Source organism: Aedes aegypti, chromosome 3, assembly GCF_002204515.2.
Source record: "Aedes aegypti strain LVP_AGWG chromosome 3, AaegL5.0 Primary Assembly, whole genome shotgun sequence".
NCBI lineage: Eukaryota > Metazoa > Arthropoda > Insecta > Diptera > Culicidae > Aedes > Aedes aegypti.
This window is the reverse complement of record NC_035109.1, coordinates 300,620,279-300,747,810: the sequence shown is the minus strand read 5'-3', so window position 1 is coordinate 300,747,810 and position 127,532 is coordinate 300,620,279. Positions and strand designations below refer to the sequence as shown.

General features: G+C 37.6%; 1 protein-coding gene across 2 annotated transcripts; it reads right to left on the bottom strand.

Annotated features, from left to right (window-relative positions):
• Positions 1–5,856: 5,856 nt before the first annotated feature.
• LOC5574265 (fatty acyl-CoA reductase wat) lies at positions 5,857–109,755 on the bottom strand. 2 transcript variants are annotated; one of them, XM_021852655.1, is made up of 7 exons: positions 109,360–109,755; positions 70,844–71,212; positions 69,853–70,009; positions 30,083–30,455; positions 29,058–29,177; positions 9,697–9,957; positions 5,857–6,247 (listed from the first exon to the last, which is right to left on the bottom strand). In XM_021852655.1, the coding sequence occupies exons 1-7, from the start codon at positions 109,597–109,599 to the stop codon at positions 6,130–6,132; spliced, it is 1,638 nt and encodes a 545-aa protein (XP_021708347.1). In that variant the 5' UTR covers positions 109,600–109,755; the 3' UTR covers positions 5,857–6,129. The 2 variants fall into 2 exon arrangements, with proteins under 2 accessions (XP_021708347.1, XP_021708348.1); XM_021852656.1 differs by lacking the exon at positions 9,697–9,957.
• Positions 109,756–127,532: the final 17,777 nt, after the last annotated feature.

Below are 127,532 nucleotides of genomic sequence, written 5' to 3'. Positions count from 1 at the left end.
TGTATTAAACTTGTATCTTTTATTCAAGAATGGCAGTGCTTCGTTACAGCATAAGCAAATGTCTTCATTTTTTTAAAATTTTGTATAATTATCGTCGTTTTGCTGGGCAGTGATTTGTTATGGCCCAAATAAGCGTATTGGTGAACCTGAACAATTTGAAAGTGGTTCCTTGTTGCTCAGTCAAGGATGGATTATCAACTGGTGAGATCGCTTTATGCTACTATTCTGAATGGGCTAAATATGATTGTTCAAAATTTATTTGGACAACGAAGGGGATAAGTTTATATATTTGTTCAAATAATAGTTCGTAGTCGGTTATTGTCGAAATAAACCTTGTTTCATGTTTTGAAATATTGAAATGCAACAAGTCTCATAAACGGTTTATTTTTGCATAATAACACAAGATCCTTGAATTGTTAGATACTATAAATATCGACTTTTCCTTTAGATACTGATAGATTACGTTTCAGATTGATGTTGCATGATTCGCATCATCAAATCTTTGAATGAATCGTCATCAAAGTTGTCATATTGATCAGTCAAGTTTTGTACATAAAAAAGAATAACTTCTTATTTTATTTTATTTATTATTTTGTTGACTTTATCATGTTTGGAGAGAGGTGTAACCAGTGAATATGATACGATGATCTCTAGGACTCTTGTAATTATGCGTTTACCAAGAGGAATCCTGTAATTTAACCCCTTTCGATTTTCCAAATTCCCAATCATATTTTGTGGAAGTACAGAGGACCCAATGACTTCCTCAGAGATGGCAACACGTAATACATTTATTCCATATCCCAAATTGACTTGTATTAGGACGCATACGGCGCCGATATTGCATAGTGCAGGGAATGAGAATTCCATTACTTACACACTGAGGGTGGGGCAACAAATCCTAAGTAGCATCCGTCGGCTCCTTGAGCAAGAATAGTTGGTCTTGTAATAACAAAGAAGCAGCAGCGGGTGTTCAATCACGCTCTTCAATCACATTGATTAACATATTAACAAGAATTTTGTCAGATTTAGTTATGATAAAAACATTGAACGAGCTAATTAAAAATATTCAAAATTCGCTTTTCCAAAACTTCAAAGTACTCTTGTTAAGGTGTCTTTTGATAAAGATTTCTCAAACTAACTTCGAATGCTAGTCAACTAGTGTGTGTAGTCAACTGTATCTTTTGAATGCTGAATGTCAGTCCTATAAACATTTTTATTTTCAAATTATGTACTTTAAAAGTAAAGACTTATATATACCGTCGGACGGGGCTACTTTTGATTCCAGGGGCTACTTTGGACACTCACCTTTTGTATTTATTAGCAGCGTAAACATTAATCTGAGCAATTCTGTGTCTTCAGCACTTTTATTTATCAATATATGCTCTACCACTAGGCATGATTTTTTCTTGGAACAACATCAACAATAACAGGATAAACAATAAAACATTTCAAAAAAGCCCGGATAAATAATCACACGGTATAAAACATTGGCTATACAAACATTGTTTGAATTTTACCCATGTCTTTGAAACTTATTGGGAGCATCACAAAACTATCGAATCGTCATGTTTCATTAAAATCTTGGGATTTGTTTTGCTTAAAATTGTTGTTTTATTGAAATAATTGATCAAAGGTCTTATTTTTGCGACTTTTATTTTATTATAATGTTTTGGTTTGTGTATTTTACAACTTAAAAATAAAATAAAATAAATGTTTGTAAAAGTGAATAGACATGAAACACATATATTTCAATACGTGCCAATGCCAAATTCACAACATAATCTCTAAAAAACTATTTTTTGTCATATTTTACATGAATTTGTAGTACAGAACAGTTGCATCCTTCAAATGCCTAAATTAAACTACTCTTAAGCCAGTTCTAAACTGCTAACACTCACCTTACTTACTTCTCTATGATCTTGCTAAACTTTACTTCATAGATTGAGTTTTTAATGAAAGTTACTTACTGGTATTAAACTAGTTACCGGTATTAATGTGATTCTTCAACATATCGTTCATATAACAGTAAGAATAGAAAAAAAAGAGTTTTTGTACATAACTCATTTATCATCGCAGTACCTAGTAGTTACGTCGTTCGTTTATGTCAACTTGAAAATCGAGCATTCGTAACTGATAGTTAAATTTAAGAGGAAGATGAAAATTTAAGTTTCATACTGCAAACTGAGAATAGTGAATGGCATGTTTCGTTGAAATTTGTTATATATGTGTAATTGATTCTAGCTTTGCAATTTTCTACATTAAGTTTATCAATGAAAAACGTTCCATAACATCACAGTGGACGACAATTTATTGAATCAGTTTGAATGTTATAAGGAAAAATCATTTCATTAGCAAATTGTGAAAATGTCCAAAGTAGCCCCTTTTTTGTCTTGAAGGACACACTTTTTTCGCTATTCAAGAATTTTTGTTATTTCTTGATGGATTTGCCTCATATTTTGCACATTTGTTACGTACATATACAACTTAAATATAGGCAAAAATTATCAACATCTATCCATAATTCTAAGAGTTACAAATCCTCAAAGTTAAAGAATGTGGAAATAATGTCAAAAGAAGCCCCGTTTGACGGTAAGCTCTTATTTAAACTTCATAGAAGTAATGGTAACTATACAAATCATTGTAACTTTTGATTTCCCCGCAGAAATCATCTCAAATTTTCAGTGAAGATGCTTAGACATCATATGTATTGAGTGCTTAATGCAAAGCTGATGGTTACTAGGCTAGGTAACAAATTAATAATGATCCACTGGTGGGGAAAATTGTGAAGTATGTAAAAATCCCTTCCAAAACAGCTCAAAACCTTCAAATCACGATAACCTTCGATTCCCTCGTTAAAATACTTTCAAATTCACGGAGAAGATGCTTGAATGCTATATCTTTCGAATGGTAGATGCCAAATGCTTGGACATTTTTTCGTTAATAACGGTTTCTGGCACACCGTGACGAGTTCTGTTTAATCTTTCGACCTTGACGCTTGCTTTTGCCGGAGCGAGCGACGAGGGCAGGATCAAACATGTCGCGCGTCGGTCTAGTAAGTGAAAAAGTGGCGTGATCGGGGAGTTCGGTTGGAGTAAGTGAAAAAGTGCCGCGATCGGTTAGTTCTTTTTGATCTTTCGACGACCTTGACGCTTGCTCCTGGGCAGTGCGTCAAGAAAGCCCGAGCTGTCGTCCGTGTTTTTTTCGGGACGCGCGCCTATTTTTTTTTCTGAGTGCTAGCCGAGCAAACGAGTGAAGCTGAAAGAGGATTGTGGCTGCTCAGTCAAGGATAACGGATCAATTGGTGAGCTCGTTTCATGCTACTATTTCTTTTTTATTATTATTATTATTTATTAGCGACACTTTACCATTTGTTTGGCATTCGTGTCGGTGCTACTATTTCTAATCTATAAAATATGTATGACTGCACATTTAATCGTTACAATGGTGGGATGTAAATATGATGTTTTAACAAACTATGGATGGTTCGTCACTGTGAGTGTCGACACAAACTCTGATTCATGATTTATTTATGTTTAACATTTTTTTTTTCAGAACACCCCTTATATACCTTTATTTTTGTAATTAAAAAAACTTTGAATGGTTCGACACTACAAGTGTAGACTTGCGAAAGGTTAACTTTATTCAACAAACTTTGAATGGTTCGTCACTTCAAGTGTCGGCATAATTTTCCTCTACATAGAAATTATATGAACAATTATATTTACGTATAAGCATGTATATATCTCACAAATCATTGTTTATCATGGTCTAATCGCTTATCAAAGTGAATCCTTTGACCCAACGATCCTCCCCATAACAAACATCCCTCCCAGTAACCTTTGTGGATATGCAGAGGCAAACACGGTCTCCAAATAGCAAAGGTTACACACTAACATTCCTTCCCTCAATCCCACCTGACTGCAAGGACGTGGCCGGCGCCGTTATTGACCTTGTATAAATAGAGGCACTGAATTATGCACACTGAAGAAGATTATGGCCAATCCCAGCTGAACTTCTAGTTGATTCTTTGTGCATTTTCACTGACTTCGGTCAATCACGGAATAACAACCATTGATATGTGTAGTCAGTCTAAGCTAAGCTAAGCTAAGCTAAGCTAATAACGGTTTCTGGCACATCGTGACGTCACTATATCAGCTAACAATACCAAGACAAATTATTTCAATATTAACCTCTATGAAATAATTCATTGTCTGGGTTTACATCAAACGGTAATGCCAAACAAAACTGAAAATATTCAAATTTTCACCACTTTTGAAATGACTTCCGTTCTAGGCCGACGCTTTAAATGTTTGGGAGCGCACAATACACTTATCAGCTGTGCCATTATAGTGTCCGGAGGGAGGAATCGGCACATTCAAAACTAATAACTCGATCAGCAACTTCATCGCTCGAAACACTTTACAAGACTGACGTGCCATTCATTTCTTCCCGTTTGCTTGGTTTTCCATTGTTACTGGAACTATATGCCCTGCTGCTTATTTGATGTCTCCTATAGTACCCCTCTCAATTCCTACACTTGTCTGTTTATACGTGTGGGTACGGGAATGATCAAATTTTCCCCACTGATCAACCACACCCCGAATTACGGTACTTACAATCTCCATACACAATTCTTATTTCTGTTATATGACACGATAACAAGCAAATTATTAGGAAACACGATAATGCGGCAAGATAACAGCCTGCGCATATAGTGTAGCCATTTGAGACCTGTAAAGGCCCAAACGCAATGATAGCGGAACGGCAACGGAAAGCGGAACCGGTTCGCCAGCATGAACTATAACATCCTTGGCGACTAAGTGTTGGTTCACTTTCATTCGTTGACAGCTCAGCTGGTGTGATTCTAAGAGAGACTCGCGAAGAGGACAAATATAAACGTCATGACTTACTTACTTACTTATTTGGCTTTACATCAATTATTTTGATAAAGCCTCGCCAACAATAATTCGTCAGTTCACTCGATTCATGGCCGCTTCTCTCCATCCTCGACTGTGACCCACGCTCTCCAGGTTCTGCTGCACCTGGTCAATCCACCTAGCTCGCTGCTCCCCATGCCTTCTTGTTCCGACCGGATTCGTAGTGAACACCATCTTAACAGGGTTGTTGTCCGGCATTCTTGCAACATGCCCTGCCCAGCGTATCCTTCCAGCTTTAGCTACCTTCACGATACTGGGTTCGCCGTAGAGTTGAGCGAGCTCGTGTTTCATCCTTCGCCGCCACACGCCGTTCTCCTGCACGCCGCCGAAGATCGTCCTTAGCACTCGGCGTTCGAAAACTCAAAGAGCTTGCAAGTCCTCCTCGAGCATAGTCCACGCCTCATGCCCACAGAGGACTACCGGTTTTATGAGCGTTTTGTACATCGTGCATTTGGTGCGGGGGTGAATCTTTCTTGACCGCAGTTTCTTCTGGAGCCCATAGTAGGCACGACTTCCACTGATGATGCGCCTTCGTATTTCCCGACTAACATTGTTGTCAGCCGTCAACAAGGATCCGAGGTAGCTGAACTCGTCCACCACCTCGAAAGTATCCCCGTCTATCGTAACACAGCTTCCTAGGCTAGCCCTGCCACGCTCAGTTCCGCCAACCAGCATGTACTTTGCTTTCGACTCTATCTCTAGATAGATAGAGTGATCCTCAGCCCTGTTTTTTCATCTATTTTTATTTCTGATAGTGGGTAGTTTTCGTAATGGTTTTGTTTGATGTTCCTAATAGCTTTAGGAGTAGAACAACTTCCTGAAGAAAAAATATGCGGAACTTATCAGATTTAAGAGATACAGACATCACGTGGGCCGCACTTTGGTGACCACGGAATAGATAGACATAACACTCAAAATGTATGATGCTTCAAATTTGATATGTATATTTTTAAACACATTTATCGAATATCACTAAGTATACGTTGAACTGTTATGATCTTATTATAAAATGATGTCAATTAATTCCTAATTAATTCCATCACAATAGAATGCGTTCGTGCACTAATTCATCGAAAAAGTTATATGGGAAATGAAGCTCAACTGAAGCGAACTGACGACACCAGCGGGTGATAATCGATTCCGACACTCAAGACGTAGAAGTGACGCGGATGCTGTGACGTGTTCCAAACTATTACGCTATCAGGATGGCAAACAAGTTCCTAAGGACGAATTTGGATGTCATCCGGGTGAAGCGTAGGCAAATCCAAACCCATATCAGCTTCTGGAGCAACCGCTGCATGAAGTGGAACCTGTCAAGCGGAGAAGAAGAAAACACGTTAATGAATGCGAATAAATTTTCATCGTGGATTGCTCGGGATGAATGAGAGGCGGTATGGTAACGCAATGCTTGCAGTGATTTTCATTAGTTAAAAGGGGATGACGGAACAATTATGGAATATTACACAGCTTAAAAATATGTTGTAAATTTCAGTTTATTTTCATGCACATATTTGGAGCATCAGAATAAACTGAAATGTCAACGACAAATCGTTTATTTTTCAATCGAATGCACTTTAAATTTACACGATCATTTAAAATTCAAGCTCCTCTAGTTGAAAACTCAACGTGATGCTGTAACAATAGATGAAGTTGATTTACTTTTACTATACTCTTCTGTTTACGCTACATTGAAATTTAAATATTTTTATCTGTGTAGAGTGATTCAAAAAATCGTTTTCGCTGAGTGTCCTCCCAAAATTTGAGCTCATCCGGATGATAATTTAGACTGCACAAGCCATTCAAAGTTTATATGGAAATAACTATGGAAAAAGCAAGCAAATCATTCAATCAGTCTTAGTGTTTGCTCTTAAGGATTAGAGCTATGTTGATAATGTGAAATACATTCATCAGCCACAACTTTTTCGAAGATCGTTTTCAAGTCGGAAGGCTCAGTAATTAGTTATTGATTTTTGTATGACTTGTAAAACTTTGGCTATGATAATTGGGCTGCTCTGCAGCCTAGTAGCCATGATTTTTTTTTTTTTTTCTTTATTAGTATCATTCCAAACATTACATTCATTTCTTATATCTAGGTGTTCTGTGTTATTTGACAACACTATCATCCTAATTTGGTAAAACAAATTTAAGATTTAATTAACATTTTGTTAACAACATATTACATTTCATTTGCCGTAGCAGTTCAGTTTTTTTACAGGTGAGTTGATTTCACCTGCTTATAAGAGAAAAAAAACGTTTTTAATATACTTAACCTAACTTAACCTAAACATATAACGCATTAATCGTGGCAATAGAAGATTGTAACGATTTTTGCCTGAAATTATTAGTGATTGTATTTGACATTTGTTCCAATGTTTCAACATTGGATATTCTATGTAACTCATTGGTACTATACCAGGGAGGAAGCCTCAGAATCATTTTCAAAATTTTATTTTGAATTCTCTGCAGAGCTTTCTTCCTGGTATTACAACAGCTAGTCCATATTGGTACAGCATACAACATGGCTGGCCTGAAAATTTGTTTGAATATCAACAGCTTGTTCTTATGACAAAGTTTTGATTTTCTATTAATAAGGGGATAGAGACATTTTACATATTTATTACATTTGGCGTGAATGCACTCAATGTGATTTTTGAAAGTTAAATTCTTATCTAGCATGAGCCCTAGATACTTAACTTCATCTGACCAATTTATTGGAACCCCTCTCATCGTGACAACATGTCTACTTGAAGGTTTCAAATAAAGAGCTTTTGGTTTATGTGGGAATATTATTAGTTGAGTTTTGGAAGCATTAGGAGAAATCTTCCATTTTTGCAAGTATGAAGAAAAAATATCCAAACTTTTTTGCAATCGACTACAGATGACACGCAGGCTTCGACCTTTGGCGGAGAGGCCTGTGTCATCCGCAAACAAAGATTTTTGACATCCCTGAGGTAGCTCAGGTAAGTCAGATGTGAAAATATTGTATAATATTGGTCCCAAAATGCTGCCTTGGGGAACACCAGCTCTTACAGGAAGTCTTTCAGATCTGGAGTTCTGATAATTAACCTGAAGTGTACGATTTGACAGATAACTTTGAATTATTCTAACAATGTATGTTGGAAAATTAAAGTTTTTTTTAATTTTACAATCAAACCTTCATGCCAAACACTGTCGAATGCTTTTTCTATGTCTAGAAGAGCAAGACCAGTAGAATAGCCTTCAGATTTGTTGGAACGGATCAAATTTGTTACACGTAAAAGTTGATGAGTGGTCGAATGCCCATGGCGGAATCCGAACTATTCATTGGCAAAAATTGAATTTTCGTTGATGTGGGCCATCATTCTGTTCAAAATAACCTTTTCAAAAAGTTTACTGATGGAGGAAAGCAAACTGATTGGACGATAGCTAGAAGCTTCTGCAGGATTTTTGTCTGGTTTTAAAATTGGAACAACCTTAGCATTTTTCCATTTGTCAGGAAAATATGCTAATTGAAAACATTTGTTAAATATATCAACTAAAAATGATAAGCTACTTTCTGGAAGTTTCTTGATGAGGATGTAGAAAATTCCATCATCGCCAGGAGCTTTCATGTTTTTGAATTTTTTAATAATAGTTCTCACTTCTTCCAAATCAGTCTCCCAGGCATTTTCGAAAACGTTCTCTTGATTGAGAATATTTTCGAACTCCTGAGTAACTTCATTTTCAATTGGACTAGTAAGTCCTAAATTAAAATTGCGCGCACTTTCAAACTGCATAGCAAGTTTTTGAGCTTTTTCGCAATTAGTTAGTAATAATTTGTTTTCCTCTTTCAATGCCGGTATTGGCTTCTGAGGTTTTTTCAAGATTTTCGATAATTTCCAAAAGGGCTTAGAGCCAGGGTCCAATTGAGAAATTTTATTTTCAAAATTCGTAGCCATGATTTATGTGTGCTATCTTTCGCGCCAAATGCAGCAATGTTGCCTGTTCAGAAAATAAATGAGCACTGTAGAAAAATTTGCGATTGGATATAAATCAATATCTAATTACTGAGCCGTCCGATTTGAAAACGGTCTTCGGCAAAGTTGTACCTTATGAATGTATCTTACATTATCAACGTAGCTCTAATCCCCAAGAGCACATGGTCAACGGATTGAATTATTTGATTGATTTTCCCATAGTTATTTCCATATAAACTTTGAATGGCTTGTGCAGTCTCAATTTTCATCCAAATGAGCTCAAATTTCGGGAGGACACTCAGAATTTGATCTTGAATCTAGCAAAAACGATTGTTTGAACCACTCTTATGGAATATATTTTTTTAAACAGCAGAAATGTTCTTTTTTGCTGTAACTGATTTCAAGTTTCAACTACATTGCTAGATACATTCAGAAGATCATTCATTTTATGGTTGCTACCACGAATAAAAGGAAGGTTAACTGATCAGTGGATCAAGAGCTTCCTTCTAAAAATCGCATTCCAAAACATTTGATAACAATCTTTTTTTTTCAAATCTTAACTCGGGAACTTCTTGTTGAGATATACATTTGAGCTCTTCGGCAAAATTACTCCATATTGGCTGTTCCAAATCATTGTAAAACATTGTACAGGGCTACATGCATCAAATACAATCAGCAAAAACATTAATGCGAGCCGCCCTAATATTACATCATTGAAAAACATGGAGTAACTTTCGCATATATATAGCATTGGCGATTTAAACGCAAACATTTTTGTTGGCTTTGTAATCAAAGTGCATTGTATTACAGAATTCACCACCCACCTTCGATTGGCTGCGCATTTCCAACGATCTCCACCGGCAGCTTTTTCCTTGAACCAGTAGCGCCGAATACCAGGTATGTAATTCCGAAAGTACTCCACCCAGTCGATGGTCCCCATATCGAATTCCAACAGACGGGCCTCTTCGCTAGACAGCAATGACCGCAGGCGCCTCACATTTCCATTGCCAATGGTCCATTCCCGGAGGCCAAAGTAAGACATCATTTCCAGAAAGTGAGTAGTCTTCCTAATCGCGTTGCAGTAGCTGAGGATGGGAGATTAGCGTCAATATACGTGTTTATTATGGTTTCATCGGCATTTATTAGCATTCCTAGTGACACTATGCACAAATTCAGCAGAACTTGGTGAGAAACCGATGATATGTGGGGATAACTATAATTGGATTAAATTGTAGGGAGAGCCAACTCTTGATTACTCTACCAAATGAACAGTTCGTCGAAATCTGGTGCTGCCACGTGGGTAAAAAACACCATTACTCAATTCAAGTCACGCCTCGTGATATCAATTCTGGTTTACCCCGAACAACCTTTTGATTGAACAAAAACCTGCCGTGTTCAGCATAGTTGCCCTATTATAATGGAAAAGCCGAAAAACCATGGGGCGAATTCCATCCAGAATGAGTTGTAAATATAAGTCTCTATTATAGATTCAAATTAAATTTTACACATGTTAGATAGGATGGGATGAATATTTGTTATTTATTTATATAAAAAATCTGTATCTGAAATTTTGGTTCAGAGAAGAACATTTTATAAAGTGGTTGTAGGTTGGTCAAGGCGAAACAATATATGCGTTGAGAAAAGTTATTATTTTAACAATATCAAATTCAAGGATTATCCTTCATTTTTAACGTAGAACTACGACTTTCTTCTCTATACAGGAATGAAATTGGAATTTCAAAACCAAGAGCGTTACGTTGGCATGAAATATTTTAAACGTTTATAACTTTTTACTGCCCTATCGAAATTCCTTGATTAGCACCTCAATTGAAAGACAAGGCATCAAAGGTTCATGTCGTTTACTTACTTCGCTCGCTCAACTCTAACTGACCGACGACCGACCGAGACAAGGTGCCGTCCGAAGCCAAAGCCATCACCGCTGCCACCGCCAAGAAGAATAAAAGCAAGCATTCCACAGGAGAATGAGATGGTTGTGGCCGCAAAACCCCACCAAGTTTCAAAGACCGACGCGATTAAGAAGACCCCGAAAAAGTCGCCACCGTAAACCTCAGCGGGCGAGGAGGAATTTAACCAGTGCGCCGTGAGAATGTGTCCGTATTTCTCCAATTCAACAATTTAATCGGCCCTTTTCATATGTACTATAGAGTTATTTGTGTAAAATTTCGTAATCATCATATTATATCTGATTTATTACGAATAATCGACAATATGGCAATTTCAAGTTTCTTTTGTATCTTACTAACGACATAATGCCAATTTTGGAATTATTCGGAACAAAAAGGTTGCTCTTATGCTTTTGAATAAACTCATTGACTGCAGACAGTGGAGAAAATATTGCATATAGTGCGTTATCATTCACATAGAGATTGCCCTTATTTTAAATATAAATCATTCTTTTGAGTTGCGCTATCGACATAAGTTTTGGCAGTGAAGTTTTTGATATATTTATCCCAAAGTTACCCTTCTTTCAAATATTGGTTGTTCTTACGAAATATGATGTAACTACAATTATAGTTATTACAAATCTTAAATTCTTTTAAACATAGGCTGTTCTTTGCAGCTATAATATTTCGGCGGCCCAGACAGCCGTAGCGGTAAACGCGCAGCTATTCAGCAAGAACAAGCTGAGGGTCGTGGGTTCGAATCCCACCGGTCAAGGATCTTTTCGGGTTGGAAATTTTCTCGACTTCCCAGGGCATAGACATGCAAAAATTCTTCCCACGACATACACATGCCAAAATGGTCATTTGCATAGTAAGCTCTCAGTTAATAACTGTGGAAGTGCTCATAAGTACACTAAGCTGAGAAGCAGGCTTATCCCCACTGGGACAAGAAGTAATGCCAGAAAGTAAGAAGAAGAATGTTTCGGTAATTATTGGTTTCGAAGCTGATATTGAACTTCCTACTGAAATAAGGTTGGCAAAGAATTCATTAATCATCCCTAGTTATCAGCAATAAAAAAAATCAATAAAGAGAAATCGGTTGCTGCAGTTACTCCGATGAAAGTAATGCATTTTTTTCTATTCTTTCGTTTTATTGTAATGCAATTGTTTGTGGTGTCCAATCTTCTATTCTTTTATTCGTTGATTTTGCCTTCTTTTAAACAAAGGTCGTTATTTAGAGTTGATTTGTTACCGTTCTGCATCGAATTGCCGGACGCTTCGAATGTCGGATATTGGCCTTTTTCACGGTATTGTTGGACCAAATTCCGATATATTTTCGCCTAGAATCCATAATTACGACGTCTTCTACATTATCCAAACATAAAAGTTGTCAAAAAAACATTTTTTTGGGTGATTTAAGACCGGGATTTGAAGCATCCGGACATTTTGAATCAACACGGTGTAAGCCAATATTTTGTAAAGCCTCATATTATACATATTTTTATATTTTGCTGTTTGATTCGTTCTTTCAAGCCTTGCTGTTAGAATAATCATTGCTTTGAGCATTTATTTTTCTACAAACACTGAATTTGTTTTCAGACATTGTATTATTATTACATAACGTCATAGAGTGCTGTAAAATATGAGGGAGGTCAGATTTTTTTCTCTTATCGTTTCAGAGAGCGAGTAATGGCACTTAAGCCTAGGCTCAAGAGCCAGGACATAAGGGAGAAATACCTGTGTCCCATCCCAGGAAAGGATTACAAATAACAATGGAGTGTGCCTTAACTTTCCTACTCTCAACGGTTTTGCCTATCTCCCTAAATGGAACGGTTGGTACGGTTGTCCCCGTTTCTTCCTTCAAAATATTTCAAAATTATCTGTCTATCATGTTATTCATTCGTGAATAATCCGATCGCCGTTAAGTTTTGAATTAGCTTCAAACCCCAAGTCTGCACAGTGTACCTGGCCGTTTTAATGTTTGTATCATATCATTGATATTCTGCAAATATTAATGCTGACAAGAGAATACCGGAAGCAATTCTGGTATTTCCAGGATGCTTTTCAATATTGGCTGTGCAAGCGCTTAGAATAGAATAGAATAATCGACAATACGGTGATTTGAGAATGTTTCTGAGGACGCTGCTGCAGTGCCATCGAGATACAATAACAGCATAATGCTGATCTTGTATATCCCTTGCCAAGATATCAATTTCATATAGCCTAATTCCCAGATCAGAAAGCGAAGAATACATAAAGGAGGAGCATCATTTGCTATTCAAGGGTTCTTTCGTTGAATTCGGTTTCATTCTATTTTCGCTTTCGAGCTGGTAAGAGCTCCGCCGAACCTGCTCAGCTCCTCGCTACCTATGCCACTGAGCTTTTGATTATCAAGCTGCTGCAAATCCAGCGTCCGAATTGTTAAATCACTCAAGATTTGTAAATTGACTCGCGCTTCCAGAATTGGCCCTGAAAGAATCGGTGCGTTAACGCAAGATTTGTACGAGATGACTGAAGAACATCAGCCAAAGCCGCTTGTAGAAGCACCCATCGTCATCGCCTCCATAAACCTCATCGGACGAGGATTCCAACATGTGCGCCGTCCAAATGTGTGTTCGTGTTACTCGAATGCACCGTTCAATCGGCCCTTTTCAGGGCCAACAATGTGCACATTAAGGGTTAATTATGTAATATTTCCTAATGTGTATACCACATACTTCTTATAAAATCTTAATTCTTCTCGTAGCATCATACAATATCTGAATTGTTATGGATAATTAACAATTGCCAATAAGGGCCTTCCTTAGCCGAGTGGTTAGAGTCCGTGGCTTCAAAGCAAAGCCATACTGAAGGTGTCTGAGTTCCATTCCCGGTCGGTCCAGGATCCTTTCGTAATTGGAATTTCCTTGACTTTCCTTCCCTGGGCATAAAGTCTCATCGTACCTTTCACACTATAATCGAATGCGAAAATGGCAACAATGGCAAAGAAAGCTCTCAGTTAATAACTGTGGAAGTGCTCATTGAACACTAAGCTGAGAAGCAATACGTCTGTCTTCAATACGATTCATAAACGACAACCTATGTTGACAGCAAAACATGTCGTAAATTGTGCAACATATAATCGCGTTAAGTTTTTTAAACTGACAGATCATATATCAATCCAGAAAGCATCATATTCAATCGCAATAACTTAGCAAAAATTGTTATTCTGACGATGGGCTTTAAAGAACAACAAAGCAAGTGTCGCTGTACATGAAACATGTTTTAATATTGGCAAATAATTAATTATTTATTATGCAACTTTAGGTGGTGCAGTAGTAAGATGTTAGATTCCTGATCCAGAGATCCCGTGATTGAGGCTTGTCGGAAACTATTTTTTATTTTCATTTTGTTGCATCGTATATCAGAGAGCCTTTTCATGCATTCTTTACGACTGAATTTATTCATATAGAATGATGTGTAACAGAAGTTATACCAACAAAAAAGTTGACTGGGATTATGCCAAGTAGAAGAAGAAGAAATTACAATACGGCAAATTGAAATTTACGGTGGCGATGACGGACTGCTCCTCATTGTTCTTAGATTCACAAACCGTTAAGGAAGGTTGCAATCTAGGGGTGGGCAGCTTTTGCTTTGAAAGCAAACTCTTGAGTATGATTCTGAGTAACTCTGAGTAACTCTCGTTGCTTGTTTCATACCGTTTTGTCTCATATTCCGAACACTTAAGGCCAACAGTGACTTCAAATGCATCTGGTGGGCATTAATTAGTTGATATTTGTAAAAAATTGAATTTCTTCACGAAGTCTAACTGTTATCTGTTGAGTGTGCTGATAAAAATGTTTATTTAAACTTGTCTAGTATCGTGTTTACGTAAAAGTTTGAAACAAATTTTTGATTCAAATGCCGAACACTGTGTTCAATCTGTCCCATATTCCAAACACCTTGATTCAATTTCCGAACAGCACGAATAAATCATATTGAAATGCATAATATTGCAAACAAATTGATCTGAGCTAGTTCTACTGGTCTCAAACTAGAGAATCATCACTACTCCCGCCCGATAAAATATATGAGAGACGTTAAAATTGAATTGCAATTGACTGCCATTTCCTTATTACTTGATGACATGCTTAGCAACCCGTTATTGTGTGAAAACTTTTTTCCGTCAATGTTGTATCTTCGTGTGTATACGTGGGCAAGGAAAGGTTCCCATTGATTTACGTATGTATTTTAGGCCAGAAAACTACGGAAAACATTGTTACACTGCAGTTAAACAGTGGTATTTGTGAACTCCGAACTGCTAGTCTGCTGTTTACTGATATTGATGTTTGATAACCGAACCCCATGGCATTCACTGGAATTGAAGGATCAAATACCTGTTCTAAAATGCTATTAGAATCATATGTCTTAAACTGGTTTATCTAAGAGAAAGGGTTACGTTCCGCTTTAAAAAGAAAGCTTTTCGTAAGAAACGTTTTCATACGCAATGGACATGGGCAAGCCAATCCGATGTCTTATGCTTCCTTAAAAAAGCAAAAGTCCATTGTGAACCTAAGCTATTAAATGTCTCATTTACAGCATCACTGAAATTATTGACTTTAGTGGAATCTATCGTTTTAGTATACTATCCATGAGGTTTATCTTCGCTCAATGAAATATGACAGCGAATAGTGCCACGCTTAGAGATTACGGAACAAACTTATTCTAGTTTTCAATGTGCTCTCGATTAGTCATTTCAAATTATTACAACAACTTAATTACAACAATCTTCTACAAACAAATACATCTTGTGCAGCTTAATAATTGACATTTCCCCTTGATTTCCTGGAACTACTGCCATGAGATCAGTACCAGGCATTACTCATGTTGGATGCAGTGAAAAAAAATCCAAAACGAGAGAGGCATTTCATCTTTTGCAATTTGTTTTGATTACTTCCAGCAGGATTTCCAAATTTATTGAACTTTATACTTGGGTTTTGAAATGAAAAAATATTTTAATTATTTGTAAAAGAAAAATAATTAACTTAATGAGCGCAAATTTGATGTCAGTTGTTTTTTGGATCCAGGTAATCGTTAATTGCTTTGAGCAAAAAGCGAGTAACTCAAGCTTGCTTTGAGTTCAAAGTGTTGCTCTGTGCAATGCTGTCCTGCCCCTAGGCTGCAATTATGACAACTTAACTCAAATGCAGCAAATCACATGGCGTAGTTAAGGTCATGCGGTCGTGTCTTGTACACAACCCCCTACTGATTTTTAAAGCATTTTACCTCGAAATCCGAAACTCTGAAAAAGCTTTCAAACCAAATGACAGATCACCCTGAAAACCGTAACGTAATTGAATACTCACGATCACAGCACCTATCATCTATCATCAAACATCCTATCACCTGCAAAAAGCTACCGCACTGTTGTTAGAGTCTAATCCAGAATTGATCGAAGTTGTGTCCATAGTAGTCCTACGTCAACCCCGCGGTAATGTAACAGACATTACCCACCCCATTTATTCGACAACAATTTGATTTAAACAGTTCGGAGAATAATTTTGAGTATTATTATAATTTTGAGATTGATCTCAAAACTTATTTTAATTTAGAAACTTGAGAAATACTAGTTTTTAAACCATTTGCATAGAACCGAATTCAAAGTGATAACACGTAGTTTATTTCTACATAAATTAGACTGTTCGAGATCGGTGAGCATGTTTGAGTAGAAATGTAAATTTTGAATTAAACTCAAAACTTCTCTTATTAAAAAAAAAAACCTACGAGAAATTCTAAACTCATCTCGTTTGCCTGTAAAACAATGTTCAAAGCAATGAAATGTAACAATAATTAAGTAGATGAAAAACCGAATTTAATACTATACCATTTAATAAGTACACGACACTAAAGACGGCCTTACAGTTGAGGTCGAAATACGCGTATCTGTCAAAAGATACAAACTCTAGTGGAATTAAATGGTATAGTACTAAATTCGGTTTTTTCATCTACTTATAGGTATTCTACTAAACAAACTACTAACAGAAGATTTATTATAGTAACAATAATTGTTTTGTAGGAATTTTAGTGAGTATGTTTGAGCAGAAAAATAATGTTTGGATACACTCAAAATTTCTCTCTTACTAAAAACCTTATTTGTTTCAATTGAGCGCCTTTAAAATGAGTGTCAAAGCAATAACATGTAGTTTTTCGACATGAATTTTATTGAACAAGAACAGTATCTATGTTTGAGCAGAAAGAAAAACTTTGAATCAGACTGAAAATATCTTTTGCTTAAGAAATCCTTAAGAACAGGCGTAAATCAGAATTTGAATCGACGAAACATAACTCTTTTTAATGTTTTCTAATCCTTTGAGAAGAATCTCAATAGAGAAATTTAAAAGTAGATTTGAGTACTTTGTACCTTTTAATTCCGCTCTAAATGCTTATCTTTGACAGATATGCGTATTTTGACTACCACTTCAGTCTTGTTCAGTGTCAGTTACTCGTATTCACTGTGGATACAAGAAACTGACACTGAAGATGACTGCAAGTGGTAGTCGAAATACGCATATCTGTCAAAGATTAGCATTTAGGGCGGAATTAAAAGGTACAAGGTACTCCAATCTACCTTTAAGTTTCTCGACGAAATATAGTTTTCTCAGCATTAAAATTATAGATAAGAAGAAGGGGAAACGAAAACAAAGTGTGCGAGTGAAAAAATCAACGACGCGTCAGAAGTGTTTGATCCGTTGAATCTGTTGCATGTTCCTTTGTGGGCGAGTGACGGAATCCGGATCAATTGTGTCCGGTTCGCATTTTGCTGAAGAAAAAAAAACGAAAACAAAGTGTGCGAGTGAAAAAGCAACGACGTGTCAGAGGTGTTTGATCCGTTGAATCTGTTGCATGCTCCATTGTGAGCGAGCGACGGAATTCGGATCGTGTCCGGTTCGCAAAGTAACCGCACTATCAGTATCGATCATCCGTGTATATGTTCACGTATTCATTTCAAATTATATCTTTATCGTTTACCAAAACGAATCCTTTCCCATATCCATACTCCCAGTGTTTTCTTGTGGAAGTGCAGAGGACTCCTCGGCTTCCATAAAGCAAGTAACACGTCAACATTTCCCTCCCATTCTCAAATTGACCGGCAGCCGGCGCCGGTATTGTTTGTTATAATAATGAGAGCACCAGTACTTACACATTGAGGATGCTACTGATCCCTGTGTAAGTACAGCTGTTCTGGCAATAACGGAGTAGCAACTGCGGGCGGTCAATCATGCTCATGCTCATGAAATATAGTTTTCTCAGCATTAAAATTATAGATAAGTCCAGTGAACCCGTTTAGGACAAACCAGACATTTAAATTCTAACAACCCAAATAAAATATGAGACTCTTATAGTTTTCACATGCAAACTTATATTTAAAGGGGTTTTTGATAAAAAAAAATGAAAATATGGTACTTGTTGGAAATTTTGAAAACTCCAATGAACATTTTTGCTAGAAGAAACATCTTTTTCTCAAACTTGTTTAACAATTAATCAAACCTTAACCCAATAACGTGTATTTTTTATTTATTTCCAAATTTAAAGCGATGCCATGTAGTTTTTTGAACATAAATTTAAGTTGAAAAGACTTGTGAATACTTTTGAGCAGAAATCAAAATTTTTGGCTTGTAAAAGTCCTTAAAACAAATTTATCTTGAAACATTTTGGTAACACTCATTTTTTACCAAAAAATACAAAAGTCTTACAACTGTTTTTTTTCTGTAAATCTAAACTTTATGTTTCAGTGTTTTCAATAATTACTATTTCTTCTCAATCATGTGCAATGGTTCTCTAAAACAAAATTCATTTTGAAAAACTATACGTAGTCGCTTAAATTTGTGATAAATAGTTGTATAGTTGTTTTTTGTGTAGAGAAAGTCTATTTTATTCCAAAAATGTACACTGATCTTCTTCAACTAAGTTGCGAATATGTATTTGCTTTTCGCTATTTTTTACTGAAAATCAGGTGAAATAGGTTTTGTAATTGTGTTTTTTATTCCAAATAAGTTTTAAGTGTAATCCAAAATTTATCTTTATGCTCAAACATATATACTGTTTCTGCACAATCAAATTTATGTATAGAAACTAAATGTAATCGCTTTGAAACTCGATTTTACCCAAGTAACCATAAGCACTAATAATAAGCCCTTAATCAGCATCATAGATGCGTACATGCATTATAATAGCACCACAAATGCTTACACACCTCGTAAGAGCACTTCCGCTGCATAGAAACCCTATTACAGCATCATTAATGCTTCTAAGCCTGATGCATACAGGCATTAAATAAGCACTATATTGGCTTTATATTCGAATACAGGGCATGTTTAAATGCCATCCAGTGTTTTGAAAGATATATCACGTGCTTTGTGTTTGCATATAGTGGTAAGAGGGAGTCAAACATAAATCTTCTCACTACTACAAATGCAGGTTTTATGACGGGGAAAAGTGATGGTTTAAATTGGTCACTTTTCTTTCCAATACTATTCATCACACCCGTATTTTTGGGACAACAACCCAACAATACAGGTGTCGCAGGTTCGAGACGCAAAATGAGGAATTTCATCATCATAACGAGGATCAAAATGTGGCAATTGGAAGTCCTCAAAAGGATGAAAACCACCAAAACGAATATGTCTGATACGGAGTACTACCTGTATCATTTTATTACATTTTTTGCATACTATTAGAGGTTTCCGTTTTCATTCATTCATTTGTTTACCTCGTGTACCAGTTGCTTGGCCGCATACGCGAAAGCTCACTGGCTGCGTACGCGAAAGCACAAAATATTCGCCCTAAAAACCTGGCGAAAACAACTGACGTTTCTAACGTGGTCTTATATCAGCATTAGTGATGCAGAGAAGCACGGTTATATCTTGGCACTATAATGGCACGCTATTTCGCCTTTTCTGGCATTATAATAGCATTATATGCGTATATAAAACTGACATGCATCAAATGATTACCCTATATAATGCGCATATAATGCTGTTACCGTGCCGCATTATCGTGCTTATTGTTTACTTGGGTAAGGCAGATAGTTATAATGAATTAAGTATTCCCGTTGTTTTTGAGCAAAATAAATTTAGTGAGCATCCATATATTAGATCTATGCCTATACATTTTTAAAAACGAATTCATGCCGCAAAAATTAGGTGTTGTTGCTTAAATATTGATTTATAAGCAAGCAGTATGGAAATTTTGTACGTTTTTAGCAAAAGAAATTATGAGTGCAATCCAAAATTTATTTTTCTGGTCAAACATGTTCATTGGACAAGTTAAATCTAATTTATGCCGTAAAACTGCATGCCATCACTTTGAAATTTGATTTTTAGATATAAAGGTTAAAAATAGGATTTCTTGATTTTTTCAATCAAATTATGTTTCCAGTGTAATATTGAATTTATATTTTTACTTTAAAGTTTTCTCTTAACTACTGCATCAAATAAATGTCGAAAACTTAACAAATTATAACATTTGCAATAAAATTTGACACGATTCACAAGCCGCTGCAGTGTGCGAAAAGAAAATGTATTGGATTAATTGCTCCAGGGGTCAGATCTGAGCTGACTGAAACTCTCCGGATCCGAGGAAAACAGCAGAAACCTGTCAGGGAAGTGTTGGCGGGCCTTGATTTAGAATATATGAATTTAATCCATCTGTTTTTGAAGCGTATCAATATCCGGGTTTGATTGTGTTCGTTCCCTGTCTTTCTTTTTCCCATTCAAATTGTCCTCTTCTCGTCGTGTCTCCCACAAACCGTTTCTGTTTAGTTTCATTACAGATCTAGACATCCTGTCCCTTCAAGCTTCATCAGCTTAGTAGTCTAAGTAGCTTAAGAAATTCCAAAAAATCCTTTCCTTCCCTGTTTCAAATGTATCCACTAACCTTAAAACTTTCGCAAACTAACATAGTTTTTAAAATAAGTTCAAATTTCAAAATGTAAATAATGTAAAACAAGAAAAGATTTCGGCTCTGTTATGCCCTACGGCGCCTGAGCCTGCCAAATAAACGAGATAAGTAAAAAAAAAAATTGCTCCAGGGAAAATTTGAACATCCCTAGAATTATTTTCTACTATACTGTGCTAAACTATGGAAAATGGACTTGAAATATGTACATGAAAATGGATAAGGTACAACTGATTTGATCCCGGGGCTCCTAGTGTTAATGTATAATTTAGAATGTTCCATGAAAAAATATTTGTCACTTGTAGAGTAAAGTGGGACAGGTGTCCGGCCATTTGGCCGAACGCCGTTTGGCCGAATGCCGTTTGGCCGAACGCCATTTGGCCGAATGCCATTTGGCCGAACGGGTCATTTGGCCAAATGCCGTTTGGTCGAATAACGAACAAAAATATCTTTTTTTTTTCAACACTGATGTGTAGCATTCATAAGTGTGGCCCAATATCTGATCGACTAATTAATTTTTTGATCATTACGATGAAGCGGGATGTCATGTTTGTCGATGTATAAGTGCTCCAAGAGCATAATTAATACGATCCGTTCATTCAGGACGAAGTTGTGAGCTTGCGCCATGACTCAAAGATTTAGATTACCAACGGTGTGCTATGGTTTGAAGTTTTTTTGATATTTTCATCAGAATTTTTTCCTTCTTTCAAACATAGGCTTTTCTTTCGATTTGTACTGGTTTCATTATTATTGGAAATAATTAAGCTTATATTTTCAAAGGGAATTTTACCTTCATTAAATCATCGTCAGTTCTTTGTAGTTATACTGATATAATAATTGTTTGCGTTACACTTGCTTAAAATTTATAAGAGATTTTTCCTTCTTTTGATCATATGCTGTTCTTTTATATTTGAATATTTTTCATAGTTATTGGAATTAAGTCTCATAACGTTCATAAAGAGTTTTATTAAAAACATATAATTTTTAACACAAGGTATAACTTAGGTGAGATGTCATTCTCCACCAAAATTAATATAACAGTGTTAACTGAACTCTAAACCGTTTATTGCGTATATCAGTAAATCGGACGAGTCGGTAAATACCTACGTCAAATAAGCTCACTGCTTCACTTTTGTGAAGAAGAAAGCAAACTTGTGGTTGCAAAAAAATAATTAATTTACTAAGTACGATCAGAATGATTGAAGCAAACTAATGCTACAGAAGGACGAATAAGTCGTAAACCATTTTAGTAACTGTCAAAAGCTGACTGACCACAAATGCAATGCAGAAAACTTGGCTGGAAGCTATTTCCGCTAGCAACGAAGTGACTAATTGCTCACATGTAGGATGTTCCTCTAAACTGTTCTCTGAAATTCAGCTTAGAAAATAATTAGAAAATTCATGCTAATTGTGGTTCACTATTTTTTCAAATTCGGCCAAACGGCATTCGGCCAAATGGCATTCGACCAAATGACCCTTTCGGCCAAACGGCGTTCAGCCAAACGGCATTCGGCCAAATGGCGTTCGGCCAAATGACCCGGAACCTAAAATAGTGGATCGTATGCTATTCATTAAGAGTGTTTCACTCCGAATATTATAAAAATCGGTTGAGATTTGTAAAAGTTGTGACTATTGGTTGTTTTTAGGCTTGAAAATTGTAATTTTCGGTCGAACTTTCATTGCAGAGATTTAAATATAAATAAAATTTTATTCAATTTTTGATGCTAGGGCGTTTCTAGGTCTATCAAAAGGTGTATAAGTTTTTGCATAAATGCTCGGAAACCATTTTTGGCCCATAGAGGGGCAAAAATTCGAATCAGCGGGGCAAAAGTTCGACTCATATATGGTCACGAGGCAAATTTTGAAAATTGCCTGCAATCCCTATATGTATTACATTTAATTTAGCGAAAGGAGATTGGGTAAAATTGTATGGAGTTTGATCCCGGAATGTACACAGATGAGTCATATATCATTAGAAAGATCTAAATGAGACAAGAAAAAGTTGTTATTGGGCCAAAAATATTCAACGTGGGAGAAAAAAGTTAAGTGTGCTGAAATAATGTAAGGAAGGGCATGTTTCATATAATTTTTTTTTTATTAAATCATGTTTTTTGCTCACTTGTTTTGGGTTCGTGCATAAGGGTGCTTATGTATGTTCATATTTTTATCATAGGTATTTCAAAAGACTAGTGATTTTACACAGTTTTCTGAATATTAGGAGTTGCTATGATGTGAATACTTTGACATGCGGAGATAGGAAATAAAGGTATAGGCATGTGTGTTTGACAAAAAGCTTACTATAGGTAAACTACTGGTTGGACACCAAGGCCAGATCGTATTTTCCTGTTGCAATGTGCTTTGATTGACCTCCAGTTTACTCAGGAATGAATTCCCAGATTATATCCGTTTTAACACTACTGTCATTTCGTTGTTGTATTATGCGCAACACTGGTAGAAAAATCTCGCTGGTCGCACCCAGCATTAGCGTGAAGGTTCTAGCGGTGGAAAACCGCGCTACTGTTAGCGCACTTATATCTTCGACATCAATAACATCATACTAACATACTTTTCAGAAAACGAGATCATTTAAACAAAAAGTAACTGTAGTATTTGCTAGTAACAAACTGCCAATAGCTCTATCAGAACTATTTCCAAAGGACTGTTCATTTTATAAAGTGGATACCTTGTTTATGCTATATCTTTTTTATTTATTGATGAAATCGTAAACGGTTTTCTGTGTATCGTTCAACTATTATTCTACATGTTATAAAAATACAGAAACTTACAAAATGCTTTCGGTTGAAGAACTAAATAGTTTTTGCAAAAACTCCTAAGAAAAACTGTTCGTCAAGTTTAAGCATTATTTTTCGCATGAAAAAAATCCTAAATTTAATGAACAAATTGTATGTCGGTATCCTTTACTATTCAACTTAAGGTAGAGCTTTTAAAAACATCAATAATATTCCATCAGTTCCTGACGCTGAGTCACTTTAGTGATCTATTCCTTATGGTCAAATTTGCTGATACACCATCTTTTTACTACCAGCAAAAAAGTAAAGTAATAAGCGTGTTCAAAACTGGTTTAGATTACTAAAGAAACTATATATGTATAAAAAAAGCAAAATCTTGAGTTTTAACCGCATTCTTGGGTACCAAATTTACTCTTTATGGTCGTTTTATTGAAAAATCCCATACTTTTAAAATTATATACGCATGTTTATCGATCTAGAGCAAACTGTAAGCGTTTTTCTCAAAATATTTTGATAGGTAGTCTCAGAATAACACATTCTGAAAATAATACATGCAAAATAAATTTGAGTTAATTCAAGCAGTGTTCCCAATCTTGATGATTGTCATTGCGCTTTGAGTGGTCTTCTGAAAATAAATTATTTGTTTTTGTATTGTGCTTAAAATATGACGTGGGGACTAAATCAGCAACTCTATGAAGGCGTAAGTTATTTTTATTATAAATGCTATATTATTACTTCCGTCTGGACGTACTTTAAATCTTAAAATTCTACTCATATCAGTTCCATTTAAATTTAAGATATTGTTCTTTAAAAAAATTGATAAAAAATGATTTGATGATATCTGCAAAATTGCTTCTCCAAAAATAACTTGATATTTTTTAGCAAGCTTCTAATTGATGATGCTTTCTAAATACAACCATTTTTTGAAAATAAAAAATATAAATTGTCGAATTTTCCTGCCGATTTTTAATAATCCTTGATTTTGATAACCTCCAAAAATCGACCGTTCTAAACGTTGTGCCTTATTAGTGTGAAATCATATTATTTTGGTAACTTTTTTATTACCACAGCATTGTACAATATTAGTCGAACGATGTACAGAAAACCGATTTCGATTTCATTGATAAATTAAAAAGATATTGCATGTACAAAGTGTCCACTTTATAAAGTGAACAGTCCTTATCAAAATCTCGCAAGGCTTCATGGCGCGAGCTGAAATATACAGGGTTGAAGATGAGAGCTTTTCGTCGGACGGAGGCGAAGTGATTGAAAGGTGGAAGAAGCATTACGAGGAACATTTGAGTCCAGCTTTTTGAAACCGCTAATGGCTGCCGCAAGCCTGCTCGCTTTTTGGTAGGGATCGGGCTATTTGACGATTGGCTTGGGTCATTTCTATTGAACGGACCCAAGCCAAATATCTTATCGTTTGGTCCCTTTTTTTTTTTGTTTTTGTTTTTTACAAGGGGGAAATCTGCAAACAGATCCCCTGAGAAGATAACTCAGGGAATGCGGGGATGACGCACCAACGACGACCCGCTAAAACCAGCCTATGCACTGTGCATGAGCAATTCATTTAGAATTGCTCAAGTGGTGAACAGTGCATCGACATGACCCTTGGACTCAGACCCTCATCTCCCCGGAACCACCTTACGGTATTTCTCCGGGAAGGGACCAGTGCATATAGCACAACACGTGTAGCAGAAGTAGCCTAGGCAAACTGCTTCTCCTAGCCGACTTAAACAATGTTACAAGGGACCAGCCTCGGCAGGGCTAATCCTCTGCAGCCAACTCTTGGTCGGCGCGCCATAGACGCTGCAATTCTAACATAATGTGAGTGACAGCCGTAGTTACTGCACTCCAGCACTCGGCATCCGCACACATTCTCTCTATAATATAGAATTGGCACTCTCGCATAGACTTTCAAAGCATGCCCGTTTTCGACTCTTGATTTCCTTTTTGAGAGCCAAATTTGCCTCTCTGAATGCTGCACCGCGTTCCTCTCTTTGTGCTTCTGTGCGTGCGCGTTGCATTCTTCGTCTAGCCCGAAGGCAGATTGCTCGAAGATTTGCAATTGATTCGCACCACCAATACACTGGCGGCCTGTTCTCTCTAGGAGGGGCTTTTCTCGGCATGGAAGCATCACACGCTCGTGATATCATAGCAACTAGCTCTTCGCCGTTTAGGTCCAGAGTGTTTCGTTCGCGCCTCAGGGCTTCAGTGAATACTTCGCCGTCGAAGCGCGCTGTTTTCCATCCTCGGGCTTGGGTCGAGTTACATCGCGCTGCCTTCTGCCCGCCTGGTATTATACTATAGCGAATCGATTGATGATCGCTATGAGTATAACTGTCATCAACACGCCAGTTCATGGTACCTAAAAGGTTAGGACTACAAAACGTCACGTCGATGATCGATTCTGCACCATTTCTGCGGAAGGTACTCACTGTACCCACATTTGCCAGCTCTACATTTAATGCGGCCAGGGATTCCAACAATAGCTGGCCTCTTTGATTGGTGCAGCGGCTACCCCACTCCACTGCCCATGCATTAAAGTCGCCAGCTATCACTACTGGCTGCCGATTAGCTAGTTCGGCCATCATCCTGTCAACCATGTGGGAAAATTCCTCAATCGACCACCTTGGGGGCGCGTAACAACTGCAATAGAACACGCCGTTGATTTTTGCTATCGCAAAACCGTCATTTGAGCTAGAGACTACTTCTTGGATTGGGTATCGTCCTGTCGTCCCTATAGCTGCTAGCTGTTGAGACCTATCCGCCACCCAGTTCGCGTTGTTGGCTGGTATGCGGTATGGGTCCGATAATAACACCACGTCAGTCTTGGTTTCCGAGACTGACTGCCAAAGCAGCTGCTGGGCTGCATCACAGTGGTTTAAATTTAACTGTGTTACTTCCGTTTTGGCTGCTTTGATACTCCGCTTGTGCCCGGACATTTTTTTTTGTTTGATCCCTACCAGACGCTATATGATCTACCTATAAAAAGGCGAGTGGTCCGTATATTCATCAATATGTAATGCTTGTAGATATAGAAGATGTCAAGGTCTAGCAGATTAGTTGATGGAAAGTGATAGAAGGAGAGCAAAATTAGGTGATAATATAAGACAGGCCCTCATTAGAAAAATATGACCATTGGTCGCCACGACGATCGCCTACTAAGTCGTAAGCCGATAACGATTGTTCTTAACTAAAGGCTCAACTTGATTTAACCACATGAAATCATAAAACTTGGTATATGTTACTGATAAGTACAAATGACCATTTCAATTCACATTCAACGGCTTTGTCTGGTGCTGATGATCTTCTTACTTGGCATTAACGTCCTCACTGGTGCTGATGGTGTTCTTCATAAATATTGAGCTGATGGCTTTATTGAACTCATTGTAAAACCCATCTGGAGTAATATGTACCTTATCAAAATCATCTTATTAGATACCACCCACATTTCTCCCTACGTTTCTCAGTTGTTTTTCAACGTATAGAGCTGATTTTTTTAAATTAAAGTTCAGACATACTATTAGCTTAATGCTCACAAAAAATATCCAATAAATCGGTTACAAAATAATTGCAGAATCTGGTAGAAATCTTTACTTATTATACATATATTTTCCCACGATTTTCAATATTTTTCCATTTAACATCACCTTGCAATGTTTTCATCTATGAATCAAAGTCTCAATTTACTTCTTTAAAACATAGAGCTTTTCATCATTATTTAAGTGTTGAAAAAATATATTTTTTAATTGTTAATAACTTTTTTCTCCCAGGACGGATATTTTTGACCCCATACAAGCTTTTTCTAAACTCATCTAGATCTTCCAATATGACTCATCTGTGTACATTCCGGGCCCAGATTTGCCCAATCTCCTTTGCCAGATTGTACGAAAAAGCCACAAAAAATTCTCGTTCTTACTTTTTTTGCCTAAAGTTGCTTTTTTTTTTGGTATTTTACAATTAACTCTGTTCTGGCATCTCTTCGATGAAAATTTAGTCTTAATTTTTCTGCAAACAGGCTGGTATAAAATATATTTGTCATTTAAGTATCGATATTTTGTTTTTCGGCCAGTGATCTTTTGCCCCACACTAGATTTGAATTCTTGCCTTACCGGTGGGGCAAAATTTTGTGTAGGACAACCAATTTCAAAACTGTTATAACTAAAAATGGGTTAATATTGTGACACAACTATATTCAGCCAAATTGTAGCCAATATGTTGAAGGTTCACTGTGTGGTATTAATTTCTTTTGGTCTGTTCATGCCACTGGATTATTCCACTAAACTTAAACTTTTGCCCCACCTTACTCTATATTTTTTCACCTAGCCAAGATTATAACCAACAACTTCTTTACAGAATTTTTTCTCTTAAATCAATATTTTCGGAGCCATTTTTTAAATACATCGTGTGCAAAGACACCACGTGACCCCTTTTTATCAGTGTCTTCTAAGTCCAAAATTGACGCAAAATCTAGGCAAAACATTCATTGCATTGCAATAGAAACACCTGGAAATTTTCATACAATTTATAATGGTCAAGTTAGGTGACTGACCTATTTGACGTGGAATTCATCATCGGACCAATGTGCAGCATCATGACAGAAACTCGATTTGGCAATACAGACTTTTCTTCCGGAAACTGTCCAAATGCATCCGGTCGGTCTCATATTTCAACTGAAATCACTGCATGCAATTGAGGAGAACCTCTCCGGTAAATCGGGCAAAACACGTTTCAATGATTTATTCTGACGAATTGTGTGAGTTTGATGAAGGATTTATGGTGTCCCTCTATAACATATCAAGTATCGAGAGTGAGAGGTTGGTTACTGTAGTTGATGCGCTTGTGCCACCAGCAAAACTGTTTCGTTTTTTTTTTTTTTTTTTTTTTTTTTGAGGGAGGAGGGGGTAATATGACTTAGACCTCTTCTCTCTATCGCGGTCGTTTGAAAAGCTCGCAAATACTTAATACTTGGATTAAGGCAATCATATCAAAAAAGATAAATATAAAAGAAATGAAACTATAGTAAACGATTGAAAAAAACGCAAGGTTTAACGGCATCCCAGCTTGAGACAGATTTTTTGTGGCAAAATACAGATTTTTGTTTTGTTTATTTTTTGTGCAGCATAAATTTGGCAGTTCTATGCCACGTTTGAGTCTGGGTTTTTGCGGTATAATTTGAACTTCACTGATGGTTTCTGAGGCGCATTTTACCCCGCGTCATTAACTTCCAAGTTTAGAAGCGGTCCATTTTCTACGTAAGAGTTTATGGAGGGAGGGGGGGTTTTGAGATTTCTTACGCACCATACAATTTATTTTTAATTCTCATTCAAAAAATCATGGGGGAAGTAGGGTTGAAAAACGCCGAAAATTTTCTTACGTAATTAATGGACAGCCCCTTACCAAATTTGTTTATGATTTTCATATTGTTTGTGGAAATTGGGAAATGTTTTCCATGAGAAGCGTTACAATTGATAGAGAAATCGTATGCTATGTTCAAATTTCACAAAAATAATGTTTATGTTGGAGATATTGTGGTGGCGCGTTTAACCCCGGACGGCGCATTTTACCCTCAGTTCCCCATATACTTACAAGGGCTTCTTGCGTCGAATTCTGCGTACCAAGTCCAGTAGCCTGGCCGGGATCGAGTGCAAACAGAACGACATTAACCGGAACAGAGGTCGATAGGCAGTGATGCAGTAGGTGTATTTCCTGAAACAATATTTGAAATGTGATTTACTTGAAATGTATTTTCTGTGGCCATACAATAAACTCCAATTTGTGGTGAATTTCAAATAGATCTGGTGGTTGCAATGGTCCGTGGATGAAATTTATTTCTCGGTGTTGAGGGTTTTAAACTGTTCTGAATCGGTTTTGTATCCGGAATGGCAAGTAATTCTGCTTTTAGTACATCTAGTTAGGACATGACACGTCCGGAAAATAGTCTATCGGTTGAGGTTCAAATACTTGGGTCTGCGTTAATCCTTGTTTTCTGGGCAGTCTTCAATAGTTCACTGTATTTTTTGCTTTATAAATAGCATAGTATTTAACAGCGAACTAGCCAGCAACAGAAGCGTGACATAAATGTGGTAAAAACGCCATGGAACAGGGCTGTTCTGCAGTGAATCGCATGTTACTAGCATCTGTAAAAAGTAGTGTTTTATTGTTAAGCTTTTAACACTCGATGATAAAACATTTTTATTCTTTTTTGTATATGAAAAAAAATGGTCAAAATCGAATCTTATTTCACAAAAGTGTCATACAGCGCCACCCTCGTAAGTGTCTTCGGAAGAATTCTCAAAAATGCCTCAATGAACAACTTTGCAGAAAAAAGATTTTTACAAGGACGCTCCTATCAAAAGATATAAATGATCTAGATCAGTTTTCACTTATCTAGAGCAAATTTGAGTGAGTCAAAATGTAGTACAAATTATTCCAAAATACTTTGTAGAGAACACTTATCCTCTAGGATGTATATCCAGAGTACTAGTGGTTTTGGCCGTCGAAAACTGGGATCTGCCCCAGTGTGTGTGCTAAGTTTTCCTAAAATCTTCTTTTGACGAATTTTACGTACGTATGAGCAGTATTCTAGTTTCTCAATTCCTCCAAACACTTACCACACCATCTGATGAATACGGCTCTCGAAACCGAGCGAAGCCATCGCCATGTAGCGTCCCCAAGTGAGACTGTGTTCCTGGTACATGTAATTGTATGTCGGCAAAATGTCTCCCGAGTTCCTCGAATCCTTTTGCACCAAAGTAGTAGAAATTCCACATTCCTGTTGGCTATCGTCTCGGTGTCTCATCATGATGTCGTACGCGGCAACGATTATGGCATTTACGCAGTAATCCACCGGAACCAAATTGGCCCGCTTCGAGGCGTCGCCCCAAATCGTATGAATCAGCCCTTTGACGGTCCACATGCACAAACCCGTTGGTCCGTTCAGATTGTCCGTCCAGCCCGGGAGCGGTTCCCGGTAAGTGGAAATCACTGAAATGAACGAGCGGTGCCCACAATCCAGATTAGTTCATAATAAGTTGATGAGTTCGGGGTTTTCGGCGTTTCTGGCAAAATCACTACAAGGGTTCGTATTATTCGTTTTGAATACATGGCAAAACGGGAAAGCGAATTTCCATACAGTTCCTTTTACTACTTTCCAACAGAACATAAAAAAGAAGCGCAAACCTTTGCGTGACTATCATCTGTTTTTGAGGATTTCCAAATATTTGATCTGCTTTTGAAAACTCATTTTCCAATCTTTTTTTTTTTTTAATTTAGTGGCATCTGAGCAAATTTTCTTACTTGGTCACAGTTTCAGGTAACTCATACAGAATAAAGACTATAGGACACTACTCCGCACGCTATTATCCCAAAAGCTTGACATTTGTAGTTTGGTTTGCATTAAAAGTTGGACTAATATCGTGATGGTTATAAGTAGTGCAGTCAAATTTGCTAATAAGTATCATCATTTACCACATGTTGGTTGGCATTATGTACCAATGCTTTACATATTTCACATGAAAAAGTGCTAGCATTTTTTTTTATTTTGACGTTTAACAGCACTGGTAACATTTATTTATTTATTTATTTATTTATTTATTTCGTTGAATTCTTCATGGACAAGCTTGTTGATCAAATGGCTACCGCTTCTGCTTTAACCCCAGGCCCGTCCCTTTCCTCGTACTTCTTCTATCTACCACTCTTAATCTATCATACCTAAACCAAAGACAAATTAAAGACCCCCATGTCCCTTGCAGTTGCCCAAAATTTTATGGCTCATAAGGTAATCTAGAAAACCGCGAAAAGTGTACTGCGATCTGTCAAACTTGGGTACCTTTTGCACTGCCGAGAGACCAAATGCAGTACTAGAAGTGGTACCTTATCTGAGCCTGAGTGGGACGGACCTGCCTAAACTAAACTATTCGCTAGCAATCGCTAGAACCAAAGACGGACAACGAACTGTTTCCCTACGTTTCCATTCTTTCATCATAATGGCATGCCCTTCCTAACGCCTGATACATAGCCAGTTTGCTAACTAAAAGCAAGCCACTATGCCATATATTTAAAAGCCTTACCCCTATACTTTCCCGCATGAACTGGCGTAGATGCAGGGTTATATCTAGTCTACTGTGGGCCAGTATTAAATGCTACATATATTCCGCCCCCTTCCCCACATTGGTCAGCATTCTGACGTTGCAAGCGCCACTGTTTCCTAAACACAGAAGATCACCAGCACTTGTACACTGAGGGTATCCATTAGTCCCAAGTTTCTATCTGGTTGATTCCTTATGCATATACATGCAGCTGATCTGTTGATACTGGAGTAGCAACCACGGGTGGTCAATCAACCTCAAACTCAAGCTCATGAATTGTTTGACACTTCAGTCGTCGCGCTGCTGTATTTTTTACAGCACTGTTCGAAGACGTCCCTTCTCGTACACAGCATCAGAGCGGTTCCATTTGAATTCGAATGTAGGTTTACTTTTGTATTTTTTGATTTGGATGAAATTTTGCACATGCTTTCTTTATGCCCAAAAATGCCTTTTTGCATCATCGGCTCGCCATTTTGACTCTAGCCTTACTTTTGAGAAGGGCCTAAGAAAAAAATCCTTAATAATTTTCAAAAAATTATAACTTAGAAACGGTTTGTCCGATCAGTTTGGTGCCTTCCGCAAAGTTTTTTTGGGACTATCTGGAAAAAATTATACACTGTAAAAAAAATGTTGTATATTTTTATATATCGAAAACAAAGCTTAAAATTCAATTTTCTCAAAAATCGTATTTTTGATTTTTTTTTTATATGTTAAAGTAGACAAAAAATGAAGTCTTTTACACAGTGGGTCAAGATGGAGAAATCATGGACAAAAAAGTTGTGATTTTTTGAAAATAGGTGAATTTTTAAAAATGGTCATAATAAACTTTTTAAATATTTTTCAACTCGATTTTATGAAAGTGCGCAAAATTTACAACAAAAAAGGTATACGGAAAAATCAGGCTAACTTTTACCATTTAAAAGGTACAGCGATTTTAATACAAAATTATGATATAATTTTCAATTTTCGGTCATTATAATGTAACATAGAAACGGTTTGTCCGATCAGTTTGGTGTCTTCCGCAAAGTTTTAGGTTATTGTTGGGACTATCTGGAAAATTTTTTTTTTTTTTTCTTTTTTCTGGCGTTACGTCCCCACTGGGACAGAGCCTGCTTCTCAGCTTAGTGTTCTTATGAGCACTTCCACAGTTATTAACTGAGCGCTTACTATGCCAATGACCATTTTTGCATGCGTATATCGTGTGGCAGGTACGAAGATACTCTATGCCCTGGGAAGTCGAGAAAATTTCCAACCCGAAAAGATCCTCGACCGGTGGGATTCGAACCCACGACCCTCAGCTTGATCTTGCTGAATAGCTGCGCGTTTACCGCTACGGCTATCTGGGCCCTCAATCTGGAAAAAAATATACACTGTAAAAAAATGTTGTATTTTTTTATACATCGAAAATAAAGCATAAAAATCAATTTTCTCAAAAATCGTATTTTTGATTTTTTTTTTATTTTTTTATATGTTGAAGTAGACAAAAAATGAAGTCTTTTGCACAGTGGGTCAAGATGGAGAAAACATGGACAAAAAAGTTATGATTTAAAAAAAAGGTGAATTTGTTGAAAATGGTCATGGTAAACTTTTCAAATGTTTCGGTAGCAATAAGCAAAATTTTTTGTTGAAAATTTTGCGTACTTTCATAAAATCTGGTCGAAAAGCATTCAAAAAGTTTATTTAGACCATATTGAAATATCAACTTTTTTTAAAAAATCATAACATTTTTGTCCATGATTTCTCCATCTTGATCCACTGTGCAAAAGATTTCATTGTTTGTCTACTTTAACATGTAAAAAAAAATCAAAAATACGATTTTTGAGAAAATTGATTTTTAAGCTTTATTTTCGATACATAAAAAATTACAACATTTTTTTACAGTGTATTTTTTTTCCAGATAGTCCCAACAATAACCTTAAACTTTGCGGAAGACTCCAAACTGATCGGACAAACCGTTTCTAAGTTATATTATTGTGCTCTGCAAGGTAAATCCACGTAATGCGATTATCTGAAAATGTCGATATACCGTCGCAGTGATAATGAAAATCACCAAATGTTTCAGATTTAGAAAATTTGATACACTTGCGTCCTTGCAAAACGAAAAAATCCAAGCCTACTTGAGTTTTGGCGTTGCGTTTGAATTGCGCGCATATCTTCTGCGCGTTACCGCCGCCGCTAGATGTGGATTTAAAATGAGCGCCGCAATATAATGACCAAAAATTGAAAATTATATCATAATTTTGTATTAAAATCGCTGTATCTTTAAAACGGTAAAAGTAAGCCTGATTTTTCCGTATACCTCTTTTGTTGTAAATTGTGCGTACTTTCATAAAATCGAGTTTAAAAATATTTAAAAAGTTTATTATGACCAATTTCAAAAATTCACCTATTTTCGAAAAATCATAAATTTTTTGTCCATGATTTCTCCATCTTGACCCACTGTGCAAAAGGCTTCCTTTTTTGTCTACTTTAACATATAAAAAAATTAAAAAAAATCAAAAGTACGATTTTTGAGAAAGTTGATTTTTAAGTTTTATTTTCGATATATAAAAATTACAACATATTTTTTTTTACAGTGTTTATTTTTTTCCAGATAGTCCCAACAATAACCTAAAACTTTGCGAAAGGCACCAAACTGATCGGACAAATCGTTTCTTAGTTATAATTTTTTGAAAATTATTAAGGTTTTTTTCTTAGGCCCTTCTCAAAAGTAAGGCTAGAGTCAAAATGGCGAGCCGATGATGCAAAAAGGCATTTTTGGGCAAAAAGAAAGCATGTGCAAAATTTCATCCAAATCAAAAAATATAAAAATGAAATTTGGGAAAAAAAGGCGTAATTTTCTGTGGAACCGCTCACCAGCGAGGAGATTCTGACGATGCAAAGTCTCGTGACGACTGGAATGATAGGGGAAGTGGTGGTAAAATGAACAGGGGTGGTAAAATGAACACCGTGCCTTTTACCGAGAAAAAAACAAATTTCGATGAATTTTTATCACGCACGGACGATTAAGAGCGTGTATCTAAGTGTTCAAGTTAATACGTATGTCAATTAAAGTGAAAATATTAACGAAAACTAAGATTTTAGAAAACCACGTTTGAAAATTAGAACTGACGTAACTTTTAGTTCGGAAGATTTGAGGTTTTTCGGTGAGGTGAATATCGTTATGATATTATGTCAAATCTGATACCTTAAGAATTCTTTTTGAATGGGTTATTATCATTAAGAAATGTATTTTCGGTGGGGCGATGAAAACTTTCAGAAATATTTGTTTTGCTCACGTTTTTTGCGTGGTGTTCATTTTACCACCAACCGCTGTTCATTTTACCCACATAGTGCAGGTGAAATGAACATTTGCATCGCTTTTTGATAGCGACGAAAATTTGTGAAAACTTAGCTCTTTTAGTCTGAATTCATGTCGCTGCTATAGATTACATCCCTGTTTTTGATGCTGTGCGATAGAACTATACAAATTACTCGTTTTTCTATCAGAAACAAGATGATTTCCTTAAGGTGTTCATTTTACCACCCCTTCCCCTAAATATCAAAGAACTGAAAAAAAAAATCGTGGTGTAGTGGTTTAACGTACCTCTCATTCCGAGGACCTGAGATCGAATCCCACCTCTGAGACAGTCACTTATGACATTATAAGTGAAGTTAAGACTTCCCTCGAAAGGAAAGTTAAGTCGTAGGTTTCAGGAAAAGGGGCAACACACTGCATAATCCTCGCTCTAATACCCAGTAATAAATATTAAGCTCACCAAAAATTGATATGATTTTGGCTTAGTATGTCATTATTTTTCTAAAAAAAAAACACTTGTTATGAAGGTGATCGTAGAATGATTCCAAATTAAAGCGAAATAATGACATTATTTTGTTTTCAGCAGTTGAAACTGTATGTTCTTAGATTTTATTCTATGGAAATATACGAACCCAGGTTACCAGTAAGCCCTTTAAAAATCATTTTAGCAGTAAATGTCATGTCATTAAATGCTAACAAGCCGTTTATGTGCCATAAATGCTGCTACAATGCAAGTTTTGGCCCAGCTATACGGCTAAATAAATGCTAAGTCTTCAGCTGTCAAAAATGATAACGTCTATAACATCACGTCCAAGGCGGGTTCACACTGGCTAGAATACAATGCACACATACTGCTGTCTACATATTGTATTTATAACATGTTTTGTTGATACTCGTCTTTTTTGTCAATCCACTGGAATTCTAACCTACTACATTTACGCTTGTTGAGTGATGATTGGTGGTACGCTGCTTTACATGATGATCTATAGATGAAATGATAATGTGCGTAGATTTTATGCAATATTTAAACTTTGGATTTCATTCCTGCTTCGCAAACATTTGCCGTTCGGGCGAATGAAATAGGTGTTAAGAGTGTTGACTTGAGAATGATCTTACCCTTGTTGATTTTATCAATGATAGTAGAAGAAAAGAGAAAGAATGGACTTAAACGTGACATTTATGTAGGCCACCGGTATACCTTCACCGGTCATTGAAAGAATCGTACAAATTGGACGTAGAAAATGTTACATATTTTATCTTGCTATTGTTTATACCTTAAATAAGCTACAACACTAAGATATAAGAAAAAAAACAATTTTAATATATGACAGTGATTTATTGCTTTCACAATTTAGCATAACATAAATACCTTGCATTGTGGATTATGCCCTTTTCTCATGTCAACACACTGTATCATATAAAAATGTGATTCATTAATCAAACTTAGACAAATTAAACTTCTATTTCCATGTTGATTTATTATCTATTGGCCTTTACATTTGACAGATCCGTCTTTGCATTTGTTTACATCAGTGGAGGACCAGTGCTAAAACGAGCCTGTCATTTCCATAGATGAACTGTCAAAGTGCTTCGAGATCAGCTGATTTAAAACGTCAAATGGGAAGGCCTATCATAACATTATTTTCTTGTGATTTCTCTCAAAAGGCAGGGAAAGGTGTCCTGTTGGCTAGCGAGAAAGGTGACAGTTTGGTAGCTTACTAAAATGTTCGCCTATCATAGCAGTTTCGTGGCAGTATATAAGCAATTGAGAACATCGAGTTCGGGATGTTATAACTAGCTACACTTGTGTCACAACGGTGCTGCAATTACCGTTATTATCAAATAAAATATACCATTCAAACGGCAGTCAGCAGTTGATTCCCGACGTTGTTCTGCACCTCTGGGCCGATTTTGAAAAAAATCCTTAGTCAGAATTTTGAGTTACGCCCGTTTGAAGTTTATATGATAGAAATCACAAAAAATATGCCATTTTTACTTGTTTAAACAAAGAGATTATACAAAAAAATGAAGTTTTTATTTTTATCTGGTTTTAGATATTGAAAAACACATTTTGATTAAAAAAAATCTAGAGCGACATTTGAAAAGGGCTAATGCTTTGTTTAGTTATTACTTATCAACCAATACACGATCAATTACATCTAACAATCTAACGCCCGATAGTGATTTTAGGAAATTGTCCAAAGCATTCAAATATGAATGAATAATTCTTGGACAGGATATGCAGATACGCCCTTTTGAAGTGTATGAAAAGAATATTGCATGGTGCATTCCGTTTTATCTATAATCAACGTTTAGTTGCATACATAATCATTACACCTTTGCGGTTGTTCTTATTTCATTAAATTTAGCAAGTTGCATAAAATTTACACGTACACATATTGTCTAGATTGACATTATAAAAGGGCTAAAGTATAATTGAAATATATACACATCAATATAGCTGTATCTACATTATTCTATATTCTATTAAATTCTATTTCATTCTTTTCTATTCTAATCTGTTCTATTCTATTCAATTCTACTAAAATTTATTCGATTTTGATCCACCCTACTTGTTCTTATACATATTCTTACAAATGCTAATGTTGTGATCAACAACTGCACGCAAAAGAATTGAAGACTCCGACGCCAGCTCATTATGTCAGCCTAGTCCTCGACCAGTCGCATTGCAGAAGTCTTTTACATGAAACTTGGTGATATGATATTTCGAAGATTTTGTCAGACTCTGCTCTTCCCAGCTCTTGACAAACTTGTTCAAATTACCTTTAAAACAAGGATCCAGCTCAAATGAAAAGCATTTAATACAAAATGCTTCAGTTCCTTAAAATACATAAAAACTATCATACATAAGTTGAAACCCTTATTTGGACTTACTGTGAAATAATAATTCAAATGTTCATGAGAAGCACGCATTAGGAGTCAGAATTTGTGCATAGCCATTTTTACATAGCTGGAAGCGCTAAAAAGCCGTACAAATATCGAAAGTGTACCGTTCAAATCTTTTGCGCGTAGTTATTGATTAAGGTGATTATAAAACGAAGCCAAACTTTGAATTTTCAAGTGCACAAGACTGCAGAATCTTTGACAACAGTTCGCGTTGAAAATCAATCAAATTGCTTGTTTGCTGGTGGTGACCAATGGGATAAATTTCCAACGCAGAGCGCTATTTGGTTCTCGAGTCTTATGCTCTTGAAAATTTGAGGTGTGGCTTCGTTATATAATTACCTTAATACAGTGCCCATTTGTAAAAATATGTATGAGAACAAGTAGGATGGATCAGAGTAGAATAAATTTAAATAGAGTAAAATTGAATAGAATAGAACAGATTAGAATAGAAAAGAATTAAATAAGATGGAATAGAATACAGATGTATAATATAGATACAGATAAGTGATGTTCGAGTGTTTCGGTCAACATTGATACAGTCATTGTTCGGCTATATTGAAATGTGTATATTTCAATTATACTTTGGTCTTTTTTCAATGTCAGTATAGACAAAATGTGTACGTGTAATCGTTCAAATATTACGTAACGAGGGGGTTCGGTGTAACGGTTCATACATTTTCCATACAAAAGCTGTAACGTGGGGGAGGAAAGGGGGTCTCGAATTGGAAAATTCTACGTTACATTATATTTGAATCATTCCTTCTATGCTAAATTTAATGAAATAAGAACAACCGAAAAAGTGTAATGATTATGTATGCACCTAGCTAACCGTTGATTATAGAAGGAGCAGAATCCACCATATTCCATATTCATTCCATACATTTCCAAAGGGCGGATCTGCATATCCTGTCCAAGAATTTTTCATACAAATTTGAATGCTTTTAGGGGGGTCCGTAGCCTTGAGGTTACGCCTTTCGCTTCATAAGCGGAAGGTCATGGGTTCAATTCCCAGCCCCTCCAAAAAAAAAAACCCGTCCAGCCACCAGAAGACGCCGCACGGAGGACCGTGCCTAGGGGAACACATCCATCCTCCGTCAGTATCAGATGGTGACTGAGACAAACTGACCCACTTCGCAGGCAGCTAGCCTCAAACGACTCAGGAACACGGCAAAACGAACCACCGCGCAAGAGCAATGGATTATGGCTTATGGAAATCGATTGGACCAACAGCAGAGCACTCTCCTACCTGCTCGGTGTGAGAGCAAAAAGAGCAGAAGAGAGTGAATGCAGATGTAAATATAGATTAGCTAAAAATAGAACTGTATCGGTAAGGAAGATACAGATAAAACTGATTCCGGCACAGTAGTGGCCACGAGCACGGAGTGCCTTAAAAAAAAAAAAAAAAAAAAAAAAAAAAAAAAAAAAAAAAAAAAAAAAAAAAAAAAAAAAAAAAAAAAAAAAAATTTGAATGCTTTGGACAATACCAGGCGTTAATTTGGTCATTTTTCGTGTATTGGCTTATTAGTAATAACTAAACATAGCATTGGCCCTTTTCAAATGTCAGTCGAGAAAAAAATTAGAAAAATGTATTTTTTAATACCTAAAACCATATAAAAAATAAAAACTACAAAATTGTATTATAATCTCTTTGTTTAAACAAGTTAAAGTGGCATATTTCGTGTGATTTCTATCGGATAAACTTCAAAAGGGCGTAACTCAAAATTCTGTCTAAGGATTTTTTTCAAAATCAGCCCAGAGGTGCAGAACTAAAATCAATACCAGGCGTTAATTTGGTCATTTTTCGTGTATTGGCTTATTAGTAATAACTAAACATAGCATTGGCCCTTTTCAAATGTCAGTCGAGAAAAAAATTAGAAAAATGTATTTTTTAATACCTAAAACCATATAAAAAATAAAAACTACAAAATTGTATTATAATCTCTTTGTTTAAACAAGTTAAAGTGGCATATTTCGTGTGATTTCTATCGGATAAACTTCAAAAGGGCGTAACTCAAAATTCTGTCTAAGGATTTTTTTCAAAATCAGCCCAGAGGTGCAGAACTACGTCAGGAATCAACTGCTGACTGCCGTTTGAATGGTATATTTTATTTGATAATAACGGTAATTGGAGCACCGTGGTCACGGTTGCGCGTATTAATTTGCAAAAACTCTTCGGTTTTCGACGATTTTAATATAATAAGTTAGTTCAACTCTCGGAATACGGAACAATTATCGGTAACCAGAACTAGAGATAAGGGCGTGAAAACCACAAAATACCACTGCTTTAAAACTTCGCCAATAAGCAAACGAATGTGGCTTCGCGTTATTGCTTTGCTTTCTATTGTGTTGTGAACTCGTAGTCTGTTTCAACCCAATTGCAAGTTGATAATTAAGCTGTACCTATCGGGGTTGTGAAATGAAAGAAGCGGAACGAATAAAAAAAAATCGTCATTCTGGCCTCATGGCCGGGGTCACATCCATGGTGGGCCACAAAATGAGCCCGGAGAGTCAGGTTTAGTGAGAAGGCAACCATACTGGATGTTAAACGAAGATGAGCTAGGACAAACTATGGTACTTCTAATGCGTCGTAAGCCAGAAGATGCTGTCTCGCAAACTCAAGCCTCAAGCATAAACCCCTACCAAATCCGTTCGTTGTTAGTGCATCGATTGATGTAGCGGTAGGTTTAAGAGAATCATCGAAAGTCACGATTATCAAGGAGGGTAGAGGAACCCGTTATCTGCTCCGTAACAGCTCGAAGGCAGCAATGAAAGAAATGTGCCAAATTTCACAACTCACTGACGGTACTTTGGATGAAGTCATTTCCCATCCTGCGTTAAATGTTGTGCAAGGAGTGGTTTATAAAGCGGATTCCACAGATGTTGATGATCATACTCTCCTGATCGAGCCCCAAGGTGTGAAGTCGGTTCGCCGTATCATTAAGCGGATTAATGGGGCTATTCGTAACCCACCGCTGATAGTGATGACATTTCACGGAACCATCCTTCCCGAAATCGTACTATTTGGCGAACTTCGTATTCAAGTGAGACCCTACTACCCAGCATCGATGATTTGTTTTGATTGTGGCTTCTACATTCTAAAAAAATCTGTGGCCATGCAGGTGTGTGACTTCAATGCTCTCAAGCTCGCAGTCTAGAGGATGAAGAAAAGTGCAGCAATGCTCCTTATTGCAAGAAATGCGAGGGCCATCATCCGGTTACTTCACGCATAAGCCAAAAGTACAAGGACGAGCAAAACATCATTCGCGTGAGAATTGACCGCAATATTTCATCTGCTGAGGCCAGGAAAATCTATTTTGCAGAGACTACGAAGGAAACATTGGCAAGTGAGATTCAAAAGGGATTAGACCAATCTGAATCTGCCAAAGATAAAATCATTGCTGAACTGCGTGCTGAAATTTAATCATTGAAAACAAAACTCACTAGGGTCAGTGTTCCCTAAGTGGACAGTCCCCTATAGTCGAACTAGTGGCTTTTTACGGCCGTTTTGCTATAAATCTTTTCAAAATATTTTTTGTCATGAAGGTCAGGAGATATTTATCTAAGTACCAATGATACACAGCTTGATTTTGTTCAAAATATGATCGAAATAATTAGTTTTGCTTAAAACTTTAGCTCCCTTGTGCCTATAGTAAACCTATTGTTCCTATAGAAGCACTACTGAGAGAAACTATTTTTTATTATACGAAATAATTTATGGATTATGAATTTATTTTTACATCAAACGAAAGCTTTTGATCCACAGTTTGAATGAAAAATATATAAGCTTTGTAAAAATACGGTTTTGATTTGTATTTTGCCAACGCCGTGATGGTAGTGCTACTATAGGAACAGGAATTAGAAATAGTGCTACTATAGGCACATGTATTCCTATAGTGGCACAAGTGATAATAAAAACAAACATATGAGTTTTCGTAGTTTTCATATTTTTCCCACAAAACCAAGATTAAAAGCTTTCAGATGATGTAAAAATAATGACACTAGCGTTATTTTTCGATTTTATACGAATTTTTGTTCTTTGCTATGCGGCTATTGGTACATTGAAAGTTGGTAGTTTGAAAAAAACAAAGAGCCAAAATAAATGGAACCGAATCACGAAAAGAACCGGGAATGAGACGATCTTCAACGAAACCACCATCTTCAGAATCTAGCCAAAGTTCACAACGATTATCACGAAAGAATCAAATCCCCACCCTCCATGGCCCGCGACAGTGCAAGGAGGAACGAAAGTAAAAATTGGCAAATTGATTACGAAAGACGAACAAGAAGCAAAAGCAGGAAATATGCTATGGAAATCTCCCCTATCCATCAGATGCTCGCCGTTGAAGTAGATGAGTGACCAGTAGCACACGTTTCGCAAAATCAACCCTTATATAACGGTGCGCATCGTACCTAAAGCAATAAAACAGTACTTTTCAGTGCTACACAAACAGTGCTTTTCAGTGCTAACATTAAAAACGGTACTTTTCAGTGCTACCGTAAATTCGGGTGAAATTGATCAGTAGAGTGAAATTGATCACAGTTTCACACGATTTTATTTCTTCCCAATGGAGCATAAATATCAATGTAACCTACAGTGAATGAACGTTGTTTGTCGTAACTAATGTCGAATTGTGTGTTGTGAAGTTTTTTGCGTTAAATAATGTTCATATCTATGAAAATAATGTGAAATATCAAAATCATGTTCGGTGCAGTATCGACAAACATCCATAAACTTCTTGTTCTAAGCAAGGATTGGAACATGGTATAAACATGAAAGTTTGTAAGGATGCTTAAAATATATCCCCAAACCAGATTTCATCATCAAAGCTCTTAGCAATTTGCTCATTCGGCTGAAATAATTGAATTTCTTTTCGATATCAGGAAATTCTTTAGGAAATTGCCTACATTTAGGCGTTTTCCGCATAATTCTTTAAATTTAATCATTCATTATTTCTATGAATATTGTATTGTTAAGAATTTGGCAAGCATATTCGGATTCAGGGAACTCTAATTCAGTATGTAGAGTTGTTTTAAGAGCTAACAATAATCGCATTGACAAGTGATTAATTTCACCCCGAAATGGAATCCCCAGATTTTTTATTTTGGATATGATTTTTAACACTAAAATCACATTTGTTAAAAAATTTCGGTTCATGAGCCTATGAGGCTCACCGTCGTACTTGTTTCCCTGCACTTAGTTGTTTGGCATTGGCAACATTATAGAAAACAGGAAAGGAAAACCATGAAAAATGATCAATTTCACCCGAAATTACGGTACTTAAACAGTACTTTTCAGTACTATTTTTCTACTATTGATCCCTTTACGATCCTTGTTTGGACCCGTGCCTTCGATTTTTCGTTGGACCCGTTGGCGAAAGCTAGCGGTGGTAATCCTTCTTGGACACCGTCTAGGGAAAAAACCTCTCGAAGGTCACGTCTTTCTCGTTTATTAACTAAACATGGTATCAACAACTAGCAAAAAGAAGGGTGAATCTCTGAATTCACTACTTCCTTCCAAAAAAGTGGGTTTTAAAACTGTCACTACACGTGGCAAGAATGGAAGAAAGGACGCTTCCCCGAAATGCGAAGTTTCCTCCAAGGGTGAAATGAATAATTGTATCGAAGTTGTTCCGAATTTGGGGGATTTAGGCAGGAGATCTTGAACTCCATTAGGGGAATCAAGGTTTCCTTCCAAATCGCAAAGAAAGGAGACTGTCGCGTTTTGCCGGAAACTCTTAAAGATCGCGAACTTCTTCTCAGACATCTTGAAGAGAAGAAGCACAAATTTTTCACTTATGACGATAAAACTGAACGTTTGTTCAAAGTTGTCTTGAAAGGTCTCTCAAGTGACTATAAGTCACCTGAAGAGATCAACAATGGAATAAATGATTTACTTGGATTTTCCCCAGTCCAAATAATCAATATGAAAAAGAGAACCCAATCTGGCATTGTTCGGAAAGGGCTTTCTCAAGAATTTTATTTAGTTCATTTTAACAAAAAAGAACTAAATTATATTAAAGCTTTAGAAAAAGCTAAACTTATGTTCGATGTCCATGTAACGTGGGAACATTTCCAGAAACCTGGAGGAAATTACCAGAACCCCACTCAGTGCCGTCGGTGCCAAAAGTGGGGTCATGGTACAAAAAATTGTCGCATGGATGCTAAATGCATGATTTGCGGAGGTTCTTCTCACGCTAAGGACGACTGTCCTGTGAAAGAAGATACCAGAAAGTTTGAATGCGCCAATTGCAAGAGCCCTCACAAAGCTAACTTTTGGGAATGCCCTTCACGCAAAAGAGTCGTTGAGGCTCGTGCCAGGCAGATGAAGGATAATATCCGTTACGATAACGGTTGTTTCCGGAATTTTCCTGGTAGAGTATCGAACAATGCTCATTTTTCAGATAACGATCGCTTGATTAGGAATCATACCCACCAGGAAGATCATAATCATGCACATTCACAAACAAATTTTAATCCGTCGGATAGCCGTTCGAATCTTTCAATTTCGAATGTATCTACCCACGGTCAATCCTTTGCCGATATCGTAGCAGGTAATTTGAACTCTTCCCCTATTCGTACTATGAGTACCGATTCTACTTGTTTCAAATCAAATGGAAAAAACCCTACCGCCACAGGTAACTCCTACCCCGCTTCATCGTCTACCGAAAATTCCAATGGGAAATCATCAGATGATATGTCTGCCTCTGATTTTAATTTTCTAACTGAACAATTGAATCTAATGATTGATGCAATGTTCAAAGCCACCACTATGACTGAAGCAGTCCAAGTAGGTGTAAAATTTACAAATCAAATTGTTATTGGATTACGTTTTTCTAATGGATCCAAATAATAATTTAAATATTTTAAATTGGAATGCTCGTTCTCTGAATGGTATAGAGGATAAGCTGTTTAATTTTCTTGCAGCTAATAACGTGCATATAGCAGTTATTACCGAAACTTATTTAAAACCTGGATCCAAACTAAAAAAAGATCCTAACTTTTTGTTTATCGTAATGATCGACTTGATAAGGCATGTGGAGGAGTTGCAATCATCATTCATAGGCGTATAAAACATCAACTGTTTTCGTCATTTGAAACTAAAGTTTTTGAAACTTTAGGTGTTTCTGTTGAAACACAGTTTGGTAAATATACTTTCATAGCTGCCTATTTGCCTTTTCAATGCTCTGGACAGCAAGTTAATTTGCTCCAAACTGACTTGCGAAAATTGACTCGCAATAAGTCAAAATGTTTTGTCATTGGTGACTTTAATGCCAAACATCGGTCATGGAATAATTCTCAAAGTAATTCCAACGGCAGAATTTTATTTGATGAGTGCTCTTTAGGATATTTCTCAATTCAATACCCTGATAGCCCTACATGTTTTTCCTCTTCTAGAAATCCATCTACGATTGACTTGGTCTTAACCGACTCTAGTCATCTTTGTAGCCAATTAGTTACTCATGCTGATTTTGATTCTGATCATGTCCCTGTTACATTTCAATTATCGCATGAAGCGATTCTCAATCCTATCAGCTCCACTTTCAATTATTTACGAGCCGACTGGAATAAATATGAAACGTATGTTGATTAGAGTGCTGTTAACATTTCTTTAGGAACTAAAATTGATATTGACAATGCTCTTGAATCTTTAACAAATTCCATTGTTGAAGCCAGGAACATTGCAATTCCAAAATGTAAAATTTGAATCCGTGATTATAGACGATGATCGTAAACTCTTGATCCGTCTTAAAAAGGTGAGGAGAAGGCAATTTCAACGCACTCGCGATCCTGCTATGAAAATTATATGGCATGATTTGCAGAAAGAAATCAAGAAACGTTTTGCAGATTTAAGAAACAAAAATTTTGAAAATAAAATTTCTCATTTGGACCCCGGCTCTAAGCCCTTTTGGAAATTATCTTAAATTTTGAAAAAAAAAACTCAGAAGCCAATACCGGCATTGAAAGAGGAAAACAAATTATTACTAACTAATTGCGAAAAAGCTCAAAAACTTGCTATGCAGTTTGAAAGTGCGTACAATTTTAATTTAGGACTTACTAGTCCAATTGAAAATCAAGTTACTCAGGAGTTCGAAAATATTCCCAATCAAGAGAACGTTTTCGAAAATGCCTGGGAGACTGATTTGGAAGAAGTGAGAACTATTATTAAAAATATTCAAAAATATGAAAGCTCCTGGCGATGATGGAATTTTCTACATCCTCATCAAAAAACTTCCAGAAAGTAGCTTATCATTTTTAGTTGATATATTTAACAAATGTTTTCAATTGGCATATTTTCCTGACAAATGGAAAAATGCTAAGGTTGTTCCAATTTTAAAACCAGACAAAAATCCTGCAGAAGCTTCTAGCTATCGTCCAATCAGTTTGCTTTCCTCCATCAGTAAACTTTTTGAAAAGGTTATTTTGAACAGAATGATGGCCCACATCAACGAAAATTCAATTTTTGCCAATGAACAGTTCGGATTCCGCCATGGACATTCGAACACTCATCAACTTTTACGTGTAACAAATTTGATCCGTTCCAACAAATCTGAAGGCTACTCTACTGGTCTTGCTCTTCTAGACATAGAAAAAGCATTCGACAGTGTTTGGCATGAAGGTTTGATTGTAAAATTGAAAAACTTTAATTTTCCAACACACATTGTTAGAATAATTCAAAGTTATCTGTCAAATCGTACACTTCAGGTCAATTATCAGAACTCCAGATCTGAAAGACTTCCTGTAAGAGCTGGTGTTCCCCAAGGCAGCATTTTGGGACCAATATTATACAATATTTTCACATCTGGCTTACCTGATTTACCTCAGGGATGTCAAAAATCTTTGTTTGCGGATGACACAGGCCTCTCCGCCAAAGGACGAAGCCTGCGTGTCATCTGTAGTCGATTGCAAAAAAGTTTGGATATTTTTTCTTCATACTTGCAAAAATGGAAGATTTCTCCTAATGCTTCAAAAACTCAACTAATAATATTCCCACATAAACAAAAAGCTCTTTATTTGAAACCTTAAAGTAGACATGTTGTCACGATGAGAGGGGTTCCAATAAATTGGTCAGATAAAGTTAAGTATCTAGGGCTCATGCTAGATAAGAATTTAACTTTGAAAAATCACATTGAGGTCATTCAAGCCAAATGTAACAAATATGTAAAATGTCTCTATCCCCTTATTAATAGAAAATCAAAACTTTGTCTTAAGAACAAGCTTTTGATATTCAAACAAATTTTCAGGCCAGCCATGTTGTATGCTGTACCAATATGGACTAGCTGTTGTAATACCTGGAAGAAAGCTCTGCAGAGAATTCAAAATAAAATTTTGAAAATGATTCTGAGGCTACCTCCCTGGTATAGTACCAATGAGTTACATAGAATATCGAATGTTGAAACATTGGAACAAATGTCAAATAAAATAATAATTTCAGGCAAAAATCGTTACAATCTTCTATTGCCACGATTAATGCGTTATATGTTTAGGTTAAGTTAGGTTAAGTATATTCAAAGCGTTTTGTTTTCTCTTATAAGCAGGTGAAATCAACTCACCTGTAAAAATCTGAACTGCTACGGCAAATGAAATGTAATATGTTGTTAACAAAATGTTAATAAAATCTTAGATTTGTTTTACCAAATAAGGATGATAGTGTTGTCTAATAACACAGAACACCTAGATATAAGAAATAATGAATGTAATGTTTAAAATGATACTAATAAAAAAAAACCCTTATATAACGGACCTCGCAATACACATGGACAAGACAACGGATATCCAACGGAATAAACAAAAATCGCTTTTCAATGGATAATGAATCGGATTACGTTTCGAACTTCATCAAAACACAAGAAAACCTCTACTGGAAGCTGCCCTATCAAACTTCTGTATCTGACCAGCTGCACAACTTCCAAGTAGAACTCAGTACCTCGTCGAAATTATTAGTCATTGAAACCTCTGATTCGCCAAGCGCGAGGCCTTCCACGCCGACCCTGACCAGGGATGTTCTGAGCTCGCTCGATGAGCCTCTGGCGGCAGTAGGCGTGGACTGACCTTCATCAAAGGCAAGTTAGGGACGTTCCGATATTTGTCGAATCATTTTGACCAACCGATTCTTTTTTTTGTTGTTCGTGAACGTTCACGTTGATGTTTTTACGTCATGCTACATTTTCTACCAACAGTTCAATGCATAAAGATTATCATAGTGATAAAAAAAAATTTGGAAAACATTATTTTACTTTTGGTTTTTCGTATGACTTTCTTCCGATATTTTTTGTTTCGATATATCGAAAGAAAAATATATCGAAAGGATTCCAAAACACAAAGTACTATACTATTGCGTAGGTGTAAATTATTTTAATGCTTTATAACGTTTATGATAATCATTATTCATTACTTATTGGATTGAAATATTAGTTCTGCCAAAAATATCGATTTGAGAAGTCACGAGCAGGAAAAAGGAACTAGTTGATGAAACTGATTCGATATATCGGAACGTCCCTAGGGCAAAATGTTTCGAAATTTCCCATGCAATAGCTACCAACTTTCAGACACGGTTTAATAAGAATGATTCATAGCAATCCATGAAAATTTATAATGCGCTACTAGTATTGACGTTGTTTTTATGGATGAGGAAGTTAAATTTATAATGTAACTATTTTTGTTTTGCTTTTAATGAACTGTCCGGAATTCAAAACCAAGTGTCCATAATTTAAAATAAAAGTGAGGTTACGTCCGAAAAAAGAATCATGGGAAGATCATTGACTTTTATTTATTTTAGGTAATTCAACCTGTAAAATCCGAATCTTCACCCACCATTCGAAAGTTAAGTGTTTTGAAAGCTTGATTATGCATATGTATCAAACGTTATGTTTCAATGCATAAGCTTTTCGATCGATTATTCCAGTGATGCCTTAGTGTTCGCAACATGAATCAAAACAGTATTTCTCAATTACCCACAAAGACTCTCCCAATGCATCGTGCTTCCAAAAACATTTCAGGAATCGTCCTAGGTGTAAAAGCCCTCAAGAGTACACTCTGTGGAACCCTATCTGGCAGCATGTGCATGAAGCGCCACCATTTCCAACAAGTACACACAGTAGCCTTACCGAAACACCAAATAACCGCCGCCGTTTAGCTATCCAGTGGAGTATCAACGGCTTATACCGAAACCTGAGCGACCTGGATGTCTTGATCAATGGAGAAAACCTACCAAAAGTTATGGCTATACACGAACATTATCTGCGCTCCAACGCTACACGTGATTTGGCTTTCTTGCTCCGGGGGCGTACACAACATTTTCCAAGGATCCGCCCTTGATGTACGTATAGACCAGTGATTCCCAAAGTGGCTCCCTGGGGGGCGATTTTCAGGCCCGAGGGGGCGAAAATTGGTAAAAATGAATTTGGGGGGCGAAAATGCTAGGAAGGGGGCGAAAGTGGGATCAATTGAAAACAAAAATAGATGTAAGAGACACTCATATTATAATGATAGCATATATACATCTGAGGAAGAATTTATTTGACACCTAACTTTTATCGGTTCTCTACTCTAAAAGCGCTTGTTTTTAAATTATTGTGTGGTACTGAATGAACATTGTCATAGATCTTGTCTTCCAACCCTGTTATGATGGTTGACAATCAAAAGCCTGTTGAAAGAACTCCGAGAATGTAACATCGGATCGGACATCAAACGATCTAGTAGGCATGGCACAACTTCGACGCCTCACTCCTATAGTAATGTCAGAATGGAATGCAAGCTTCTTCGTGGTGCTCCCGCTTGCCAATAACGATTCTGAGCTTCACATTTGGCGAACCTGCCAGAATTTTAAATAAATTTTCGTTTTTCCTGGAGAGCCTGGATTCGATAGCAAGCGGGAGTGTCCACTAGGAAATGTGTTTGTGTCGAGTGCTTCTTAAACCGCGTGTGAAAATATGTATTCAGAGTGATTGTGGAGTGAAGTTTGAATCTGATAAAAAGGCATCTGTAAGTAAACAGCAATGTGGTATTTTCTATGAATAATAGAAAACTGATTGAAGAGGAAATATGACATTAATATGCATTAGCCGCTTCGCTACTCGCTGAAGCAGCAATGTTTCCCTCTGTTCTTGTTGTTGCTCTTATTGAACACCAGCATCACCTCAACTATTTGAGCTGCGCGATGCAGGCTTTGAAGTGAATATTTTGTTTTGCATTTGAATTCAACCAGATTGCTTCGATGGAAATATTTGAATGTAATAGAAAGTGTTTCATCTATTTTATCCGATTCAAAGATTATGATCATTTCGAGCTGATTCATCTAAGTTATGAAGTGCGCATTCTGCTTTTATCAGGGACCTATTTTCTACATAGGTTGAACGGAAAAAGAATAACGTTAGGAACTGAACTATTTTTTTTGCAGAAGTCAATTGAACATATCCGTACAAAACGTGTATAAAAAAATATCGTATAATTAAGTATAATTTGTAAAATAATGTGATTTTGCAAAAGAGAAGTGAAGTGTTAAAGTTATTAGTGGTTTTCATGAATATTAATCAATTTGTATAACTTATCAATTAGTAATTTCAATCGAAAAAAAAACTCCCGTAACATTTATCAACTGTGCAAATTTCTATATAAATAATAATAAAACTTTGCTTTGGTTGTATGTGATCATTTCATCGTTTCTTCTGTGATGATACACACATTTCTATATCTTATCTCTCCTGCTTTCAAATAAAAACATAATTTCAATAAAATAAAATAGAGTTAAAAATGAATGTAAGTGTGTGCAAATATTCCTAACCATGGGCGATTTTGAATTGGTGTTCCAAAAGTAGATTTTTCGTTCCAATTAATCGATTTTTTGATGTTGAAACAACATGAAATCCTAATACAAGGGATTTGATCTTATTTTGAGTCGTTGTTCTTGTAAATTTGCTTACGAGTGAAGAAATCGAATCGATTTAAATAAAATCGATACAAAGGACGAATCGAATTTTAATCGATTCAGTATTATCGATGTTTTGGTCAAATTTGACCAATAATGATTGTTTTCTTTCCTATTTGCTTCAGTACATTGTGTATCCCGTACTGTTTAATGAACAAGTTAAGTGTGAAGCATACTGAATCGGTGAAATTTGTGAATTTTGTGTCGATAACCGGTGAGATCCAAATTATTCAAATCTACTTAATTCATTATTATTTCTAAATAAATGCCATGTTAAAAAGAAATAATAACATGTTTGAAAATAATATCCTTAACGCGACTGGTGGTTGCTATGGAAAAAATGCCCTTAACACAATTGGTGTATGCAATGCAAAAAAAAAAATGTCCTTAACGTGACTGGTGGTTGCAATTAAAAAAATATTATTGCCGCGATTGGTGGTTGCATTTGGTTTGGTATTTGGTTGTCTTTAACGCGACAGATGGTTGCAATGAATATGTTATTAACTCGACTGGTGGTCGCATACTTGTTCCTAGCAAGTATTATTGATGTTGTAAGCTCGACTGGTGGTCGTATACTTGTTCCTAGCAAGTATTATTGATGTTGTAAGCTCGACTGGTGGTCGTATATTTGTTCTATGCAATGGTGGTGTACACTTGCTACCGCGACTGGTGGTCGTATACTTGTTCCTAGCAAGTATTATTGATGTTGTAAGCTCGACTGGTGGTCGTATACTTGTTCCTAGCAAGTATTATTGATGTTGTAAGCTCGACTGGTGGTCGTATATTTGTTCTATGCAATGGTGGTGTACACTTGCTACCGCGACTGGTGGTCGTATACTTGTTCCTAGCAAGTATTATTGATGTTGTAAGCTCGACTGGTGGTCGTATACTTGTTCCTAGCAAGTATTATTGATGTTGTAAGCTCGACTGGTGGTCGTATATTTGTTCTATGCAATGGTGGTGTACACTTGCTACCGCGACTGGTGGTCGTATACTTGTTCCTAGCAAGTATTATTGATGTTGTAAGCTCGACTGGTGGTCGTATACTTGTTCCTAGCAAGTATTATTGATGTTGTAAGCTCGACTGGTGGTCGTATACTTGTTCCTAGCAAGTATTATTGATGTTGTAAGCTCGACTGGTGGTCGTATATTTGTTCTATGCAATGGTGGTGTACACTTGCTACCGCGACTGGTGGTCGTATACTTGTTCCTAGCAAGTATTATTGATGTTGTAAGCTCGACTGGTGGTCGTATACTTGTTCCTAGCAAGTATTATTGATGTTGTAAGCTCGACTGGTGGTCGTATACTTGTTCCTAGCAAGTATTATTGATGTTGTAAGCTCGACTGGTGGTCGTATATTTGTTCTATGCAATGGTGGTGTACACTTGCTACCACGACTGGTGGTCGTATACTTGTTCCTAGCAAGTATTATTGATGTTGTAAGCTCGACTGGTGGTCGTATATTTGTTCTATGCAATGGTGGTGTACACTTGCTACCGCGACTGGTGGTCGTATACTTGTTCCTAGCAAGTATTATTGATGTTGTAAGCTCGACTCGTGGTCGTATACTTGTTCCTAGCAAGTATTATTGATGTTGTAAGCTCGACTAGTGGTCGTATATTTGTTCTTTGCAATGGTGGTGTACACTTGCTACCGCGACTGGTGGTCGCATACTTGTTCATAGTAACTGCTATTGATGTTGTTAACTCGACTGGTGGTCGTATATTTGCTCTAAGTAATGGTGGTGTACACTTGCTATCGCGACTAGTGGTCACAAATTGGTTCCTAATAAAAGTGATGTTCACATGCATGCAATGATGGCTAGTAACTTAGTAGATATGTTATATCAAAACAAGTAACAACAGTCAAACAAGTCTTTAAGCGAGTATTTCCGTGAAAGTACGGTTGATTGAATGTACAACAAGATGAAAGTCAAACACTGATGCTACTCTGTTGAACGCATATATGTCAGTTTATTGATAACAATATTTTGTCCAAAATTCGTCTTAGATATGTCATTGCATATAATTAGCTTGCCGTTTCTAATGTATGGAACGACATTCAACCGATCAATAATTTCAACGCCGTTCTGATTGTGTGGGTATCCTACAGCGGAAAAATGTTTCAAAGTCGCATGTACAAGTGAACAGTTGAGATATGAAACAGTATACATCGGTGAAGTTCTTAGCGATGTAAAATATACATCCTGAATTCCTGAAAGCTTTCGTGATGACGGAAACGATGTGAAAACTCATCACTTCATTTTTTTTTCCTGAGAAGAGGGAGGATGTGTGGTACTGAATGAACATTGTCATAGATCTTGTCTTCCAACCCTGTTATGATGGTTGACAATCAAAAGCCTGTTGAAAGAACTCCGAGAATGTAACATCGGATCGGACATCAAACGATCTAGTAGGCATGGCACAACTTCGACGCCTCACTCCTATAGTAATGTCAGAATGGAATGCAAGCTTCTTCGTGGTGCTCCCGCTTGCCAATAACGATTCTGAGCTTCACAATTATGATAGACAAACTTGACGATTGGCATTAAGATCTGAATGTTTTTTGCTAAAAATAATATTAAATGCATTTTGAAAGCAGAATCTTTTGGCGATGTTTGAAATTTATTTCCAAATCAAAAGTAAAGTTTGGTGACTTTTTTTAGGGTATCTTTAGAACAAGGTAGCTCAAGTTTCTATTATTTTTCACATATTTTTTAAACTTCTCATTTGATGTTTTTTTGATACGCATACTTAACAATAGTTATAGTACAAATCATTTTATAGATCAATTTATGTGATTTTGGCGGACAAAATTCGGGTTCCTATGATAAAATCACTGAACTTCATATACGTAAATAACCCTACTCAAAAATAGGCCTGAGCGACATGAAATTTCATGGATCATAGCTTTCAAACATTCTAAATTGAACGTTATATTTCAGTGAATTAGGAATTTAAAAAAGTTTGGTCTTATTGTAATTTTCTTTAATGTTGTATTTAGATTGACGATAATGTATTACCCAAAATTTCGTAAGTTTATTTCAACAACTTAAAAAATATTAAAAAAAAGCGAAAATCAGAAAGTGAGCCGAAATTTTTTCGATGATCGCACATTAGATTTGTTGATACAAAGACAATTGATGCATATGATAGATATTGCATGACTCTTTTATGGACAAACAAGTTGAAGACACTCTTTTTGGAGTATTTTTTTTTGAAGCATTATGATTGACTGCTAAACCCTTAGAATTTGTTAAATTTTTGGTATACTTATGATGAGATATTGATTCAAACATCAACGTAAGTTTAACGCTTAGTATAAATGCTTAAATTTCATTTCAGGGGGGCGATTCCGAAAAATATTGTTCTCAAGGGGGCGAAAGTCAAAAATACACTGTGGCATGGGCATGAACAAATACAGGCCAGTTTTAAGAAGATTTTTTAACTCCTAGAGACGAATGAAAAAAAAGGGTTCTTCAGGAGATGACCCTAGAGGTAGAGCGATAATGTGGATTTGCGAAAAATACGATCTAATCGTTTTGAACGATGATATCGATGCCTACATCAGCGGACAAAGGAGAACCACTATTGATTTATCATTGTGTTCCAGCAGTATTATTGGTCATCTCCAATGTTCACCGTGTTCCAGCAGCCAGCGATATCTGCCCTATAGAAATCCTTGGGAATGACAGCCCCCCATGCACTGGAAGAAGACGGCGCAGGATATTTGATCGAGTGAACTGGGAAGCCTTTGAGTCAACAGCCGGCAGTCAAATTGAAATGAATCATTTGGGGGAATATTCAGCAGTAGAATTGAGGAAAATAATCGCTGGCGCTGCCAAGCAACATATCCCACGGACTTCGAAAACGCCAGGAGGACAAGCCGTCCCATGGTGGAGTGACAAGGTCAAAAACACGATTAAATTGCGTAGGAAGGCCCTACGTGACTAGAAACGCACGAAATCGGATGATCCAAATCACGACACGAAGAAGGGACGTTGGCTTGAGACAAGAAGAGCATGTAGATCAAAAATAAAGCAGGCTAAAGAATCCTCGTGGCAACTTTAAACGATGGTATCAGCCCCCAATCATCCACTCAGGAAATATGGCAACGATTCAATGCCTTAAGGCGCAAGAGAATATGGCACAAAAGTGGAAACTAGACGTCGCTGAAAGTTTAGAACAAAAGCCTTCACTACTTCTAAATAGGGATCAAGGAAACGGACAGTCAAGGCTGTTTAAGTTTGTACCTAAGAAATATAAACGAGCTTGAATACATAGGTAGATAGTTAGTATAGTTATTATTATCCCCTTTTTAATTTTTGATCAAGCCATGCCAGGTATACTCCTGTCGAATTTTTTTTTCTGGGTAGATTGATTGTGTAGGTACTTATCTGGTGTTAGTATTTAAGGTAGAGAGATGCGACGTTTTCTTCAGTGGATATCTGACACTGAAGAAGACTGCAATTGGTAGTCGAAATACGCGTATCTGTCAAAGATAAGCATTTAGGAGCGGAATTAAAAGGTACACGGTACTCCATCTATTTTTCAGTTTCTCTAGAAAAAACAGTTTTCTTTTTTTAAAACAACAAATTGGTAAAAATAAAAATAAACGGCCTTTTTATTTGGCAAATAAAAGAGCCGTGTATTTTTATTTTCTTCGATTTGTCTATTTAAAAAGAGAAAACGTCTTTTTTCAGTTTTGGCTTTTGCACCATTTTTACTTGAGAGGAAAAATACGCTTTTCTGGTTTCCAACTGATAAAAGATGTAATACCAAGTACATCTTTTTGTGCAGCATTAACGATGTATTGTTATATTGAAGCTCTATTTGAGTATTATATAACATCTTGTGAGCTATAGTACAGTATTCGAAAAACATGTCATGAACGTTAATATAACATTTTTAAGATTGCGCTAAAAAGTAACTTTTTTTAATAACATTCAAACACCATGAAGATGCATTAACATCAAGTAAGTTGTTCATATTGACCCGGGCCTTTCTAACCCACTCCCGTATGTCGCTCAAAGTTTTGATCTTCATTTTTAAGGTAAGACAGTAAGACAATTGTCAGCTGATTTATCATTGTGTTCCAGCAGTATTATTGGTCATCTCCAATGTTCACCGTGTTCCAGCAGCCAGCGATATCTGCCCTATAGAAATCCTTGGGAATGACAGCCCCCCATGCACTGGAAGAAGACGGCGCAGGATATTTGATCGAGTGAACTGGGAAGCCTTTGAGTCAACAGCCGGCAGTCAAATTGAAATGAATCATTTGGGGGAATATTCAGCAGTAGAATTGAGGAAAATAATCGCTGGCGCTGCCAAGCAACATATCCCACGGACTTCGAAAACGCCAGGAGGACAAGCCGTCCCATGGTGGAGTGACAAGGTCAAAAACACGATTAAATTGCGTAGGAAGGCCCTACGTGACTAGAAACGCACGAAATCGGATGATCCAAATCACGACACGAAGAAGGGACGTTGGCTTGAGACAAGAAGAGCATGTAGATCAAAAATAAAGCAGGCTAAAGAATCCTCGTGGCAACTTTAAACGATGGTATCAGCCCCCAATCATCCACTCAGGAAATATGGCAACGATTCAATGCCTTAAGGCGCAAGAGAATATGGCACAAAAGTGGAAACTAGACGTCGCTGAAAGTTTAGAACAAAAGCCTTCACTACTTCTAAATAGGGATCAAGGAAACGGACAGTCAAGGCTGTTTAAGTTTGTACCTAAGAAATATAAACGAGCTTGAATACATAGGTAGATAGTTAGTATAGTTATTATTATCCCCTTTTTAATTTTTGATCAAGCCATGCCAGGTATACTCCTGTCGAATTTTTTTTCTGGGTAGATTGATTGTGTAGGTACTTATCTGGTGTTAGTATTTAAGGTAGAGAGATGCGACGTTTTCTTCAGTGGATATCTGACACTGAAGAAGACTGCAATTGGTAGTCGAAATACGCGTATCTGTCAAAGATAAGCATTTAGGAGCGGAATTAAAAGGTACACGGTACTCCATCTATTTTTCAGTTTCTCTAGAAAAAACAGTTTTCTTTTTTTAAAACAACAAATTGGTAAAAATAAAAATAAACGGCCTTTTTATTTGGCAAATAAAAGAGCCGTGTATTTTTATTTTCTTCGATTTGTCTATTTAAAAAGAGAAAACGTCTTTTTTCAGTTTTGGCTTTTGCACCATTTTTACTTGAGAGGAAAAATACGCTTTTCTGGTTTCCAACTGATAAAAGATGTAATACCAAGTACATCTTTTTGTGCAGCATTAACGATGTATTGTTATATTGAAGCTCTATTTGAGTATTATATAACATCTTGTGAGCTATAGTACAGTATTCGAAAAACATGTCATGAACGTTAATATAACATTTTTAAGATTGCGCTAAAAAGTAACTTTTTTTAATAACATTCAAACACCATGAAGATGCATTAACATCAAGTAAGTTGTTCATATTGACCCGGGCCTTTCTAACCCACTCCCGTATGTCGCTCAAAGTTTTGATCTTCATTTTTAAGGTAAGACAGTAAGACAATTGTCAGCTGGTATAAACTTTACAAACCATTTTACAGCTATCAAAGTGGAGGCTATATAAGCACTTCACACGACTTTTCCACACTTATACAATCAGACATACAATGCCACAAAACTTTGATGAAAATTAAAAAAAAAGTTTTCACCCGATCTCGAACACGTGACCTTTGGATTCAGAAGTCAACACCTTTTCACTACACCGCCAAGTAATGCATAGTGGGGCCGAGATTGTTCACCAATATAAATGCAAGCATTCTATACAGTAGCACATGCTTTGTTATTCTTTGAAGTCCATGGTCATCACAGCTAAGCTACAGCGATTGCATTCGATGCTATTCGAGATATTTACATACACTCAAGAAAATAGCTCCTTTGAATTCATGAGGATGCACATACATTGCTCAAATTTCAAAAATCATTAGTTTTATTTGTGCCACATACTCACTATGATACTATTAAATACCTTCTATTTGCAGCACATATAAGTCATTTGAAACATTTTCAAATTATGTGCAAGTTATACATTCTTCTGAAGCACATTGTGCAAACAAATATGGCATCCGTTAAAAGTTTCGTGGTAGTGGTCTTGATAAACTGCATTTTTATTTTGTATCTGAAGGTAATATTGCAAAACAAAATCAATACTGTAATATGGTTTTGACTTATATTTACTTCTATACAGATGGAGGTAATGGATTTCATTAGATTAATGATACAATCATGGATAATTACCGATCGATGAGCCGTCCACCTCGCTGCCCACAGAGATGAAATGCATACCAATATTGCCCAAAAAGATGATAATTTCTGGATCATTTGCTTCTACTGCTTTCTCTGATTCATTGTTTTATCCTACCACAAATAAATATTGAGTAATGTCTATATCCATCTGCAAAATAAACTTTTCTTTATTTTCACTCATTATTGGATTTGAAAACAAGGAAATTCAAAAAGTTCATTAAAACGATTTGTTCGATCAATATACTCCATTGAAGGTGCCCATGTAAAGTATGTGTCTGGTTTATGGATAAGATAAGAAGTAATCATACATTCAATGGAAATAAAGATTGGCGACAGTCCATTGATGTCGCACATACTTTCCATTTGTAAACCCACATTGCAAAAATCCATATGGGTTGGCACATGAATCAAATGAGGACATTATCTTGAGTGTATGATGTGTTACAACAGTATTATAATCCTATTGAATAACATCTTGTGGTGAAATACGGTCATTGTATGGTTTGATGATTACCAGTTGCCTCACAACGTTCAATCAAAAAAACATATGTTTCTGATGCGTATTGAATACGTTGATTATACAAGTATATGACTTCATTGCCTTTCTTGAAAATGAGATGCTAAGTAAAACGTCAGTAGCGCATTATAAACACTTGTTTGAGCCAACTTGGTGATTTGAGATATATGCATGTTATTTTTACGTCGTAAATACTATACAAGCGCTTCAGTTGCCACGTGGAACGTACGAAAGCAAAGTAAAAATTTGCCGGGGGCAACATTGACGGTTCAAAAAATTGCCACGGCACAGTAGGTACACTACCCGTCATAAATACGGACTCACTAAAATAAGTATTGCAACACTCTGCTGAATATTGAATCACCCTGAAAAGTTTAGCATCACCTCAAAACAGGTAATTTCACATTGCTATATCTCGAGATCCATACAACTTGCAAAGAAGCGATCTTAAAATAGTGTACTTGGCCTTCTTAACAACTTCGCCGAAGACTCGAACTTTCTATCTCTTATGGATCACAAGCTAGAACCAGTTCAAAATGCTCAATTTTACATGCTCACTAGCGCCACCTAGCGGCAAAATAGCGAACTAAACTGTTCGCTTTCCGGATGTCCTTGATCCCCTGAAGAACTTTGCTGAAGATTGCTTCTTTGCAAGTCGTAAGGATCTCGAGATATAGCAATGCGAATTAACCTGTTTTGAGGTGATGCTAAACTTTTTGGGGGTGATTCATTATTCAGCTGAGTGTTGCAATACTTATTTCAGTGAGTCCGTATTTATGACGGGTAGTGTATATAAAGTCGTTTGGTTTATGCTGTCCGAATGTCAATTTGAGAAGTGAGCGCAATAAACACATTGTAATTATCCACAAATAGTGTGTTATTCAGGGTAGTTCGATTGATATTAATGTGGATGTTACTTAGTAACATGATTTTCATAGAAAGTTTAGAATATTTAATCGATAAACATCCGAACATTTTTTGACGGCACTGCAGGCTTCGCGAGGAAGACGCCACATTGTGTTTCTGACATTGGGAATTGATCCGCTGAAAAATTCTATGATGGCGCACATATTTTTAGGATAGTTTGTTTTGTTTTTCCATTTCATTGAGGCGCATGAATTTACAATTAATACAATTGTGCATTTTTTGTTGGGCTGCAAAACGGTGAGTCGACAACTAGGAAGGAGCGTTCAACACAGCTCTGGTCCTCACAAGTTCCTACCTCACGCTTCCACGGGTCAAACGATGACAAAGACCGCCAGCTAAGGATTGCGTACTTAGCTGGTAGTGCAGCCTGGGCACTGTTGTCCTTCTGACATCAGCTAGATTGAGGAGGTACGTCTCGAGCGTCTGTTCACCAGGAGGTGCGGCTCAAACAGCGTCTGTTCTGGTATCCAGCGGCTGAGTAAGAAATGCTGAATCGCGCACAGCTAAATCCAAGATGGTAGCCCCATCAGCGCGATCGTCCTAGTGTTAGTTAGGACGTTAAACAGAGCTGGCACGATGGCGCTCCGGCGAGACAGGAGTGTTGGCGTAGGCCCAATAAGCCACCCGTAAAAAACCTTATTGCGAATAACATAGGAGATAATACGACCCGGAACAATCGGCAAAGACCCACGCGACGAAATAAGGATTACGATTGGAAACTTGGAACATGGAACTGCAAGTCACTTGGTTTCGCAGGTTGCGACAGGATAATCTATGACGAACTACATCCCCGTAACTTCGATATCGTAGCGCTGCAGGAACTTTGTTGGACTGGACAGAAGGTGTGGAAAAGCGGGCATCGAGCGGCTACCTTCTACCAAAGCTGTGGCACCACAAATGAGCTAGGAACTGGCTTCATAGTGTTGGGCAAGATGCGACAACCAAACCGAGAACCAAATCGACCACGTTCTAATCGATGGAAAATTCTTCTCTGACATTACCAATGTTCGCACATACCGCAGTGCGAATATAGATTCGGATCACTATCTAGTTGCTGTATGTATGCGCTCAAAACTTTCGACGGTGAACAACTCGCGTCGAAGCCAAACGCCGCGGCTTAACATCGAGCGACTACGGGACTCAGAAGTAGCCCAAGAATACGCGCAGCAGTTGGAAGTGGCCCTACCAACGGAAGAGCAGCTTGGCGCCGCCACTCTTGAAGATGGCTGGAGGCACATAAGATCCGCCATAGGTAGTACCGCAACAGCAGCACTAGGTCCAGCGGCCCCGAATCAGAGAAATGACTGGTACGACGGCGAATACGAGCAGTTGAAGAATGAGAAGAAAGCAGCATGGGCGAGAATGCTGCAACACCGCACGAGAGCGAACGAGGCACGGTATAAACAGGCGCGGAACAGACAAAACTCGATCTTTCGAAGAAAAAAGCGCCATCAAGAAGAACGAGATCGCGAAGCGATGGAAGAGCTGTTCCGCGCTAAAGACACACGGAAGTTCTACGAGAAGCTTAACCGTTCGCGCAAAGGCTTTGTGCCACAAGCCGGAAATCTTCTCACGAACGAACGTGAGGTGGTCGAAAGGTGGCGGCAGCACTACGACGAGCACCTTAATGGTGGTGTGGCCAGTAGCGGAGATGGCACGGAAATAATTTTGGGAGCACGCGCGGACGACGGAAGACTTCCGCCTCCAGATCTCCAAGAGGTAGAAACGGAGATTAGACGGTTGAAAAACAACAAAGCCGCTGGAGTGGACCAACTTCCGAGCGAGTTGCTAAAATACGGTGGTGATGCACTGGCAAGAGCGCTGTACTGGGTTATTTCCAAGATTTGGGAGGAGGAAGTATTGCCGGAGGAGTGGATGGAAGGTGTCGTGTGTCCCACCTACAAAAAGGGCGACAAGTTGGATTGCGCCAATTATCGTGCGTTCACAATTTTGAGCGCCGCCTACAAGGTTCTCTCCCAAATTCTATGCCGCCGTCTATCACCAATTGCTAGAGAATTCGTTGGACAATATCAGGCAGGATTTATGGGCGAACGAGCAACAACGGACCAGATATTCGCCATCCGCCAGGTGTTGCAGAAATGCCGCGAATACAATGTACCCACACATCATTTATTCATCGATTTTAAATCGGCCTATGATACAATTGATCGAGAACAGCTATGGCAGATTATGCACGAATACGGTTTCCCGGACAAACTGATAAGATTGATCAAGGCGACGATGGAGCGAGTGATGTGCGTAGTCCGAGTATCAGGGACACTCTCGAGTCCCTTCGAATCTCGCAGAGGGTTACGGCAAGGTGATGGCCTTTCGTGTTTACTGTTCAACATTGCTTTAGAGGGTGTGATAAGAAGAGCGGGGATAGACACGAGTGGCACGATTTTCAGAAAGTCCGTTCAGTTCTTGGTTTCGCCGACGACATTGATATTGTTGGACGCAACTTTGAGACGATGGCGGACACGTACATCCGACTAAGGGCTGAAGCTAGGCGAATCGGACTGAACATCAATGTGTCAAAGACGAAGTACATGATAGCGAGGGGCTCAAGAGAAGACACGGCACGCCCCCCACCTCGAGTTCATATTGACGGTGATGAAATCGAGGTTGTCGAAGAATTCGTGTACTTGGGCTCACTGGTGACCGCCGACAACGACACCAGCAGAGAAATCCAGAGACGCATCGTTGCTGGAAATCGTGCCTACTTTGGACTCCGCAGAACGCTCCGATCGAGCAAAGTTCGCCATCACACGAAGTTAACCATCTACAAGACGCTGATTAGACCGGTACTCCTCTATGGGCACGAAACATGGACCCTACGTGCAGAGGATCAACGCGCCCTTGGTGTTTTCGAACGGAAGGTGTTGCGGACCATCTACGGCGGAGTGCAGATGGAAGACGGAACGTGGAGAAGGCGGATGAACCATGAATTGCACCAGCTGCTGGGAGAACCAACCATTGTCCACCTCGCAAAAATTGGGAGGCTGCGGTGGGCCGGGCATGTCACCAGAATGTCGGATACCAACCCGGTGAAAATGGTTCTCGAAAACATTCCGACCGGCACAAGACGACACGTGGTGCGCAGCGAGCAAGATGGGTCGATCAAGTTGAGGACGATCTGCGGACCCTTCGCAGAATGCGTGGCTGGCGACGGGCAGCCATGGACCGAGTCGAATGGAGACGTCTCCTACGTACAGCAGAGGCCACCCAGGCCTTAGCCTGACTGGTAAGGTAAGTAAGCATTTCACAATAAATCTGGAGCCGCACACAGTTTGAGTACACTAGGGCGTCTGTACCAGTGATAGTGGCAATAGTAACGGGTTGAGGAATAAAAAATCGCCAAAAAATAACGGAAACTCGTTTTTTATATCTGAATACGTCATTCGAAAGCTTTTTTATTATATTTCACGTAAAAAATAATCTTAGAATGATAAAATCATTAAATCTATCAAAAAAGCATTTTCTCCATTACTGGAACACGTTCCAGTAATAGTGGTATTTGCTAACTTTTGTTCCTATAATAGTGGTTTACATTGATTTCCCATTGAGACTCACTATTATAGGAACGCCCCACTATAACTGGTGCAAAGAAGCAAAAAAGTTAAGGATTTCAATTGTTTTCTACTATTTCCTTACTATTTCACAAGATTTTTTTTCACACATTCATATCATTTTGACAATGTCCATGTTAGAAAAATACACATAAAAATAAAAATTGGCTATAACACGCTTGAAACGGCACTACCACTATTATTGGTACACACACTATGATTGGATCAGACACCCTATTGGGAATCAACAGAAGAAAAGTTAATAATCGCCATGAGCAATTCGTGAAGAGAAAAAAAACATTCGCTTTTATTATTTTGATTTTGTTTTGAACTGATGCTATCAAAACAAAAATAGATGTTATTTGTAAAACCATACTTCTTCTTTGCTTCAATATAACAAGTAAGTATTAGTGATGCTATGTAATACATTTTTAACACATAATTGTATGTTCTAATAATGTATTGGGAAACATCTTCTATGACATGAAAGATGTTTTATAAGCCGCCATTTTTTGCGCTGTTTCGGTGATATAAGTGTACAAAATAAAGTTATCCATATTCACCACAAAACATACCAATTTGTATGAATCAAGTATTTTATTCATTTATAAAACAAGTTGTGTTGAGTATACTGATAATCCAAAGGATATCGCGGATGCGTTAGACAAATATTTTAGCTCTATCTCTTCATCTGCTTTGTATTCCGAATCGATTTTGGCCTAGAAAACAAAAATCGAAGTCGATCCAACAAGATTCTCCCTCGACATACTCACCTCCGACGAATCATACAACAAAGCGTTCACTATGTCAGAACTACTTTGGGCGCTAGATCATGCCAATGGGAAATCATGCGGGCCCGACTTAGTATCATATAAGCTTCTCAAAAGACTCCCTATCCACGTAAAGCAAAAATTTGTCGCTAGCTATAATCTGTTACACAGCGTAACAAAAATGACATTTTTGCGTGTCTCAAGAATCAGATTATGTCTCTCTAGTAGATTAGGGGTTGCTGAATCTGATGCCGTTTCCAGAAATGTTCTAGCACGTCACAATTTTTAGCTACAGGTCGTCAAAGTTGTATAAAACACGGGTTTAATTGATGTTTACATAAAACTTAAACGATGATTTATCAAAAAATATTATGATCTAATCTATCAAGCGTGCAAAATAGGACTTTAACTATCATTTCAGATGCAATTTGATTCAAATTGCACGATTAAATTGAGGTTAAATCGATTTCTTCAATATGCTTGCAGTCGCGAAACGAAACGAAAATCTTCGTTTCTCTCATATGGCAAAATACAATACTTTTCTTAACCAACAAAAAATAACTTTGGAGCATCGGAAGAATTATGAACTATGTTGATAGTTATTGTTATACACATGAAGTTTGAGTTTTAAGGTAGATTAACCATATAAATAGCCATACAAGCTGGAAAACATGCACGCAAGTTGGCTGAAATAGTCGAATTTAGCATTTCAAATTTAGCATTTGATATTTCTGTAAATGGTAATGGATTCAGCAACCCTTAATTAAGTAAATAGAAGTATATTGGTGCTCGTGTTCCGCAGTGTTATGGGTCATTCAATGTTTTCCAGATGAGTGGAAAAATAGTACCGTCATTCCAACTCCCAAAGTGGGAGCAAGGTCGTGCAAGATTTTCGTCCCATCAGCTTACCTAACGGGAAAATTATGGAACGCATGGTGAATCGTCGGTTGATTATATGTCTCAGAGAAAGGAAACTACTCGACCCTATTCAACACGCCTTATGTCAAGGTCGTAGTACTTCAACATAGCTACCGATAAAGCAATAGCTTAGCTTGGCTTAGACTGACTACACATATCAATGGTTGCTATTCCGTGATTGACCGAAGTCAGTGAAAATGCACAATGAATCAATTAGAAGTTCGGCTGGGATTGGCCATAATCTTCTTCAGTGTGCAAAATTCAGTGCCTCTATTTATACATGGACAATAACGGCGCCGGCCACGTCCTTGTAGTCAGGTGAGATTGGGGGAAGGAATGTTAGTGTGTAACCTTTGCTATTTGGAGACCGTGTTTGCCTCTGCATCTCCACAAAGGATACTGGGAGGGATAAACATAAACAAACGTTAATGGGAGGATCGTTGGATCACAGGGTTCACTTTGATAAGCGATTAGACCATGATAAATAATTATTGGTGAGAAATAAACATGCTTATATGTAAATATAATATTTTCATTTGATGTGAACAATATCTATGTAGAAAAAGATTATGCCGATACTTGAGGTGACGAACCTTTTAAAGTTTGTTTAATAAAGTGAACCTTTCGCAAGTCTACACTTGAAGTGTCGAACCATTCAAAGTTTTTTTTTAATTACAAAAATACCGGTAAAAATAAAAAGGAGTTTTGAGAACAATAGACATAAATAATTCATGAATCAAAGTTCATGTCGACACTCACAGTGACGAACCTTTCAAAGTTTGTTGAAAAATCATATTTACGTCTCACCGTTGTAACGATTAAAGGTGCAGTCATACATATTTTATAGATTAGAAATAATAGCATGAAACGAGCTCACTAATTGATCCGTCATCCTTGAACAGCAACAATCCACTTTCAGCTTCACTCGTTTGCTCGGCTATATAAAAGCACTCAGAGAAAATAGGCGCGCGACCCGAGAGGGAAAACAACTGACCACTGCTCAGGCTCTCTTGACGCACTGATAACTGATTGAACGCGGCACTTTTTCACTTTACTCGACCGATGCGCGACATGCTTGATCTTGCCCTCATCGCCGGCCCCCGCAGGAGCAAGCGTCAAGGTCGAAAGATCAAACAGAACTCTCAACATAGCTACCGTAATTTCGGGTGAAATTGATCATTTTTCACGGTTTTCATTGTCTGTTTCCTGTAATGTTAACAATGCCATATATCTGAATGCAAGAAATCAAGTACGAAGGTATGTCTAATTGATCCACGTACCGAAATTTTCTAACGAATGTCATTTTAGTGCTGAGAAATAACTCCAAATTAAAAAATCGGAGGATCTCATTTCGGGGTGAAATTGATCACTTTTCAATGCGACTATTGTTAGTTTTCAAAACAAGTCTTCATAACAAATTTGGGCTTCTTGAATCCGAATATACTTGTTAAATTCTTAACAATTCAATATTTATATTTCTATTATTAATTTAATTATTAATTAATTTTGAAAATTACGCAGAAAACGCCTAAATGTATGCAATTTCCTAAGGAATTTTCTGATATCCAACAGAAAATCAAATATATCAAGCAAATGAGCAAGTTGATACGAGTTTTGGTGATGAAATCTGGTTTGGGAAATACATCTTCAGCATCCTCAAAAACTTTCAGGTTTATACCACGATCAAATCCTTGTTTAGAACTAGAAGTTAATGGATGATTGTCAATACTGCACCGTGCATGATTTTGAAATTTTACATTATTTCATAGAAATAAACATTCTTTAACGCAAAAAGCTTAGCAACACACAATTCGATAATAGTTACGACAAATAACGTTCAGTCATTGCAGGTCACATCGATATTTGTGCTCCATTAGGAAGAAAAAAATCGTGTGACATGGTGATCAATTTCACCCGAATTTATGGTACCGATAAAGCGATAAACGAAAATCTGCACATTGACATAGCTACCCTAGATCATACGAAAGCTTACAATCGAGTGTGGCTTGAAGGCGTTCTTCGTCAGTTTTAGGAATGGGAATTGAACGGTAATTTACCCCTGTTCATTCAATCCTTCCTATCAAAACGTTGCTTCCAAGTAGCGATAGGACATCAGTTATCACGCACCTATATAGAAGAAAACGGAGTTCCTCAAGGCTCGGTCTTGGCAGTATCTTTGTTTTTGATCGCTATGGAGTCTCTCTTCAAATTTCTTTTCTCCCGCAAGAAGTGCTAATATTCGTATATGCAGATGCGATAGTGTTAGTTGTTGTGGAAAACAACGCAACTCGAGTTCGCATCAAGCTTCAAGCAGCTATTTTAAGGCAGCTATGAGATGTTAGCATTTTTGTAAATTGTACAAGCAATCTGTAATACGATGTAATTTTAAAGAGTTCGTTGCTTACCCTTGACAGCCCAGTTATAGAAGAACATGAATTCGGTCTCAAATCTCTTAGCAAGAATCATTTTCACAAATTGGGGTCATTTATGTAATTGACGTCAGATGTTTCTATACAATGTTAAACGCCTAGAGCTATGCAACTTTCTATTTGCTCTTAATAAACCAGTCGTTTTTATTCAAACTACCGTAAAACGGGGTAACTTTGATAGTTTTTTTTTTTTCGAAGAAAACTTCAATATTTATGCATTCTGTTTAAAAAACAAATCAATTTTTATTCTTAAAACAAGTACTGACATCCTAGCTATCGATTACATTTGATAGATTACCAAAAGATTTTTTTCTGAATGGATATACAGTTAACTCTCTCTTACTCGATATTAGGTATCTCGATATCGAGTTAGAGAACCATAGTAAAAATTAGTTTTCATGGCTAACTCGATGGTCCCTTGGATAGCAATTGCACTGATTTTGTGTTCTGTAACTCGATACCTCCCTAACTCGATGGTCCCTTCAATATCGAGCAAGGGAGAGTTGACTGTATTATTTTTCATATAATCGAAAGTCGGTTTCCTGTTTTGGGGTAACTTTGATAATGGAGTACAAATCGAACAAAATTTAATGAAATACGTAACATTTTTAGTGCGGCGTTTAACGCTATATGGAAATTTCTGACTTAGATTAAAATGGCCCCAGTTTGTAAAAATGGTTTTCGCTAAAAGATTTGAGACCGGATTCATGTTCTACTAAAACTAGGCTGTCAAGGATAAGTGACGAACTCATTATGACTTCATCAAATAGTGATCGTAGAACAGATTGTTTGTAAGCGTTGCAAAAATGTTAAAATCTTTTAAATTATTAATATTTGCATAAAAATCCTCAAATGCACTTGAATTCAACAAAAATAGCTTTGACATGAAGTGTCATACAAATAATCTTTACTTTTGCATTAATTTTGCTTAACTGATTAACAGAAACATCGTTATTTCGTTTAGTATGTTGTGGATCTCGCACTATCAAAGCTACCCCGTTTTACGGTACACCTTTTTATATCACAAATCCGAATGATTTATGTTGAATTCAATGTGGAATCGGGAATATCGATCGATGTATTTTCAAAAATATTGTTTTATATTAAATTTTCTTGATGTTTGTCATGAATAATTGAACTTACAACACTTTTGTAGGTGGATTTTTCTATGTATTCTATTATTTTATGAACAAAATCTAATGTTCCCTTTTAATATTCTTAAGTCAAATTCCGAATGCAATTACGCTAAAAGTTACCCCAAAACCATAAATAAGACTTTCAATCATATAAAAAATTATCGGTTTATTCAAAACGAACCTTTAAGAAGCCTAACAACTGCAATTAATAACTGAGATACTAGTACCTGTTTTCATAATATAAAATGAAAATCTTTCAAATTAAATATGAAAATATTCAGATTTTCTCACAAAAAATTGTGAAAGTTACCCCGTTTTACGATGCCTTGGATGTTTTTACTTAAACGAGAAACGGGCTAAGATTTTGTAATTGAATAACATTTTGTATGGTACATTTTTGGCTGCAACATTGGGTTTCTTGAATTTTGTTTGGAAAATGCAATTTAAATTTGAAGAAATCCAATCCTGTCTGACACAATTTTTTGAAACATTCAAGGTGAAAAAACTTTGTTAAAATAGAAAAAAAAACTTTGATAGCAATCGAAATTTTGACACCGCGATACAAAATTAAAAATATTTTACGAGTTTTATAAGAATTATCAGTATTTCCGCGAGTGTTGAACTTGTGATTGAAACATCCATACACAATAATGCATTCATTTAAAAAGAAATATTTCGCTCAGTTGTTCGTACTGAAAACAGAAGTCGGAATGTTTCCTAACCAAAGCAGTTCTGCTGTTTTCAAGCCACTTATTTTGAAATATTTGACTAACATATGTTCATATTCGCATGCCTTATTGTCACAGTTTGAACCCTAAATAAAGAAACATACTCAATCAAATAGAACAAATATTTTTAGATTAGAATTAAAAGTTTGAAATAAAATCAGAATCAATGAAAGATTGACCTATGCAAATCTAACAATTTTCGTACACATTATAGGGTCGATTTTTGTGTGTTAAAAAATTTGGATTTCAAACGGAGTAATGATGAAGAACAGGTGCTCCACGCAGTATTTTTATTTCAAAAAGTGCTCCACAAGCCAAACAGATTGTAAACCATGTAGAAACCAGTGTTGTGAAAAACTCAATTTCTCACAACTCACGCTTGAGATTTTTCATGCGTGAGTTGTCAATCATGCAGCTCAGCAGTCAAAAAATCATGGATGAGTTGGCTCGCTTTTTTGACTCATTGTCTCGTATTTCCACAGTTTACTCACACACGGCAATAATTTCTTGTTAGTCTGGTAAAATTATAGTAATCCTTTCTAACGTAAACAACAACATTCGGGTTTCACTAGTTTTTGACGGGTTTTGCGACTGAATCAATTTTTACCGTTTGAGTTGATTGAGTTGATTTTGCATCAAAATCTCAAGCGTGAGATTTGCGAAGCAGATCTCTAATGAGTTTGCTCTCACGGGAGAGCGTATTGATTGAGATTTTGAGTGTGAGTCTATCAACACTGGTAGAAACCATTCAAATGACATACAGAATAACATGATTTGGAATGGAAATACAGTGCCCTCAAAATTCTCAAAAACAGACCTTGGGTACGCAAAGGTTAGATTGTTCTAACAGACATCAGAGCATACCTTCAACATACCTATAGGAGGGCGAAAAATTCCTATCGGGAGCTCGGCAAACTCGTCACGAATCATAACTTCCGCGCACTTTTTACTGAACGTGTATGTATTAGGCATCGGTCCGAGACAGCAATGCTGAAAACGTTCCATTTCCTGTTCCGTGAGAGTGGTGATGAGCTGAAATCGAACCAGAAATACAGAGCCAAATTTGCAGGATATGCAAACAAGTATAATAGCATCCAGGTCAATAAATCTATGCTAACCTGTGATGAGGGTGGCACAACCATTGTGAACGAAAGCTTTTATCATATCTATCATATAAGTCACCGCCTATAAAGTGCATACTTGCATATAATCATGCAAATTTACAGAAATCGTGTATCAAACCGAGAATATCCCCTAAAAATAAACAAAAGTTTTTTTGACCATACTGACGTGAATCGCAAGTCAGTCCCATCTGCATTTTTGTCAAAAATGAGTTGAGTTCAGTTTTCAACATATTTTTCAATGCTCTTTCAGCTCAACTCATAAGATAACATGATTTTTTCGGAAAAATTAGGAAAAAATAGCAAGTCAAATTGTCCCATTATGAAAAGTAACCGCATATCAGTCCCACTACAGATTTCCACCCCGTGTAACATAAAAAATAACCGTGTTTTGATCATCTCTATATTTTTCTCAAAGAGATATCGAGGTGAAAAGCAAATTGTGAAAATTTCATTAAGATCTGATCATGTTTCAATGCTCTGGGATTTTTTGAATATTCGTATGGAAAACGAGTTTGGAAACTTCACAGTCCATTTTCTCAATGCCTACTTTTACAGATGGGACTGACTTGCGATTCACGGCAGCATATCATTGTGAATAGCTTTACTTACTAAAGGTAAAGTTTTTGAAAATTAGTAAAAATTCGTATTGAGTGGACAGAAGAAGCTTCGGTATACAAAAGCCGTTCCACTCTCTTCACATGTTAGTCTAGTGATAATCTCACCATTATGTGCGGACACTCACCTGTAGCGCCACTTCCTGTCGAAGCGGTAGGTCATCGTAGATTTTCTCCTCTATTTCCACCCGATTGCAGTTGGAGTATAGCGTCGAAACGTGCACCACCGACCGCAAACGTGTCATCCTTTGAGCCAATTGGAGCACTTTTCGCGTTCCTCCAACGTTGGTGCTCAGTGCATTGCGAATGGTTTCGTTAAATTTAACCGAGGCCAGTACGTTGAAAATGATTTCCGTTTCCTGTAGCAACCGTTGCTCGTCGGTGGCAGAATCCGCGTCGCAGAGTAGCGTTTCGCCATCCAGATCCATTTGCACGGCTTCCACTTTGGCGAAGAGCTGCACCTCGGACGGGTAGATGCTGCGAACATTTTCAAATACCTGCGAAATAAAATTAATAGGTGGCTGCTTAGAATGGTAAATTCACGGAACGATTCGAGTATGGGTATTTGGTGTTTGATAGATCATCACCAATAGGTAGTTGCTGAATACGGTGCTAGCTTGTCGAATATCAGTGGATGGCTCGTGTCGCTTTTCTGGAAGCAACATATCACCAGTGGTGGAAAATTATGAACGATGTATCCGAATAGTGCTTTGACCTACACGTTCTTACTCGCGATCAACTGAATCCCGAACTTACTCTCGTTTTTTTGGTCACGAGTAACAGTGGAAAATAAAGCTTCTTTACTCGCGAGTTCATTTTTGCGACACTTTTCCAAATGAACGGTTCAGCTCACGTCACACAGGCATCTTTCAGTGATGTTTAACTAGTATGCCATCACTTTTCAAAAGAGCGTTTTTTTCAGGTATAAAAAAACATCATTTCAATTCACTGCATTATGCATTATTATGCTAACTTTCTTCACTTTAATAACACTAAATTATATGTGAATGTAGCATACGAATTTCTCATTTATTCAAAACAATAAGACAAATATATTACTTTGAACATTTTTCATTTGAATACCATTGTTGAATTAGGTGCTTTTGGAATGATACCGCAGAAACAAATGTCAAAACCATAAAATTTGTCCGAGCGTCGTTTTTCATCTTCTCTTTCTGATCGTTGATTAACATAAAGTGCGAAAAATACGTAGAATTTAAGAACAATGTCCGAAGTTCTTGCGACTAACTGTGAAAATAGTGTGCGTTCTTCGGCAGTGAATGAGAATTCCTGGGTAGCCGGGAAGGAAAATCGTCCGGCAGGGCAGATGCTTCTTTGACACCGAAAGGAGCTGGTTCTCGGAAGCGGAGTCATGATGGTGCCTCAAAGCATGTTTTGAAGCGTTGCATCATTGAAAGTCACACACAAGAAGTTGTGATAAACGGGGAGTGTGTATATCGTTGTGTGCTGGAAGATGGGTGCGATTATTTGCAGAAGGTGTTCCGGCCATCCAACTTTGAGCGACACTTCCGGTTGTGTCACCCGATGGCTTATGATCTCCTAAACATTGGACCGCTTGCAGGGAAAAGTACCAGTCCTAACACTGAACCAGCTATAACAATAAGAGTGACGGTGCAGCGGCTACTTGGAGGAATTATTAAGATGGTGACTATACATGGACTGCCATTTGAAGCTACCGAATGGGAAGGATTCCAGGAAGTGGTTGGTCCATTACTGAAGGCTTACAACTTGACCATTAATCGTCACAACATCACAAAATATGTGTCGAAAGCAGCTGAAGGCATCAATTTTATGATCAGCCAAGAGCTAAAGGGAAAAATGTTTTCGCTCAAACTGGACATCGTTTCCAAAATGTACCGAAGCATGCTTGGAATCAACTGCGGTGTTGTTGTTAAACGAAATTTAGGTGAGTTTATAAGTTATTTGTTCATGTTCTATTATTGTACAGGGCTGATAGCGAGTCATTTTATAAATAGAAATTCATTTTATAGTGTCATGATCATATTTTTGAAAGTCTTTTTGAGAGCATATAAATTAAACTTATTTTATCGACAAGAAGCATCTTTTTTCCAAAAAAATTGAGCAAAATTTCAGAGCGAAAATAATGAACCTGTCGTTTTTCTAAAATCAAGTCAAGTCAAGTCAAGTCATCCCCAGAACAACGACATGGCAGTATCAAAATATTGGCTAATGGTGATGCTTGAAAAAAAAAAACAGTGATCTTTCAATGGACTCTGCAACTCATGATGGTTTCTAACAAATTCTCAGGTTTAGTATCATAACGGAGTAACTGCAGTGATCGATTTCTGTTTAGCTAATTAATGGGAATCTTTTCGACTGTTATTGTTGATTCAATATAAGGTGGCTGTCCGTAAAAGCATAACTGTCCCATATGGAATAAGTAGGCATTGAAAAAACAGCGCTCAAAGTTTGAAATTTATCTTCTCATACAAATGTTCATCATTTTCTAGTAAATTTCTGAAAGTCATATTTGTTTCGCAACACCCTACAGATAACTCATTTAGCTTCTATTCATCAGTGAAAAATATAAACTTGAACACAATGTAAGTTTTGCAGTTGCTATTTGGAGTGAAAGTTCATATAGAGACTGTTATGCCGTTATTTTTCAATATGGGACTGTACCAAGTTCATATTTTTCCACAAAATTTTTAAACAAAGTGTGTTAAGGACTGTTCATTTTATAAAGTGGACAACTTGTGCCTGCTGTATGTGTTTAATTTATCAATGAAATTTCAATCGGTTTTCTGCACATCGTTCAACTAGTATTGTACAATGTTGAAATAATACAAATTCTCCAAAATAATTAAATTTCACACGAATATGGAACAACGATTGAAACGGTCGATTTTTGGAGGTTATCAAAATCAATGATTGTTAGAAATCGGCTGGAAAATTCGACAATTTATATTTTTTATTTTCTTTGAAAGCATCATCAATCAGAAGTCTGATGGAAAAAATCAATTTATTTTTGGAGCAACAATTTTACAGATATAATAAAATCATTTTTACCCTATATTTTTAAGAGAAAAATATTTTAAATTTGAAGGGAATTTATATGAGTAAATTTTTTGGTAAAAGTAAGTCCTGACGGAAGTGCTAATATAGTATTAATTTGAAAAATAACTTACGCCTTCATAGAGTTCATTATTTAGTCTCCACATCACATTTAAAGCACTATGGAAACACAATTGCTTTATTCTAAGAAGACCTTTCAAAGTACATTTACAATCATCAAAATTGGCAACACTGCTGTAAAAAAATCGATTTTATTTTCCAAATATGATTTTCATAATATGTTATTCTGAGATTACCAATTGAAATATTCGAAGAAAACCGTTTAAAATTTGCTGTAAATAATCGATAAATATACGTAGATGATTTTAAAAGTATGAGATTTTTTAGTAAAACCACCGTATACAGTAAAATTTATACTTAAGACTGTGGTTTAAACTCACGATTAAGATCTCGTTCAAACGAATATAGTTTCTTTAGTAAGCCAAACTAGTTTTGAACACGATTTTTACTTCTCTTGTTTGCTAGGAGTGAAAGGATGGTGTATCAGTAATTTGGCCATGAATGGGTAATGGGCTTTTCTTAGGAGTTTTTGGAAAAACTATTTAGCTGTTCAACCAAGAGCATTTTCCAAAATCTCATATTTTCATAGCATTGTAGAATAATAGTTAAACGATGCACAGAAAACCGATTACGATTTTAGCAATAAATAAAAAAGATATAGCATAAACAAAGTGTCCACTTTATAACATGAACAGTCCTTATACATTAGAACATAAATGATGCCTTGAAAAAAGGTGTTGGCCTTAAAATCCATATGGGACAGTTATGCTTTTATGGACAGCGGTACTTCGTCATGCTTTGTCTTTATTCCAAAAATGTGTTGAATATTAAGTACTAATCCAAAAATGAAAATGATGAAGAAAAATCAATTACTGCAGATACGCCTGTATAATACTCAACGCGAGAATTTATTGTCAATGAAATTTTTCCAAACACGTTTGTACTGAAAGTATGTACAAACTTATTAATACATAGTAAACACTCAAACTTCAAACATTAATAGAGGGTGCTGCTGAAGAAATAAATCGTTTTTGAGCTAATTTTGTATGGGATTTTTACAAAAGATTGTAGGGCTAAATTTTTATTTTATGCTTAACCTTTACGTTACCGACCTCCAACATGGCATTTTCAAATAGCTGCCATTTCGTCAATATCCATTCGATTTTTTTGAAATCACCTTCAGTTGACTTTAAAAAGGTACTAGTTATTCGTCATAAATGAAAAATGCGGAATTCCGAACCATACCGGAGATACTCCGGGTTGTACTGGGGTCACAACTCAAGGAACAATTGGTAGCTTTTAAGATACTTACATATTAATTACAAGCTGCTTAGCAGCAACAATTGCTGAACAAATTTTTAGTTGAATCATTAATTGAATAAAATTAATTTCTGCTTACTAAGAAGCTGTTATTCCACTTGAAGTTTGTGTTTTGAATAAGAGCTGAATAAACCTCCGAAAATGCAAATATAGTAGCTTTTGTTCTACATCACATAAGAAGTTTAACAATTGACTGATTAAAAACTTCTATAGGTTGTAGCCATCATTTTAGTAAAATATTGAACATTTGATTAACAACAAATCGTACAAAAGTTTCAGTGTCTTATACTTGAAATGTTGACCAGCATGATTAGTAAAACTTAAAACTGCTCGTCATAAAAATGTATGGAAAAGTGAACACACTCATCTCATATAAAAAACTTCCCAGCTACAACTTTGCCGAAGACCACATTTTGATGGGACGTCAGGATAATTTGTTATTATTGATAACAAAATCTAAATCATGCTGAGATGATCATTCAATTACATTCAGAGCAACACTGCTTTTTTGCACACAGTAGACTTTGATCTATTCTTCCCGCCAGGAGCACCACTGTTGCCTGCCGAACAGTTGGTGAAGCATGCTACATGTAAACCAACATTATGATGATGAATAACAATTTATCCTGAAGTCCAATCAAAAAGTGGTCTTCGGCAAAGTTGTAGCTGGGAGGATGTCACATTAGAAGAATTTGTTCACTTTTTCATAAAATATTATGACGAAGAGATAGAGGGCTGAACACAAAATAATGGAGTTTTCCATAGTAATCTCCATATACATTTCAAATGGCGTGTGCACAGTCAAATTTCTTCCGAATTACTTCAAACTTTGGGAGGATGCTTTTTACCATAATTAAAATCGTTTTAGCATAGGGGAGCTCAAATTTCAAAATTTGCATTACTCTAATGAACATGATTAAAAGCTGAATAGGTATTTTATAAAATCTTAATACAACATAGATATATCATCCGAGCAGTTAATCCAAAGGAGGCCAAAATAACACTGTGGAACACGTTTTTGTCTCAAGCACCAAAATACCGATATTTACTTAATTAAGGGTTGCTGGATCCATTGCCGTTAAGTTGGATAACTACGACGAGTGCTGTAAAAATCGTATTCTGCAACGAGTTGCGCACAACATTTTTTGCAATTTCGTAAGAGGCCGCTTGAGGGTACCAGGAATCATAAGCAGATGAGTTCACCATTATTTTGCAAATAAAAAATAATTATAGCTCAAAACGCTACTCAAAACAGTAACGTAATGAAAAAAAGTTGCGTTATGGTTGTAACGCAACAGAAATTAGTTGCGTAATAATTCTTGTAATTTTGCATAATTCAGTGTAGAAAAGTAGGCTGTTTTATGGCAGATTGGTGTAATGAAAAACAACCTTTTACCATGGAAAACTGCAAAAAAATCAATATTCACAAATTGTTGCGTAAACTATTACAGGTATTATCGAGCTTCACAATCGTCACACGAGTCAAAACCTCAAAGAAGAGTTGATGAAAGTACTGCGATGTTTTTCCGTCGACGTGAGACAAATAATTACAATCACGATAGACAACGCTTCAAACATGATAAAACTTGTTAAGCTGCTGTCAGATGAGAGTGAAAATGCGTATGAATTTTGTGACACGGAAACCGATGACGTAAACACACTAGAAATTGAAGCTGATGATTTTATTGTACTGGATAGCGATGTACCCGAAAAACCGGCGGTTCTAGAATGGGTGCGCGCACTGGAGGATTTTGCTCCAGATGAATTTGTGGCCGCTGTGCGCTGTGGAGTACATACAACTCAGTTAGTGGTCCACGATGTTTGCAAGCAGGAAGACCATAAGGAAACATTCAAAGATATAAGAAAGAAGGTGAAAAAGTTCAGATCGACAGAGTACAAAGCTTTCTTTGACGTCAGTGAAGGAGCTTCGTACCCATCGCTTCCGAATGAAACCCGTTGGAACTCTGATTATAAAATGCAGTTGAAATTGAACAAGGAAAGGTCATTCTTTGAGAAACTGGGGGCTCAGTATCCGGACCTAGGAAGGTACATTTCAGGTGAAAATGAAGCGAAGCCAAACTTCAAATTTTCAAGAGCACAAATCTGGAGAACCGAACACCCGTTTGAGCTGTAAACTTAATCAATTGGTCATCACCAGCTAGTGACCAATCGATTAAAGTTTCAGCTTCATCAAATCTGAGGTTTGGGTTCGATTCATCTTCACCTTAATTCATTGCCATTCGCAGAATAGTTGTTCTTCTTCTTCTTTTTCTTCTTGGCATTAACGCCCTCACTGGGACTGACCCTGCATCTCAGTTTAGTGCTCTTATGACCACTTCCACAGTTATCAACTGAAAGCTTTCTTTGCCAAAGTTGCCATTCGTATATCGTTTGGCAGGTACGATCATTGGTGTAAACACGTGGTGGTGGGTACGATGATACTTTATGCCCAGGGAAGTCAAGGAAATTTCCATTACGAAAAGATCCTGGACCGACGGGGAATTGAACCCAGACACCTTCAGCATGGCTTTGCTTTGTAGCCGCGGACTCTAACCACTCGACTAAGGAAGGCCCCAGAATAGTTATTTAATGATTAATTAACTGACACGATACTATTTCACATTTCTCTAAAAAGTGGTATATGGAAAAGTTGCAGATCTAGTTAAATTCTACAACTTTGCTGAAGACAGCACGCCGTTAACTTTAAAATCTTCAAAAGTTTGCTTATAACTTGAAAATCACATGAATTACAAACTCGCGGTGCTCAGCAAAATGTATATCTTTACTTCCTCTGCAACTCTTTCGAGGACCACATTCACGTAAAACTGAAAATTAAAAAGTTAGATGAAAATAACTGATTGTTTTGGTCCACCCTAAGGTAAAACTTTCAAAATCTATTTATTTAGCTCAAATGAAGAGTTAGATCAAAAGTGTCTTCAATAAAGTTTTTCAAAATAAAATTTTCTAAAAGTTTGCAGAAAAGCACAGCTACAATCTTCATCAAACAAAAAAGTTTGAGTCAAAATTTTGAACTAAATAAGGGTCACCCTATTCATTTTTTTTCTTAAAAGATGCAAAACTCAATTACGATTAACTTCTCTAAAGACATCGAACGTCTAAAATCGACGAGAACAGAGAAAACACTTTTTTCCGGCTAAATTGTCGATTCGGTCTATTGTGCAATGTTCTATTAGAGTGATGCAAATTTTGAAATTTTAGCTTCCCTATGCTTAAACGATTATAATTATGGTAACTAGCATCCTCCCAAAGTTTGAAGTGATTCGGAAGAAATTTGACTGTGCACACGCCATTTGAAATTTATATGGAGATTACTATGGAAACACCAATCTTTTGTGTTCAGCCCTCTACCTCTTCGTCATAAAATTTTATGGAAAAGTGAACAAACTCTTCCAATGTGAAATCCTCCCAGCTACAACTTTTCCGAACACCACTTTTTGATTGGACGTCAGGATAAATTGTTATTCATCATAAAGTTGGTTTGCATGTAGCATGCTTCACCAACTGTTCGGCAGGCAACAGTGGTGTTCCTGGCGGGAAAAATAGATCAAAGTCTACTATGTTCTACAGCAAAAAAAAACAGTGTTGCTCTGAATGTAATTGAATGATCATCTCAGCATGATTTAGATTTTGTTATCAATAATAACAAATTATCCTGACGTCCCATCAAAATGTGGTCTTCGGCAAAGTTGTAGCTGGGAAGTTTTCACATAAGATGAGTGTGTTCACTTTTCCATACATTATTAGGGGAAAAGCACCAATTTTCGACCCAGCACTAGTTTTCGACCCTTTCATAGAATTTTGGCCTATTTTGTATGAAAATCCGAAAATTGGCACAGAATTCCTGTGGGTCGAAAATTAGTGCTTTTCCCCTATGACGAGCAGTTAGAGGACTGAACACAAAAGATTTGCGTTTTCCATAGTAATTTCCATATAAACTTCAAATAGCGTGTGCTCAACCAGAGTTCTTCCGAATCACTTCAAATTTTGGGAGGATCATTTTCATCATAATTGACATCGTTTAGGCATAGGGGAGCAAAAACTTCAAAATTTGCATCAGTCTAATGTTCTATACTGTCCCTATTTGCGTAACTGTCCCATGGATATAGGAAATCCCATAGAACATAGGACAATTTTGTGTATAGGGACAGTATACAGCGCACTTTGAACACTATGCCACACGCAGAGAATAGGCAGCACAGGTAGAATAGGGAAAATCGCCAGTCCATTAAGTAATAGAACGACTATACGCTGGAAATTTCTATTAGTTCATCATAATCATCACCTATTCGTTTTCGATATATTATAGATCTTTCAAACTGCTGGGACTACATTGAAAATTATGTAGCAGCCTTCGACCCGTTGTATATATGTACAATAGCTGTTCAAAAACTTGAAACAACCCTGTCTGACTTTTTTATCGAGTGGATTCGAGCTTATGGCAGCATTTTCAAGTTAGACGATTCGAACCGATTCAAAAAGCAGCTCATCATAGCCATGGATCATCGCCGTCGGAAATTATTTTGAAATCGGTTCTTCCGTGTTGCAATCTATTTCAATCCACGTCTCAACTTTAATGGTTCTTTCTCAGGCACAGAAAGAAGATGTAGTGGAAAGTAATCTGAAAATTATATCCGTTTTTCATTTAATAATAATATGCAATTATTTGTAGCAGTTTTGTCTACAAACTTGGACGCGAATTAAAAGCGAAGCAAAAACAGGAAACATTGCACATGACGATAAGGATCCCACCACCAATAATACATCGGGAGCAGAGGGTTCTTCAAACAGTAAATTCAGCCTCAACAATTACCTCACGCGCACCATCGGTTCAGGATCTCTGCAAACGGTACAATTAACATCACTGGAGCAGAGGATCCGAAGTATTCAGTACCAGCAGCGAATTGATGCTGATCAACCCTTTAGTGTGATAAAATATTGGGCAGCAAAAAGGTTCGACGACTCGCAAATTTGGGAACTTGCAAAGGTTATCCTTGGAGTGCCTGGAACGCAGTGTTCAATTGAAAGAGATTTCAATTTGTTCAATTCAACCTTAACCAAATCCAGAAATAAGCTAAGCTCGAAGAATATTCAAGATATTCTTATGGTACGCACTAACAAAACTTTAGTCAAACCAGAGCTGGTTTATATGCTCGACAAGGATAAAAATACCTTAGAAGAATCCACAACAGTCTCTGATACATGAATAGCGAGTTGAAATGATAAAGCGAAAGGCAAGATTTTTGAAGTACATGACCAGCCATTAACTCGAAACAATTTGTAAAATCAGATGTACCGCTTCAAAAAGAGATATAGGCTCTCAGTATAAAAAATGAAATAAGTGAAGAAAGAAAAATGATCAATGCATAAGAACTGCTTACATGCTGCGTCGTGTAAAACTATTGTTTGATTGTTTATGGTTACAATACACATGCTTGAAATTTTCGTTATAGTTTTTACTCATGAAATGGAAGATCCAAGAATTGAATACAGCGAAGCGTGTGGGTTTGATTCCCGTGACATGGAATGTAAAGCTTTACAGAAGTTTTTTTTACTGGTTTCCATGTCTAGGTTGTTGGGTTTGTTACAGGTAGGAAACTTATAGTGTTACGTCCGGGGAAAAACAATTGGGTGCCGAGTAAAAGGATTCGCAAATTCATCAATTTGGGGCTGTTGTTAAGGTGAAGATGCATCGAAGTAAAAACTCAAATTTTTAAGAGCATAAATCTAGAGATCCAGACAAACGCTTTTGCTGAAAATTCCTACTGGTGGTGACCACTGAGTAAAATTTTCATGACAAACTGTTGTCTGGTGCTCTAGATATGTGCTCTTGTAAATTTAAGGTTTGGCTTCGATGCATCTTTACCTTAACAACAGGTCTAAATTGACGAATTTCCCCGGACGTAACACGTTTTGACAGCTTACTCGACATGAGCTGCTGAAGTCCTCAATGGTAGATTGTACTGAGTACTGAAAATTTGTCGAAAACAGTAGGGTAACTAGGTGTAACACGCGCCGTTACACCGAAACGCGACACCGCAATATCTCTATGATAAATAAATAAATATTTCCATAAAAGCGATTGACGTGGGGAAAAATGCGTCATATCTAATGATTACTCAAAAACTATCCATGAAATTCAAATTATGCCGCGAAAGCCCAAACTCAAACGAGACATAGAACTGTATAGTATTTGCTACATACATTTCCGTGCAGAAGTTTGGGTTCACCCCCTTAAAAACATGCAAAAGTGTATCGTCTATAACTCTGTGATTACTCGTCTAATTAAAACTTTCTATGGCGCTTTCGAATGACAATGAGTTAAATTTACTTCGTAGGTATTATATATTTTTTTAAATTTTAACTAAATTTTTGCTTAAAGCAATGGTGTTAAAAAAATACTAATTTTCTCAGCATTGGATTGACCAAAATTGACAATTGATGCATCATTAGAACCGTAATCTTATATTCTTTGACGAGCTCGCAAAATATTGACAGAAAAATCTGTAAATTATTCAAAATCAATGAAACAATAATTTCAGTTATCGTGCCAAAATTTGGGTTCACCCCTTAGTATGATGCATGTATCGTGCAAAAGTTTGGGTTCACCTGAGCTACACGCAAATCATTTTCATCAAGTATTCTGCTATTTTTCATCCGATTTGATTAGTTTACAGCCTATTTTGACGTGAAGAATGGTGCGTAAATGATTGGTATGAGATTTCAAGAATTTTCGTGTTTTAAGTAAGTTCTAGTGAACCCTAACTTTTGCACGATGGCTTGAATGACTATTTTATTAATAACTAGTGGTCCCGGCAAACTTCGTCTTGCCATCAAGTAGGCTGTTAAAAAACGCTATGATTCGTCCCATACAAAATGACATTTCCGTTCACTCTCATTTTTTCAACTTTCTCGATGAATATCCTGGGATTTTTATACACACAAACACGTCGGAACCCTTGACGAACAAAACGGAGAAGGAATCATTCAAATCCGTTGACCCGTTCGTAAGCCATTTCGTGACATACAAACACCATTCCATTTTTATTTATATAGATTAATAGTTTTCAGATTTTTCCGCCGACGTTTTGCAAGTGCTCCTCAAAGAATATAAGCTTACGATTCTGATGACACATTGATTTAAAATGTTGGTCGATCCAATGCTGAGAAAATTAGCCATGTTTTTAAGTGTGTTCTTCGAAAAATGTAACTTTAAGTAGAAGTAAATATAACTCATTGTCATCACAGAAATATGGACGAAATACTTTTGTTTGTTTTATAGGATAAAACCAATGTTTTGCATGGAAGTGTACATAAGAATTAGAAAAATAGCTGGATTGTGCTACAAAAAACAAATTAGAATTGAGTGGCGCGTTCTACCCCGCTGTTTTGAAAATCGTGAACTATGGTTTCATTTAATTTAAATTCAGGGGTATATTTTATAAGTCGAGTCGATCAAATCGATTCGACTGTAGTCTCTGTCGACCGAAAAATTCGCTCGACTCAGCTCTGTCACTCGAGTTTTTCGACAGTTGTCAGTCTATGTGACTGGATTAATATGGGAGTCGACGGGTGACATCTGAAATATGCATGTTTGCTTTGATCGACAATGATTACAGACGAGTCTCATGAATTTGCTCGATTTACAAAATAGGCCCCTCAATTTCTTTAGGTACGATTGACTCAATCCAATGATTGTTTTCTTAATTGTGAGCTTATTTATGCGACATCCCTCTACACCCAATGAGAATAACGTTTCAGACGAAATTCGCAGTTGAAATTGTGTATTTTCTTGGGGGAACATACTACTCCTTTTACCCTTACTGTGCCATCTCTTAACGCAAACTGAGATGTTGAACTACACCCCCAAATTGATGCAATTCTATAAGGGGCTGTCAGATAATTACGTAAGATGGTTTTCGCGTTTTTTTTTTAAATTCTCCTCCCATGGAAAGACTTTTTGTATGAAAATGAAAAAAAATTGTGATGCGTATAAGACATTTGTATCTTACAATTGTGTGGCGTATCACAGACCACCCCCCCCCCCTACACTCCTAAATAATCCCTTACATAGCAAAATGAACGTCCTGCGTCTCCTGTAAGGCGGATTTGGCCCCTAACCATAGATACATAGATAGCAGATCTGACTGTATAAAGAAACTCTCTAAGGCAGCATCCATTTATTACGTTAAGCTAAAATTATAAATTTTTGACCCCTCCCCCCCTCCGTAACGCTTTTTGTATGAAAAATTTCAAATTTTTGTATGAGCCGTAACGCCTATAAGTTATAATTCCGTACAAAAAAGCAGGTTGTTAAAGTTATCACGGTGCCGTCCATTGTTTGTTTCTTCTCCTAACAAGATCCGCAATGTAAAAACCTACCTGTTTCTTAGGTAAATTGTCAAACAGTTCATCCAAAAAATTTAATCATTTGCGGATGCGTAGTAAATTCAGTAATACAGTACATAATCCATTACAAGGTGGCAATTCATACTCTTAGGCTTTAGGAAACATTAACGCCTAGAATCAGCTACGAAGTGCATGTGGATGTGTTGACTAATAAATACAATTAACTATGCTCGCGAGTAAAGATTCGTGAGTAATTTGACGTTTTGTTGCTGCTTTACTTCAAAACAAGAGAACATTTTGCAAGTTTGAGCATCACGAGGCATTTGCTTTCCAATTCAGCCGAGTTCACGAACATTGGATGGATGAAGTTTCCAGGGTAAAAAAGCTCCCGAGTTTGACAAGTGTTGTTAAGGTGCGGTTACACTCACGAACACCTTCATGATGCGATCATTTCCACCACTGCATATCACCAGCTCTGATGAGAATCTGAGAACGATGGATGCCGTAATCTATGTTCATAATTGTTTAAAAGTGAAAGATGATTGAAAAAATAACTTAACCGACCGGGAATCGAACACAGTCACCTTCAGTATGGCTTTGCTTTGTAGCAGCGCACTCTAACCACTCGGCTAATGAAGGCAATATGTGTTAAGGCTAAGTAGCCCGTCATTTGTTTTAGCAGCTTGAAATTTCAAAGTGATAACACTCAGTCTTGATAGTTCATATTGGCTTGAAAAAGTATCACTGTACGCGCTAACATGCATTAAGCATGCTGATACTTTTTCAGCTACCAACTGATTTTCTTTTATTCGAAATCGTGAGATGAATTAGCAACAATCATCAACGACGCGTACAAATTTCAATAACGGCCTACTTCGCCTTAAGTCCAGATTAAAAACAATCCTTCTTTTGATTGCTATCTCACCATTTTATCACTGGATACTATTTTTGCTCCGTTTTTATGTACCGTCATTTTTCGAGGACCCCAGTCATTCAGAAAAATGACATTCGGGGAAAACGGCCATACAGGGATCTGGCGTTCGGGGAAATGACGTTTGGAGAAAAACTACATTCGGGTAAAAAACGCACAATCTTTCATTTCATATCACAAACATCAATCAGTTATGTGCTATATTGATATCTGATGAGGTTTCATTTCATCAATTTATTTCTAAATTTAAAACTGTTCCATCTACCGAAACCTCCTAATAGATTGACTCTTCAACTTGATCGAACTTAATCAAACACGTGTATGCACTTATAACGAGTTTTCTTCCAACTTGACTGCAAACTGCATCGGAAGCGTTTTGCTGCTTGTCTATTCTAGTCACACGCTTGCAAGCTTTTGTCTTGGCAGGAATCGACATCCTGTTTTGTTCCAAATTCTTTCTTAGTTCTTGTTCGTCTGGATGTGCAGGTATATTTTATCATCGCTTTTTCCTTCATACAAGATTTTGTTGAGAATGATAGCGTACAAGATCAAACACTGTACAGTTCAGATGGAAATATGATGTACAATTGAATTGACATCAATTGGAAATACATTGAAACCTTCATAATTCAATGTTTCTTTACTCGATATCGACTCTTAGTGTTATAAAATCAAATTCTATGGTTACTCTTATTGTCACACGGCTGAAATAAACCTCAAAAATGTACGTCATTAAAAATAAGACTTTTTACATCTATATAAAAAAAATAACGACAAACTCTTGACCACGCGTAACTTCAGAATGAGTCATCCTCTTTGTACCGGGACTGTTTCGTATGGTTATATGGTCGTATGGTTTTCATGCATGGAAAGTTTTTAAGGTAAACACCACGGTAGATGACTACCGACCTAATGAGCCTTTTGTATTGCTGTGTGCGTTTGAGGTGCAAATCTATATAAATAAAAATGGAATGGTGTTTGTATGTCACGAAATGGCTTACGAACGGGTCAACAGATTTGAATGATTCCTTCTCCGTTATGTTCGTCAAGGGTTCCGACGTGTTTGTGTGTTTAACAATCCCTGGATATTCACCGGGAAAGTTGAAAAAACGAGCGTGAACGAAAATATCATTTTGTATGGGATGATTAATAGCATTTTTCAACAGCCTACTTGATGGCAAGGCGAAGTTTGCCGGGACCACTTGTCTTCAATAAATGTCTTTCAAATGCGGTAAGACAAAATAATCAAAGGACACCTAGCAACGATTTCACACATCACCGCCAACCTAGCATAGAAAAGCTTATTTTAACATCGGATTGCCTTTAGAAAATCTTACCGCGTTTGGTGTTCTTTTATTTATATATTTATTTTAACAATTCTTTTATATTTTATTTTAATAATTCGCTCATCGTATCTCCTACAATACCATCCTTACCAGCAGCTTTATTGATCCTGAGCTGATGAACGGTATCCTTAACCTCCCTCAAAGTGGGGGCTGGTTGGTTTTCATCGCCCGCAGTACTGACGAAGGCATTTCCTCCGTTGTCTCGACCTTTATTGCCTGTGCTCTCAGCGCCATGTCAGACTTCGAAGTGCTGCTTCCACCTTTTGATAACCTCACGCTCGTCCGTCAAGATGCTCCCGTACTTATCCCTGCAAATATCTCGTCTTACAGCACGAAGCCGTTGCGAGGTGCGCTGAGCTTCTGATAGAACTTGCGTGTTTTTTTAGACCGGCATAGCTGTTCCATCTCCTCGCACACCGTCTCCACCAGGCGGCGTTTCTTCTCCCGAAATAGGTGGGTCTGCTGTTGCCTTTTTCGTCTATAACGTTCCACGTACTGCTGGGTCCCTTGCTGCAGCATGACCGCCCGCACTGCATTCTTCTCCTCCAGAATCTGCCTATAGTCCTCGTCGAACCAATCGTTCCGTCGACTCGGTCCCACGTACCCGACGTTGCTCTCAGCTGCATTGTTTATGGCTGCTTTAAATGTTCTCAAGCAGTCCTCAAAAGGGACTTCATCCAGCTCACCCTCTTCCGGTAATGCAGCCTCGAGGTGCTGCGCGTATGCAGTTGCGACATCCGGTTGCTTAACCCGCTCTAGGTCATACCGGGGTGGTCGTCGGTACCGTACGTTGTTGATGACTGATAGTTTTGGGCGCAGTTTAACCATCACCAGATAGTGGTCATAGTGCGCAGTTTACCTTTGGGTCCTTCTCTGGCACTAGGACGATGATCAGCCGCCCCGGTTATGGGGAACAGATGCTGCGCTGGTGTTAGCCGCTCTTCTTCCCTGTAAGCCAGGGCTGGCATCAACTCACACATTGCGCGCAAAGAGCAGAATTTAACCACTGCACAAAGAGAAGACAGACGCGCGCAAAGTGTAACAACACGAACACAATGAGGGCGCGCAGTAGGGAAGAGAGTGTAAGCGATTACGCAAAGAATTTGCTGATGGAGTGTGTTGGCAAAACATGCTCAAAGTGTACACAATTTGGCTCATTTTATTCTATAACATGGGTATTTTCAAAACGATACCAACAAATAGATGACGGAAATTAATGTCCGAAGTTGTTTTGGAATCCAAGATGGTGACTTCCGGTTTGTAAAAATCACTTCTTTGTAGATGAAACTGACGTAACAAAAATCACTTCGAACCCATGCATTATGGGTATTTGACGGCTATTCGGCCTCAATGGAAGTTGATTCTCAATATCAGATTCTATACTCGAATAGCCTAGATAGCCGTGTAGTGTCGGTAGTCGATTGCAACAAGGCAAGAAATAACACTACGGATTGCCTGTTCCGGTGGTATAAGTCCATCATACAGGTGGTCCCTAATTCATGGTGTTATGCGGCTTAAAGCATACCGTGCCTAGGAATGAATGGTTAGGGGGTCAAAAAACACCTTATAGTGAACGGTGCCTGTGGAGTACTAGGGCACCTTCCACAGTATTATGCCCTTACTGGACCCATAACGCGGGTAGATCACCTTTTCGTGGTACGTTATGGGGTAAAGATCTACCTGTGAACCCTAGTCCTGACTGCTTCAAACGAGGAGAACAGGATGTTATAGTAATCAAAGGAACACTTATTAGTCCTTGTTACATTTTAAACCCTGTTGAAAGTGGAGATATTTTTATTATTGTACGGGTTTGGGCCGAAGGGTCTCAGATTTTCATGAAACTTTTTCCACAGGCAGGGCTCATGGATAACTGAATAAAAAAAAATTGAGAAAAATTCAGGGTCGCCTATTTTTCCGGAAAACTCTGGTGGAAATTTTTTGTTTTCCCTTGACACTACTTACTTTGAAAAATCATAACTCAAGAACGAAGCATCGTAGAAACAAAGTTTTTATATAAAAATTTAAGCAAATTTTCTTTGAATCCAAAAAAAATATGAACTGGAAAAAGTTTTCCACAAAATTTTCCACCGTTGGGAAAATATGTAAAGAAAAGCCGGAAAAACTATGCTCGAACTCGTGGAAAATTTTCAAAAAAATATTTTCGAGAAGGTAATTTTATAAGCTTTAATCACTGAAATTTTTGGAATGCACTTTTTTTTCGTTTTTGAGTTATGGCCAATTTTGTGAAAAATGTCCAGATGTGCCATATAAGACTTTTCTTTGAAAAATCATAACTCAAGAACGAAACATTGTAGAAACAAAGTTTTTGTACAAAAATTTAAGCAAATTTTCTCAGAAATCCAAAAAAAAATATGAACTGGAAAATGTTTTCTACAAAATTTTCCACCGTTGGGGAAATTCATAAAGAAAAGCTGGAAAATCTATGTCCGAACTCGCGGAAATATTTTAATAAAATATTTTTAAGAAAGAAACTTTATAAACTTCAATTCTGGTAACTTTTAGGACGTATTTTTCTTTAGTTCCTGATCTATGGTCAATTTTGTAAAAAATGCAAAGATTTGCCATACATGCCTTTTCGTTTAAAAATCATGACTCAAGACTCATCATGACTTGTCGAACCGGATTCAAATTATCTCAAAAATATGAAATTTTTGAAATGGAATCAGTTTCCCAGGACATTTTTCATTGTTTATGAAAACAAATAATGAAAACCCGATTAGCTATTCCAGCTTTCAAACAAAGTATATTTGAAAAGAGCGATCAATAAGATCCAATCCTACAATATTTTTCAATATGCTCATTTTTCGTTCCTAAAACATGATCAAATATTGCTAGGATGAGCTGTTTGAACCATATATTTACAAATTTATAAGTTCATAAGCAAAATTTCTTGAGAACGAAACTACATAGAAACAAAGTTTTCTTCAATCAGAATGTAGGCAATTTTTTCCTGTTAGGTAGCTACAAAATTAACAGTTAAATAAATGGGTAGACAATATGACAAATAGGTATTTACCAATTCAAGTTTAAAGCGTTGAGATGGCTTGAGAATCATAAGTTTACCAAAAACTAACAAAGAGCAGTGAGAAAGTGCAAGTGTTGTCTATCAGCTGTATATTCCTCGTTATTAATTTTTGGAAAGTGAAAAAAGTTTTCCCGAAGCTTTTGAAATGGACAAAGTTCAATATTACGAATACAATTCTTTATGCTGTAACCCCTTCGGATTGGACGGCCACAAATCAGTAAGGACAAATCTACGATCGATCAGCCAAGGCCTCATCAGTAAGCTTCATTCGAATGGAGTTCGGTGGATTACGGAAAAGATGAAAATTTGCGTGAAGTGCTCCATTACCGGTGACTAGAAGGCTCTCGTAACGGATCTTCCAGAAGCAATGTTGTTTGAGGAACAAGTTTCACCACTATCTTCGTTGGCGTCGCCAAAGGAAACTCCTTCCTCGGGTGAGTCAGTTGGTTCTATAAATAATGTACAAAAAATACAAGAGCTTGCTAAATTCTTGGAAATTTATTTTCAAGTAAAATCTTCACGTTTGGATGCTTCTAGTAGTAACTATCGCAATGCTTCTATGGACGAAATGTTCAATCAAATTTTGAGTAAAATAAAGACTTGGTTTCCACCTAATATTGTCGATAAACAGAGGATTTTAATTCCGTTTTATTAAATTTGAACTCAGCTGTTACAAAAGCCGAACCTGACAAGCAAATTGAACTTCTAAAATTACTTCCTAGGAATTGGTCATATGCCAAAGTTAAAGCTCATTTTGACGTGTCTCAACACGTTATAACTGAATCAAAAAAATACAATTTAGGGATTCAACCACTTTCAATAGTAGGACGACCCTCGCATGGATCAGATGTCCAAGACATAGTTTCAAATTTTTACCTAAGGGATGATATCAGTCGGCCATTTCCTGGCTTGAAAGATACCATATCTATTAAGTTCCCCAATGGAGTGCGCCAAAATGTTCAAAAACGCCTTTTGCTTGACCCTTTTGATACTTTATTTAAACAATATTTGGAAACCTGTAAGAGTGAACAGGAATCTGTCTCATTCACATCGTTCTGGAAACTTAAACCAAAACAATGTGTTTATACAAAGGATTCATCGGCCATGAATGTTTGAGAATATGAAATTCATGGTTGATGCATTGAAAAAAAAACTAATTGCTTTGAAGTTCATAATACAGAAAAAAACACCTTTTTGACTAGTCAAATGATATGTCCAGATAGTACAGATGATTGTTACTTGAGGTCCTGTGAGGATTGTAAATTAAAGAAATTAGATTTTGTTGCCAATCGCTTAGATGAAAACAACGTTGAAGAAGTTAAGTATTGTTTTTGGATTATTTCTCCTTGTTGTGAAATTATCAACAAAGAGGAAAATGTAAATTATTTTATAAAAAACTTGAAAAATCTCACAGAGAATTTTCTTGTGCATCAATTTAAAGTGGATAAACAAAATAAATTTATAAGAGCTAAAAAGGAATCACTAGTTGAAAACAAAGAAATAATGTGCCAGATGGATTTCGCGGAAAATTATTCGTGCGTGATACAAGATTCCATTCAAAGCCATTACTTTGTACGACCTCAAGTAACAATACATCCATTTGTAATTTATTACAAAGACAAATCTTCGATCAAAGTCTTAAATTTTGTTGTAATTGCTGACATAAAAAAGCATAACACGACATCAGTTAATGCTTTTCAAACAAAACTAATTTCAAGATTGAAAAATAAATTTCCTGAGCTTGAAAAAATCATTTATCTTTCTGATGGTTGCGGAGAGCAGTACACAAATAAATCAAATTTCAAAAATGTATGCAACCATGAAAATGATTTTAAAATTAGAGCAGAATGGCACTTTTTCCCAACCTCACATGGAAAAGGTCCATGTGATGGTATCGGTGGCAATATGAAGCGAATGGCTAGAGATGCTAGTATTAGAAAGTCAGCGGAAATTAATAACGCCAAACAATGTTTTATCTGGGCTGTGTCGCAAAAGGTGAAAGACCAATTTAAAAAAAGATTGGGAATGCGTCTATGCAACTGAAAATTACTATTCAGAGGCTGAAAAATTACTTCAGGAGAGATTTTCTAACCTTGTTCCAATTCCTGGAACAAAAAAATATCATTCATTTATTCCAAAAGACGAACGAAGCATTTTTGCGAGTGAATTCTCAGATGCACATTGTTAGGGAGATTATTATAAATTAACTATATTTTTGGCCTTTACTGTAGAACAGAATATGAAATTTATGTGGTAGATAAACTCTCAATGAGTGACCGTGTGCGAAGAGATAGGCTCTCGCAGCATCCCTGATAAGGCAGAGATAGGAGAAAGCTCAGTTGCTTACCATTCGCCGGCGGTATCGGTTTATAATATACAGTCCACTTTGAGGGTTTAGTTTCAATTAAACAAAGTGCGTTTTTTAGTGATCGTATCACCGGTTTTTCGAGTGCTAAATACGGCCGAACAGGTGTATTCGCGGGTGCGCACATTAGTGCAAAATCGGTAGTCACCGAACATTTGGTCCTGACGACCCGGATTTACGCCAAACCCGTTAATACCCTTTCGCGTCGCTTGGGTTCGATACCGGTCATCGAACTGCCGGACAATAGACAAATGCATTGTGTTTATTCGCTTTGTGGTGCCGGTGTGGGGACGTCGCTTGAAAAGTGAATGTGATTGCCCGGGCAGTGTGGTGATAATAGAAGAAATTCAAAACGTCGCCTTTGCTGAGGATTCTTTGCCGTCGCTTCTGCGGCCGTTGGATTTGCACGTGTGGTTGCTGGAGACGATTTAGAGGATCGGAGACATCGCTCGCTGTTCCTGCTGACCATCATTGCTGTGCCCAAGGCCCAAAGTGGACATCTGGAGATCGCCAAAGGACGTCAGATAAGTACAGTGTGTGCTAGAGGTTGAGTGGTTGAGGTACCTGGCTTGGCTTGCATTATGCGCCTGCCAGTGGTGTGCTTGCTCTACCTAGGGTAGACAAATACAAAACGCTCCTGATGAGCATATAAATCGCATGCAAGATTGTACAATTTAAGTAGATATTGTGGAGATCGTGTTTGAGATTCTCTGGTTTTCCGATTTATTGCCTTTGAAGGCACAATTTGAGATTGCTGGAAAGTGATTAGTTCACTTTGATCATTTTGGCCTGTCTTCTGTCAATTCGCGCGGTCGTTTGAGGTCTCGGGAGTGAGTTTTGCTAACAGTGATTGTGTAGTGCTTCCAGTCATCATGCCAGCTGCGGATCTTAGAGCACTTGTGAAGCAGGAACGTCATGCCTGGGTTACGTTGGACAACATACAGGAGTTTTTGAGAACGTACGATGACCAACGCGACAAGAATGAACTACAGTTTCGAATGCAGAGATTAGACGAAGTGTACAATAAATATTGTGAAGTGCGAGTGAAAATCGAAGTTATTACTGATGACTTGGATACTGTTGAAGTGGAAGGTGCTGTTGGTGCTGAAGGTGTAGATGATGCTCCAGTCGATCAAGCAGCCATGGCCGAGGCTCGACAGAGGGAGAACGAAGAGATCTTCAAGGAATTCGAGAACAAGTATTTTCGCTTGAAGCAGCAACTCCATACGAAGATGATCGGAAATCAAGGGGTGATAGTTGAACGACAAGCAGGAGCCGAGGTTTGTCAGCCGTCGAGGATGAAGTATCCAGAATTAAGACTCCCAACCTTTACTGGAAAACACTCGGATTGGATCAATTTCCGGGACAACTTCAGGTCGTTGATACACACCAACAACCAACTAAATATGATTGATAAGTTCAACTACCTACGAAGTTCATTGAAGGACGAAGCGCTGCTACAAATCAATCAGATCCAAGTCACTGCTGCAAACTACACACTTGCGTGGGAGACTCTAGAAGCGAAGTACGAGAATCATAAACTGATTGCTCAGGAGCATTTGAGAGCTCTCTTCGCTGTCGCGCCAATGAAGACTGAAAGCTTTCAGGGACTCAATCATCTTCTGACGACGTTCAGGGTGAACCTTCAACAGTTGGAGAAGTTAGGAGAGAGGCCTAACGATTGGAGTACTCTGTTAGCGTTCATGCTTTCCCAAAGGCTGGATGACGATACGATTCGTCACTGGGAAACTCACCATAGTTCAAAGGACATTCCTACTTATCAGCGCATGGTGGAATTTCTGGAGAATCACTGTTCCATACTGCAGTCCACGTCTGCACGAAAAAGCAGTGACTTCAAGCGGCCGGTCAAGCCTCCAGTGGTTCACGCTGCTGTATCGCCCAGTGGAAACTGTCAAATTTGTAACGGTGGAACACATTCAATCGAACAGTGTAGGCGTTTCGGGAAAATGAAGGTCATCGATAGGAAGGCAACCGTTCGACGGCTTGGATTGTGCTTGAACTGTCTACGGCCAGGGCACTACGTCATGGATTGTTCGAGATCTTCGTGTGGCAAGTGTGGTCAAAACCATCATCACTTGCTTCATCCGTTCGTGGCTTCAGTTCAACAAGAGCAAACTTCGAGTCAGCCCTCCTCCCAAGGCCCACCGAAAAGACCTCAAACCGCGAATCCACCACCCCAGCATTTGAATCAGGCCCAAAACCGGAACACGTCTCATAACACTCCACAGTCTACACAAACACAAAGTACATCTTCGCAAAATGCACCCCCCACCAATACTCCAACTGTACACACCACTGCTACACCATTCGAAACACTCCATCAGTCAAACATTGCGCTTCTATCTACCGCTATCGTGAAGCTCGGTGATCGTTACGGAAACATCGTTCTCGCACGCGCTTCGTTGGATAACGGATCTCGATCTGTGTTATGTCTGAATCGCTGTCACAAAGGTTGAATTTTCAACGTCTACGGGAAAATTTGTCGGTCGACGGAGTGGGTGGTTGTTCATCTGTCAGCAAACAAGCAGTGTTAGCATCAGTTTCATCGTGCAGCTCATCGTACATGTCGTGTGAGCTGAAATTCTACGTGCTTCCGAAGGTGACGTCAAATTTGCCACAGCAAAACATTGATGTGTCTTCCTGGAATATGCCAGAAAGAATCACCCTAGCGGATCCATCCTTCAACAAATCCGGAGCCGCCGATGTCATTCTTGGAAACATCATCTTCTACGACCTTCTGCTGAACGCACAGCGGAGGATTTCTGATTCAAGATTGATTCTACGTAATACAAGGCTGGGATGGATTGTCGCCGGCGGTCTTCCTGAAACGTCTGTAGTCAGTTACAGTACTGTTGCTTCCTCGCCAGTGACTACTGAAGAGCTATACGAGGAGCTAGCCAAATTCTGGGAGTTGGAATCATGTCGCACGAAAAGTTGCCTGTCGATTGAGGAATCCACATGCGAAGCGATCTTCCAGAAGACGACTACCAGGGATTCAGATGGAAAGTTCAGAGTAACGCTACCGAAGAAGAAGAACATGCTGGAAAAACTTGGAGAGTCGAAGGCAATTGCGAAGAAACGTTTCCTAGCTATGGAAAGGCGGTTAAATGGAAACCCGGAAATGAAGGCGTTGTATACGGCATTCATGCACGAGTACCTTTCCATGGGTCATATGGAAGAGGTAGCCAGCGATGATGAAGAGCCGGGTCCAGAATACTATGTTCCACACCACGCAGTGATCAAACCAGACAGCACTACTACAAAACTAAGAGTAGTTTTCGACGCATCCTGTTCAACGGACACAGGTGTGTCTCTGAACGACGTTCTGATGGTGGGACCTGTTGTTCAGGACGACCTCCGAAGCATATTGTTGCGGTTCCGGTTGTTCAAGTATGCAGTAGTAGGAGACGCGGAAAAAATGTACCGGATGGTATGGCAGCACAAATCCGATCAGCAGTTACACAAAATATTTTGGAGAGACTCGATTGATGAACCATTGCGAGCGTACAAGCTCACCACCGTAACATACGGAACAGCATCAGCGCCTTACCTCGCCACGCGGTGCTTGAACAAGTGTGCTGAAGATGGAGCAGAGCGATATCCATTGGGATCAGTGGTGGTCAAGAAGAGCTTCTATGTTGACGACATGCTTGCAGGTGCGGACACAGTTGAGGAAAGTCAACAGCTCTGTAAGGAAGTTCTGGAACTTCTGAAGGGTTCTGGGTTCAATCTGCGGAAATGGAACTCTAACAATCCGGATGTTCTGAAGGAAATCCCTTTGCATCTTCGAGACGATCGAGTGAATGATCGAGTGGATGAGAAGGCAACTGTGAAGACACTAGGGCTCACGTGGGAGCCAGCTACGGATACGCTGTGGATGAAGGTTCCAGATTGGAGGCCAGGTGGGCCAATTACGCATCGTATTGTGCTGTCGGAGATAGCACGCCTTTTCGATCCCTACGGCCTAGTTGGTCCAGTGATAGTCCTCGGAAAACTTTTTCTTCAAGATCTTTGGAGAGGAAAATACTCCTGGGATGAACCACTAAGCGGTGAGCTCCAGCAGAAATGGCTGGAGTTCCGAACGAATCTGCGTGAGTTGGATGCCATATCTGTTCCTCGGTGGATCAACTTCAGAAAAGACGTAGTCTCGTGTGAGTTCCATGGATTCAGCGATGCAAGTGACAAGGCGTACGGAGCTGCGATATATTTGCGTTGCGTGAATCAAGACGGTCAAGTCACAATCAATCTTCTAATGGCCAAGTCAAGGATTGCGCCGTTGGAAGACCTCAGCAAAAGAAAGAAGAAGCAGAATATCCCACGGCTGGAGCTATCAGCAGCGCTATTGTTGGCGCATCTCTTTGAATCTGTCTCCTCCAGCATGATGATAGCTGCGAAGTCTTTCTTTTGGACGGACTCGACAATTGTAAAATGCTGGATATCTTCGCATCCGTCTAGATGGCAGCCATTTGTGGCCAATCGTGTATCGGAGATACAGCATGCCACGATGGAGGGAATATGGAACCACGTTCCAGGAATCGAGAATCCCGCGGATATAATTTCGCGAGGCGCCACTCCGGCTGAGATAGCGAATAATTCGCTATGGTGGAATGGTCCGGAATGGCTGAGAAAGGAAACTCACCATTGGCCGAAAAACGCACAGGTTCATGAACAGCAGTTCGATTCAGTTACTCTGGAGGAGAGACCGCTAGTGTCAGCAGTTCTGCAGATTCTGCCTCCAAGTGAGATATTCAAGTTACGTTCGAGCCTTTCGAACCTCGTTCGTCTGACTGCTTGGTTACGCCGGTTTTCCTTCAACTGTAAACCCCAGAACAGGCAGCAACGGAGATCGGGAATCATCACAGTCGCGGAACACGAAGAAGCCTTACTAGTTCTAGTAAAACTAGCTCAGTCGGAATGCTTCCCATTGGAGTTATCGGATCTTGCAGCAACGAGTGCTGTTAGGCCAGCTTCGAAACTTCGTACCCTGAACCCGAAGATGATCGATGGAGTACTTTGCGTCGGCGGCCGGCTCGGTAATGCTCCAGTCTCCCGCGGGCGTAGACACCCGATCATACTGGAGAACCGACATCCACTGACGAAGTTGATAATGATCGATTACCACCATCGACTGCTGCACGGAGGACCGCAGTTGATGATATCTTGTGTTCGCGAAAGATTTTGGCCACTGAACGTTCGAAACCTGGCTAGGCAGGTGACTCACGAGTGCATGAAGTGTTTCAGAGCAAAACCACGAGCTCACGAGCAGTTGATGGGTGATTTACCGTTCGAGAGAGTATCGCCAGCCCCTGCATTTCAACGAGTGGGAATTGATTACTGCGGACCGTTCGAGTTGCAGAATTCGAGACGAAAGGGCGCTCCATTAAAATGCTACATCTGCCTGTTCGTCTGTATGGTCAGCAAGGCCGTCCACATTGAAGTGGTTATGGACCTTACAGCTGATGCATTTCTTGCTGCTCTACGGAGGTTTGTTGCCCGACGTGGAAGGCCGGAACAAATATTCTGCGACAATGCGACAAACTTCGTGGGAGCGCGCAGGCAGCTAAGTGAAATCAATCGCATGTTTAGACAGCAGCAGTTCCAAGAACGACTGTCTACAGAAGCAGCGCGAAACTCCATCACCTTCAACTTCATTCCGGCCAAGTCACCCAATTTCGGTGGCTTATGGGAAGCCGCAGTCAAGTCGCTAAAGGGACATATGCGGAAGGTCATCGGCACTAGAAGGCTAAGTCAAGACAAGATGCAGACAGTTGTGATACAGATAGAGGCATGCCTTAATTCGAGACCTCTGACTCCGCTGAGCAACTATCCAGCCGACTTGCAGGTGCTAACCCCAGGACACTTCCTGATCCAACGTCCACTTACTGCGATACCCGAGCCAAATCTTCTGGACCTATCAGAAGGTAGACTCTCCAGATGGCAGAAAGTGCAGCGCTACAGTCAGATGATCTGGAAACACTGGTCGACTGACTATTTGTCAAACCTCCAACAACGCAACAAATGGACAAGGCAGCGAAACAACCTGAACGTCGGGACTATGGTTCTGTTGAAAGAGGACAACATTCCACAGCTCAAGTGGAAGCTGGGACGAGTGATAGAGATCTACCCTGGTCAAGACGGGAACGTGAGGGTTGTCGCCGTTCGCACACAGGACGGTCGCTTTCAACGGGCAATATCGAAAATCTGTATTCTCCCGACACGCGATAACCAGACCGAGGAAACCCAGGACTAAGTATTTACGCCCCCTTATGGGGCATCTTTAGGCATCCTGCGGTATAGAATATCGCTACTGCCTGGGGGCAACCCTACAGTTATGTATTCTATCATTTGTGTGTCCTGGACCATTCTGATGCGTTCTCCCTCGACAGTGTTCGTCTACATTACGAATCCTGCGTGGAGCCATCATCTGTTCCGGTTTATATCGTCGCCCTATCCTGTAAATCTCATCGAAGCTAAGTACGCCCCCATTTGGGGCATCCATTGGCAATCCGTGGCATCCTAGCCACATCCGCCGAAGGGGCGACACCTAAGTTATGTTTCATTCATCCAATCTTGAATTCCGGATCCCAATCGCTGTTATTCTTTGGCAGATACGGAGCAACTCTATCAATTCGTTTGCGGTCATCGCTGAGATCACTGGAGATCAACACAGCTAAGTATGGCCCCATTTGGGGCAACAATTGGCGATTCACGACGGTTAACGTCGTATATGCCAGGGGCTGCAGCACAAGTTACGTTTATTAGCGTTAAGTATTATTTCGGAAGCCAATCGAATTTCCTTCCATCAGCATCAACCCACGGTTCGCAAACTCGCCGGACAAGTACTCTTCCACGGATCATCATCAATCTCTGACAGTCAACGATAATCGGAGATGCCTTCAAGCTCGTTCTACCACTACAACTTCCGCTTAATCGTTTCACGCCCCCATTTGGGGCACACTTCGGCAAATCAGATAGTTTCATCTGGTATCGCCAGGGGGCGACTCCTAAGTTACGTCCCTCATCTTTCAACATAAGCGTCGGACTTAAGCCATCTTATTCTCCAACAGGAAACGAGGATACGGGGATCAACTCTAGTGGTCAAGGTCATCAAGATTGTTCCAGGCAGCGGAAGTTTGTGGGTAGTGAAGCCACCAAAGGTCATCATCAGGAAATCAACAGATCAGGTCGAAGTTATCGCTGACTTTCAGACCGGCTGAATGGCCCAATCGCAAAGCGAGTGGATGCATCAGCTCGGGTAGAGTTCGACGAGAATTGAAGGAACCATGAATTACCTAGTACCACATTTTGAATTGTTTCTTTACCTTTAGAATATTTGAATTAATTGTTTTGAGTGAACTCAAGGCGGCCGGTATGTTAGGGAGATTATTATAAATTAACTATATTTTTGGCCTTTACTGTAGAACAGAATATGAAATTTATGTGGTAGATAAACTCTCAATGAGTGACCGTGTGCGAAGAGATAGGCTCTCGCAGCATCCCTGATAAGGCAGAGATAGGAGAAAGCTCAGTTGCTTACCATTCGCCGCCGGTATCGGTTTATAATATACAGTCCACTTTGAGGGTTTAGTTTCAATTAAACAAAGTGCGTTTTTTAGTGATCGTATCACCGGTTTTTCGATTGCTAAATACGGCCGAACAGGTGTATTCGCGGGTGCGCACATTAGTGCAAAATCGGTAGTCACCGAACACACATGAAAACCAAGAAAATACAGCATGCTTTGTTCTTAATACTACAAAGAAACGAAAATCTTCTGGTGGTAGCAACCAAAGGCAATCTTCCCGGTTGAAAAAATAGATAGTTTTAAGATTAAATGTAAGTTATGTACTGAATAATTGAATAAATAAAATTAAAGATAAACATAAAAAGAATCTTATTTGTTCCATAGAAAAGAAAGAATCCCTTGGAATGGAAAAGAAACAGTTTTTCATCTTTGCTTAACGGTGTAATGTTTCACGAAAAATATAATCCAATCCGACTTATACTTCATTAAAACCAATCCCATATTGTTTCTTCAGATCTTTTAGAAAATTTGCAATTGCTCTGATAAAAAATCCTTGTTTTTCGAATGCTTCGATTGAAATATGGGTTTTCAAAGAAAAGGCTAATATGGTCAGTTTTTACAAAATTGACCATAACTCAGGAACAAAAAAAAGTACATCCTAAAAGATCAAAAATATTTTAATAAAAATTTTCCGCGAGTTCGGGCATAGATTTTCCAGCTTTTCTTTGTTTATTTCCCTAACGGTGGAAAATTTTGTGGAAAACTTTTCCCAGTTCATATTTTTTTTTGGATTTTTGAGAAAATTTGCTTAAATTTTCATATAAAAACTTTGTTTCTACAATGTTTCGTTCTTGAGTTATGATTTTTCAAAGAAAAGTCTTATATGGCACATTTGGAAATTTTTCACAAAATTGGCCATAACTCAAAAACGAAAAAAAAATGCATTCCAAAAATTTCAGTGATTAAAGCTTATAAAATTACCTTCTCGAAAATATTTTTTTGATAATTTTCCACGAGTTCAGGCATAGTTTTTCCGGCTTTTCTTTACGAATTTTCCCAACGGTGAAAAATTTTGTGGAAAACTTTTTCCAGTGCATATTTTTTTTGGATTTTTGAGAAAATTTGCTTAAATTTTCATATAAAAACTTTGTTTCTACGATGCTTCGTTCTTGAGTTATGATTTTTCAAAGTAAGTAGTGTCAAGGGAAAACAAAAAATTTTCACCTGAGTTTTCCGGAAAAATAGGCGACCCTGAATTTTTCTCAATTTTTTTTATTCATTTATCCATGAGCCCTGCCTGTGGAAAAAGTTTCATGAAAATCTGAGACCCTTCGGCCCAATTTGTACGATAATAAAAAAAAAAATCCCCAAGTGACAAGTCTCGGTTTTCCCAGTTGCCGAGAATGATCTTGAGACACGGAAAAAAATGAGTCGAATTCAACAGCTTGTTTTCTAATCTTTTATTTATTTCGTTCTTTAATTTGAAGAAATAAGGACTAGGATTCTGATGCATGGACAATATCGGTGTAATTTCTTGGCTTCACCGAGGGATCCGTTTTTGCCTGATAAAGGAGCGCGCCTGTGTAGAGTGCATGCACCACACTCTTCGAAGGGTAGGAACCTTTCAGTTAGAATCCTTTCCTGTGATCAAGTTAGGAATTACAACTGTAAGAAAACCGAATGCTTAATCTCTTCTTCATAGTGACAAAGTAAAACGACATGCACTTCACAAAGGACACGGGATGTACTACAATAGATCAAATATTGGTCGCAGTGGTTTATGTTCCGAACAGAAAAAAATGCTCTTACTGCGCTACCCGGAGAAGTGGCGCAGTTCACCTCGTACTTCTTCAAAATAATCGGCTACTCATATTTAGCCATTTCCGTCAGACCAATAGACCATTTCCGTCAGACCTTACCCCCTATTTTTATATTTTTCTTCGAGAGACGATTATTTTTAATGATTATTGACGCTTTCAGATATAATTTATATGCACTCCTGATTTTATTGTAAATTTTTGAAAATTCGAGAATTTACCACATTTTCAGTAGTGCGGCACAGTTGTTTCAACCCTGTGGGTAAACAAAGTGGAGGTTTTCCCACAACTTTCAATCTCACCCCTGCGCTGAGTGTTTGTAGATATGACGAAATGTCAATGTCAAATCAAGCACACGAGACGACACGACAAAATGGAGAAATCTGAGAGAAATCTGAGGTCCGATGGGCAAGCCTCGTTGTAAATGAAGCCCATCCTTTACTATTGTACTTATAACAAAAACTTTTAACGGAAGACGACTGCTAATAGACCGTTTTAAGCTTAGCAAGTGATGGAATTCTCCTTGGAAGCATTTCTGCAACGCTGCGGAACGTTTTCTACAAGAGGGGCATATTGTCCGGTTTGTTTTGAAACGTCAAGAATTGGACCGTTTGCAGATAACGTCTTATACTCGCTTTAGAAGCTACCTGGCAAGAGAAAGTTGCATGCAAAGCATGATTAACTAAGTAAATAACACTTTGACACCAACAATTATTGCCCCGTTTTTATTGTGCATTCAGATTAACTTTAGACCGAAGTTCATAAGAGAAATGAAATATCACCGAAAGTTCACCGAAGTTCGGCGTCGGCATTCTACCGAAGTGCTACGCCGACAAAGGCAATCCTTATGCGTCGGCGAAGCACCAAATTAGAATGCCGACGCTAAACTTCGCCGAAGTTTTGACTGCCGAACTTCTAATTGTCACTCGAATTGTCAATATTTGTGTCGAGACTACTCTAGCACTTCCCATCGTCGTAGTTCTACTAATTTGATGGTAGAACGGATCGGGCACGATAAAATCTTTCATGACAACGGCGGGAATTCTTTTCATCTCCATCGCCTGTGGCTATTGTGGTGCTCCGCTTGCTCCTGCTCGGTTTTGTGGTTGGCTGAAGGTTGCGAAGATTTTGGTGACATCCGGAAGATCGCCTTTTCTAAATTGTAAGAGATCCTTGTTTGGCACATCATTCTCTTCGGATTCCTGAAGGTTTCATTGGAATCGAGTAATTGAAACAGGACGCCGTCGCACGGTGAAATCTTCGTCCCCAGATTGTGGAAGTGGAGGATTTTTCGGGGAGACCTACGAGAGTGGTAAAATGGGGAAGTATGTATAACCCACTGGTCATATGGTTCCGGAACAGCTTGACGACATAAGCAGCAGATATCAAACGGTAGGGTAAACAGGTATAGGCCCCCCTAAGGAAAAACTGCTCTATCGCAGTGGCAAATCCATAACTTACACAGTTTTTGGTGTCAAAGTGTTATTTAGGGTAGATGTACCAATAGTGGAGGTACTAAGCACTGTTGAACTTCATTCAATCGCCTAAATTCAACAAGCGCGATTAATGGACATGTTAATGTTGTAACGGGAAGTAACGACCATTGACTTAATGAGAAAAAATATTTCATCGCAGTAATCCACGGCATGTCAGTGATAAATAATACCTCCACTATTGGTACACTGTTCCTTTAGTTGAGGTATAATTTAAATTTGTGTTCCTATAGTTGCGGTATCTGTGGTTTTCTTATGGGATCCTCCACTATAGGAACACTTTACCGCAACTATTGGTACAAGCAAGAACAGTTTTAGCAATTTTAGTGATATTTCATCAGTTTTAAAGCAACTTGAACGCTCTTTTCAACTATTCCGTGCATCAACAAGCCAATACATCGATTGGCAGTGTCGGTTCTGTGGCTAGTGTAATAAAATCAGTGAAAACGGCACTACCGCAACTATAGGAACACCCACAACTTAGGGAACACTTACCCTACTTAGTTAATCATGCTTTGCATGCAACTTTCTCTTGCCAGGTAGCTTCTAAAGCGAGTACAAGATGTTATCTGCAAACGGTCCAATTCTTGACGTTTCAAAACAAACCGGCCAATATGCCCCTCTTGTAGAAAACGTTCCGCAGCGTTGCAGAAATGCTTCCAAGGAGAATTCCATCACTTGATAAGCTTAAAACGGTCGGCAGTCGTCTTCCTGTAGAAGTTTTTGTTATAAGTACAATAGTAAAGGATGGGCTTCATTTACAACGAGGCTTGCCCATTGGACCTCAGATTTCTCTCAAATTTCTCCATTTTGTCGTGTCGTCTCGTGTGCTTGATTTGACATTGACATTTCGTCATATCTACAAACACTCAGCGCAGGGGTGAGATTGAAAGTTGTGGGAAAATCTCCACTTTGTTTACCCACAGGGTTGAAACAACTGTGCCGCACTACTCAAAATGTGGTGAATTCTCGAATTTTCAAAAATTTACAATAAAATCAGGAGTGCATATAAATGAGATCTGAAAGCGTCAATAATCATTAAAAATAATCGTCTTTCGAAAAAAAAAAATATAAAAATAGGGGGTAAGGTCTGACGGAAATGGTCTATTTGGGATCTTGGCCTATACCAGAGTCCAGAATAGCCTTGCACACTGGGCCAGGAGCAGAATTTAGCCAGACAAAACCTCTATCGCTTTAGGAGTGCATTTTTTCGAGTTGGTGTCAAAGGAGACTTGTCTTGAATTTGTTTGTTCTTCAATTTGATGATAAAAATTAGTTGGAAATTTCGCCGCATAGGTGGCGCTGCGATGCAAACTTTTTTGTTTTGCGTCCTAGAGCTTTCGTGTCTTCGGCAATGTTTTAGAACGTATAAAAATACGACAAGTTGTCGAAGACACCAAAGTTCTAGGACTTCAAATAACACAGTTATGGTAAAAAATGTGTAAATCACTTAAATTTTACGTTTTTTCTACTTTTTACCTCAAAATCGTAAACTATTTTATTTTAACAACCGTGCGTCGTTTGCATGTATTGTATGAAAAAAAAATCTTATTATATAAATATTTGAATTTTTGAACAAATTATTGTAAAACATCATAATTTTTAACATAACTTTACTCAAAAAGTTGCAAGTTTTTGCAAAAACTTATCAATGTACCGAAATACGCTATATTTCATCTACCAAATGTCAAAGTTTGCCAGATGTATATTTTGATATATTTGAGATATCCTAATTCAAAATAGCCATCTTTTCATATAAATAGAATGGACTTATTATTAATTTTATCATTATTCTACAAGATTTTTGACACATTGCGTCAGTTAAGATTTGTTAATCAAATACTTTTATTTTGATACTAGTGATTTGTAAATTGTGATTTATGCCAGAGAGAACTGTCTCGACGCGGTCATAACAGGATGTAAAAAATGAATTATAGCAGGCCATAGCGAAGTTCTAATTAGACAGTTGCTGGAGATGACATAAGAGCCGCACAACAATATGAAAATATCTAGATATTGTAACACCTGACTAATAAAAAGTATTTGATTAATATAACTTGACTGACGCAATGTGTCTAACAATCTTGTAGTATAAAGCGACCATATATGTCCCGCGAAACGCGGGACACCCTGTCAAATCTCGTTCCCAATTAAACATTATTCGTATTGGATGTGTATTCTATAAACATGTTAGGTCTAAATCACGATCTATTTGCTCAGATTAATTAAAGAATTAGATTTGACGCAGTAATATCATGTTAAAAATCGCGTTGTCCCCGTTGATCACCTTATTGTAGTAAAATGATAAAATTGATAATAAGTCTATTCTATTTATATGAAAACGGTGATTATTATGAATTCAGATATCTTAAATATACCAAAATATACATCCGGCAAACTTTGACATTTGGTAGATGAAATATAGCGTATTTGGGATCATTGATAAGTTTTTGCAAAAATTTGCAACTTTTTGAGTTAAGTTATGTAAAAAAATTATCATATTTTTACAATAATTTGTTCAAAAATTCAAATAATTATATAAAAATAAGATTTTTTTTTTTGTCATAAAGTACATGCATGTTATCGAAATTAAGCGACGCATGGTTGTTAAAATGAAACATTTTACGATTTTGAGGTAAAAAGTAGAAAAAAGTAAAATTTAAGTATATTTTACCATTACTTTGTTATTTGAAGTCCTAGAACTTTGGTGTCTTCGACAACTTATCGTATTTTTACACGTTCTAAAACATTGCCGAAGACGCAAAAGCTCTAGGACGCAAAACAAAAAAGTTTGCATCGCAGCGCCATCTATGCGGCGAAATTTCCAACTAACTTTTATCATCAAATTGAAGAACAAACAAATTCAAGATAAGTCTCCTTTGACACCAACCTGAAAAAATGCACTCCTAAAGCGCTAGAGTTTTTGTCTTTCTAAATTCTGCTTCTGGCCCAGTGTGCCTTGGTAGCGGATACATGCAGATTATGCTGGACCAGTCGATGGTAATTACACAGCGCTACAAAAATGACATTTTTGCGTGTCTCAAAGATCAAATTATGTGCCTCTAGTACATTTGGGGTTGCTGAATCTAATGCCGTTCTCAAAATGTTTCAACACGTCAAGATTTTTTGCTACAGGTCGCCAAAGTTGGTTCAAACACTGTATTAATTGATGTTTACATGTAATTTTGAGTATGATTTATCAAAAATTTACGTGATCTAATCCATCAAGCGTGCAAAATAGGCCTTCAACTTTCATTTTAGACATAATTTGGTTGAAATCGCACGATTAAATTTTGCTTAAATCGATTTTTTCAACATACTAACAGTTTCCATACAAAACTCTTCGTTTCTCTTATATGGATATATACAATACTTTTCTAAGCCATCAAAAAATAACTTTAAGGCATCAAAAATATTATGATCTTTGCTGATAAGTATTGTTATATACATGAAGTATGAGTTCTGAGGCAAATTAGGCAAACAAATTGCCATACAAGCTGGAAAACTTGCATGCAAGCTGGCTGAAATAGTCAAATTGAGTTTTTTCTACTTCCACTCTGTGTTTATATCAAACTTGCGCAAGCCGTTCAAGCTCTCACATGATAATCTCAGCAAAAAACTTTTGAGTTTGCATCACATCGAAACATAAACGGCATTTTAAGTGAAATTTCATACCAGAAAACGTAGCCGACATTAAAAATAACTAGTCTTGTCTTTATATTTATCAGCATCTTTGAAAAAATTGCTCCGATGATTGGTTTTTAATAATAGATTATTTTGAATACAATACATTTTACTTCAGTCATGAAAACGACGGGCTGCATTTGACGTTTCGTGACAAGCCCAGATGCATATGACGTAGATATTTTTCCTCTTCGCGAGTCTCTCTCAGGTAATTACTATTTGATTGTTGTCGACGTATTCAGTAAAAAGCCAGAAGTCATCTCTACCAAGCGCATCACAACATCTGCTACTGTAACCATGTTCCGAGTAAGGTACCCCGGGGCAAGTGAGAATCCGGGGTATGTGGGGCGTTTCGTCATAGCTCAACTAGGAAAAGTTTTTCATGGGGGTATTCTTCTAGAAAGTTGAAGATACAATAACAAGGAATGTATTTAGTACTAAACATATTGTTATTTCTATTACCATGTGGTTCATGTAACAGTTGTCCGTTCAGCGCCATTTTCAACTTGCATGACAAATTGTGACACGTTTCACGTCTTGCAATGACTCGCAAAAAATAAATGTGTTTTAAATTGAATTTCCATCAGTAAGCTATATTTTTTAGTATTATTACAAGCTGTTAACGATAAACCAGTATTTTGTTTTCATTTCATATGAAATTTTCGATGGTCTATCTTACCCCAAAATATATTTGTACCTGGGGTAAGTGGGACCTATCAAAACAAAAACCAGAATCAAAACTTTTCGTACACGTTTCATACATTTTGCTAGAGAGTAGCACTAAAACATTCAAACAAATGATTTTTATCAAAAAAGATCAACCTCAAATTACGTAATTGCATAAGAGAGAAAAAAAAAGTGTTATTATTCTTTTTCCTTTTAATATTTTTTTTATTTTTGATATACGACTTCAAAATTGAACAAACACACAGCTGAAATTGGAAATGCATCATGAGAACGATTACTTTTCTATGTTATTTGAACTTTATTTGTAATTTCTGCCAAATTAAGTAGTGCTGGAAAACAGTTCCATGCCATAAGGTGGTTTTCTGCCATGCATATAAAGAATAACTAAACATATTTATAATTACGTCAATTATTGATTGGTTTTGTGCTACATTTTAATTAACAACTTATTAATGATATATTTTGAACATTTTTAATTCCTCTTTACGCTTTTATTGAGGAATTTTTAGTTAATATTGAATGTGAGGGGTTTCTTCCTAAAACGTAACGTATTTTAAGGTTGATCCCTTATGTACATCAAATATGTACCTAAAATTAAAAATCTATGACTTATCAATCCTATTATTGTAATGGTTGACTTACTGATGTGGATTGACGCATGAAACTGGATGTGTCCCACTTGCCCCGCTTAGCGAGGTAATTGCGTCCATTGGCTCATTCTAAAACTTTCTTCCAAGGTTTTCACAATTTCGAAATTATTCGATTAGTTTCATGCACACATCAGCAAATATGATGCCAAAACGTGTTTGTGTTGTTGGATTTGAAAAATATTGACATTTGAAAATTTTATTGAACAATTTGTTTGAACTATCGTTTTTTTCGTTCCCACTTGCCCCGCGGTTCCTTAATCTTTTTTAGGAACGGTATGCCAGAAAAATTGGTTACAGATAACGGTACACAGTTCACCAGTGAAGAGTTCGAAGCTTTCTGCAGTACCAACGGTATCCTTCTTCTGAAGACACCACCGTATCATCCACAGTTGAACTGACTCGCTGAGAGATTCGTCGATACATTCAAGCTAGGACTTGAAAAATCACTGCGGGGGGAGAGATACTCCGTGAAGCAATTGGGTCCTAAAATTTTTAATGAAATCTTGTTTTTATTTAATAACACAAAAAAGCATGTTAATGTAACTACTTTCGCAATTTTTCCCGCTCAAATAATGGCTATATCATGTTTAAACTTTAATTTAAAAATTTGGTCCATTAATGAACCTTGACACTTTTGATCATGTTTGACGTTCGCTTAGTCGACAAAAACACCACAGGGGGTTTAGTTCGACCACTGGGGTTGTTCCTATCTGACATTTCGTAAGCTACACGGAAAACAAAATACACCCAAAATTTGAGTTTAAGCCAAAGGATGTGACAAAATCTAAACAAATGTTTTTTGGGCTTAAACCAACGGAAAACATTAGAAAATTGAGTAAACATGTGTTTTTGGTCTAAACTTAAGCGTTTGGCACTAAAATTGGGACAGGGCTTTAGGACCCTATTGACACTTTTCTTCTGTGTTACCGTTTCACTCCGTGCCGTAGCGCGCATGAAGGGAAGTCGCCATCAGAACTGTTACTGGGCAGAAAACTCCGAACATCAATGGATCTACTGAAACCACCAACTTCGTTCTACAAGCAAGCCGAATCCAAGCAAACCGTTCAGTTTAACCGTAAGCATGGCATGGTATGCCCTCTTCAACATCTAAATCCAATTTCTGTCGCCGTTCCCTTACGGTACCTATCCATCTAGTATTCATTGCTTTCTTCTTCATGCTCCCTCTTACTTCGAGCAAAATAGACCGATATGCCGATAATGAAATTCAAAACATGCATTATCAAAGATACCCCGTTTTACGGTGCTTACAGCGCATCACTAAGTTGATTTCATCTTATGCAGTATTGTTGCATTCCTAAACTTGCAGTGTAAAAACTTTAAATATAAATACAATGTCATCATTAACATTACTAAAGGACCTATCTAACATTGAGAGGCTCTCTTTGTTTACTTTCTCTTTTATAAATAACTGTGTCACATTAACCTCTTCTGTTGCGTTTTTTGTATGAAACGCTAGTCAAGGAAATTGACTTTCGATCTATAGTGAAAAATTTCCCAAAATCTTTAGTATTCCACTGTTATAATCGAAAGAGAACGAGAGAGAAGAGAATCTCTCATTTGTACATAGGTCCTTTAGTAATGTTCCGCGAGATTTATTTGTGTTATCGTTTGACGTCTAAGCCATGAAGTCCTCCAACGTGCAACCAGCACTATGTCAGATGTACCGATATAGAGAAGAAAATATAAAAATAGTGAACTGAATAAGCACATCTTAAAATACCTCATTTTTAATCCAAGTCTACTACTAATTCCACCGTCCCTTCATTTTCGCTATCACCGAGATTACTAGTCTGTTTCAGTAGCAGAGCATGTTACTTCAAGGTATCTGTTCAAGGAACTTTTTTATTGTGTCATAGTTTGATCCTTTTAGTTTCTGCTCTCGAAATAGTTACACTCTCATATCAAGCAAATTCCAAACCATCAAGAAGATTTAAACAATTTGACATCAATCAGCGCATTACAACCACGATAACGACAACTACGAAAGCCATCACTCGTGTCAACAAACCATGTCAGCATTACAATGCCCATATTCGAATAGTCGACGTAAGCGCCGTTATTTCCAGAATGCATTTTTTTAGATATATGTACATATTTTACCCAAGAATAAACTCGTGGGACGTGCACAGATTATTTAACCAAAATTGTAAAAAGATGCAAGAATGCAGCTGGAAACACCAAAACTAATTTTCCCAACAATGATAGTGCAGGTGATTATGTCGACCATGCGAACATGAGCAGTACAGCAGCACCTACCGCATCCTGCAGCAGCTTGACCAGCCGTTCCTGGGCGCTCAAATCGTCCTTCCGGCGAATCAGCAGGAAAATTTTTCTCACTTCCAAGCAACGCAGCACCTTCTCCAGCAGAATCTTGCCGAGAAATCCCGTTCCTCCGGTAATCAGAATGGTTGCGTCTTTGTACATCGACAGGATATGATTCACTTCGCCGGGTTGGGAATATTCCCCATTTTTATGTAACAATGTATCGCTCGCCATGACGCACTGTCGAAACTGTTTCAATGTACTTTTTCCACGTACTCACAACGGATTATTCCGATTTACATTTGAGTTGTCCACTGTCAATACCGCAATCCCAATCGTACTGTTAAGTATCATCGTAGGCGTTTGGAACCGAACTGAAGAGGTGGTGCTGGGAAGTTTTCCGTTGACCACAAAAAGGTATATGAGGACGAGAACAGGTGATTTTTTCTCACCGAGGGAGGGTAATTGAGGGTTGGTTTATGAAAAAGAACCCTTTGTGGATGAGTGTAAACTAGCTATTTTTTGTCAGTAGCAGTTCTTGCATAGCAATAGGGCTATGGAATAGACCGATCCACAACTAATATACTTACCAGTTCATGAAACAAATCTTCAACATTAAATTTTATTACATCACTCTATTACACAGTGCAACATTTTCAAGCTCCTTGAATGTGAACAAAATGACTTCAGGCTCTGAAAGTACTTAATAAAGCTAACAAAACTCTGTTTGAATTTTGATAGTAAACCCAGAAACGGTTGCTCCTAGGCAGGGTTGGGAAAAATCTTGAATTTCACTCTACAGTAGCCAAGCAAAGCCAATCACAGTCAGCAAAGCCAGTCAAACTCACACCCATCGCTGCTGTAGGCAAAAAGCCATGAAAATAGCAAAACACCCGTTGCTAAGGGCAACCCAGAATTACTGTAGAAAAATGTTCTATTTCCCGCATTTAAGAGGAAAATAACCATCATCGTTTTACAAATTATCAAAACCAGTTTTTTTGCTCAAAATTTAAGCAATGTTCAAGAAAATCTATCATTGCATTACAATTGCTATCTGGATTGCAATGATAGATTTTTATGGGCATTCCTTTAAATTTGAACAAAAAAACTGGTTTTTCGTTTTTGATGATTGCTGATGATTGAATGATGGAATCTTGAGCCTTAAAGCCTTCAATGACACTCATGATTTAGAAAATTCGTGCTCCCAACATAGGCTACTTGATGAGATTCACGTTTTTGAACTACTGTACTGGGAGAGCCACGTGATTTTCGCGAAAAGTCAAGCCTACTACTATTACCATTCCCAGCACTGCTCCTAGGTTCACCACACTCGTATTGTCCATAATAAGAGAGCCTTTTAAACGATGCTTCCATGATTCCTTAGTAAGAAAACGCCCCAAGGCGCTCTATTTTGGTGCTTTTTCGGTGGATGAAGCGTGTTAAACCCATTGAACTGCATCCCTCCCTTGGTTCGGCTATTTTCAATTTCTTCACTGCAATCTACCGATGAAAGCTTCTCTACGCTACAGTGAAGCCACAGACAAACAGACGTAACACTTACAATAAAGGGTGTCCCAGAAAGTATGGGCACGACTTTACCATACTGCCATTTCGAGACTAGTGCAGATACAAATAAGTTTTTTTTTTTTTTTTTTTAGGCACTCCGTGCACTTGGCCACTACTATGCCGATTATCATATTGTTGTAGAATCTATTTTTATCCTTATTGCTATCTCTCTCATACCGTGCAGGTAGAGGAGAGAGCTGCCGTTGGTCCAATCCATATCCATATAGCCGTAGTCCATTGGTGTGCGGTGGTTCATTTTGCCATGTTTCCGTATCGTGTGAGGCAACAGCCTACAAAGAGGGTCAGTTTGTCTCAGTCACCATCTGATACTGACGAAGGTTGGATGTGTTCTTCCCCAATACACGGTCCTTTGTGCGGCGTCTTCTGGTGGCTGGACGGAGTTTTTGTGTGGGGGGATAGGGAATCGAACCCTTGACCTTCCGCTTGCGAAGCGAAAGCGTAACCTCGAGGCTACGGCACCCCCCTAAAAATATGATTTTCACACATTTTATTCTTGCATTTATTAAGATCAGATTTTAAATTTTGAGTAATTTTTTTTTGCTACCTGTATGTATATGGTGTAGCAATTTTTGAAAGCTCCTTTTACCAGTTTTGTACAAATCGCGTTATTTCTAGGCGACTTTGTTGTACAAAACTTGTACTAGGTTATAAAGTACGTCCAATAAAATCTGAAAAAAATATATTCATCATTACACTATGGACCAAAGACGCAATCTGGCGGAACAAAATTAATAACTCGGTATCGAAGCGTTTCCGGTATTTGATGTTTTCGGCAAAGTTTTTTGTAACAACGAGGACCATCTACTGATATAAACGGATAGTTCGTAAATCGTCCGCATAGGTGGCACCACAATCTAACTTTTTACTGTGACGTTCTAGAGACTTGACATGTTGGGCAAAGTCGTTCATTTGGATAAAATAAACAACTCTCTCGAAGACGTCAAAATTCCACAGCCTACTGTTCGAGTTATTGGTAAAATTAGAAAAAAAATCGTGAAAAAAACGATTTTTTCACCGAATTTGTCATTTTTTTTAAGAACCATGTCATATCATATTTTTTGCTGATAAATATATGGCAAAAACTAGCTCTGGTTGAAAAAAAAAAATTATAATACGACGCATGAAAATTAAAAAATTATGAAAAAAATAAAAAAAGACCAATTTTTGAACCTTAATATCTCCAAAAACGCAAAAAATCGCAAGCTCAAACTTTCAGGCAACATATAACAATAGGGGAACTGTGGGTAAAATTAAAAGGGGGGGGGGATAAAATGATCAGGTTTGTGTTTTACGGTAATTATGCTATAAATCTATGCAAAATATAACACCATCCTTAATCTTCAGACTAGAGAACTATTTCGACAACTCTAGAGCGATCTAGAACTGTCAAAAGCTGGAAAAGTAAACAAAAACAAAGTACGTCTCTCCGTTTTCTCATATGATGTAATTTTTCACTCGTGGAATTTAAGATTTTTATGACTAAAATCATCAAAAATCTATTAAACAGCGTAGCACACCATATCTTTAAAGTATTTATGATAAGTAGACGGAAATTGATAGTATTTTTATCTTCTAAATTATTAGAACAGATGTTTTGAATATGTTGATTCTTTGGGGATGAAATGAACCACTTGAGATGGGGGTAATATAAACACCATGGCAGGGCGAATGCTGACGGATTTGATTTCAGATGCCGAGAGTTTTCCGGAGAAAATACAAAGACAGACATGGATAGCCATCCAAACGGTCGCGGTTAAACGTTCCATCGATTCCGGAATGCCTGTGAGATATGCATTGATCATGTACCAGATGCCGAGAATCATACCGCACAATTTGAATGGTGTTCATTTTACCCCCGCTATATGTTCATTTTATCCCCAGTATATGTTCATATTACCCCCGTTAAATGTTCATTTTACCCACATGTTTGGAACATTGACTCTGTGTAAAGAAATTTTCAAAATTATAATAATGTTGATAAAATTCTATTTCCATCACAATATTTCATCTTGTTACATTGCATAAACATCTTTCTTCAATTCTTAGCAATTGAAAAATAATCTGACAGCTGAATAAGCAAGAAAACATGAAAACTGTTTAGGGTGTTCATTTTACCCCTAGTTCCCCTACTTGATGAAATGGATGTCAAAATTTCAGAGAGGTATATTTTGGTGTTTTTGAGATTTTTTATTTTTTTACGGTTTTCTTTTCATTACGCGATTAATATTTTCGTGGCAAATATTTGATTGTATTTTAAAATTAGCGGAAAAATATATATATTATTATTTCATAAAATTATTATAATTTCTCACAGTACAAGCTGGCTAGAGCTGGCTTTAGATTTCATCTCGAATTCGTCTATTACAGTTTTCCGGAAGCTCAAAATTTAAGCAAATCCGGTGATTAAACACATATTTGAGGTTAAACAACCTAACAGTTCTCAAAATCGAAGGAATCTCCAAATTGATACCTTTGATCTGTATCCTCTGTTTCGAAACATCCAAGGATCTACGCTCTTCCCGCTTCAAAACAAATTTTCAAGCTCCGGACAAGAGATCGTGCGCTCTGAAATTTTAGTATTTAGAGATAGCGACATGAATATGCTTTAAAATTTGATTTTCCGTATTAAAAGTAACACATTCACAAAATAAATTGCTCACCTTGAGCCATGATGACAACATTTAACTGACACATGATCAAGTTTTTCATGGCATACTATATCATTTGAATTATTGAAAAAAAAAATGTACCCATTTTTAATCTACATTTTTATCTACATTACTCGATATCAACTGAAGGAACTGCTCTTAAACTGAATTTCATGGCTACTATGATGGCATTTTTAAACAGTTTTCTGAAAATTTTTGTTCCATGACTCGTTATTTTTAAAGGTCGATCGTCTTTTCAGATTAACTCATGGAAACTTAACTGTATTGGAAATATCTCAAAAACACCAAAATATACTTCTCTGAAATTTTGACATCCGTTTCATCAAGTATTGTTCTATGTTGCCTGAAAATTTGAGCTTGCAATTTTTTGCGCTATTGGAGATATCAATGCTAAAAATTGGTGTAATTTTAAAATTTTTTCATAATTTCTTAATTTTTCGCGTCGTATTATTAAAAAAAATTCCATCAGAGCTTGTGTTTGTTATATATTTATCAGCAAAAAATATTCTATGACATGATTGTTAGGAAAAATGTCAAATTCCGTGAAAAAAATAGTTTTTTCACGATTTTTTTCTGATTTTGCCAATAACTCGAAAACAGTGGGTTGTGGAATTTTGACGTCTTCGAGGGAGTTGTTTATTTTAACAAAATGAACAACTTTGCCGAACATGCCAAGTCTCTAGAACGTCACAGTAAAAAGTAAGATTGTGGTGCCACCTATGCGGACGATTTACGAACTATTCGTTTATTTCAGTAGATGGTCCTCGTTATTAAAAAAAACTTTGCTGAAGACAGTAAATACCGGAAACGCTTCGTTACGGAGTTATTAATTTTGTCCCGCCAGATTACGTCCCTGGCCCATAGTGCATTGCCAATACGATAAATGATCAGACTATCACTTATTTTATTGGAAATAATAACGTTAGGTATATGAAATTTTAGGAGAAACTAAAAATCCGGTTTCAGCTGTGGTCGGTTTTTAAAAAGGTCAAAACCTAGTCCTTGTATTCCAATAACACATATAAACATCTAAAATTTTTGTTGCCTATCCAAAAATATAGATAATTGACATAAATAAATTTGAAATGAATTATTTTTATTTGTATTCAAAATACCTGAAAACCTATGATTTCGTGAAGTTATCTTATGAAGAGAGAAAAACTAGCGAGTTTTTATAATTCTATCATTTTGTCAAATGTTTCCCAGCAAAGCCAAATAAAATTTTAAACCAGAATCGGCTTGTGGAACATCTTAGATACAATGTACGCGAACTCATCACATCGAAAGATATTGATAAAATCATTAAACATTCCAACAAAATGCAAAAGTAGGGTCTGTGCTGGCTAGATAAGAAATGATTTTCTTAAACCAAAAATGTCAATGTAAAAGGTTTTGTAATCAAACAAAATTTACAGATGCAGCATTTAAAAAGCCCCAAAGAAAATACAAAAATATAATAATATTTATTTGTTTGGAAAAATATTGTGATTCTCGTTATCAAAGTCGTGCCCATACTTTCTGGACACCCTATAATTGTCTTAAATTCATCGCCCAATTTATACCATCATCATCTGGTGATCATGGTGCACGAAATAATGTTTTGTGCTTGTAGATAGCAGTAGTGTGCAACGTCAAACACAAAGAAAAGCGATGCGCGCGCCTCTGGGTCTGAGGTTTGAAACATAGAGAATTTGAAAGGATCGTTGAATGAGTGGTCAATGGAAATTTCTTCAGTGTTACGTCTGTTTATCTGTGGTGAAGCTGTGTTTGTAAACATGTATTTGAGATAAAAATATTCCTCTAATGTACCTCGATGGTGACAGCGTCATTGTCGGACGTATTGTATAGCTCCATTTTCGTCTGGATTTTGGTGATGCTAGTTGGCCAGAATTTGTAGGGTTCCCAGGTCATCTTCCACCACACTCTTAAAAATAATTAATTTCTCACGTGACTTAATCATCATTTCACATAAATAATCTGGGACTTGTATACAAATAGAATTCAATTTTACGTTAAATTGGCTGCTTTGTCGTCTGCATTTGAAAATAAGACTTTTCATTCATTTTAGGTGTTTAAAGCTGTAAAGCGTAAACGTTGAATAATTGGCTCCATTCCATTACCCCGAAAGCCACTACCCCGAACGCCACTACCCCGAATGGGTCACTACCCCGAAAGCCATTACCCCGAATGGGTCATTACCCCGAACGCCACTACCCCGAATGAGCCATTACCCCGAATAGTATGAGATACAGTACAGTATCTTGTTTTGCGTGCACAAATGCGTCTCTAATGAAGGCTGGTAATTAATGGCACGTAAAATTCGTCGGTAAAATGTTCATCATATATTAATTCATTCAAAATATCTTAATGGCAACTATATTCTTCTCATTCTTTCTGAGACAATGCCTGTTTATCAGCTCAGTGGGCACCTTCGGAATTCAAGGGTTCATTCACAAATTTCATTTCGCCAACAATTGCCATTTTTAACACCTACCCACCCCCTCGTACTTTTTTTTGTGTGGAAATTCTACATATTGTGAATGGGCTGTAACATTTTGAGGACAACTACCCACAAACTTTTTTGCTCCCTTCAGCGTTACGAAACTTGTGAAGGGGCTTTAATAAAATAAGCCTTTTATTGACTGAAAGGAATTCGAATCCATAACCCTTAATATGGTGTTGCTTAACAGATGCGTAATCACCGGTATTTGGACTTGTTGGTGGTGTTCATATTTCAATTTTGTTTTTGAACAAATATTTTTCTTTCCTATGAATATTGGTTGTGTCATAGCATCACGTTGTTACAGTGATCATTCACGTCATAGCTGCAAACATTTCACCAGAAATTTGCCCTTTTTTTAAATAGGCTGTTCTTTCACGTTTTAGTTGGATAAGCTAGTCACTAATATTTCCATATAGAACAGCTTTTTATAAAGGAATATATCTTGAAGGCATTCACTAAAGTGATTCCTGCTATAATTCTAATCGGAAATTTTCCCTTTCTATTATCTTCTTGTATAAAAACTTTTATGGATTTACCACCACTTCATTATCTTGAATCAAAAATATTTTTTTTTTGTGGTTATCCCACAGAAATTCAAAATAATGATCTCACAAATCAACAAAAGTTCTTACTGTAGCGTCAATCAGAGGCCGCCGATTTTTCTAACATGTACAAGTGTACAAGTGCGATAGCGGAACGGTCGTCTATTAGGTTGTTTTTAGGCGAATTCCATAGAACAACTTTTGCAGCGACTATCTCAGGGTGAACTTCCATTACCATCGTTTACGAAACAAAATCTTTAAGAAGATCTCAATCTTAATGCCCGACGCCTATAAAATGAGTAAAGGAAGTGGCTACCGACGTCCAATAAGAGTCTTTACTACATCCTAATTTTGTACATATTATAGCTATCCTTCTCATAATAAATTCACCCTTCTTTTCGAAATAGGCTGTTCTTAAGAGCATTGCAATGTGGCTGTGTGAATCTTCCCAAAATTAGAGGACAAAACATAGTGTGTAAAAATTATTTGCTGAACAACTAGCTGCTTTTTTATTTTCTAATATTTGAAAAATACATTTTTGAGCCAAACTCGTGAAATACTCGAAAGGAATCGTACAATTATCTCCCCACTCTCTAACTATAATATGTCTCAAAATGTTATCCATTCGGGGTAATGGCGTTCGAGGTAGTGACCCATTCGGGGTAGTGGCGTTCGGGGTAATGACCCATTCGGGGTAATGGCTCTCGGGGTAGTGTCGTTCGGGGTAGTGTCATAGAATCTGAATAATTTTGTGACTTTTGGCACGTAAATTTACTCGTTTTTTTGTTTGCCTACCAATGTTGATTTCGAGCAGCCATTTTTTCTCACATATTTGAGTTGCTAACTTCTACAGTGGAATATTTAATCGTGAAATTTGTTTGAATCACTTATTTCGGTTAGGAAACTAGTGGAATAATGTGTCGCGGAAGCGCGAAATAAACAAAAAGTTGCATCGGAACTCTGATAGGACCTGGTGGATGAAAATATGATCGAAAGCTCCGTTGTTTATCCCTATGGTGTGATTACTGTCATTATGCACAAGCTGGGAAGTGGCGGAATCAGTAACAAATTGATAAACCTGAATAGCAAATAATTGAACATTGGTGTGGTTTGATACTTTTATACTTGGAGTGTAAAAATGCTGAAGATAAGTGAATCAAGGGGATCCATAAAGAAGATGAGGTTTAAGCTTGAGTTTGGGTGAATAACGGTTTACAAAATGTACTGAAATGCAAGTGAAGTGTGGGTGGGACGATGAATCGGTAAAACATCAGGAAGAAATTAATTTGGATTGTATGAATTTGTGATCGAGAAGGAAGAAGATCGTCAATGCCGATAGTGAAACTGGTTCGCTTTTTTGGTGGTTTCTTTGAGGCTTCCATTATTAATGGACCATTATTCTAATTGATGACATGTAAGTATTCCGCTCGTTCTCCAATCTTTACGAAATGCAACTTTTTGCTTCACGTTACTCAATTTGGATTTCGTTAGATGCGTCTGACCGGAAAATAATGGACAATAAAACATGAAAATAGCACACGTCATGACATAAAAGTAATCCATAAAGAGCTTATTTTTACGTGTAATATTTTTTTTATTTTTATTGACATGTAATTTTAAGAACAGACTCTATGTCAATATGTTCACTTCTTTTATGTGCATCCAACAGGACTCAATATTACATGATTTTTTCGAAGAATGCATGTACATGCATTCAGCGTGTTCATGGTCTTCCATAAAGTCTACCGACATCTACCTGATTTGAATGGTTCAGGTACAGAACGTTGAAAGAAAAATCGTCAAGTCTCAAGTTGTAGAAAGGGACGTAAGTAATCAATTTGCAACAGTGATTTGGACTTGTTCTATAGATTTATGTTTTAAATATTTTTCGCTACCTCAGCAGAAATTGATAATAAAATGATAAGAAATCTTGTTAGATGGCAATCATCCATGTCTGAATGACAGCCAACATAACTAAAATATAAACTCATATTTGTTCGTTGAATATCGAAGTAATAGTAAGATATATTATAACTTAGTTCAAGTTGATAACTAGATGTTTGCTATCACTTTTTAATTAAATACTATGACAAGAGGCCGTTCATTATTTACGTATTGTTTTGTGAGATTCGACATTTTGTCTGTCACTGATACGATAATAACAGTTTATGCTATAATTCAGTTGTCGAAGATTACAAAATATCAAACTTATACCAGCGGTAATGATTATTATTATGAATTTAATATCATCCAATTATCCGCTTTTGGTCGGGAATGCTATGCATTTTGTTTGAGATATAATGAATTTTTCATTCTTTCGAATGTTTTCGACGTTTTGTCTATTTCAACACTTTGGGGCTCGACGTTTCGGGATTCAAGGTTTCATCTATTGTTGTTTGACCTTCGGCGTATTTTCACCCAACGTATTCGAGTTTCTCAACTTGGCAATAATAACAAATGATTTATGCAACCATAACTGTTGCTGAAGTGATTGGATGACAAAACATCGAATTACGAAACGTAGAATACAGAAATGTTGAATGCCAAACCGTCCCAAGGACTAAACGTCGAAGGGACAGAACGTCAGAAGGAAATAATTGTAAGGAAAAATAATTTCTTTGAAGAATAAATAATTCCATGTTTTATCTTTTCGACGTTCTGTCTCTTCTTAGGACATTCCAAACATATTTGAATAATCTCCAACAGTTTTGTAGCAAAATTTTTAACGCCGCCCTTCAATATTCTTTGAAGATTTTAAGTGTCATCAAATTTTTTAAGAAATATCGAAGGGTTGCTTTAGAACGTTTGCTACTAACCTCTTGACATTAGTCAAATGATATTGTAAGATTTGTTGTGAATTCCTCCCAGAGAATAACCGTTCTTTCTATGTCTAATTTTTATCCACAAATTGATTCTCGGATTCATCTTAATAATAAATACTTAATATTTCAAATGTTTCTCCACAAAATATCACCAAATATTTATGGATTTGTCAAATCTTATGCTGAGAAATTTAATGAAAGTTCTACTAGAAACTTTTTTGTAACTTCCTTCAAAAAGTTTTACAATTGTATTACAATTTATTTCGTAAAGGTCATCAAAAGTCCTCCAGAAATATTTCTAAAATGCATCACAAAATGCGTCAAAAAATTTTCTATGGTTTCTGGAAATGATGCTTGAAATCCCCGGAATATACAAGAAATATCTACGAAAAGTGTTTTTAAAATATCTCTTGCCATAGCATAGCGGTCAAGGAATCTGTGGAGAAACATTTAGCAAAATAACTGAAAAAAGGGGCCTTCCTTAGCCGAGTGGTTGGAGTCCGCGGCTACAAAGCAAAGCCATGCTGAAGGTGTCCGGGTTCAATTCCCGGTTGGTCTGGGATCTTTTCATAATGGAAATTTCTTTGACTTCCCTGGGCATACTACTTGCCACACGATATACGAATGCGCAAATAGTAACTTTGGCAAAGAAAGCTCTCAGTTAATAACTGTGGAAGTGCTCTTAGAACACTACGCTGAGTAGCCGACTCTGTACCAGTGGGGACGTTAATGCCAAGAAGGACCGTCCTAAGAACATTGTTTTAGAAATTGTTTTATCAATTATTGTCAGAATCTTTAATCTAGGATTGAACTCTTGTAGAATTTCTAGAGGCTTTCTGGTAGAGTCTTGGGGAATCCAGAAGTCAAGGCAGGTATTCTGCTAGATTTTAGAGATAATTTCTAAAGAAAGTAGTTCTGGAAATGTTAAGGTTTTTTTTGACGTAGAAGTACGTCTTTCTTCTCTATACAGGAGTGAAATTGAAATTTCAAAACCGAGAGCGTTACGCTGGCATGAAATATTTTAAACGTTTATAACTTTTCGCTGGCTTAACGAAATTTCTTGATTAGCACCTCAATCGAAAGATAAGACATCAAAGCTTCATGTCGTTTACTTACTGAATCCCACATACCTGTCCAAATAGTTTAATAACTGTTTTAAAATAGAACGTTGATTTCAAGCAAATCTATAAATAGGGGTGGCTAGAGAAAATTTGACGTCATTTGCTTTTCACTCTCCGATTGGCTCGCATCTCAGCAGGCGACAGATCGGCTTGCTCTGACCGGGCGTGCTTTTCAGGCACAGACATCGATAGCGAAGGACGCCCCCGTTTGTCTTGCTTCGCTCAAATCAAACTGTCGAGCGAGCGAGAGAAGATGCCGTCCGAAGCTAAAGCCATCACCGCTGCCGTCGCCTAGAAGAAGAAGAGGAAGCAGTCCACAGGTGAATTTGCGGTCGAACTGTGAACACGGTCGGGCGAGTCATTCTCGCTTTGTGGTTCACTGCTTGTTGCGTTCACCCAGCCATCGTCATCGCCGCCGCAAATTTCATCGGCCGAGGAGCTGTTGACCCGCGCTTCAAAATTTCGACTCGTGATAAAATCATCATTGGTGGTCAAGAAGCAATCCCGTTAGGGGCAAATACCAGAAGCCCCCTGAGTTTTGCTGGTCCGAGCAGTGTTATTTATCCGTAACAACATCGAAGCTTACAAAGCCATCGGTTCTTTTCAGAGCCATCAAATTTGTGGAAAAGAGTTAAAAGAGAAATATTTCCGACTTTATTTATAACTTCTAATATTCCTAAATCAATTTCACACGGCTTCATATAAAATTTCATTTGTCATGAATAATTTATGACTCAACCATTTGAGATTGTACTCGCGGACGCTGCTGCAGTGCCGTCGGGGTGAGTGCTCAACGATTATAAAATAGAGTGGCTTTTCCAACAGCGCCTTTTATGTTCCATATTTTATGGGAACACTTTGATTAGGAAAATTATCCCATGTAACAAAATTGCGACATGTTTAGAATGCTTTTGAAAAGACATTCTCATTGAACAATTGTAATAATTTTGGCACCCATGAATCAGAAATTTACCGTCATAATAAAGAAAACTATTGATTATCAATAGCTCGTATTGAATATTTAGGGAATGCCAATCATTCCAACAATTCATGTTCGACCAATTTCTCACGTATTAGTATTCTCCACAATTTTCAAGTAATTCCAAGCCCAACACATTATTGGCACATACCCATTTCCCAGACTGGTCGATCAGAAAGAGCACAAAAGGGAGGAGCATCATCTGCTATTCCAAGGTTATAAAACATGCTGCCTTCGTTGGATTCGGTTTCATTCCATTTCCGCTTTCGAGCTGGTAAGAGCTCCTCCGAACTTGCTCACTATTGAGCTACGTTTCCAGATTTCAACTAAATCCCTGTGATCCGCTACCCTGTTGCTGTTGTGCACCCATGAAATATTTAGCTGGTTTGTCGAATAAACTGAGAACTTATTCACATCTTCTTATTCTTCTTCTTCTTTTTCTTCTTCTTGGCATTAACGTCCTCACTGGGACAGAGCCTGCTTCTCAGCTTAGTGTTCTTATGACACTTCCACAGTTATTAACTGAGAGCTTTCTTTGCCAAAGTTTCCATTTTTGCATTCGTATATCGTGTGGCAGGTACGATTATACTCTATGCTCTGGGAATTCAAGAAAATTTCCATTACGAAAAGATCCTGGACCGACCGGGAATCGAATCCAGACATCTTCAGCATGGCTTTGCTTTGTAGCCGCGGACTCTAATTAAACCACTCGGCTAAGGAAGGCCCCAACTTATTCACATGCATTTGCAACTTTTTCGATTTTCCATACAAAATGACCAACTTTGGTAAGTTAAATCTCAGTTATTTATGGAAATATTGTCGAATGAAACATTCACAGAATATCAGATGTAACTTGAGTTTTAACATATATTTTTGAATAATTTTTCCAATTATAAGTTTTTCAGTAATAACGGTTTGACTAAACTGTAATTTTCGACGAAAAATTCAAAACTTTTTATCTTAAATTCTGATAGCCTTACACAAAAACTGTCTTCAGCAAACTTAATCATCTCGTCAAAATCTACAACTTTGCTGTTTAGTTATGTCAATTATAAAAAATCGTCAAAAATTCACTTTAGTCAAACCGTTACTGCTGTTCAACGTGTGATTGGAAAAATCACTCAAAAATATATGTTAAAATTTAAGTTATTTCTGATATTCTGTGAAAATTTCATTCAAATCGGTTCATAAATAACTGAGATATGGTTTATCAAAGTTGGTTATTTTGCATGAAAAATCAAAAGAGTTGCAGTTTTTTGACGTTGGATAACGTCCTTCGGCAACATATGGGGGTACAATTTCAAAAAACGAAAAATTGAGCATGTAACGAAAAATGGTCAGGTTTTGACCGCTAAAAACTCAGCAATTTGTCGATAGATTTTCAATATTTATACATCAATCGATCGGAAATTTATCTACGCGTCAATTCAAATTGAGGACAATATTGATTATTGGCAACGAACTATTGAAAAATTGTAAAATGTTGACCCCTTTCTTATTCAACCAATCACGTTCAAGCACAGTTTTGGGTTCCGCTTCCCACTATAAAAGCGCACTGGTCCTGCTTCTTCCCTCAGTCTTCTTTTTGCGGTCGAATTGTTTACACGGTCGGGCGAGTCATTTTCGCTTTGCGTTTGCTCCCGCCGTCACAGTTCAATTTGTGTCGTCGGAAGAGGAAGACGCAAGATTGATTTTCGGCGGCGATGACGGCGAACTACTGCCGCTCGGAAAAGCGTCCAAGCCGTCGTCATCGCCGCAGCAAATTTATCCGCGCTTGCAGATTTCGACTTTGAATTCAGCATCGGTGGTCAAGAAGCAAGCCCGCTAGGAACGAAATACCACAGGCCCTCTGAGTTGCTGATCCGAGAAGCTGCTTCTAATCGAGCGTCGGACTTGTGAAATCGCTCAAGATTTTAAGAGTGAGCATCGTTTGCAGATTTCGACTTATGCCCGGTAATCAACAACCCGTTGCTCTTGTGCGCCATCCACGTCACGTCATTTAGCTGGTTCGTCGTATAAGCAAATCGGCGCTTTTTAGGGCCATCAAATGTGTTGAAAAGAGTTGAAAGAATAATATTTTCGACCTTACTACATCTTATATTTCTCAATCAATCTCACAGCTTCATACAACAATTAATTTGTCATGAATTTGATACTGTATTCGCGGACGCTGCTGCAGTGCCGTCACAACATTTCACAATGATTGTAAAGTAGAGTGGCATTTCCAACAGCTTCTTAAACTTGCCATATTTTATGAGAACATATGTAACAAAATTGCGACATATTTAGAATGCTTCTGAAAAGAAATTCTCATTGAACAATTTTCATCATTTTGGCACCCATGGATCAGAAATTTTCCTTCATACAAAAGAAAACTATTGATTATCAATAGCTAACCATTGAATATTAGAAATTTTTCTACGAATCGATTCCAATAATTCAAACTATTGATTCTCATGAATAAACTTTTGAAAAATCGATAAATATCAAGGCATGTCTTATTTTCCATAGAAAAGCACATTTTTCTTGTGTATTCCTAGCACAGACATCATTGCTCGATATCTTAGCCACTTTCGTCATGCAAAGGGAAACGCCCCTTTCGGCCTTCTTCTTACTCCTCTTTATTCTATCGTGTTCAGTCGAAGCCAACCAAGCTTCAATGAGCCCCGCGCACATCAGTCAATCGTCGACCAGCAACCGGAGAAGGACTCCTATCGGAATAAATTTTACACATTCGTCGCTGCCGCTGCTTCTGCTCTTGTTTATTCCCAACCCAAGCTAAATGCTGCGGGTTCCGTGAAATCGCTCATCATAGCCATGGCCATCCAGCTAGACCATTAAATTCGTGGAGAACTCGTCTAGAAACCTTGAAAATTGCCGTCGGAGGAGTGAGCAAACCAATGAAAACAACGAAGCACAAAATTACCGACCGCATTTCGATTTAATCGTCTTCGGTAATCTTTTGGTGTGTTTCTGTCTAACAATGGATTGACAACCCAGAAGAAGCTAACGTTATCTAACGTCAACTTGGCAGTCGTATCTCTGAAACAACCTCTTACTTTTGACGTTGGATAACGTCTTACGGAAACATACTGGGGTACAATTTCGAAAAACGAAAAATCGCTCGCGTCACGAAAAGTGGTTAAAGTTTGCATGTTAATAACTTACTAACGCCCGGATAGATTTTCAAGATTCTTGCACCAATCGATTGGAAATCTTTCTACGAATCTACTCCAACAATGAAAACTATTGATTTTCATGACTAAACTATTGAAAAATTGGGAAATATCAAGGCATGTTTTATTTTCCATAGAAAAGCACATTTTTTTTGTGTATTCCTGACACAGACATCATTGCGCGATATCTTAGCCACTTTCGTCATTCAAAGGGAAACGCCCCTTTCGGTCTTCTTCTTACTTCTCTTATTATCTCGTGTTCAGTCGAAGCCAACCAAACTCGCGCATCAGTCAATCGTAGACCAGCAACCGGAGAAGGACTCATATCGGAATAAATTTTACACGTTCGTCGCTGCTGCTGCTGCTGCTGTTTATTCCCAAGCTAAAAGCTGCGGGTTCCGTGTTATCGCTCATCATGGCCCTTGGCATCCAGCTCGCCCATCGAATTTGTTGAGAATGTGTCCAGAAACCTTGATAATTACCGTCGGAGGAGTGAGCATACCATCGAATACAAGGATGGACAAGAAAGCACAAAATTACCGACGGCATTTCAATTTAATCGTCTTCGGTGAGCTTTTTGTGTGTTTCTGTCTAACAATGGAATGAAAACCCAGTTTGATCGACGGTGACTACCAACAACCGTCCTTTTCAGGACGACAATTACATTTTAAAAGAGTTGTGAGAATTTTCCACCGTGAAGAGCGACATTACTGATGATTGGATGTAATTGATTCAGATTTTGGTCAGTCATTTGCACGCAACCACAAATGGGACATGAATTTCCGATTGTGCGCGCGCGGGCAATCGTCGACAGTGTGTGCATGAGTCGGATAAATTGCGAACGGCACTTGAATGAAGAATCCCTCCCAGTTTGTTTCGCATTTAATGATGATTGCATAATGCCGTTATCGCCGTCGCTACCTACATGATACTAGAGCGATCAATATCAACTCGTCGAACACAGAGCTAAAACTAATCAGCAACAGCTTTGTTGACGTTTCGATATGGTAAGACATTGTCGATCGAATGGAAATACACACACAGAAAAGACTGCGAAAATGCTACCGCCGCCCGACCCGAACGACGGGAATCTATGTTAAACTTTGTTTGCCATTTATCTCCGTTGAAAACTAATCATCCGAAACTATAATTGATAACTAAATAAATTATTTAATCAATTGTGGCCCTGAAAAGGGCAGTTATTTGAAATTGTGCTTCAATGCAATTTCAGCACGTTCGCCACGGATACGACGAGTATCGAAAGGCTTCGGATCCCACTTAAGCAATCAATATTAGTGGATCATGCGTTGACCTTCAAGCGGAATATTTGTTTGTTGAGCAAAAATTATCGCTCATGCTTCTTCTTCCATCTACCGGTTGAAGAGTTTATCGAACCAACCAAATAATAACACAAAATGTTCATAATAGGTCAGAATTGACATGCAACAAATAGTGCGAAAATTGATTAGAAGAGCACTTATTTTCCTCCTACAAGAATTCTGTGCCAATTTTCGGATTTTCATACAAAGTAGGCCAAAACCGTATCGAAAATCGGTCGAAAGTTAGTGTTGGGTCGAAAATTGGTGCTGTTCTCTCAGAAATCTCGAAAATTGGTGCTGTTCTCTCAGAAATCTTTCATAAGTTCGTGACGGTCTCAAGCCAGGAAATAGAAGATGCTAATGTTATCCAACGTCACTTTGGCGGTCGTATCTCGGAAACAATCTCTTACTTTTTAAGTTCCATCACGCCAAAGGCAGCAATTCTCCCAAGAGGGTTGACTTGAGGAATGAGCTGCAGCGCTTAGGCAATCATCGATTAGTGACGCTTTGAGACGAACTGCGTGAAATACTGGATCATAGCGGCCAAGCCTGCATGTTGATAAGTATCAATGTACAGAGCCTAAATGCTCATGCAATGGATATTGCTACAGACCAAAGCACTGGACCGATTCTATCGATTATCACGATCGAAGCACCCGAGCTATCAAACATCTAATCTACTGGAGGAGTTTGGCGAACTACAGCTGGAGCCAGAAACCGATCACCCAACCAAGCAATACAAGGAAGCAACGACCAAACAAACAAATTCAATCATCTGGCATTATTCCTGGAACACCAAACACTGGTTCTCGGAACCACAGAACGACAAATGGTTCTTTTCAGGACTACCAAAATAAGTCCAAAAAGAGTTAACTTCTGAAAACTTCATCCGATTAATAACAACACAAAACTAGTACACTTTCAAATTCATACACTTGACAAATCAAATTATTAATCATCGTAGTTCTACGTCAACCCCGCGGTAATGTAATAGACATTACCCATCCCAAATTTTTTAAATTCATCCTTGAATCTTTCACCTCTTGAGAAAAGATTAAAATCACTTATCTTTCGTTGTTCCGCTGTTCATCTGTTGCTTTTGCCTGCTTTAACGTTTTGTTGTTTCTCCTTCCTTTGCGTGACGCTTTCTTGAGGCTAACTTTCTTGAATTCAGTAAAATCTTATACAGTCAAACTGGTAGTGGGTCATTTGGCATAAAGTCGTTTGGCATAAATCCGTTTGGCATAAAGTCGTTTGGCACAATGGTCATTTGGTATAAAGTCGTTTGGCATAATGGTCGTTTGGCATAATGAGTCTGAAATCAATAATTTCTTAAGATGACATTCGTTCTTACGTTTCTATTGAGTCTTTCTGATGACATCAGACTTGTTGTGCAGTCAATTGACCCAAAAAATCGCTTTATTCAACAATTGTATGCTCTTGAATGAA

Coding starts and splice junctions, on each gene's coding strand:
- LOC5574265 (XM_021852655.1), bottom strand. CDS start 109,599: ATGGCGAGCGATACATTGTTACATAAAAATGGGGAATATTCCCAACCC. Junction 9,958..29,057: donor ATTCGACGCAAGAAGCCCTT/GTAAGTATATGG, acceptor TCCCATCCTCAG/CTACTGCAACGCGATTAGGA. Junction 6,248..9,696: donor AAATGCGCAGCCAATCGAAG/GTGGGTGGTGAA, acceptor TCCGCTTGACAG/GTTCCACTTCATGCAGCGGT.